The sequence below is a fragment of the Lygodium microphyllum genome, chromosome 17 (genome assembly GCF_053477565.2).
Source record: "Lygodium microphyllum isolate KBCC chromosome 17, Lygodium_microphyllum_v1.1.10, whole genome shotgun sequence".
NCBI lineage: Eukaryota > Viridiplantae > Streptophyta > Polypodiopsida > Schizaeales > Lygodiaceae > Lygodium > Lygodium microphyllum.
The window spans coordinates 139,345,271-139,489,449 of record NC_141151.1 but is presented as its reverse complement, the minus strand read 5'-3'; positions in this window follow the sequence as shown (position 1 = coordinate 139,489,449).

Genomic DNA, 144,179 nt, shown 5'->3' with positions numbered 1-144,179 from the left:
CTGAAACCCTCTGAGCTGAAATATTCCACTTATGACAAAGAACTATTAGCAGTTGTACAAGCATTAAGACAGTGGAAACACTACTTAATGGGTTCAGAATTTATGATTAAGACTGATCAACAAAGTATTAGACATTTACTTAGCCAACCTCAAATCTCTGACCGACATATCAAATGGGCATCCTTTATTCAAAGTTTTCATCCTATCATTCAATACCAACCTGGAAAAGAAAATGTAGTGGCTCATGCATTGAGTAGAAGACCTACCATTCATAATATTTATGTCATATCTTTTGATTCTTTGATTGCTATGAAAGATACATATCATCAGGATATTACTTTTCATACTGATTGGAATAAATTAGCTCAAAATAATTTCATTCCTATTGATTCATTCTCATATAATGATGGATTTATGTTTTATGAAAAGAGATTGTGTGTTACAATTTCATTCCGATCTTTTGTTTTGAATGAAATTCATTGTCCCCCATATCAAGGTCATAGAGGTATCATATCTACCTTACGTATGTTAACTGAAGATTTTTATTGGCCTCATATGGATGCTAATGTATTTAACTTCGTTTCTGAATGTTTGATTTGTCAAAGAGTTAAAAGACATCATGGTAAATAGTATGGATTACTTATGCCTTTGTCTATTCTATCTAAACCTTGGGAACAAATTTCTATGGATTTCATTACTGGTTTACCTAATACTAAATCTAACCATGATATGATTTGGACAGTTGTAGATAGATTTAGTAAACAAGCATATTTCATTCCATGTAAGAAAACTTTAACAGCATCACAAGCAGCACAATTGTTTTTGAAAACTGTTTTTACTAACCATGGATTGCCAAAAGTTATTATTTCAGATCGTGATTCTAGATTTTGTAACAACTTTTGGATTACCATGTTTGCTAACCTAGGCACAAAGATTGATTTCTCATCTGCATTTCATCCAGAAACTAATGGACAGACAGAAGCCACTAACAGCACAATTCTAGATCTTTTACGTGTATATACTATCTCTAAACCACAGACATGGGACACTCATTTGCATTTATTACAGTTTGCATATAACAATACACCACACACATCTACAAAGAAAGCATCGTTTGAAGTGATTTATGGATATAGATTATCTACACATGTTGCATCTTTATCTAATAGAATTCAGAGTGCTGATAATATTGCTAGTCTGCATAACAGTATTTTTGATGAGGTTAAAGATATGATTGCTAAAGCCCAGCAATCATATACCAAACAAGCCAACAAGAAAAGACAAGCAATGAATTTTAAAGTTAATGATTATGTTTGGCTGAGAATAGAAAAACGTAGACTGCAAAGTGTAGATAGACATCCTGTTGTCAAATTAGCCCCTAGATTCTATGGACCATTTAGGATCATTCATAAAATTAATGATAATGCATTCAAGTTAGAATTACCATCTCATTGGAAAATTCACAACACATTTCACATTAGTTTATTGAGACCATTTAGAGGCCAATTACCTGTACGCCCTCTTTATGAAAACCCACCTTTATTAGAGGAAGAGACTGAAATACTTGAACCCGAAGCTATCATAGACACTGACTTTATGACCACTAGAACTGACCGAAGGTATTCTAGATATCTAGTTAAATTTAAGAACCATCCTATAGAGGAAGCACAATGGATGCACGCTAGAGACTTAAATGCTTTCCCCACTCTGTTAGCTCCACATTGAGCTAATAGAAATTGAGGTCAATTGCTATCCCACCCCGGGGGTATGTTGCCATGAGGCATATTCCATGGTGGATTCCGTGCCACGGTGGATTCCGTGAGGTTTTACAGTGGATTCCGTAAACTTTGATGACCGGGGCTCATACACAAAGTGGATTCTTTGTGCGAGAAGTTGATGGGGACGCCTGTCCTGTTCGGGCGTTTCATTAATTTAGTGTGTACATGGGTGATTCCATAGCGGGTCATTCCGCAAAATGCATATTAAATTAATAAACGTTTATGAGTTTAGGTGCGCACTCGTAATAAATTAAGGTTAGGATTTATTTCTAACCAGTTGATTTATTTATGTAGCTGAAGACTGCTAGGTATTCACTTTTGTCGGTTTAATTGTATTATTTTACTAACGATTGTGAATGCTTCAGTTGATGTGTAGAGATAGCAACAATGGTGGAGGAAAGCATTGGAGTCTAGCGAAGTATTCGATCTATGGATTATATTTTGATAGGCGCCACGCCTATATTTTTTCATGTCTATTGAGGCATCGATTATTTATTATTATTTTGTATGTGCCCATGCGCACGGTTATGTTATTTCTATTTGGACATTGTATTGGGCGTGCCAGACTCTATGGGCACCGTCCATTAGCTTTATTCCTATTTTTGTAAAAGCAAACTCAAAAGCTAAAAGCTTGTCATATTTTTGTAAATTGGGCTATTATTGAGCATGAAGAAGAAATATACATAAAATACATGCTTTGTGAAGCGCTCACACAAGGCATGGGGGGAGATTGCACCCAATTGGTCTCTTGCTCTTGTCGTTCATGCTTTTTACCTTGTAAATTGTGCAAAAAGTAGAGTTCATTGTTCTTGAGGACCTTCCGGGATTCACTACGTGAGCATACAGCCGACCGATCTGCGCACCAGGGGGTGCTATGTCCAGACGGAGGGGGGAGGGCTTGCTGTGCAGACCACGGGCAGGGGGTTATCCACACAAGGGAGGAGAGAGGCATTGTCCCCTTTATAATGGGGGAGGGAGGTGGTAGGGGGGTGGGGGGAGACGGCCGTTAACGGCCACCACTCCTCGCACCTGGGGGTTGCATACCCCTTCTCTCCTTTACTCACCCTCTCTCTCACTCCCCCTACCATGCAGATGGTTGAGAGAGAAGGAGAGTTAAAATTTTTAAAAAAATTTCAAAATTTGAAGGGGGGGTTCGTATGGGGAAGGCACGGGGGCACAAGGGATGTTATAGCGATCCACCAAAATTTTGATTAGGTGTCCTAGGGTTTTATCCCCTTTTGGTGCCAACAGAAGCATCTGACTTGTCATCTGAGCAGCACAATAGAAGTTAGTATTTGGTGCAAGTTTTTTGGTATAACAAGGTGGTCCAAGAGATCTAATGCTTGGAGATTGCTTCCAAGTAGTGGTAGACATTGTTTAGATAATCTAAGAACCATTTTTCTTGGAGTTCAACCATCAAACAATCAGCTTATGGGGTTGTTGTAATAATGAAGAATACACAGGGTTGAAGTGTATTTGGAGTCACAAACAAGTATTTTGTTTACATTCTCAAGTTCTATCAATACATAGTGCTCCTGAGAGAAGTACTTGGGCTTCTCGTACCAAGAAATCATCTAAACATAAACACATTTGGTTTGCTTGGACTCTTTTTCTTGGATGTATATAGAATTTACATGTAATACATGCAGAGTCTCAATCATTGAGCTTTGTCTTTATCTTGTGTTAAGGCTTTGGCAGACTTGGCAGAAGGTTTTATAATTGATTTATGATATATGCACATGTCTTGAAGAGAATTTGATTTCTAGCATTCTTTGGATTCATTTGAATCTCATACCTATTCTTTTTCTTCTCTTCTATCTCCTATTCTATACTTTCTTCTTTCTTTGATCCTCGGTGGATACAACCTTTTGACTAAAACCCTTGTGACATTGGTTCTATCTCATTAAAACAAAAGGGTTCCTGAGTTCGCACCACGTGCGATTGCAATTTTCAAGCAGCAAACAACACTTCGAATGAGAAGAGGGGAGAAGGAGCGATCCATGAGAATTCTAAGAAGGTGTCCTAAGGTTTTACCACCCTCATGGAGCCAACTGAATCATCAGATTTGATGTCTGAGCAGTAGAGTTGAAGCTATTATTTGTTGCAAGTTTTTGGATATAATAGGGTGCACCAAGAGATCCAATGCTTGGAGATTACTTCCAAGTAGTAGTATATATTGTTTAGACAATCCAAGAATCATTATTCTTGGAGTTTAGCCATCAAAGGATCATCTTATGATTGCTGTAATAACCATCAATACACAAGGATAAAGTGTATTTGGAGTCCCATATAAGGATTTTGTTGACCTTCTGAGATTTCATCAATATATAGTGCTCCCTGGAGAAGTTCTTGGGCTTCTCCTAACAAGAAATCATCTAAACCTATTGACATTTGGATTGTTTGGACTCTTTCTCTTGGTTGTACAATATAATTTATATGTAAGACATGTAGATTTTGAATCATTGAGCTTTGTCTTTATCTTATGTAAAGGCTTTGGTAGACTTGACTAAAGGTTTTATAATTGATTCCTGATGTATGTACATGTCTTGAAGAGAACTTCATTTCCAATATTCTTTAGATGCATTTGAATCTGGTGCCTATTCTATTTCTTTTCTTTTATCTCCTATTCTCTACTTCCTTCTCTCTGTGATTTCCAATGGATATGACCTTTCGTCTAAAACCCATTCGACAATGTTTACTTTTTCATTTCATGATTCTTGCATGTCTATTGTGGATTTGGATGTATGGTACTTTGATAGTAGTACAATGAAGCATATTACTTCTCTCCATAGTATGCTGACTTTCCTTGAGCCTACGGTAAGGCGCATACTATGGCATGTGCCGATAACTTCTTTTATCATATTAAAGGAGCTATAAATTTATCATTGATTATGATTAATAAAACTTAATTTAAACTTAGAGATACTTTATGAAAGTAAAGATGCTGCTAATTGTTGAAGGCGATGACTTACATGATATTATTCTTGGTACTTATGAATATACGCCTCAACCAAGTGATCACGCTCATGATAATACCCTTGTAACTGAAGGACCTATCTTCTTTAAGGAATGGCAAATTGTTTATGATGAGTGGGTAAGATGTGACAATGCAACTTGTTCATATATTCTTTCGAGTCTTTAAAAATCTCTTATGCTTGTTGTATGTAATCTTTCAACCTTACAAGCTATATGGGAGTATTTGGTAGAAAATTTTAAGAATAAATATATTACAAAAATACTTTATCTTTGCAGTCAGCTCACTGAGTTAGAATACAATATCAGAACTTCTATGACAACACATATCGAACCATTCAAGAACATTATCAATCAGCTTGCTTGCTGGTGCTAGTGATGCCATTCCACGAAAGAAATTGGTAACATAGCTTCTTGATACTATACTATAATAATATTTTTACCATATTATCTAACAAAGATGGGATCAATTTTGATCAAGCTCGTATATCTTTGATTGAATATTCACAACGACATGAACAACGACACACAAATCAAGAAACAATTATGATTTCACAAGAGGATACACAGTCAGAACCAAGAGACCAAGCTTTACTTGCTCGAAGGAATCCCTTTCCATGATTTACATGTAGGAGTTGTAGTGGAAGTAACTTCTATTGTCTCAAGTTTCCTAATAGATATTATTCTTATTGTAATAGAAATAGTCATACTATAGATGATTGCTAGGCAAAACAATGTGATGAAGAACATATTATTAAAAATAAACAACCATTTTTATTTAGAGATTATTGTCCTTGTGACTACTACAAAAAGAGTGCTCATCCAACCCATCTATGTTTCAAGAGTCATTTCGATTCAGATCGTAATAGAGCATATATTGCTATAGAATATGGCATCATTGCTTTGTTCACTCTGATATTTCTAAGCTTGTCGATCTTTATTGGCATGACCTTGTTCAAGGTATGGAATTCAAAGCTCATCCTCACATGGGTATTTGTAAATATTCTACACTTCAAAAGAATTTTCACAAACCCTTTTCCATTTCTACCACAACTCATTCTAGAGATTTTCTTGATCTTATTCACATTGATGTTTGTGGATCTTTTCCTCCATCGAAATCTCAATATCAGTATTTCATGACTTTTATTGATGATTTCTTAAGATACGCCATTTTTTTTCTCTTGTAATGCAAATAAGAAGCTTTATTATCTTTTAAGAAATATCAAAAAGCTGTAGAACTTCATACTGGTCCTGGCATAAGAAAACTCCACAGTGATAATGATGGAGAATACATTTCAAATGATTTTGATGATTATTGTAATAATCACTATATTCATTATGAAGATATGGTTTCCTACTCTCCTCAACAAAATGGTATTGCCAAACATAAAAGCATGACTATCCTCAATGCCATGCGATGTATGCTCATTCATTCTCACTTATCTCGATGTTTCTAGACTGAAGTAGTCTTAACAACAATATTTGTGCAAAATCATCTTCATACAATTGCTTTTGGTAAAATACCAATCACTACTTGGACATGTGAGACTCCTTCTGTTTCATATTTCTGAACTTTTGGATGTATTGCTTATATTTATGTACCCAAAGAGACCCAGAAAACTTGATCCTCGCGATTTGAAACTTATTTTCATTGGATATTCAATTTTTTCTAAAGGGATACATGTTTTATGATCCATCCTCCAAGAAGGTAATCATAAGTCGGGATGCTTTTTTTAATGAATAACTTATGGATAGCACATGGTCTCAAGAGGATGCTGCAAGGACCTGGTCACTAGAGGACGTTGATGATACAAAGTCATTACTCATTGTTTTTCCTTTTCTATACAATGATGAACCTCCTTCATGGGATAATATTGACTCTTCAATCTCCAAGCATTAGATCTCTTGGACCACCCTATTATACCCAAAAAACTCACACCAAACACTTAGATGCTACTATGTTGCTCGCACGACAAGACTAATTCTTTGTTGGCTCCAAAAGGGGATAAAACCCTAGGACACCTGATCAATTATCTTGTCGATCTCTCTTTCTCCCCTCTTCCCGTCCAAAGTGTTGTTTGCTACCAGAAAACTGTGATCGCGTGCAATGCAAATTTGGGAGCTCTTCTTTTTTTTAATGAGATATTCCAAAACTTGCTGAAAAGAAACGTGCTTTTTGCTTGTCACCCTATTCTAGAAGTTTTCTACACCTTTTTAGGATATTTACAAGAAACAATATCCCAAATATAAAAAAGGGCTAAAATTATCCAAGAATTTCATATTTTTGAGCCATCCATACTATGGACACTAACACTAATGACTAATATGACATTGACTCTCTAAGTTAATACAAAAGCCAGATGATTATGCACTCTAGGGTTTTTCTTTCCCTGTCCCATAGCAGCATGACATGTATATTGAACGCTAAATATAAAATCTATATCTGCACAATATTTGCAAGTTCTAACTTGGAAGGAGAGGTATCTATAGTAGCTATAGTAGGATCTTTCTTCTTGGCCTATTTTATAGCCCATTTAGGATAATCCTTAATGAAATGATATTTTTCCTTGTAGTACCTGCAAAACATTAGACTCTCTTTTTTCTTCTCATCCTTATTAGCCTTCTTTTATTGAAAAACATTTGTTGATTTCCACTTACTAGTAGAAAATAAAGTTTTCATTCACCTTTCTAACTAGCTAGAAAAGCTTGGTCTACAACACATATAATGGACTTGTTTTACCAAGACTATTATTTTCAAAGAAAACTAGAAACCAAGTCATCAAATGAAAAAGCATTCTTATGACCTTTTATTATCAAATGATGACTAGATGAAAAAAAAATTAAGAACCAAGAACTCCATTGAGAATGGTTTGCACAAGTGAACTATTTGGCAAAATCTCATTTGGCACAATAAATTGCTCCCTGAGATCTTTGTTTTTTGTTACAAAAATATCCATGGAGTTACCTTCATCCATATGATTGCTATCTAACTACTTATATAGGTAACAATATGGGCCTCATTTTTTCCTTGATACAAACATGCAAGTGTATCCCAAGCATTATTAGCTATCTTACGTGACTAAATATGTGGGATCATGGTATGAATAACAATAATGAAATCATTAAAGTATGACCCTCTATATATTCGCCATTCTAACAAATCTGCTCATGTATAGGTGTGGTAGTGCTCTAGTATTAAATGGAGCAAAAGTAGAACGTGTAGCATCCTCAATAGCATATGTCTCTATTATATGCACTTATAGCTTTAAAAACACCACTAGGACATCTTTCAATTGCATGTAGGATCTTCCAAAGACCATTTCTAATCAATACAAGATGTATCATATAAGCCTGTATTGGATAGTCCATCCAACTTGTCCTCAATAGCCAACATGTAGAATATATCATTCTTGCCAGCCATAACCATTGATTGTACTTGATGCAAAAGTTATCTCTATATATAAAACTATGCACAAAACTAGCATTTGCTATATAGCATAGGACAAAGGAGATTGTCAGGACTCTTATCTATAGAATAGATTAATCTCAAAAATTTCACATAGAAGGACTAACAACTATTATTTTCACAATAGATTGATGTCCAATTCTTTTTACAAAAGGACAAAGTAGCTCAAGGAATACTAAAAATAGTGCAAAAAGAGGCCAAACTAAACTCCTTTTCTTTTTTGAAAATGCTAAGATTTTAAGATATTTCCCAGTATTTGTGAATCTGCAAACACTTCTCAAATCTCATCCCAACATAATGAGATCTAGTAAATGGTGTTGATGACTTTGTGTAAGAGAATGAAGCCCATTCTAATATCAAATGTTCTATTCCATGATGAATATTTAGGTCTAAAAATATACAAATTTTAAGAGAATAGCAAAAGGTATTATAAAGCTTAATGGGGGTCCAATTATCAGGCGAATAGATAGAAATTATGAGCGATGGATATGGAGAAAAAGACAACGGGAGTAGGAAAAACATGTGCACTAGGATGGCCTCAAAAGGACATTGAAAGTGGGAAAATGATAATGGCTATATATAAAGAAGGGAAATGTAGAATCATTTTTAGTTTTTGTTAATGAGAATGGGTTAAAAAAGGAGGAAATCATGGAGGTTGAAGCTTGTGGAATATTAGTGATGGTGAGGGAGAAATTAGTATCCTCTTTTCCTTCTACTTGTGCTAGACCAAAGGTCTTGGCCCTCCTCTCCCTCCTTCTCTCTACTACTCCCTCCTCTCTCTCTCTCTCTCTCTCTCTCTCTCTCTCTCTCTCTCTCTCTCTCTCTCTCTCTCTCTCTCTCTCTCTCTCTCTCTCTCTCTCTCTCATGTAGATGAGTTGTAGTTGATCTCCCTCTCTTATATTGTTTCTCTTGATGATGGTAGTGCAACCTATTATCTCCTTGTCCATCATCTTTTTCTTTATTATCTTATAATTCTTATGAAATATATACATACATATATACACATACACACACATGTGCAAGTGCAAGTGCACATATGTGCGTACACACACACACACACACACACATTTCCATCCTTTATTCTGTCCTTAACCCTTCCTTAGTGCGGGTTTCATATCAAATGCCTACTGCCTTTTAAATATTTCAAAACTTGTTTAGCTGCAGTGCAATGTTTAAGACATGGAGAACTAAGATGCTGTCCAATAAAATTTATGAAAAAAATAATGTTAGGGCCAGAATTTAAGCCAACAAATTGAGGACATCCAACGAGATTAGCAAAAGGTTGATATAATGCTATTTTTCCATCATTCTATAGAAAGTGAGAGTTTTTGGTAGAGCTTACATGACAAGGAGTACTAGCGGGATGTGCAAAACCCAAACCAAACATCTCAATAATATCTTCAATGAACTTTGTTTGACATAGTAATAAAACACCCTTCTCTCGATATCGTTGAATCTAAATACCAAGACATGAGTGTATGTCTCCAAGATCCACCATGTCAAATGGAAAAGATAAAACCTTATTTACTTGTTGAAGGAAGTTGAGATTGTTAGAAACAATTATGGTATCATCCGCATATAGAGCAAGATTAACAAAACTATCATCCACATATAGAGCAAGATCTCAAGAAAAATGTCAAGGATTTTGGATGAGCATTGAGGATATTTGAAAGAAATTATGGAGCCATACTATGCAAATTCATGACCTAAGGATGAAGTAGGGCACCTCAAGGTTAAACTTGTGCACTTCTATATGAAAGAATCGAAAATCAAGGTGACATTTACTCACTCTAGGTGAAAATTTCTTCACTCTCAATGTAGCATAATCTATAACTTCACGAGAGCTTTGGTTAGTGAGTGAATCTAAGTGAAGCTATTAAATTTATTCAAAATCAAAAGCTACTTTGAAATCCTAATAACTGCAATGTAAACTTTCTTATTCAAATGTTACTAAGCTATGCTTATTCTCAGTGCATCCTTGTTGCAATCATCTATCATTTAAAAAGCCACTATATTGCATGGAAAATAAATATCAAAAGTAGCCTTTAGGCTTCCCAAAAAATTTTAATTAAAGAATTTATCTAATTACATGTTGCACTAAAAGTGGATCTATTGATTGATATGGAAATAATAAATGAAACTTTGCATGGAACCCCTTCTTTGCAGTCCTAGATAAGGCTCAACAAGTAAGCATCATATAGAAGAACAAGCATGATATTAAGGGTCAGAGTCATTGAGCATCTCAAGATCACCAATCTTGTTGAGTGTCATATTTGGGGGTCATCATCTTGATCAATTGAGGATCAATCTACTACCATCTCAATGGGGCTAATATGAACAACTTGTACGAAGAATAAGCACACATGTCATAAGACATAAGTATCCACACTTTGTAATGTAAAAGCCATCTATATCAAGAGACTTTGAGCACCAAGATTTTCTCAAAGCTCCTTCATCTCATAGCTTTCAATGAATAATTACAAGGTTGATCTCAAGGAATCACGTTAAATCATGCTCACAAGTAGTAAGGGGGAAAGACTCCACATGTTTTCTTATAATCTTCAGCAATTGAGATGTGTATTGCATCATCACCTTCATCAATATCCAATCCATATAGCTCAAACAAGAATCAAATAAAGAATCATCAAAAACCTTAGCTTTCTGAATCCTCTAGCAAGAGGTGAGCATTATGGGATTCTTTGTTTCCATAGTCGTTCGGGATCGTCGACAATAGGTTCTCTCTCTCTCTCTCTCTCTCTCTCTCGTGTAGATGAGTTGTAGTTGATCTCCCTCTCTTACATTGTTTCTCTTGATGATGGTAATGCAACCTATTGTCTCCCTGTCCATCATCTTTTTCTTTATTATCTTATAATTCTTATGAAATATATACATACATATATACACATACACACACATGTGCAAGTGCACACATGTGCACACACACACACACACACACATTTCCATCCTTTATTCCCTCCTTAACCCTTCGTTAGTGTGGGTTTCATATGAAAGGCCTACTGCCTTTTAAATATTTCAAAACTTGTTTAGCTGCAGTCCAATGTTTAAGAAATGGAGAATTAAGATGTTCAATAAAATTTATGGCAAAAAGAATGTTAGGGCCAGAATTTAAGCCAACAAATTGAGGACATCCAACGAGATTAGCAAAAGGTTGATATAATGCTAATTTCCCATCATTCTACAGAAAGTGAGAGTTTTTGGTAGATCTTACATGACAAGGAGTACTAGCAGGATGTGAAAAACCCAAACCAAACTTCTGAATAATATCTTCAATGAACTTTGTTTGACACACTAATAAAACATCCTTCTCTCGATATCGTTGAATCTAAATACCAAGACATGAGTGTATGTCTCCAAGATCCACCATGTCAAATGCAAAAGATAAAACCTTATTTACTTGTTGAAGGAAGTTGAGATTGTTAGAAACAAGTATGGTATCATCCACATATAGAGCAAGATTAACAGAACTATCATCCACATATAGAGCAAGATCTGAAGCAAAATGTCAAGGATTTTGGATGAGCATTGAGGATATTTGAAAGAAATTATGGAGCCATACTATGCAAATTCATGACCTCAGGAAGAAGTAGGGCACCTCAAGGTTAAACTTGTGCACTTCTATATGAAAGAATCGAAAATCAAGGTGACATTTACTCACTCTAGGTGAAAATTTCTTCACTCTCAATGTAGCATAATCTATAACTTCACAACAGCTTTGGTTAGTGAGTGAATCTAAGTGGAGCTATTAAATTTATTAAAAATCAAAAGCTACTTTGAAATTCTAATAACTACAATGTAAACTTTCTTATTCAAATGTTGCTAAGCTGTGCTTAATCTCTCAGCATCCTTGTTGCAATCATCTATCATTTAAAAAGCCACTATATTGCATGGAAAACAAATATCAAAAGTAGCCTTTAGGCTTGCCAAAAAATTTTAATTAAAGAATTTTATCTAATTACATGTTGCACTAAAAGTGGATCTATTGATTGATATGGAAATAATAAATAAAACTTTGCATGGAACCCCTTCTTTGCAGTCCTAGATAAGGCTCAACAAGTAAGAATCATATAGAAGAACAAGCATGATATTAAGGGTCAGAGTCATTGAGCATCTCAAGATCACCAATCTTGTTTAGTGTCATATTTGGGGGTCATCATCTTGATCAATTGAGGATCAATCTACTACCATCTCAATGGGGCTAAGATGAACAACTTGTACTAAGAATAACCACACATGTCATAACACACAAAAATCCACACTTTGTAATGTAAAAGCCATCCATATCAAGAGACTTTGAGCACCAAGATTTTCTCAAAGCTCCTTCATCTCATAGCTTTCAATGAATAATCACATGGTTGATCTCAAGGAATCACATTGTCAAGTGTTTTTCTGAAAACTGAAAAGCCCTAGTCAAACTATAGTTAGGTTTGATCTTTGCTAGCTTAGTTGTTTGCATGACAGTTTGTTTTGTTATTTTGTAATTAGATTTCTTGTGTTTGTCTAGCTTAGGATTTGTTTCTGTCATTTTGTTTGATTTGTGTGAAACTTGATAGCCTTGGTCGAGCTTGGTATTTTTTTGAACAGGATGAAGCTTGTGCTTGTCAATAGGTACTGAACATTGAGGAGCTAGGTATGTTTTCTAGTCGAGACTTTTGCACATCATGGGGATAATGGGTTCACGAGCACTTGACGTTGTACTTGTTGATGCACTACACTCGGGGGTCCTCTCCTGTTCTTATCAAATACTTCCATGCCATGGATTGGGATTATGCATGTCTTGCACCATCATTGAGCACTTGCACGGCATGAGGTCCATTGCAACTATATGCAGTAAATTTTAGATGCACATGCACATGAGAGAGCACCTGTCATTGAACACGCACATTTCTTGCACGCACGATATTTGGGATGCTCATCACAAAGTTAGGAACCTCTGGTTGAGAGTGTAAGGTGGTTGGGTGAGTTCGAGGGTCATGAAGGACGCCACCAATTGTGAGAAGTGTTGTTCTTATCTGGTCAACATCTTGAGGACCATCATTTTCAAGAGTGATTGTGAGATTTTGGATGGGTGGAGCCGAGTATATCATATCTTTTTTATGAGAGTTGAGAGGTGAGGATAAAGAATTTAAAATTAATCAAGAAATTTTGTTTGCATTTTGCATGATGCATGATCACATATAGATAAACTAGGCACAATTTCTTCAATGCATACATTATTTTTGTGTGTAGCATGGATTGATTGATTGCATATCATGGATCCAACATTGCATATTTTTTCAAATCATAAATGATTGGGCACGGAGTTCATTTTCAAAAACTATATTCCTGCTAGGCCACACTGCATAAAAAAACAGGTTCATATCCAGAGAATATTTATTTTGAAGACTCAAGGATCAAAGGAAAAGATTGTACGTTTTACATCGTCAGTGAGTATTTCTTAAAGAAAAAGAGGACATATGTGCTGAAAGTATATGAAATTACAAGAACAATAGGCCAAGGAAGGGAATAAGTCATCCAAGATAAAAGATGGAGAAAAAATGATGTGATTTATGAAAATCTGTATTTTTGCCTGATTTTGACGGATTTTCGTATTTCTGCCCACGTAAGCTCATCGACCTTGATTACTATATAATGTGTGTGAGTGTGGATAGAAAACTATATAAGGAGAGGAGAATGAAGAGTTAAGATCCTTCCCCCTTGATTACAACTACATTTTTTGAGAGAGGAGAGTGAAGGGTCACTTCCTAGAGATAAGTTTTTTTACTTCAGGGAGCTACTTGGAGTACAATACTTGAGTTGAGCTTTAGGGGGAGTGTTGAGAGTAAAGCTCAATGCTATTGACACTGACTCTACTTAGTAGAGTTGTAGCTAGTTATTACTAGTTATGTGTGGCATAATGATGAGTCAATCAAACTTAACTCAGGCTAGAGGTGTTTAGTGAGTTAGTGACCTACTTTCATACTCTATATGTGTGACTTAGATTTAGAACCTTTGAGCATTGCAATGAATCAATAATGGAAGAGAGAGTACAATTCTCTCTATTTATGGTGGCAATCTTTGCCTGTCTCTTCCCCTCTCTTTGAACATGATGTACGCATTAGTATAGACTGCATCATTAAATCCCCAAAATGCTTTGTGCCACAATTTTCAACAAACCATGCTTTCTTTATTTGAGTATGATGAAGCGATACACATTTGATGAAAGATGTGGCAACCTACCTCATTCTCATTATACATCGTAACTACTTCAGGACATCAAACTATAGCTTACAAACTTGTCATGTGCAACCTACATTACCTATACTCCAAACATTACTTGCAAGAAACATTGGTTTTACAAAGACTTGCCAACAAGAAAAAACCCAATCTTTGTACAATATACATAGCGTGATGAACCATGGGATGCTAACTTATCTAACCATACATGATCCTTAGGACACATTTTTGAGTTCTTTGTAACGAACATACTTCTTGTCCCTCCAAATCCATTTTTTGTTAGCCATTGCAAAATCTTAAATTATGTAAATACTCTATGACAGTATACATGATGCTGCTTAGCTCTGCTCAATGTCTTACAGTTCTCTTGAGATGTGGGTATTAGCATGATAATAGGCACACCCTCAATATTTTTAGTTCAAATGCATCAATGAAAGATATATATCACCATGATAAAGCCAATGTGGTTCTATCTATTAGATTGCACTGTCTGGTGAAACTAAAGCAAGAAATGCTGAATAAACCAAAGGATTCCAACTCTGATGTCATTTTGTCCCACAATCAGAATGGGTTTCATCAATTGGCCGAGTCATATAAGAGTCACTAATTTCTTCCTTTGCTTTAACTGAGTGAACTCATGATAGTTCTCTCCTTGATTTCTCATCAATGACAGTATACAATTGCATGTTTGAGCTATGGGCAATATTTTCGACTCTGGGGATAGTAACTTTCACTTTGTTTACAAATAAAGGACTATAACTAGTGAAGGCACTTGAACGAGATGGTTGTCTAATAGCAGAGGGAAACAGTGGAGATAGAAGTTTGTCCTTCCATGATCCCAGTATTTTGAACTTCAGGTGTCAACTCTGATGTTGTTTTGTCCCACAATCAGAATGAGTTTTATCAGCAATTGGCCGAGTCATATAAGAGTCACTAATTTCTTCCTTTGCTTTAACTGAGTGAACTCATGGTAGTTCTCTCCTTGCTTTCTCATCATTAAGAAGCTTCCAGCGGAGTGTTTAATTCCAATGGTTTTTAATTGCGTTGACAGTTTGAGCAAGAAAGAAGTCTTGCAATTCATGCCCATTTGTTTCCTTGTTCTGCATGAACTTCAATAATCTTGCGATCTTCTTCCTCTTCATGCGATCCTAATGCCCCTGTTGCAGAGTAAAGCTTTCTACAATCTGAGTTAGCCCTACATAAATTTTCATACTCAAGACATTGTATATTTCGTAGGAAGAAAGCATGCAAGAATTCAAACTTCTCCCTTCAGCTACATCATCTTCACCTTCTCGTTTGCATGTCGATCTCGCACACTTGGCATTTGTCACTTTGACAGTTTTCTTCTTTGTGTCATGCATCGACTACTTTGGCACCTTCTAGGATGTCTTCTTTGGTCGCGGTCACTTTTTGCGTGCTTCTCGATCACCTTCGATTTTCTCGTCGGCGTTTCTTTCGTCTCTTTGGGGCATGTTGTCAATGCCCCTACCCCCCCCCCCCTTGCACTACAAGTTGACGCTCCCTTTAGCTCTCTATGGCTCTAGGCAACCTTCATCTACATCTCAATTTTGAAGCTTCATTGTCGTTTTCTCCAACCTCGCGAGTCTGTTTTGTCGCAACTTCATCACTGACACTTTGTCTTCGTAGCAGCTTGCTAATCTTCTTCTCGTTGTCCTCCACTTCTTTGTTCATCTTCAGACTCCTGCACCTTCATCAAGCCGATCACGACGAAGAAATTGTTGCTTCACTTTGTTCCCCTCCTCATTTCCTTCTTTCTCCCTCTTGTCCTTTTATAATCAGTGCCATCCTGAAAGCTCGTGGCTTCAGGAAAAAAAACTTCAAAAAGCTTTAGATATCATTGTCAATGATGACGCTTTTCTTTCTCTTAGCACGAAAGCATTGTTCATTGACGTCAATGATAATGTTATTGAGACATTCCTGCTCTGAACAGGTTGTTTCTTTTCTTCTTCTTGTTTATCCGAGAAAGGTTTGTATGTTCTTGTTTGAGTGATGAGGATCATTTTTCACAACGTGTAACTGATACAATGTTGCTAGCACCTCCTCTCTTAGTTAAGGTGGTGAAGTGGTTTCAACGGCAAAGTATGTGTAATCATGTCCATGTTCATCCAAGGTTCATCTATGGGTATAAGACACTCTTCCATTTCATGAAGTAGAACAACAAGATTGCACTGGTAATCCATAACCTCAGAAAGACCAGTCTCTCTCTTCATATCTCATTTGATACCAAGAGAGGCCATTGTCCAAGGTATGTATAATACCAATAAGTTTTGTCAAAACTAAATATATCTTTTTACAATGTGGCAAGTTGATTATATTATATCGATGCTCACATTATCCCTTTGGTCAAAACCAGTCTTCTTTCAAGATGTCTTGTATCTATATGCAGGTTGAGTAATAGGTAGAGGGACAATGATCACATCTTAGCTAGTCTCCACCATCTCGGATTTAGCAATAATCCACATGGATAACTTTTAGCTTTCATGGACTGCTAAATATTGATTCAACTTTTCTTATGAAGTGTCATATCATCTGCACTGGCAAACATAAGATGAAATGTAAATACTTAAAAACTTTGCATCCGCCTTTGAGATATCCGCACCTCATAGTCCCCAAAATGTGATGATCGACATTGCTCCATTTGGATTCATCACTCCTACCTCTATTCTAAGTTGAAATTCCACACTCTACCTTGCTTCATACTTCAACCCATATTGGCCATGTGCAAAAATTGGCATAGGTTTAGCACAAAAGCCTTTTTATAGCCCTCTTCTTTTTTTGTACTGCTCTAGATTTAACAAGGCCTTGTTATTAGGAATGATTTCCGTCACCTTTTCTTGTGCCTATAGTGGTCTATAAACCTTAAATGCATGGGATTAGGAAAATTTCATACAGGAGTAGAGAAATCACAACTTGGAGCTTAGTAGGGTCCGGGTCAAAGAAGTTCTTAAAGCTGTCTCTATGGCAAGATCATACTATGCTTTGCATGAAGCTCATGAGTTCCTTTCCCTTATGGTCTTGGAAGTCTTCACTTGTGCTAGTCAATGTGTAGTACATGTGTGATTTAAGATCTTCCTACTTGGCTTCAATTGGCCTTCTTTCATGTGGCTGGGCTTGTGAGGTGCTATGATCACTCCCACCAAAATAGATTGCTAGACATCTCCTACCATGATCATTCGCTTTACACTTGCATCGATGGCTACTTCTACTCTACCGGGATTACTCACATGATGAACACATGATGCAAATCTTGGTAGCAATTGTGAAGCCGTTTGCCCTACTACTGACAAGGCAAAGGAGTGGTCATAAAGTCATATAACTAAGCTACGAAAGGGAGATGCCCTAAAAATGCACATAGACATATGTTATAGACATAATGTATATGCATATGTCCCAAATACATATAGGTTATACACATGGGCAATGCATATATTATATCCCATGTATAGGCTATGCATTTTCCCATGCATAGCCTTACACATAAGCAATGCATACCCTAACCACATTCTCAAAAGAGTCCCTAAAATATCCTAATGATGCCAAGCAATGGCTTAGATGGACAGCCTTACCCACTGGATCAATGCAATAACAAATTAGAAACAATGAATACCAAAAATCTAACCAAGCATAAAAAAATATAGGCACACATACCTTTTATTTTTTCCTAACTTTGCTACTTCTTTCTCCTACCCTCTTCTCCACTATAGAGCCTACGGTACACACTCTTGACAAGAGATATTACACTTTAAAAATAGCATATGCATGTCTACAAAGTAGCTGCATTGACTCTCATCTCTGAAATGTGTTAGGAAGGAACCCTAGAGCTTTCAAAATTGTGTGAAATGCTTCGTTCACTATGCAAAAGACAACCATTTCCATATAAATCCTAGTGACAATAAGCTCGTTTCTTAGACCATCAATAAAGAAACAAGGATTCATAGCACTAAAGTAAGAAGACTCCATACCTTTGAGATGGAAGAAAATGACTATTTCTTGTTCTTTGGGTGCTCCACTAATCAACAACTTGAAGGCCTTTGCCTCTCTCTCTCTCTCTCTCTCTCTCTCTCTCTCTCTCTCTCTCTCTCTCTCTCTCTCTCTCTCTCTCTCTCTCTCTCTCTCTCTCTCTCTCTCTCTCTCTCTCTCTCTCTCTCTCTCTCTCTCTCTCTCCCCTCCTACATGTGTGTATATGTGTGTATATGAGTTTCTTTACTTCTCTTTATTTATTTAACCTCTAGTGACTAGGAATAAAAAGACAATAATAGCATGCTTGTGGGTTTTTAAAAACTGGTCACAAATATATGCATATGCAATCCATTGAACAAAAAACATTTCTAGAACAAATAGAATGGTATGTAAATGAGTTAAACAATTATTTACATGAGATTTTAAATGTGTTGGTATTCCTAGCCTAATCCAACATGGCCATACACCTTACACCCTAAACCCTTAACCCTTGATCCTAAACCATAAATCCTAAATCATGAATATTGTAATAACCTAAACCCTCTTCTCAATACATTAAACCCTAAAGACACTCACATGTTACATTGATAAGCAATGTATACACTTTGTGATGGACAGTCCATCAGAGGACATGAGAACACTAAATATTAAACCCTAAGCACCAAAATATATACCCCAAAATCAAAATCCTAAACCAAGTCCTAAACCCTAAAAACCAAATCATAAATCATAAATCCTAAAGCCTCTTCTCTAAACATCTAATGGGTACATAGTAAATGCATAGAGACTGCATGACCAAAACTAGAATTTTGCATGAAGAGACCTCTTAGTATGATAATATAGACATCCATAAGTAGTTGAAAAAAAATAGGTTAGATGTTTTGATATATAATGATATGTAAATCACTCATACTTATTGAGACATATTTTCTATTTTCTACTACATTTTCAATTTTTCCATATCCATAAAATTTTTAAGCACAATAATTTTCACACTTAATAAAATATTTTATATGTGACCAAACCTCCAATCAGTACCTTGATACAAAAAAAAAAGACATAGTAAGGTTCTCAAAAGTGATGGATTTTTTAAAAATTATTGAAATCCCAAAAAGAAATAAATAGAATCCATGGTCATATGTAAGGTATGAAAGTACAAGAAATCTTGAAGAATTGCACGTGTTTATCAACTTAGGGAGATGATAGCAAACTTTGAACCTATAAAAAATTAAAACAGGTGAGTAGATACACAAAGTGTATTGGCTCATAAATTTCACCAAAGATTGTTAGGTAAAAGGATACTTACGTGAACTCCACATGTTGAATGTGATTGATTCACCTATTGAAGTGTGCGCAAAAGGTCTTTGTGATCTTGCACAAAGCAATCATGTGCATATATTTGCTTATCACATGCTTTACATTTCTACATACTGCATTCGCTATGCCATTCTTCTCAACAATATTGCAAGAATCTTCTCGATTTTTCTTTTCTTCCCTCATTTTTTGTGCACATACAACACATTTATTACTACTTCTCCCCTCACACTTTACAAGCACATGATTATGCATTAGCAAAATATTCCCATTCCCGTTCTTTTTTTCATTCATCATGCCATTGTGAGTTACAACTCTTGTTATCTACTTTGTTGTGCCATACATATTGTCAACCAAGCTTTCTAGTAAGCTCACAACGAATTGGTGCAAAACTATTGGATGCCAGTGCTTGCGAATGGTGTGTTGAGAATCGATCTCAGTGGCATTGACACACACTTTACTTAGTATAATTGTAGCTAGTTGTTTCTTGTCATGTGTGGCATAATAATGAGTCAATCAGACTCAACTGAGGTCAGAGGTGTCTAGTCAATTTGTGACCTACTTTCATAAACTATATGTTTGACTTAGATTTAGAACCTTTGAGTGTTATAGTGAATGAATCATGGAAGAGAAACTACACTACTCTCTGTTCATGGCTCTAATCTTTGTCCTTGTCTCTTCGCCTCTCTTTGAATATGTTGTCAGATCAAGGTTTTGTAGAAATTGGAGTGTGAAGCTAGAAACTAGATTTAACCCTCAATATGTGAAAGAAATATACTAAAGCATTAACAGCCACAGCCTTAGTCTACAAGGGATGTACTTGAAAGCTCTCTCGTCTAGAGTTGTTAGATCCTATCAAGGCTTTAGGAGGGGTTTTGTTAGTATGTATTGGAGCTCCCTAAGTAACCATTAGAGCTAAACATTGGCACCAGACACTACAAGATTGTTCACACTAGGTGTGCCTATTTTTTCAAGCTTCAAAAATTGATGAAAAGCAAGTATTTCATGCCTATTGACATTTGATACACTCTAGTAAACATGTCAAAGGTAGCATTGATCACTCTCTAGGCATTGGCATCTAGGTTGGGAGCTCCACATTGAGTTGTTATGCTCACACATTGAATGTATGTTGCAGAGAGGGTGCTTCCATACACATAGAGCCAACATATACATGATTGCACTCAAGTGGTAGAAGCGATGGATGCCTTTGGTGTGCCAATTGGACTAACGAGAATTGGTGTGCAGCCATGGATGAAGAATATGCAACATTGCGTAAAAATGACACTTGGCATTTGGTTAAATTGCTTGAATGCAGAACACCCATTGGCTGTAAATGGGTTTACAAAGTGAAATACAAAGCAGATGGATCTCTAGAGAGATACAAAGCATGGTTGATCACTAAAGGTTATGCATAGGAGTACCGTCTTGATTATGAGGAGACTTTCAGTTTGGTTTCAAAAATGGAAACCATGAGAATGATCACTACTTTGCTAGCATTTATTAAGGGATGGGAGCTTTGGCAGATGCATGTGAAATTGCATTTCTGAATGGAGATTTAATTTAGGAAGTGTATATGGAACAACCCAAGGGTTATGTACACCTTGATTACATGAAATATGTGTATGCTAAAAAAGGCTTTTTATGGGTTAAAACGTGCACCAAGAGCATGAAATGCTCGCATCAACTCTTATTTACAATAACATGGATTTTAGATAGGAAATGCAAATCATAGTTCATTCACTAAGAAAACAAAAATTGGTGATGTATTCTTAATTATTGATGTAGATGAGTTGATCATTACTAGAGATGATGACCATGGTATTGTTGAAATTAAGTCCATGTTACACACAGAGAGTTTAAAGTAAAAGAATTGGGAGAGCTAAAATATTTTCCTAGCAATGAGGTAGCGACCAAATCTCAAGGAATTCGACTGCTAGAGAAATAATATGCACAGAATATGCTAATCAAGTATGGAATGAGTAATTGTAAGCCCATGGAAATACCGCTAGATTAGAATGCAAAGCATGGAGCTGATGTTGACAGTGAGATAGAGAATGTTACAATGTACAGGCACATGGTGGGCAACCTGATCTATCTTATCACGTTGTTTTGATCTTAGTTATTCAGTAGGATTGATTAGTCAATTTATGTAAAATCCATGCTAGCCTCACTTGGATGCATTTAGGAGGCTAATGCAGTATGTGAAGTGTACTTCTGATCATGGGTTGTTTTATGAGTTTGGAAAGCCACTTGAGTTGATACGATATACAAATGTTGTTGGGTTGTCTATGCATATGACAAACGATCAACCAGTGGGCTTATGATTTCAATCTTGGAAGTAGTATGGTCAATTAGAGAAGTAAAAATAAGCCTACACTTGCTATCTGTAGCATAGAGAGAGAGTGTAGAGGTGCAACCTTAGCTACATGTAGAGCAGTTTGGCTATTGAAACTATTCCATGACTTGGATATACAGATGGACAAGAATGTCACATTGCATTGTGACAACATGAGTAGTGTATTGGGAGCAACCTAATTTACCATGAAAAATCAAAGCACATAGAATTCCATTGTCACTTCACCAAGGAAATGGTACTTGCTGGAAGGATATATCTACTTTATGTGAAGGATGAAGACTATGTAGCTAGCATCTTTACCAAATCACTTCCTAGAGATAAGTTTTTTTACTTCAGGGAGCTACTTGAAGTACAACACTTGAGTTGAGCTTGAGGGGGAGTGTTGAGAGTAAAGCTCAATGCTATTGACACTGACTCTACTTAGTATAGTTGTAGCTAGTTGTTACTAGTCATGTGTGGCATAATGATGAGTCAATCAAACTTAACTCAGGCTAGAGGTGTCTAGTGAGTTAGTGACCTACTTTCATACTCTATATGTGTGACTTAGATTTAGAACCTTTTAGCATTGCAATGAATCAATAATGGAAGAGAGAGTACAATGCTCTCTATTTATGGTGGCAATCTTTGCCTGTCTCTTCCCCTCTCTTTGAACATGATGTATGCATTAGTATAGACTGCATCATTAAATCCCCAAAATGCTTTGTGCCACAATTTCCAACAAACCATGCTTTCTTTATTTGAGTATGATGAAGCGATACACATTTGATGAAAGATGTGGCAACCTACCTCATTCTCATTATACATCGTAACTACTTCAGGACATCAAACTATAGCTTACAAACTTGTCATGTGCAACCTACATTACACATACTCCAAACATTACTTGCAAGAAACATTGGTTCTACATAGGCTTGCCAACAAGCAAAAACCCAATCTTTGTACAATATACACAACGTGATGAACCATGGGCTGCTAACTTATCTAACCATACATGATCCTTAGGCCACATTTTTTAGTTCTTTGTAACGAACATACTTCTTGTCCCTCCAAATCCATTGTTTGTTAGCCATTGCAAAATATTAAATTATGTAAATACTCTATGACAATATACATGATGCTGCTTAGCTAGGCTCAATGTCTTATAGTGCTCTTGAGATGTGGATATTAGCATGATAATAGACACACCCTCAATATTTTTAGTTCAAATGCATCAATGAAAGATATATATCACCATGATAAAGCCAATGTGGTTCTATCTATTAGATCACATTGTGTGGTGAAACTAAAGATAGAAATACTGAATAAACCAAAGGATTCCATCTCTGATGTCATTTTGTCCCACAATCAGAATGAGTTTCATTAGCGGTTGGCCGAGTCATATAAGAGTCACTGATTTCTTCCTTTGCTTTAACTGAGTGAACTCATGATAGTTCTCCCCTTGCTTTCTCATGAATGACAGTATACAATTGCACATTTGAGCTATGGGCAGTATTTTTGACTCTGGGGATAGTAACTTTCACTTTGTTTACAATTAAGGGACTATAATTAGTGAAGGCACTTGAACAAGGTGGTTGTCTAATAGCAGAGGGAAACAGTGGAGATAGAAGTTTGTCCTTCCATGATCCCAGTATTTCAAAATTTAGGTGTCAACTCTGATGTCGTTTTGTCCCACAATCAGAATGAGTTTTATCAGCAATTGGCCGAGTCATATAAGAGTCACTAATTTCTTCCTTTGCTTTAAGTGAGTGAACTCATGGTAGTTCTCTCCTTGCTTTCTCATCATTAAGAAGCTTCCAGCGGAGTGTTTAATTCCAATGGTTTTTAATTGCGTTGACAGTTTGAGCAAGAAAGCAGTCTAGCAATTCAAGCCCATTTGTTTCCTTTTTCTGCATGAACTTCAATAATCTTGGAATCTTCTTCCTCTTCATGCAATCCTAATGCCCGTGTTGTAGATTAAAGCTTTCTACAATATGAGTTAGTCCTACATAAATTTTCGTACTCAAGACATTGTATATTGCGTAGGAATAAAGCATGCAAGAATTCAAACTTCTCCCTTCAGCTACATCATATTCACCTTCTCGTTCGCATGTCGATGTCGCACACTCAGCCTTTGTCGCTTTCACAGTTTTCTTCTTTGTGTCATGCATCGACTACTTTGGCACCTTCCACGTCGTCTTCTTTGGTCACGGTCACTTTCTGCGTGCTTCTCGATCACCTTCAATTTTCTTGTCGGCATTTTTTTTGTCTCTTTGGGGCATGTTGTCAATGCCCCCCCCCCTTGCACTACAAGTTGACGCTCCCTTTAGCTCTCTATGGCTCGACGCCACCTTCATCTACATCTCAACTTTGAAGCTTCGTTGTCGTTTTCTCCAACCTCACCAATTTGTGTTGTCGCAACTTCATCACTGACACTTTGTCGTCGCAGCATCTCGCTAATCTTCTTCTCGTTGTCCTCCACTTCTTTGTTCATCTTCAGACTCCTACACCTTCATCAAGCCGATCACGATGAAGACATTGTTGCTTCACTTTGTTCCCCTCCTCGTTTCCTTCTTTCTCCCTCTTGTCCTTTTATAATCAGTGCCATCCTGAAAGCTCGTGGCTTCAGGAAAAAAAACTTTAGAAAGCTTTAGATATCATTGTCAATGATGACGCTTTTCTTTCTCTTAGCACGAAAGCATTGTTCATTGACGTCAATGATAATGTTATTGAGACATTCCTGCTCTGAACAAGTTGTTTCTTTTCTTCTTCTTGTTTATCCGAGAAAGGTTTGTATGTTCTTGTTTGAGTGATGAGGATCATTTTTCACAATGTGTAACTGATACAATGTTGCTAGCACCTCCTCTCTTAGTCAAGGTGGTGAAGTGGTTTCAACGGCAAAGTATGTGTAATCATGTCCATGTTCATCCAAGGTTCATCTATGGGTATAAGACACTCTTCCATTTCATGAAGTAGAACAACAAGATTGCACTGGTAATCCATAACCTCAGAAAGACCAGTCTCTCTCTTCATATCTCATTTGATACCAAGAGAGGCCATTGTCCAAGGTATGTATAATACCAATAAGTTTTGTCAAAACTAAATATATCTTTTTACAATGTGGCAAGTTGATTATATTATATTGATGCTCACATTATCCCTTTGGTCAAAACCAGTCTTCTTTCAAGATGTCTTGTATCTATAAGCAGGATGAGTACTAGGTAGAGGGACAATGATCACATCTTAGCTAGTCTCCACCATCTCGGATTTAGCAATAATCCACGTGGATAACTTTTAGCTTTCATGGACTGCTAAATATTGATTAAACTTTTCTTATGAAGAGTCATATCATCTGCACTGGCAACATCCGAATTACAACCTTTTCCTCAAGTCCTCCTGTCTTCAAAACGGAAACCTTCATATGAACCATTTTCCCATGCATTGTGCCCTATGAAAAACATGCCTTGGAAAAGAACTTCATGCCCAATCACTTATGCAGTTTGCAAATTAGAATCCATTCCACACAAAAAATTATGAATGCATTAAAGAAATTGTGCCTAGCCTAACCACATAAAGAGACACACACAACATAAAATAAATTCCTAATGACGATGACTTATGTGATCAATTTCTTGGCAAAAAGCTGGGCCCTCAGATTTGTAGTACTGGTGTACGCGTAGCGTCACGACAATGTTCATTTAATCCACTGGGTGGCCTTAAATACCATAAAAATTATAGTATTTCCAAGGCTCATAATGATGTTTCTTTCCTAATAAAAGATATGCAATGTATCCAAGTGGTGTTGCAACCTCTCTAGCTATGTGAGATAAGAAAAATATTATACATACAATAGTGAAGATACCAATACTCCCCCAAGGCCATATCCATCTTTCCCTAATCTATTTACTTAGACATCTCGTTAACATATAGCTAAATGAAAGTAGATCAAAGTGAGCAACAATATTCAATCAAATATTTCTCATTCTCTTTGAAATCCCTTCTGTAACTCAGACTTATTCAGTTACCAACTCATGCTGTTCCAAAATCCACTACTACACCTTAAAAAGGACCCCAAGATCCTCTAATCTTTGCACAAGTCTATGATATAGCACTAGATCCATCTCACATGTACTCTACCCTCCTCAATGATAGATTGTGTTGGGCGTTAAAGGCCACATGTCCCTAGCCATCTACATTGACTTGTAATTACCACCCAAACATTTGTACATTGCAATTGGTAGCTACATATTCAAGTTACTTTGTTTTGTATTCTTTACATGCCAATAGAATTAAGGGAAGGCATGTCACACATTGTGACTATTGAAGTTCCCACATACCATCTTAGTCTCTCTTTCTTTTGCTCATGCTTCTAGTCCTAGTTTTTCTTTCAAGTGGTATCAAACAGGGCATTCCAAGAGCTTCTTTAACATTACATTCAACCCGAGAAGAAGAGCTTGCTTGAAACTTTCATGGTTGCCCCAACCCTATATGCCCAAGCTTTTGAGTGGTCTTTCCTTTACTTCAACTTAATACATGCTCAATATAGAGGATCCATGGAGCATCTTTAAGTGGCCAACATAGTAGCAATAACTCCTAGTCCAACAAGAATAACTCATGCTATTTACGCATGGCGATTCCATCCCATGTCTTGCCTCTTCTATATCACTTGGTGCTGATCACTCCTTATCTAGTGGTTATGCAAATCTTTAGTAACCATTTAAGAATTATTGTAACATTTGTAAGGTAGTCTTGAGTGCTATTTGGATCCCTTGAGATTAGACATTCACTGTAAATATAGGGTATGTTCGATATATACTACTTGCATAGTATGTATTTGAATGCTTATGGCTTATGTAATGCTTATGGGGCAAGTTTATAAAATGTGGATATTGGTTTGATGCTTGGGAAGCCTTCTTAGACTGATTAGAGCTTAAATAGGTCATCATTTGAAGGGTTTCTTCCTGTAGCTAAGTTTGGATAGCAAGCATTTACAGTGAATGTTTATGTATGAAACTCGTACATGCTATTTGAGTATCATACATGGTCATGTTGATGATTGACATTGATGTATATGCTTCAACATCCTTATGTTGAGATCTAGATATTCTATTCGAGCTTAGGTGGTTGCATTTGGGTAGTGACTATTTGCTTCGGTGTTTTCCACTTGTCGGCTTGAAGACATATTGAAAGTATATGCTCCCAAATGTATACATGATGATATATTTTGGCCACCTATATGCTATGAACTCTATGCCTTGAGCTTCCTTTGCTACTTTGGATACTCTGGATCTACTCAAATTAGGAGTAATTTTCATCTTATTTGCAAATGGTGGTTCATTTGAGTAAGTGGGAGACTCTCTTACGATTTGTTGAAATTGCTTTATGTATATACTCTCATTGCAGAGGTTTATGATTGTGGATTAATTTGCCTTTGACACCTTGGATGTTTTGACACTCACTACAACAAAGAGGCTCCATAGATGCGCTTGTAGACGCAATATTTGAATTGTGTTTTAAAATGTTGGGCGCGTTTATTACCGTGTCTACTAGCGCGTCTAAAATTTCACGTCTACAACTGCGCTTATGGTTAAAACTACAAGCACATATAGAGGCAAAAATAGACCCAAATATAGACTCCCCTTTTGACACGGTCTGTAAATATATAATCATATTTATAAAAAAGTAGATATATTCATATTCTACGTCTATAGAGGCGTGTAATTGCACGTCTAAAAATACGTGTACTCTCCAACTTTTTGACGATTATAGACACACATTTTTCCTACAATTTAGACGCGTGGATAGATGCGCAAAACGGAGTTCCCCCCATCAAATTGTATGCTTAGGGAAAACAAAGAAAGATTATTATACTGAAAACAAAAGAATGTGGAGAGCCAAAGTTCATATATTGATAATAACACATGATGAGCGTACTGTGCTGAAACATTTATACATATTTTGAAGATTTTTGTACTAAAAACAAAACAATGTAGAACAGAAAATTTCATATATAAAGATGAAACGTTTTTACATGACGAGTTGTAGTACTTGTGACCTCAAGCATGGTCATGGTCGCAAGCACTAGCTGAAAGTAATACATATCAAAAATGAAAACTACAAGGCCAAGGGGAGGCATGCATACACGAGGCTCCTCTACATCTACTCAGAAGAGGCATCATCATCGCTACCACCACTGTTGCCGGTGCTGATGCTGGTGTAGCCACCGGTACTACTTGTCCCCCCTTCGCTATCCTTGACTGCATCAAGATTCGCCTACACAAAGGATTAAGGTATATAAATACCATTAAAAATAATAAATTAGAGTTACCTATACTTTTCATGTAAAAAATAAAACATACCTCTTCTGGCTATGGAATCCTCATTACATGATTCTATTGCTCCTCCGTGATTACAAAATTTTAACATACAACGTATTAGAACACACTACATAATGAATTGAAAAAAGATACAAAATTTAAATTTTTTTAAAAAATCAAATAATACTTACAAACTCAGCCTCCCATGACTCCCTGCCACCCGATCCATAATGCGACGATCCCATGGTTGCCATCTGGATACGTCGTGCCTCTACATGTTGGCGACTTGTCCTTTTCTCTACTACTCTCTTCTTGCCCTCTTTCCACTCCATGCGGTGGAAATTAGGTGGTTGGCCATATCTAGGGTGCCCCTGCTCTTGTCTCTGCAGTGACTCCTTGGCGCACGTCATAAGGTGAGACCTATTGTTATGAAGCACGTCTCTCACCTTTGACCGTCCCCAATCATCTAAGAATCGTGAATTCTCAGGATTAGGATACCTTATATGTACTGCCCTTCTAGCACCTCTTGCCACAAACCACTTTTTTGGTGCTTGAAGGGAATCATATAATCTTTGTATGTGGCATGCACTACACTCCTCAAGTAGACTATCACTTCCCTCCCCTGAGGATTACGCAAGATACCACCAACATCTGTGACAGAGTAGTGCATTTGTGGAGGCTCACCTCTCTCATTTTCCCTCCCTTGATGGGCACTACCCTCAACCTCACTCGATGCACGTGCTTCTGTAGATGCATATGCTTCGGCCGATCCATGTATTTTAGCTGATCCTTGTGCATCAACTGATTTGTGTGTATGCATAGTGCATGGAGTACCTATTAGTAGAGGTGTACCAAGGTTTGGTGTTTCTGTGGCAATGCTAGGCAAAGATGTGATAGGTATCCCAGACATGACACTAAAAACCTCCTCTGCACAGTGGGAGGGCGACCAAGATAACGAGTCATCTCCCCCATGAATTTCTCCTTGTTCGAAAAACCTCCAAAAAAAATACTAACACCTCTAGAAAAATCTGCTAAGGTGTTAATTGCTCCTGATTTCCTTTCAATTTTGTTAGCAGGACATGGTGATGTGACAATCCCACCTCTACCCTTCGTGTAGAGATTAAGCTAAGCTAAAATATTTTCGATCGAACTTCAATTGAAATCGTGACAAATTAGCTACAATCTAATCGACATCCATCATGCCTCTATATGTCTATTGTGTCTCTCGAACATAGAGATCAGCATGCGAATTGATAAGCGCTCATCTTAATAAATGTAATATATCAAATTCACTCCTATTAAGGTTAAAGGAAAATTTCTTTTCTCCTATCGTCCTATCCGCGACGGTCGACCTCGAAGGGGGGAAGGGAATAGAAGAGCCAGCAAGCTCCTCGCTGGAGCTTGCTCGGCTTCACGGCCATGTGAATGGACACGTTTGAGGGGGAGGATTCCCTCCCCTCCCCTATCTAATTAGGGAGGGCCGCACGCTACTGGGAGGAAGGTGAGAATGTCCCTGGAAGGGTTGCTGTGACGCAACATCGCCAAGCTGTCGTGAGGGGGAAGGCTGAAGGGAAGGTGACCATGGAAGCCGCCATACTGCCGGCGACTGACGAAGAGGAGGAGAGGGCGCCGTTGTGGAGTCGCCGCTGGGCTGAGTGTGCCACCATCTGCAACGCCGCTGCTGCCGCTGCAGCTATCATTTGCCGCCTCCATCCTCTCTCCCCACATGGCCCTTTGAGCCATAAAAGCTTCAAGAAGCTTCTTGAAGCTTCTAAGGGGGGGCTCCTCTAAGCCCCCCTTCCTGTGGAGCCACTAAACCCCCCCACCCCGTGCTTAAGCCACCTTATCCCCCACTCCCCGTGGCCTCAAAAACCACTCCCCCCCCGGTTTTAAACGCTTAAGCCCCCTTCCCATGGATGGACCCCCCTGAAAAGAACTAAGGCTTGAAAAGCCTTGTTACCTCCCCCCCCCCCCCCCCCGCCCCCCCGGTGCTTAAATTTATAAGCCCCTTCTTGTGTTTTTTTGAAACCCCTGTTTCACCCCCCCTCGTGCTCTTTTCTTTTTACACACCTTTTACCCCGTGGTGTTAAAAATTTTCCCCTCTCACTCCCGTGTTTGACCTTTAAGAAGCCCCTTTTATACTCGTGCTTAAACCCCGTTCCCATTCCCTTGGAACCATTATCACCTTTTTCCCCCGTACCATAAGCCCTTTCACCCTTCAGCTTTTCCCTCAGTTTGGAACTTACCCCCGTGTCCAAAAATCCCTTCAAGGTCCCCCTTCCCATACCCCTTTCACTCCTGTGCCCAAAGATCTCCCAAGGTCCCTTCATATATGTTTGTGAAACCACACTCACACACACTCTTTTCACCGTGAATATACCCTATAGAGCTTTTTATTTAGGCCTTGTAAGCCTTTCCCTCTCAAATGAATTAAGGCCTTAAACGTCTTACTACCCCCTTCTCATGGTTAATCCCTTAACGATTCCTTGCCTCGATAAAGAGAAGAAGAGTATTGAAGCGACGGTGGAATTCCGAAAAGAAGTGTAAAGCTCCTTCCACATCGAAGGACTACAGTTGCAATGCCACCTAAGAAAGTCCAAGGAGCAGCTGCGGGAGGGTCATCTCCTAGTATCCATGTGGATATCTCACCCCAAAACCAGGTTTTTCCTTCTTAATTTTATATCGGTTTTTATTCAATCATGCAAGATGAATTGTTAGGGATAAGATATATATTTTGTCCTAGTTATTTACGATAAAGAAATTTAGTTTAATTAAAACATGCAAAATAAATAAAGTATAAACATAGTTTTCCTTCAAAAAGTATTATGCATTGAAACAAATTATGAGCAAGATTATTTACCCACTAAAGTAGTATACTTCGATTAAGTTTAGAAGGTATAATTTTGGGATGTATTCTTTGATATCCTTCTAAGTAAGGAAGGTTAAAAACCGGAAACGAAAGTATCCAATGAACTTTAGGGTTGACCAAGTTGGGTTAATAGGGTACACCCTAACCCAGAATATAAAGGATCTTGCCAAGTTGCAAGGTACCCCGGATCGAGTGCTAGATGCATTGAAAATGAAAGATTTCTTCCTTAGCAGTTTGCCAACAACAAGATCGATTAATGGAAATATTTGTGCTTGCTAGAGATTTTGGAGCACTATTTGATTTAGGAATTACAAATTAAATGAATTTCTATACTTCAGGTTAAAGGCCTGAAGGGAGAGGCAGCTTCAGTTACCCCCGACTACCTCCCTGACCCTAACCAAGGGGGTTGTTGACCACGCCGGGAACGTGGACCGAACCGCCACGAGAGGTCTCTCCATTGAGCACTACTTGGAGCAGGAGGATGCTTGGGTGCCAGGGGGCTCTCGCTGTAAATCCCTCGCCTTTCGCGTCCTCCATAAGAGGCTAACGTGACTCGGGATTGGATCTCGAGGCCCGCATACTAGTCTACGGGCGGAAGCTTGGAATAGTTATCCCTGTGGATCGTTAGATAGCCTTCGGGCGGATTATGGACAAGCCTACGGGCGGATCTCCTTGTATTTCAAAGATAAATATGATGATATGTTAACAAAGAACTTGTCTGCTATTGTTTTCTATGTCACATGATAAGATTACGTGAAGGAACCAGTGCTTAACAGATTAATTAAAGAAGCTGGTTATTTCATGTCTAACTAATGTGTTAGATAATTACTCAACTAAAACAAACCGAGGAAAGTGCAGAGGATGGGCCATGGGTCCGTCCCAAGGTTGGGTGGTCTCCGTTGGCTGAAAACTTTTCTCAAATCTTGAAGAAGAGCAGGATGATCGTTAAAGGATACGAGCAAAGCGTTGACCTAGAGTTGTGTCTTACCGAATTTATGCTGTTTTAGGGGAACGGAATGGGACTATGCCTTATGGAAGAGAGGTTGAGCTTTGCATCTCTCTCGTTTCCCATTCTCCTTGAACCAAGTGCAGCATGAATCCGCTTCGGACCTGGCGTTTCTGCGTAAAGTAGTTCGCTTGGGTCCGACGCTAGTTGCTATTAGGAAAAAACCAATCAGGAAAACCCTAATTCCAGTCGATCCTAAGTGGGAACGGCCAGAATACTTCTGCTATGTGGCAGATGCGAGAAGCCCTAGATCGCAAACCCGATAACATTCCATGGGAGTGCTGGGCGGAGCTTTCTAGACATCCTTTCTGATGGACTGCTAAGGCGTGTCCTGGATGATACTAGTGGACACGTTACAGTTGGTATCAGAGCCGACCAATAACAGAATTGTTTTTATGAAATCTCAAAGAAATGAAGTAAAGCAATTGTTGTTGTCCAAACATTTCGTTACCTTCAATGCTGTCTTGTAGAATTATGAAGCGTGGAACAAGTTTCTGGTATTTCGAGTCATTCTTATGACTGCAATGCATTCTCCGCTTTATCAACAAAGGGTTGAGATGATGAACATCCTAGAGAAGATTTATAATCCATCACCTTTGTACATGGAACGAAGATGGATAGGTGCTTCAAGAATCTACTATATAGCCGCCCACTAGTTTGCTTATCTACAGACCAACCTAAAGAGGATCAAGTGGTTGGAAGACCTGAAAGTCGTGAAGCTGTTCGTTTTTGTGGAAGCTCAGGTAAATTCGACTTTACATATTCGAGGTCGGAGGGTTGAGATGAACTCATATGTATATGAGGAAGTAACTCGTGTAATCCCCGCTGATAGGATTAAAGTGTTGGACCGCCATGAGAAGTATGGATTCCAACGGAAAGGATATCCTGAACTTCCAATGAATTACGGATTCCTGAAGATCCATGACCCAAAACCTTATTATTACACAGTTCCTGTAGATAAATGCAATACAACGTTGTTCTCCCCAAACTAAATGTAACAATTGGCTTATCATCACATGAAACGTTGTATTCAAAAGGGCTATGCCCATGTAAATACAAATAAAGACTTCTTTTTATCAATGTCTGGCTGTGCATAAGAGTTGATAAAAAGTTAAGTAGCTACATTGTTTACGAGATAGCTCAATTAAAGATAAGCTAATGTCGATTATCGTATAATAACGTTAAGAAAACCTTTATTCAGGCACAACCCCAGGTACAGGTTCCTAATTCGCCTCCTACATCAAGTATTGCTGTGATCCAGGAGAAGAAGATCCTTCTCAAGCAGATTAAGCCACCCGAGTTTGACGGGAGAGGTAGATTCGTTCAGGTTGATGCTGAAATTTGGATTGAATCCATGGAGGATTACTTCGAAGCAGCCGGTACTGCACCTGCCAATCAAGCTATGTTCACTAAGTTAAAACTCACCGGCGAAGCCAGATTTTGGTGGAAGCAATGGTGCACTCATTCGAGCGGTGCCTATAATTCAGGAGGTACAAGCTAGACCAAGGGGTAACAAAACTTGGTCTTATAATGACCCGAACAGAGGAGCATTCAGACCTCAAATGAAGAGAGTTCAAGGTCATAATCAAGGACAAAGAAAGAAAGCAAGGACGAACAACGTCAACAACTTTGTTCCTACTCAAAGTAATGGCCAAAACCTCCGTTGTTTCCACTGCAACGAACCCGGTCACTTCAAGAGGCAATGTCCCAAGCTTGGTGGAGGACATCGCCAAGCGCCTTTCCAAGGAACAGGCCATGGTCAAGGAGCCGCTACCTAAGGAAGAGGAAGAACCGCCTGCATTGCCAATAGGCAAATGTGCGAAGGAGGGGAAGAAGAAGATCCGACCATGGAAGCAGAATTCGAAAGAGCGACAGTCCATGCCGCTTTACACAAGAAAGGGCCGAATCGCCAGTTCTCGGTGATTCAGACACCGTCGGACTATCAAGGTAAAGGTTTCAAAACCTTGATTGATTGTGGCAATACACATTCCTTTATCTCACCAGCATGTGCAAAAAGATTAGGAATAGCCACAGTAGAAGCATCTACCCTGCTTGTGGAATTGGCAAATGGTCATGAGGTAACTTCTACCATGCAAAGTGCTAAGGTGGAATTCTTTCTGGGAGGAAAGAAGACTTTGGTTAAATTCAGAGTCATGAATTTAGGTATCCATGAGTGTCTACTCGAAATGGATTGGCTTAAGCCCAACGACGCCCACATTCACTGTGGAAAGGGTCAAGTTTCCTTTTGAAACTCTGAAAGGGAATTATTCACAACTCAAGGTGAGGCAGGAGTGCCAAGAATCCAATTGGCCAAAGTATCTCGGATCATAAAAGGAGTCAGAAAAGGATTACCTGTTTACTTGATCAAACTCAACAAGTTAGATCAAAAGCAAGAGTCTCATGAAGGACCTTCTTGGTTAAGGGAATACGCGGATGTATGCCTTGAAGAGTTGATCAAACTTCCACCTCAAAGAGAAGTAGATCATGAGATTAGGTTAGTACCTGGAGCTGCGCCAATTGCAAAGAGACCTTATAGAATGTCCATATGAGAAGAAATTGAGTTGAAGGAACAACTCAAGCAACTGTTAGATCGGGACTACATCCGACCTAGCAGTTCACCGTGGGGAGCTCCAATACTATTCCAAAAAAAGAAAGATGGGACACTTCGACTATGTATTGATTACCGAGGGTTGAATCAATCAACAGTCAAGAACAAGTATCCTATTCCTGGAATAGATGAGCTTCTTGATCGTCTTCAGGGTGCAAAGATCTTCTCCAAGATTGATCTCAGGTCAGGTTACTATCAGATAAGGATCAAGGAAGAAGATATCCCAAAGACGGCCTTCAATACAAGATATGGGCACTTTGAGTTCCTAGTTATGTCATTCGAGCTTACGAATGCACCTGTTACTATCAATAGATTAATGCGGGATATCTTTAGGCCATATCTTGATGATATCCTGCTTGTCTTCTTCGATGACACTTTAGTCTATTCTAAACAGGAAGAAGATCATGAACCTCAACTTCGAATTGTCCTTGAGACAATGAGGTCACATAAGTTGTATGCAAAAATGAAGAAGTGTGCATTCTTCAAGCGTCAGATTGAATATCTGGGATTCATAGTATCATCAGAAGGAATATCAGTAGACCCAGTCAAGGTCAGAGATGTGCTTGAATGGCCAACACCAGTATCTGTCAAAGAAATACACAGCTTTCTTGGATTGACAGGATGGTATAGGGTCTTCATAAAAAACTATGCTTTGATTGCAGCACCTCTGATGGATTTACTAAAGAAGCAGACTTTCATTACATGGTCAACTCCCGAACAAAATAGCTTCGATAGATTGAAGCAAAGTTTGGTATCAACACCTATTCTAAAGCTTCCAGACCTCAATAAGGAGTTTGAGGTAGTAACTTATGCTAGCATTCTTGCCTTGGGGTGTGTACTTATGCAGGAAGGTCATCTAGTAGCATACTCTTAAAGGAAACTGAAGAACCATGAAAAGAATTATGCTACGCATGATTTGGAATTACTAGCTGTCATCCATGCTCTAAAGCTTTCGAGACACTACCTGTTGGGTAACAAGTTTACTCTAGTAACCGACCATAAGAGCCTCAAATGGATCTTTACCCAGAACGAGCTCAACATGAGGCAACGTCGGTGGATTGAAGTGTTGGAGGAATATGACTTTGAAATCAAGTACCGACCCAGGGAAAGAGAATGTAGTTGCTCATGCACTTCGTCGCAAGGCATTCCTAAATTCCCTAATCTTGCAGAATCCATCAACGACCAGATCTCTAGCTACAAAAGTATCTATGCCAAACAACCCTATACTTGAGTTAGCTAGAGCGGAAGCATGCCATGATTTGGCCTACCAAACAATGCTAAAGGAGATCTCTACCAAGGAGCAAAATCAAAAGTTGCAAGCTAAGTATCAGGAATTTTCCATTGATAATGGACTTGTCTACTACAGAACAAGGCTGTGTATACCAGCAAGCCAGTCACTTAGGCAGAAGATAATGTGGGAAGCTCATGATTCCCCTTTTGCAGGACATCCTAGCTATGCTAAGACTCTTAATGCAGTTAGCAAGAGCTACCATTGGGAGAGGCTCAAATGTGACGTTCTCAAATATGTCACTACTGAGTGTTTGTCTTGCCAACGTATCAAAGTCGAACATGTCATGATGCCCGGGAAACTGAAACCGCTTGACATCCCCCAAATGAAATGGGAATTCATTAGTATGGATTTTGTTGTAGGCTTACCCCAAATCCAAGGAGGATACACTTCCATCATGGTTGTAGTTGACGTGCTTACTAAAGTTGCACACCTTATTCCAATAAAGACAAACTATAAAGCCTCCGACATTGCAAGATTGTTTTTCAAGGAGATATTCAAGCTACATGGTTTACCCATAAGAATCATTAGTGACCGTGATTCTCTCTTCACATCACACTTCTGGAGAGCTATCTTTGAAGCTGTTGGGACTCAATTCTATTTTAGCACCGCCTACCATCCCCAAACGGATGGCCAAAGAGAGCGAGTAAATCAAGTCATCAAGGATATGCTTAGGGCATACTGTTGTCGAGAGCTGAAGAGGTGGATTCAATAGTTGCCATTGGTTGAATTCGCCTACATTGCTTCTTACCAGCAAAGCCTTCAGATGACCCCTTTCTAAGCATTGTATGGTCATGACTGTCGAAGTCCCCTAAACTTTTCTGATCCAACCCTAAGGGTTGAAGCGTTAAGGCAGATGTTGGAAGAGATGGATGATGAAATAAAGACAATAAGACAAGACATACAAGTGGCCAAGGATAGACAGAAGGCATACACGGATTTGAAGCGTCAAGAAAGAGTCTTCGAAGAAGAAGACATGGTCTTCATTCGCGTACACCATAAAAAGAGTTCTCTATCCTTAAGAGATTGCAAGAAGCTAAGTCTAAGGTATTGTGGGCCATACAAAATCCTCAAGTGCCTAGGACCTAATGCTTATAGACTGCAACTCCCTAAGAACCTAAAAGTTCATAATGTATTCCATATCAGCCTATTGAAAAAGTATGTACCTAATCCTAACCATGTACTTAATGACCAACAAGTTGTAATGCCTAGTCAAGGAGTCCTTGAACTAAGGCCTGATAGGATCTTAGATGTTAAGAAGAGACAGTTAAGATCCAGAACCTTGAGAGAATGTCTCATCTAGTGGAAAGATTATCCCAAAGAGGATGCCACTTGGGTAGATGAAGGCACTCTCAACCATCAATATCCCTAGTTTATCTCGAGATGAGGACATCTCCATTCCTCTAAGGGGGAGAGAATGTAATATATCAAATTTACTCCTATTAAGGTTAAAGGGGAATTTTTTTTATCCTATCCTCTTGTCCGCGACGGTCGAGCTTGAAGGGGGGAAGGGAATAGAAGAGCCAGCAAGCTCCTCGCTAGAGCTTGCTCGGCTTCACGACCATGAGAATGGACACGTTTGAGGGGGAGGATTCCCTCCCCTCCCCTATATAATTAGGAAGGGCCGCAAGCTACTGGGAGGAAGGTGAGAACGTTCGTGGAAGGGTTGCCATGAGGCAATGTTGCCAAGCTGCCGTGAGGGGGAAGGCTGAAGGGAAGCTCACCGTGGAATCCGCCATACTGCCACCGACTCACAAAGAGGAGGAAAGGCAGCCGTCATGGAGTCGCCACTAGGCTGAGTGCGCCACCACCTGCAACGCCGCTGCTGCCACTCCCGCCATCATCTGCCGCCTCCATCCTCTCTCCCCATGTGGCCCTTCGAGCCACAGAAGCTTCAAGAAGCTTCTTGAAGCTTTTAAGGGGGGACTCCTCTATGCCCCCCTTCCCGTGGAGCCACTAAACCCCCCCACCCCATGCTTAAGCCACCCTAGCCCCCACTCCTCGTGGCCTCAAAAACCACTAACCCCCCCCCTTGTTTTAAACCCTTAAGCCCCCTTCCCATGGATGGACCCCCCCTAAAAAGAACTAAGGCTTGAAAAGCCTTATTACCTCCCCCCCCCCCCCCCCCCCAGTGCTTAAATTTATAAGCCCCTTCTTGTGTTCACCCTTCACCCTTCCCCTTGGTTTGGAACTTACCCCTGTGTCCAGAAATCCCTTCAAGATCCCCCTTCTCATACCCCTTTCACTCCCGTGCCCAAAGATCTCCCAAGGTCCCTTCATATATGTTTGTGAAACCACCCTCACACACACCCTTTTCACCATGAATATACCCTATAGACCCTTTTCTTTAGGCCTTGTAATCCTTTCCCTCTCAAATGAATTAAGGCCTTAAACGTCTTACTACCCCCTTCTCGTGGTTAATCCCTTAACGATTCCTTGCCTCGATAAAGAGAAGAAGAGTATTAAAGCGACAGTGGAATTCCGAAAAGAAGTGTAAAGCTGCTTCCACGTCGAAGCACTACAGCTGTGATGCCGCCTAAGAAAGTCCAGGTAGTAGCTGCAGGAGGGTCATCTCCCGGTATCCGTGTGGATATCTCACCCCAAAACCAGGTTTTTCCTTCTTAATTTTATATCGGTTTTAATTCAATCATGCAAGATGAATTGTTAGGGATAAGATATATATTTTGTCCTAGTTATTTACGATAAAGGAATTTAGTTTAATTAAAACATGCAAAATAAATAAAGTATAAACATAGTTTTCCTTCAAAAAGTATTATGCATTGAAACGAATTATGAGCAAGATTATTTACCCACTAAAGTAGTATACATCGGTTAAGTTTAGAAGGTATAATTATGCATCTTGCACCATTAACCATTATTATTTTTAGAACTAATCATCATAGAAGGTGAAATTCATGAAAGGTTTCTTACGTTGCTTAAACTCTAGAAAGTTATCATTGCTAACTGCATATCTTAGCAAGGAAAAGATCGTTTATTTGGCATGAGCTTTGTTCGCAAGGAAGAAGGAAGATTAATTGAATTTACCTAATCTCAAAGCAATAAATTTTAGGACTGAAAAATCAATTGTCACATAGATAACAAATCGTGCCGAGGTGATCTCGATATTACCTTCTAAAAGTTAACCCAATTAATATAAACTTAGAAATACCTATGCTGCGAAATATACATTGGGAATGATTTAAAAATCCAAGAAACATTTATACCTTAAATACTTGCCCACCTTCCCTGATTGTAGGGTCAATAAATTGTAAACGTAAAAGAACTAGGGTTTGTCCCTAAGGTTCTTAAAGAAAATAATAAAAGGAGACCCTTGGTCTGACAAACGTCAGCTTAAAGAAACTGAAACGGATTGTTTCATCGCATGTTACGATGCAGGACTTGCGCAGCAAGTACGAAGTCATATGGTGTTGTGATTAATTCACAAGAAGAAAGGTTAAATACCCTCAACAAGGATGGTGGATCCTTACACAATTTATCTTGCAAAAGGATGTATTCTTTGATATCCTTCTAAGTAAGGAATGTTAAAAACTGGAAATGAAAGTATCCAATGAACTTTACGGTTGACCAAGTTGGGTTAATAGGGTACACCCTCACCCAGAATATAAAGGATCTTGCCAAGTTGCAAGGTACCCTGGATCGAGTACTAGATGCATTCAAAAGAAAGATTCCTTCCTTAGTAGTTTGCCAACAACAATATCCATTAATGGAAATGTTTGTGCTTGCTAGAGATTTTAGAGCACTGTTCGATTTAGGAATTACAAATTAAATGAATTTCTATACTTCAGGTTAAAGGCCTGAAGGGAGAGGCAGCTTCAGCTACCCCCAACTGCCTGCCTGACCCTAACCAAGGGAGTTGTTTACCGTGCCAGGAACATGGACCGAACCCGCCGCGAGAGGTCTCTCCGTTGAGAACTACTTGGAGCAGGAGGACGCTTGGGTGCCACGGGGGGCTCTCCTTGTAAATCCCTCGCCTTCCGCGTCCTGCACAAGAGGCTAATGTGACTCGGGATTGGATCTCGAGGCCCGCATACTAGTCTACGGGCGGAAGCTTGGAATAGTGATCCCCGTGGATTGCTGGATAGCCTTCGGGTGGATTATGGACAAGCCTACGGGCGGATCTCCTTGTATTTCAAAGATAAATATGATGATATGTTAATAAAGAACTTGTCTGCTATTGTTTTCTATGTCACGTGATAAGATTACATGAAGGAACCAGTGCTTAATGGATTAATTAAAGAAGCTGGTTGTTACATGTCTAACTAATGTGTTAGATAATTACTCAACTAAAACAAATCGAGGAAAGTGCGGAGGATGGACCATGGGTCCTTCCTACGGTTGGGTGGTCCCGGTTAGCCAGGAACTTTTCTCAAATCTCGAAGAAGAGTGGGATGATTGTCAAATGACACGAACAACAAAGCGATGACCTAGAGTTATGTCTTACCCGATTTACGTTGTTTTAGGGGAACAGAATGGGACTATGCCTTATGGAAGAGAGGTTGAGCTTTGCATCCCTCTCGTTTCGCATTCTCTTTGAACCAAGTGCAGCGTGACTCCACTTCAGACCTGGCGTTTCTACGTAAAGTAGTTTGCTTGGGTCCGATGCTAGTTGCTGTTAGGTAATGACCAATCAGAAAAACCCTAATTCCGATCGATCCTAAGTGGGAACGGCTAGAATACTTCCGCTGCGTGGCAGATGTGGAAAGCCCTAGATCGCAAATCCCGTAACATTCCATGGGAGTGCCGGGCGGAGCTTTGTAGAAATCCTTCCCGATGGACTGCTAAGACGTGTCCTGGATGATACTAGTGGATATGCTACAGTTGATATCAGAGTGGACCAACAATGGAATTGTTTTTATGAGATCTCAATAAAATGAAGTAAAGAAATTGTTGCTGTCCAAACATTTCCTTACCTTCAATGCTGTCTTGTAGAATTATGAAGCGTGGAACAAGTTTTTGGTATTTCGAGTCATATTTATGACTGCAATGCATTCTCCGCTTTATAGACAAAGAATTGTGATGATGAACATCCTGGAGCAGATCTATAATCCATTACCTTTGTACATAGAACAAAGATGGAGGGGTGCTTCAGGAATCTACTATATAGCCGCCCACCAGTTTGCTTATCTACAGACCAACCTAAAAAGGATCAAGTGGTTGGAAGACTTGAAAGCCGTGAAGCTGTTCTTTTTGTGGAAGCTCACGTAAATTCGACTTTACATATTCGAGGTTGGAGGGTTGAGATGAACTCATATGTATATGAGGAAGTAACTCGTGTGATCCCCTCCGACAGGATTAAAGTGTTGGGTCGCCATGAGAAGCATGGATTCCAACGGAAAGGATATCCTGAACTTCCAATGACTTATCAATTCCTAAAGATCCATGACCCAAAACCCTACTATTACACACTTCCTATAGATAAATGCAATACAATGTTGTTCTCCCTAAACTAAATGTAACAATTGACTTATCATCACATGGAACGTTGTATTCGAAAGGGCTATGCCCATGTAAATACAAATAAAGACTTCTTTTTATCAGTCTGGCTGTGCATAAGAGTTGATAAAAAGTTAAGTAGCTACATTGTTTACGAGATAGCTGAATTAAAGATAAGCTAATGTTGATTATCGTATAATAACGTTAAGAAAACCTTTATTCAAGCACAACCCCAGGTACAGGTTCCTAATTTGCCTCCTACATCAAGTACTGTTGTGATCCAAGAGAAGAAGTTCCTTCTCAAGCAGATTAAGCCACCCGAGTTTGACGGGAGAGGCAGATTCATTCAGGCTGATGCTGAAATTTGGATTGAATCCATGGAGGATTACTTTGAAGCAGCCGGTACTGCACCTGCCAATCAGGCTATGCTCGCCAAATTAAAACTCACCGGCGAAGCCAAACTTTGGTGGAAGCAATGGTGCAGGGATCAAGGGATCGCAGAGGGATCCATTACCTGGGAGAAGCTGAAGATAGCCTTGCAAGGAAAATACTTACCACCTGCATATCGCACACAGAAAATGAACGAGTTCTATGAGCTAAAACAACTAGGACTCACTCTTGACTCATGCTACTCTAAATTTTTCCCACTTTTAAAGTATGCGCCATAGATGGACATGACACAGCAGGTGTCCAAGTTTTGTGCGGGTTTAAATCCACTAGTAAATACCCGTCTCGAATCTATGCGTCCATCATATCTTCAGGATGTACTCATTCGAGCGGCGCCTATAATTCAGGAGGTACAAGCTAGACCAAGGGGTAACAAAACTTGGTCTTACAATGACCCGAACAAAGGAACATTCAGACCTCAAATGAAGAGTGTTCAAGGTCATAATCAAGGACAAAAAAAGAAAGCAAGGACGAATAACGTTAACAACTTTGCTTCTACTCAAAGTAATGGCCGAAACCTCCGTTGTTTCCACTGCAATGAACCCGGTCACTTCAAGAGGCAATGTCCCAAGCTCGGCGGAGGACATCGCCAAGCGCCTTTCCAAGGAACAGGCTCTGGTTAAGGAGCAACTACTCGAGGAAGAGGAAGAACTGCCTGCATTGCCAATAGGCAAATGTGCGAAGGAGGGGAAGAAGAAGATCCGACCATGGAAGCAGAGTTCAAAAGAGCGACAGTCTACGCCGCTTTACACAAGACAGGGCTGAATCGCCAGTTCTCGGTGATTCAGACACCGTCGAACTATCAAGGTAAAGGGTCCAAAATCTTGATTGATTGTGGCAGTACACATTCCTTTATCTCACCAGCATGTGCAAAAAGATTAGGAATAGCCACAGTAGAAGCACCTACCCTGCTTGTGGAATTGGCAAATGGTCGTGAAGTAACTTGTACCAGGCAAATTGCTAACATGGAATTCTTTCTGGAAGGAAAGAAGATTTCAATTAAATTCAGAGTCATGAATTTAGGTATCCATGAGTGTCTACTTGGAATGGATTGGCTTAAGCCCAACGATGCCCACATTCACTGTGGAAAGGGTCAAGTTTCCTTTCCAAACTCTGAAAGGAAATTAGTCACAACTCAAGGTGAGGCAGGAGTGCCAAGAATCCGATTGGCCAAAGTATCTCCGATCATAAAAGGAGTCAGAAAAGGATTACCTGTTTACTTGATCAAACTCAACAAATTAGATCAAAAGCAAGAGTCCCATGAAGGACCTTCTTGGCTAAAGGAATACGCAGACGTATTCCCTGAAGAGTTGACTGAACTTCCGCCTCAAAGAGAAGTGGATCATGAGATTAGGTTAGTACCTGGAGTTGCACCAATTGCAAAGAGACCTTATAGAATGTCCATACCAGAAGCAATTGAGTTGAAAGAACAACTCAAGCAACTACTAGATCAAGGCTACATCCGGCCTAGCAGCTCACCGTGGGGAGCTCCAGTACTATTCCAAAAAAAGAAAGATGGGACACTTTGACTATGTATTGATTACCGAGGGTTGAATCAATCAACAGTTAAGAACAAGTATCCTATTTCTAGAATAGATGAGCTTCTTGATCGTCTTCAGGGTGCGAAGATCTTCTCCAACATTGATCTCAGGTCAGGTTACTATCAGATAAGGATCAAGGAAGAAGATATCCCAAAGACGGCCTTCAATACAAGATATGGTCACTTTGAGTTCCTGGTTATGTCATTCAAGCTTACGAATGCAGCTGCCACCTTCAATAGATTAATACAGGACATCCTTAGGCTATATCTTGATAATTTCGTGCTTGTCTTCTTCGATGACACCTTAGTCTATTCTAAACAGGAAGAAGATCATGAACCTCAACTTCGGATTGTCCTCGAGACAATGAGGTCACATAAGCTATATGCAAAAATGAATAAGTGTGCATTCTTCAAGCGTTAGATTGAATATTTGGGATTCATAGTATCATCAAAAGGAATATCAGTAGACCCGGCCAAGGTCAGAGATGTGCTTGAGTGGCCAACACCAGTATCTGTCAAAGAAATACGTAGCTTTCTTGAATTGACATGATGGTATAGGGTCTTCATAAAAAAGTATGCTTTGATTGCAGCACCTCTTACGGATTTACCGAAGAAGCAAACTTCCCTTACATGGTCAACTCCCGAACAAGATAGCTTCGATCGATTGAAGCAAAGTTGGTATCAACACCTATTTTAAAACTTCCAGATCTCAATAAGGAGTTCTAGGTAGTAAGTGATGCTAGCATTCTTGCCTTGGGGTGTGTACTTATACAGGAAGGTCATCCAGTAGCATACTCTTCAAGGAAACTGAAGAACCATGAAAAGAATTATGCTACACATGATCTAGAATTACTAGCTGTCATCCATGCTCTAAAGCTCTGGAGACACTACCTGTTGGGTAACAAGTTTACTCTAGTAACCAACCATCAGAGCCTCAAATGGATCTTTACCCAGAACGAGCTCAACATGAGGCAACGTCGGTGGATTGAAGTGTTGGAGGAATATGACTTTGAAATCAAGTACCGACCAAGGAAAGAGAATGTAGTTGCCGATGCACTTAGTCGCAAGGCATTCCTAAATTCCCTAATCTTGCAGAATCCATCAACGGCCAGATCTCTAGCTACAAAAGTATCTATGCCAAACAAACCTATACTTGAGTTAGCTAGAGAGGAAGCATGCCATGATTTGGCCTACCAAACAATGCTAAAGGATATCTCTACCAAGGAGCAGAATCAAAAGTTGCAATCTAAGTATCAGGAATTTTCCATTGATAATGGACTTGTCTACTACAGAACAAGGCTGTGTATACCAGCAAGCCAGTCACTTAAGCAGAAGATAATGTGGGAAGCTCATGATTTCCCTTTCACAGGACATCCTGGCTATGCTAAGACTCTTAATGCAGTTAGGAAGAGCTACCATTGGGAGAGGCTCAAAGGTGACATTCTCAAATATGTCACTGAGTGTTTGTCTTGCCAACGTATCAGAGTCGAGCATGTCATGATGCCAGGGAAAGTGCAAGCGCTTGACATCCCCCAAATGAAATGAGAATGCATCAGTATGGATTTTGTTGTAGGCTTACCCCAAGTCCAGGGAGGATACAACTCCATCATGCTTGTGGTTGACATGCTTACCAAGGTTGCACACCTTATTCCAGTAAAGACAAACTATAAAGCCTCCAACATTGCAAGATTATTTATCAAAGAGATATTCAAGCTACATGGTTTACCCAGAAGAATCATTAGTGACCGTGATTCTCTCTTCACATCACACTTCTGGAGAGCTATCTTTGAAGCTATTGGGACTCAACTCTGTTTTAGCACTGCCTACCATCCCCAAACGGATGGCCAAACAGAGCGAGTAAATCAAGTCATCGAGAATATGCTTAGGGCATACAGCTGTTGAGAGCGGAAGAGGTGGATTCAATACTTGCCATTGGTCGAATTTTCCTATAATGCTTCTTACCAGCAAAGCATTCAGATGACCGCTTTCCAAGCATTGTATGGTCATGACTGTCGAAGTCCCCTAAATTTTTCCGATCCAACTTTAAGAGTTGAAGCTTCAAGACAGATGTTGGAAGACATGGATGATCAAATAAAGTCAATAAGATAGGACATCCAAGCGACCAAGGATAGATAGAAGGCATATGCAGATTTGAAGCATCAAGAAAGAGTCTTTGAAGAAGGAAACATGGTCTTCATTCGCGTACGCCCTAAGAAGAGTTCTCTATCCCTAGGAAATTGCAAGAAGCTAAGTCCAAGGTATTGTGGGCCGTACAAAATCCTCAAATGCCTAGGACCCAATGCTTATAGATTACAACTCCCTGAGAACCTAAAGGTTCACAATGTATTCCATATCAGCCTATTGAAAAAATATATACCCAACCCTAACCATGTACTTGATGACCAACAAATTGTAATGCCTAGTCAAGGAGTCCTTGAACTAAGGCCTGATAGGATCTTAGATGTTAGGGAGAGACAATTAAGATCCAGAACCTTGAGAGAATGCCTCGTCCAGTGGAAAGATTATCCCGTTGAGGATGTCGCTTGGATAGAAGAAGACACTCTCAACCATCAATATCCCCAGTTTATCTCGAGATGAGGACATCTCGATCCCTCTAAGGGGGAGAGAATGTAATATTTCAGATATTATATTTGTTTTTCTCTAGTAGTGGGTCGTGCTGGAAGGAGGGAAGGCGATACAGGAGCCAGCAAGCTCCTCGTTGGAGCTTGCTGGGCTCCACTGGCATGTTGATTGACACATAGGAGGGGGAGGATTCCCTCCCCTCCCCTATATAAATGAGGGAGTAGGCCGTGAGAGAGGAGGATGAAGCCATCACCCTCTTCGTGTTGCTGCCGAGGGAGGAGAAAGGACCGCTGCCGGACGTTGTGCTGTCGCCCTACAAATCTGTAGAAGGAGGGAGGGATAGCCACTTTGTCGCTGCCTCCAACCTTTCACACCCCTGTGGACACCGTCGGAAGATTTCCCCCCCCCCACATGGCTCCTGACCGACCCCCACAAAAGCTTCAAGAAGCTTCTAAAGGGGGGGCTCTTTAAGTCCCCCTTCCTATACCCTTCCCGTAGAATCCTTTCACCCCCATCCTAGTTTTATCCCCTTAGAATCCTTTCATCCCCCCCCCCCCCCCCCCCGCGGTCTTAAACCCTTAACCCTTCCCATGGGGCCATTAAACCCCACTTCCCTTGGCCTCATAAACCCTTTTCCCTCCCCCGTTCCTAAATTTGTAAAGTCCCTTCTTGTGTTTTCTTTGAAACCCGTGTTGCACCCCCCTCATATTCCTTTTTTTTAACACACCCCCCTAAGCCCCTTACCCGCGTGTCCCCTTTTTCCTACATACCCTTTTCCCTCCCCCGTGCTATAAGCCTTCACCCTTCACCTTTCCCTTTCACCCCGGTTTAAATCCCTAAAGCCTTTACTACTCCGTGTCCTAAAACCTCTCTAAAAATCCTCCCCGTGGTCTTTCCCCATGAAATGCCTTAGGGTCCTATAAGCCCTTTCATATTGCAAGCCTCTTAATCCTTCCTTGTGGGCTTCCACAAGCCCTCTCCAAGTGGGTTTATACCCCCACCCGAGATTTAAGCACCCATTCCCTCGCAAGTTTGTACCTTTAGCGGCTCGAGAGTTAGTATGGCTTCAACAAGTTCATTTAGATATTGGCCATTCTCCTCTCTTTGGCACACCACTTCCATGTGATAACCAAAGTTCTATTAGTCTTGCTAAAGACTATGTTCAACATAACAAGTCTAAACATGTTGTAGTGGATTATCATTATGTTTGATATGAAGTAAAGAAAGGCACGATCATGATTGAACATTGTCCAAGTGATAAGATGACTACATATATATTTACCAAAGGACTCAATGAAGCATGCTTCACTCTCTTGTGCCATTGCCAATTTGGAAACCATATCAACATCTTGCCAATCCGTCTTCAATCCCATAGGTTGCGTATAGTCTTCAAGAAGCTCTCCCAACTCCTCTTGAAGTGCAGGATCAGTCGCCTCTACAAGAATAAATCCACTTTATCCGAGTTCAGGGCTCTTTGCTCAAGTGCATCCAACAGGTTGTATCGCTCTTCAAACTCCTACAACAACTTAGAAGCAACAAGACCATTGTTGGGCTAATAGACCCACTCTTTAAATGTTTTCTGCATAGCAATACCATAATCTTCCAAAAAATATTCGTCTTTCAGTACTTTCTTGAAAACATTCCAGTTTGAGTCTTGCACAAACAAATTAGTCACTCTAACCCGCAAAGTAGACTTGACAAGGTGTAGGAAATAGGTGCTCCAATTGGTAGGAACTCCAAAGAAGCGCATCTGGCCTTCAAAGACTTTAAGATAGGCTAGAAACATCCTGGCCATCAAATAATTTGCACCCAGTTACTGTAGCCTCGATTGCTTTGATTGCACTATGCATAATCTCTTGTTCTTGATACAACATTCATTGTTGATCCAATTGTTTCTAATGTAATTGTTGTTGTTGCTGCATTGATAACTGCATCTGCTGATTTTGAATCATAATGATTGAAGAAAGAGTTTGCAAGAAATTCTTTATCTTATCGATCGAAAAGGAAGAAGCACTCGATGATGAAGTGGGTGGAGTATTCGAAGAGTCTCCCATCTTGACAATTAGAAGAGACACTTTCATGTCGGGTTCACCAGATGTCGAGATCCAAATAATACACATGGGGGTTTGTGAATGTTACTCATCACCAGGACGCTAAGCTAGATGAAGAGAACTCAAGATAAATTCATGGATATATGTTGAAGAAGATGTTCAATGGTTTTTGACTGGGAGCATAGTAAAGGTAGAGAGATCACCTATCCTTCTTTCAAGCTGCTTTTTAAAATTCAAAGATTCTTGCCTAAGCACGGTGGGATCTTGATGTAGCTTCAACCGCCTTACTGGAACTCCGTGAAGCAATACAAGAATCTGCATTGGGCATAGGTGTTTTAGGAGAGAAACAACTTTCCCTTCCTTACATGATGCATAACCCATGACCACGTTAGGTACACACTTGGGCAAGGTTTGATACGTGAAGAGTTTGAAACATGGAGATACTCCATGAGATGTGAGGCCTTACGAAAGAGATCAATGACAGTATACAATTGCACGTTTGAGCTATCGGCAGTATTTTTGACTCTGGGGATAGTAACTTTCACTTTGTTTACAATTAAAGGACTATAACTAGTGAAGGCACTTGAATGAGGTGGTTGTCTAATAGTAGAGGGAAACAGTGGAGATAGAAGTTTGTCCTTCCGTGATCCCAGTATTTCAAAATTTAGCTGTCAACTCTGATGTCGTTTTGTCCCACAATCAGAATGAGCTTCATTAGCAATTGGTCGAGCCATATAAGAGTCACTGATTTCTTCCTTTGCTTTAACTGAGTGAACTCATGATAGTTCTCTCCTTTCTTTCTCATCATTAAGAAGCTTCCAACAGAGTGTTTAATTCCAATGGTTTTTAATTGCGTTGATAGCTCGAGCAAGAAAGAAGTCTAGTAATTCAAGCCCATTTGTTTCCTTGTTCTGCATGAACTTCAATAATCTTGCGATCTTCTTCCTCTTCATGCGATCCTAATGCCCCTGTTCTAGAGTAAAGCTTTCTAAAATATGAGTTAGTCCTTCATAAATTTTCGTACTCAAGACATTGTATATTGCAAAGGAAGAAAACATGCAGGAATTCAAAGTTCTCCCTTCAACTACATCATCTTCACCTTCTCCTTCGCATGTCGATATCGCACACTCGGCCTTCGTCGCTTTCACAGTTTTCTTCTTTGTGTCATGCATCGACTACTTTGGCACCATCCACATCGTCTTCTTTGGTTGCGGTCACTTTCTGCGTGCTTTTTCATCACCTTCGATTCTTCCATCGCCGTTTTCTTTGGCTCTCTGGGCATATTGTCAATGCCCTCCCACCCCCTTGGACTACAGGTTGATGCTCCCTTTGGCTCTCTGTGGCTCTACGTCACCTTCATCTACATCTCAATTTTGAAGATTCGTGGTCGTTTTCTCCAACCTCACCAATTTGTGTTGTCGCAACTTCATCACTGACACTTTGTCATCGCAACAGCTTGCTAATCTTCTTCTCATTTTCCTCCACTTCTTCGCTCATCTTCAGACTCCTACACCTTCATCAAGCTGATGATGATGAAGACATTGTTGCTTCACTTTGTTCCCCTCCTCGTTTCCTTCTTTCTCCCTCTCATCCTTTTATAATCAGTGCCATCCCGAAAGCTTGTGGCTTCAGAAAAAAAAACTTCAGAAAGCTTGAGATATCATTGTCAATGATGACACTTTTCTTTCTCTTAGCACAAAAGCATTGTTCATTGACGTCAATGATAATGTCAATTTTAATGTTATTGACACATTCCTGTGCTGAACAGGCTATTGTTTTTCTTCTTCTTCTTTATCCGAGAAAGGTTTGTCTGTTCTTGTTTGAGTGATGAGGATCATTTTTCACAACATATGTGACTGATACAATGTTGCTAGCACCTCCTCTCTTTGTGAAGGTGGTGAAGTGGTTTCAACGGCAAAGTGTGTGTAATCATGTCCATGTTCACATCTATGGGTATAAGAAACTCTTCCATTTCATGAAGTAGAACAACAAGATTGCACTGGTAATCCATAACCTCAGAAAGACCAGTCTCTCTCTTCATATCTCATTTGATACCAAGAGAGGCCATTGTCCAAGCTATGTATCATACCAATAAGTTTTGTCAAAACTAAATATATCTTTTTACAATGTGGCAAGTTGATTATATTATATCGATGCTCACATTATCCCTTTGGCCAAAACCAGTCTTCTTTCAAGATGTCTTGTATCTGTAGGCAGGATGAGTAATAGGTAGAGGGACAATGATCACATCTTAGCTAGTCTCCACCATCTCGGATGTAGCAATACTCCACTTAAATATCCATGATATGAGTGGATAACGTTTAGCTTTCATGGACTGCTAAATATTGATTCAACTTTTCTTATGAAGAGTCATATCATCTACATTGGCAACATCCGAATTACAACCTCTTCCTCAAGTCCTCGAGTCTTCAAAACAGAAACCTTCATGTGAACCATTTTTCCATGCATTGTGCCATATGAAGAACATGCCTTGGAAAAGAACTTCATGCCCAATCACTTATGTAGTTTGCAAATTAGAATCCATTCCACACAAAAAATTATGAATGCATTGAAGAAATTATGCCTAGTTTAACTACATGTGCTTGTGCGTCATGCAAATGTAAATAAAGAGACACACACAACAGAAAATAAATTCCTAACAACGATGACTAATGTGATCAATTTCTTGGCAAAAAACTTGGCCCTCAACTTTTTAGTGGTATAGGCGCAGCGTCACGACAATGTTCATTTAATCCACTGGGTGGTCTTAAAAACCATACAAATTAGAGTATTTCCAAGGCTCATAATGATGTTTCTATCCTAATAAAAGATATGCAATGTATCCAAGTGGTGTTGCAACCTCTCTAGGTATGTGGTAAAATATTATGCATACAATAGTGAAGATACCAATACTCCCCCAAGGCCATATCCATCTTTCCCTAATCTATTTACTTGGACATCTCATTAACATATAGCTAAAGGAAAGTAGATCAAAGTGAGCAACAATATTCAATCAAATAATGCTTATTCTCTTTGAAATCACTTCTTCATCTCAAACTTATACACTACAACAAAAACGAGGCATAGACGCGCATGGTAGATGCACAAAGTCGGGCGCGTCTATCATTGCATCTATATGTGCGTGTAAAAGAGCGTGTAAATAGATGCAAATTTTGTGTCTATATATTCGCACAAATAGATGCCAATGTAGACGCGCCACCAGACGCGCAATTATTTAACCATCTAAAATTGGAATTAATATAATAAAAAAACCAAAGTTAATAATTATTTAACCACCTGAAATTGATTCTTGAGCATGCACGTGTGTGCATGATAAAAACCATAGAATTAAGAATACACATTGAATCATTGAATTAAAAAAATAGAATTAATAATTATTTTTTCATTGCTCTCTAATGAATGGCAGTTTCTCCACTTGACAAGCCTGATATAAGTAATTAGCGGCAAGCGACAGAAACCTTATTATACAATTAGTAGCAAGCATTGAAATATGTATCTCATAATTTCTCTACTTGAAGATCATAAAAAATACTTCCTTTTTATTATGGAAAATTCAATTTAGCTTTAAACAAGAATATTGATTCTTGAGTATGCACGTGTACGCATGATAAAAACCGTAGAATTAAGAATACACATTGAATCATTAAGCAAATTAAGTATGTTACAGTGAATGATCCATCTCATCTTCAATGAGATCAGCCCTTGCTAAACTATCTACTTCTAGGTCTATGTTACCAAGAGGTAACGAGACATATAAGTCTATCCCACTATTAGATGTGTTGCTATATTGCTCAATAACTTCATCAATATCATCAACAATGACATTATTGTCTTCTTCTACATTTCCTTGAACATCCTCGTGAGGTTCATCTTGTACTATATCACGCATATCATCCATTATGGTGTCATCATGCACATCATCATTAATTGTTGGATTGTCATCTGCTATCTCCATGTCAGTAATATTACCATATATTAGTTTTGAATGATTAGATATAGGGATGACATACCACCATCGGTTATTGTTTACCATTGGATGTTACACAACCTATATTTGAAAAACAAAAGCAAGAAACTTAAATACTTATCATATTGTGTATATGTATCACATGTATACATATTAAAAAATTAGCTTTTGCATATATACCTGCTCACATTGTTGAGGTAGTACTAATGTATCATTCTTGTTTTGGTGAAATTTTGTAGAGTCAATGATTACAAAACCACTTGGATGATGTCTGATTGTGCAATGCTCACCATTTGTTACCACTTTTTTAAAAAACATCACATTCAGTACATATATAAAGAATCAGCTTCACAATATCTTGGATCAAGCCACAATAATCTTCCATAGTACCATTGGCATCCTCGAAGTGAGTAAGGACACCACAATCTTGGGTATTTCTCTTTTCATCTATACGTTGAGTTCGAAGATGTTTACCCTCACACCAAAGTGCATTGAATAATGTGCACTAGTAGTAAAAGATAAAATATCAAACATGTCAATTATTTATATAAAATAAAACTTATAGAAACAAATTCATTGATAGTATGTCTCACCTTTGATAAGCAACCTCGTGCGTATTCCCACTCTTCTTGAGATATATTAATTTCCTCCTCTTTTTCCATTCTCTTCATTTCCTCATGTAACCAATCTATATCAATATGACGTGGGAGCGCATTTAGATGATCTGGAAATGAGACATTACGTCCATATCTAGTGCGAAATTCTTGTCTTTCGCTTTTTCTTCTTGCCCTTGCTTCATTATATAGTGTAACCCATTTGCTCATTACATCACTATTGAGCACACAAAAACTATTTAACTTACGAAGTTCTTCTTTTGTTAGCACTTTACTCATTCCTTCTCCTTGAGGTATTATAGAGGACATCCTCAAGTCTTCGTCATCTTTCCATAGCCGTGGTTGAGAGGGATCCACTTCAGCAAGATATTCAGAGATATAAACAAGGGATGATTGCACTAACCAACCCTTAGCCATGCTTCCCTCAGGCCGTGCTTTTTGCCTCACAAAATCTTTCAAGGTTTTCATGAAGCACTTAAGAAAAAACATCCACCTTGCATGAAATGCCGCACAAAGTGCGATCTCATCAATCAAATGTACGAGTAAATGTAATTGAGTAGTCAAAATAGATCGAGAAAACATTTCCTCCACCAAACAAACCACCTCAACAGATAATACTTAAGCATCTTGCAATGTGTTTGGATCAATTTCCTTCGAGCTCACGTATCTATCAGGATGTATTTGAGAATTATTTATTTTTGTGTAGAAATTCAAAGATATATAATGAAAATCCTCCCTTGCATTGATTGAATCACGATGTCAAAGAGTTCGTGTAAGAGCTGCAGAACACGGGGTTCAAGATACAACAATGGAAGAGAATCACAAGAAAAAAATTGAATTGCTGATGCCAAAGTACATTATCTTTCTTGTCAAGTGAGTTAAACGAAGCTCATGTTCAGAAAATTCTGAACACATTCAGTTTTGCATACAGATGCTTGAATTCTGTTTTTCCATTGGTACTTGATAAATTCTGCTGAGAAATAATGTCTGTGAACAAATTTTCAGGAATCCTACTGCTTAAGACTCCAAACATCTTGATTCTCAGGGTAGATTGGAAGTAGGCTCTGTACAAACAGATAACTTAATAGTTTGAAAGACTCCTCAACCGCTGCTCTAATGTGTGTAGATCCATTCATGCATTTCATGATTACAAGAGAGAATTTTATAGATTGATCCAGAGAATGCTGATGGTTTTCTTCAAAGGTTATCTTGACAGTGAGAGCAAGAATAGCAGCACATCTTAGAAGAAAATGGTCCTGAATTTCAGGGAATGGCAAAGCCCATTTCAATAATTTTTTTCATAACTCAAAATTCTCACAAGCAGCAACCTGTTATATATCCCTCATCAAAATCAGATGCAATTGATATCCGACAATTATAAGTAGCTTTATCGATTTGATCTCAGTATTCTGATGTCAGGAGACATTGGCTTAAACCTCAGGGAAATGTGCTACCGCAACAGCAACCGTTTCAAGGGCAAGCGATTAAGCCATCGCTAACATGACAGACATGCCAAATATGGACGCTGTTCAGGATTACACCCGTAGATTAAAACGATGAAAATAAATGAGCCGCATGAGATTGACTTGATCAGAAGTCCAACTTGAGCTCTTGATCATAATCCTTTTTGGAGAGGAAGTGCATGGTGTAGGGAGCCATGCGAATGACTGCGATCCAAGTCCCAAGAATGGTGAGATGCTTGCGGAGCTGCTTGTAGGCCTCTGCCTTGTCAGGCCTGTGAGAAAGAGCACCGAATTCGACACCGATGATAAGATCATGGACGGATGGAAATGCTTATCTGTGAACTGCAAAAGGAGGCAAGACTTGCCCACCCTGTGTCTCCGATGATAATGTACTTGAAGAGGTAAGCGTAAGACATGGTGGAAGGGAAGGATTGTAAGGGTGGATCTCAGTACGTGTTGGGCCTCTCTCCCTCTCCCCGTCAATTCGAATTCTTTTCCCCCCCAATTAGCATTACTCCCCCTTCCTTTTCACCCTCTGATCCCTGCTTTTCGAAAATCTTCCCTCTATCTTTAGTTTCCTATCTTTCCGTTTGTGACTTCCTCTTTTCCCCAATTAGCATCTTCACACCAGCTCGACCCAAGTCTCCTACGTGCTGAACCTTTTATGGTTACCCCAGTTTCAGCAGAACCCCATCCATGGGCAGTTGATCCAGAGGTGGGCAGAAATACTCGTACAGCACCACTGTATGCAGAAGCATGATCCACTCGTCGCATTGCAGTTGCGGCTCTTGCAATATCTGAAAATACAGCTAAGGCATTCTTGTCAGTCAACCATACGAGTTCACACTCCCCGCTAAAACGGAGAACAAATATACTAATATCTGCGTCTCTCGGAAGGTCAAAGAGACCAACAACTAGCCTCGGATCCATATCCAGCACCGGATTAAAGACAGAAGCCTGTTGCTCCATATCTTTGGCGCCCATGTAAACAACACATTGTAACCCAAAACAAGCACACACTGTAACAGTGATAACTTCATGCTTCTCATAGCACATTTCAATGCTTAGCCTCCTTCTTTCCAACTCCTGGATGTGGAGGGTTATTATCATTAGGTATTTTTGATGTAGCTGGAGAAGGAGAAAACAAAGTCCTAACATGTTCACCAGCATCAGTTGTGCTTTCCATTCAACCTTGCTCAACATAGGCTGAAAGCATCTCATCATATTCGTCACTTTTGTCTCCAACTCCTCCCCACTATACTTATACGCATAAAATAAATGTTATCACAACAACTAAATATGTACAAAGTACCAAATCCCATGCACAACTTTTGGGTGGTTTAAACACTTCGAATGCGCAGCAATACGACATCCACCCCCTCTAAACCTGCGTATCCTCCGGATGTGCCAACTATCCAGGATCATTCAAGTCCACAAACAGGTCAAGTCCATCTTCTGATTCTAGTGGACCTGTTTCTCCATCGGCTTCATCATCTATGTTTTCCTTCTCTTCAGCTTGTCTTTCTTCTACCTGCTCTTCTTCTGTCAATGCTTCAAGTGCATATTCTTCATCCTCTCTTCTCTTGAAAATCTTGACTCGTTTTCCAGCAATAGGCACCCTCAATAATGTTCCATCTAATTCAGCCAGCTCATAGGTACCATTGTCAAAAACCTGCTTCACTTCATATAGTCCAAACCATCTTTGAATCATTTTTCTCATACTACTATGCTGATTTTCTAGACTACTGTCGTAGACTAGAACCCAATCCCCTTCTTTTATGGCTCTAGGCCTCAAGCGATGCCTTAAATCAAACCTATCCTTATTTCTGAGACGGGCTGCCTTCAAACAGTCAACGGCTAGCTGCACATCTTCTGTCCTTCTCTCTAGTTGACGAATCCGAAGGGCTAACAGCTCTTCCCTTGATAAATTCTCATGCCATGGAAGAACACTCCAAGTGAGAGCACAAATTTCAGTAGGCATGACAGGTTTTTGCCCATACATCAACTCCGCAGGCATGTATCCAGTAGTCACACTATGTGTAGAGCGATTAGCCCACAATGCAAAAGGTAGTAATCTCGGCCAATCTCCAATCCAACCTCTACAAGCTTTTGCCAATGCTTTAACTATCGGCGGATGTCCTCTTTCACTTTTTCCATTTCCCTCTGGATTATAGGCAGTAGTAAGAGCCAATTTAATCCCAAGCCGTGAGAAGAATTCTCTAGCTTCATCAGCATCTAGCTCTCCACGATCAGCTGTAATCTTGCCTATATGTCGGGTTCACCAGAAATGTCAAAGAGTTCGTGTAAGAGCTGCAGAACACGGGGTTCAAGATACAGCAATGGAAGAGAATCACAAGAAAAAAATTGAATTGCTGATGCCAAAGTACATTATCTTTCTTGTCAAGTGAGTTACACGAAGCTCATGTTCAGAAAATTCTGAACACATTCAGTTTTGCATACAGATGCTTGAATTCTGTTTTTCCATTGGTACTTGATAAATTCTGCTGAGAAATAATGTCTGTGAACAAATTTTCAGGAATCCTACTGCTTAAGACTCCAAACATCTTGATTCTCAGGGTAGATTGGAAGTAGGCTCTGTACAAACAGATAACTTAATAGTTTGAAAGACTCCTCAACCGCTGCTCTAATGTGTGTAGATCCATTCATGCATTTCATGATTACAAGAGAGAATTTTATAGATTGATCCAGAGAATGCTGATGGTTTTCTTCAAAGGTTATCTTGACAGTGAGAGCAAGAATAGCAGCACATCTTAGAAGAAAATGGTCCTGAATTTCAGGGAATGGCAAAGCCCATTTCAATAATTTTTTTCATAACTCAAAATTCTCACAAGCAGCAACCTGTTATATATCCCTCATCAAAATCAGATGCAATTGATATCCGACAATTATAAGTAGCTTTATCGATTTGATCTCAGTATTCTGATGTCAGGAGACATTGGCTTAAACCTCAGGGAAATGTGCTACCGCAACAGCAACCGTTTCAAGGGCAAGCGATTAAGCCATCGCTAACATGACAGACATGCCAAATATGGACGCTGTTCAGGATTACACCCGTAGATTAAAACGATGAAAATAAACGAGCCGCATGAGATTGACTTGATCAGAAGTCCAACTTGAGCTCTTGATCATAATCCTTTTTGGAGAGGAAGTGCATGGCGTAGGGAGCCATGCGAATGACTGCGATCCAAGTCCCAAGAATGGTGAGATGCTTGCGGAGCTGCTTGTAGGCCTCTGCCTTGTTAGGCCTGTGAGAAAGAGCACCGAATTCGACACCGATGATAAGATCATGGACGGCTGGAAACGCTTATCTGTGAACTGCAAAAGGAGGCAAGACTTGCCCACCCTGTGTCTCCGATGATAATGTACTTGAAGAGGTAAGCGTAAGACATGGTGGAAGGGAAGGATTGTAAGGGTGGATCTCAGTACGTGTTGGGCCTCTCTCCCTCTCCCCGTCAATTCGAATTCTTTTCCCCCCCAATTAGCATTACTCCCCCTTCCTTTTCTCCCTCTGATCCCTGCTTTTCGAAAATCTTCCCTCTATCTTTAGTTTCCTATCTTTCCGTTTGTGACTTCCTCTTTTCCCCAATTAGCATCTTCACACCAGCTCGACCCAAGTCTCCTACGTGCTGAACCTTTTATGGTTACCCCAGTTTCAGCAGAACCCCATCCATGGGCAGTTGATCCAGAGGTGGGCAGAAATACTCGTATAGAACCACTGTATGCAGAAGCATGATCCACTCGTCGCATTGCAGTTGCGGCTCTTGCAATATCTGAAAATACAGCTAAGGCATTCTTGTCAGTCAACCATACGAGTTCACACTCCCCGCTAAAACGGAGAACAAATATACTAATATCTACATCTCTCGGAAGGTCAAAGAGACCAACAACTAGCCTCGGATCCATATCCAGCACCGGATTAAAGACAGAAGCCTGTTGCTCCATATCTTTGGCGCCCATGTAAACAACACATTGTAACCCAAAACAAGCACACACTGTAACAGTGATAACTTCATGCTTCTCATAGCACATTTCAATGCTTAGCCTCCTTCTTTCCAACTCCTAGATGTGGAGGGTTATTATCATTAGGTATTTTTTATGTAGCTGGAGAAGGAGAAAACAAAGTCCTAACATGTTCACCAGCATCAGTTGTGCTTTCCATTCAACCTTGCTCAACATAGGCTGAAAGCATCTCATCATATTCGTCACTTTTGTCTCCAACTCCTCCCCACTATACTTATACGCATAAAATAAATGTTATCACAACAAGTAAATATGTACAAAGTACCAAATCCCATGCACAACTTTTGGGTGGTTTAAACACTTCGAATGCGCAGCAATACGACAACGAGCCCCTATCAAGTGATCCCGTAATGTAGATACAACATTTTTGAATATTTGCATGGGTTCCAACAGGTGATTGATCTTGAGTTCAGTCCAGTACGAAAGATGAAAAAATATAGAGAACCTAACAAATAAACAATATATTATGTAAACAATTCATCATGCTAAATACTTTAAAGTCAATCGAGAGAAATGCACTTCTTACCGACTCATGTGGAGTGGAGGGTGGCTGTCGGCATTAATCCATCTCTCCTTCCAATCTCGAATGGTTAGAGATTGTGGAGTCATTCCATTAGTAGGGAGAACATATTTGGGATGGTCAATAGGAAGAAATCGATGATGATTGTCGTAGATAACCTTCTTTAAACGTGCCGGCATAGAGGAAACTAGAGAGGGACTGCAAATAGGACATGCATGATATCCTGATGTGGTTAAACCTGAAAAAACAAGTGAATTAATAAAATGCAATTGATTCAAGTCTTGAATTTCAAATATAGAGTTATATACATGTACCTGAACACTCTCTGTATCCTGGAAAGTCATGCATGGTCCATAACAACATGGCCTTCAATGTGAAATCTCTAGAGGATGTAGATGCACTTGTATCTTGCACCTCAATACCTTCCCATAACATTTCTAACTCTTCAATCAAAGGCTCTAAGTAAATGTCCATGTTTTTTACCTTGTGCTTTCCAGGAATCAGAAGGGACAACATTACATGTCCCTTTTTAATTGCCATGGATGGAGGAATATTATAGTTCAATAATATTACTGGCCATACATTGTATGATGTGCTTTTGATGCCAAATGGATTGATTCCATCCATACCTAAACCAAATCTCAAATTTCTTGGCTCTTCTTTGAAAATGGGCCACAAATTATCTATATGTTGCCATGCCGGTGTGTCTGCAGGGATCCTCCATTTTCCATCACTTGAACGATTACTAGCATGCCATGACATGAGCTTTTCAATAGACTTGCACTTGAACATAAGTTTTATATGTGGAACAATCGAAAAATGTCGCAAAACCTAATTACGAGGCACATCCATTGACTTCATCTCCACTTCCTATCTTTATTCGCCACAAACAAGACACTCTCGTGCGATCTCATGAATCCCACGAAATAAGACACAATCATTGACACATGCATGGATCTTGACATAATCGAGGCCTCCGAGAGATGCCAAGTAATGTCTTGCTTGCTCTCTCTTAGTTGGAAATTTGTTTCTTTTTCGAAGCATTTGCGATAATAACCTATATATATTTTTAAAAGTGAGTTAAAAAACCACCAACATATATTTCTGTCTGATTTCAAAATAGAACAATTAATATTATGATTCATAAGCCAAACGGAATAGATACATACTTCAATAACGTATCCAAACTGACATTACTCCATCCATAAATTGTTTGCAAGTTAAGTATCTCGAGGGACGCATGAAGAACGGAGTACGTACAACCTTCATACAACAGAGTAGATGATGCTACGTATAGCGGATCATCTAGCTTCATAGAGTGACCTTCTCCCTGAACCGGTTGCGAAAATAGATGGTGTACCATGTTGTCCAAAATCTCATCCTCTACGACTTGATGGGGCATTTCATGAGGGCTACTATCATGGTCGTGAGTCTCTACTCTTTTTGAAGACTTTGCCTCCTCGCGTCGACGTTTTGCAACCTCTCGACGCCCGAGAGGGAGTATCTGAGGATGTGGCACCGCATCCTGCTCAACCACAAAAGAGAGTTTCATGTACGTTGATATATATTGAGTAACATAGACTAGCAATCATAGTGGTAAAAAAAAACAATGAATACCGGTGATTTTTCTCGGTTCCATTGTCCATACAAGCTGAGGTGTGACATTGCAATTCGACGTGCTCAAAAAATACACCCTCGACAACGATCACACATGCATTTAATTTTTCATCGTAGCCATGCATCTCGATTATGAAGACGCAATGTTTCATCCTCACTTGAGGATGTACTCATTGACTCATCAACATGCACCGCACTAGGTGATGACAATGACAACCTAATTTATGACAACAAAATACTTGTCATTCATATGTTTACATAAAAACTTCAAGTTAGCATATTAATTATTCTAAGATCTCAATTTTAAATATACAAAACTCATCATAAATACATTAAAACTTATGATAAGAATTCACTATCAAAACTTATCTTAAAAATAAAAAATTATGATAAAGCCTAAATGCGCATCTATATCTGCGTTTACGTACGCGTCTATATTAGCATCTATTTGCGCATCTATGTTCGCGTCTATACTCGCGTTTACATGAACAATAGACGCGCATATACACGCAAAAATAGATGCACACGTCAAAATTCAAACCATACTTAAATCATTTCTTTTCAAACTGCGCCTTTCCTTTTCTGCATTTTTTGCGGTCCTGAAGCTTGAGTTTAGCCAAGATGCAGTCTCTTCATGCCTCACCTAGTCTCTTCATGCCTCATCTCCTCATGACTCACCTCTTCTTAAATTTCAAACACACAAGAAGGAAAAAAGGAAATCCAAGGAGAGGAAGAAAGAGAGAACAAGAGAGAGGAGAACAAGAAGAAGCAGCAAGCAAGCAAGCAAGCATCAAGGGAGGGTAACTTACCAAGGAGAGGAAAAATGAGAAGGAAGAAGCACCACCACCCGCCACACCAAACACCCAAGGTGAGTCTCTGTCTCTCTCTCTCTCTCTCTTTGTCTCTCTCTTTCTCTCTATGCTCTGTTTGTGTATTAGGATTTCTGATTCCATTATGTATTGAATTTTATAAATCATCAATGGCCGTTGTCGGACTAAAATCAGTCGACTGAGCGCGTCTGCTAGCGCATCTACATTTCAATGTAGACGTAGGTATAGACACGAAAAAATATTTACTCTCATTGCGTCTGAGGATGCGTCTTAGAGCGCGTGTGCTGGAGCATGTGCTCTGCAGTCTACATGTGATGATACACGCGCGCGCAGAGAATTAACCTAGAATATGCGTCTACACAGTGCGTCTATATTGCATCTCAGATGCGAATATAGACGCGCTGAACAGAGGGTTGACTTTAGGAATACTTCTGAGAGCGCGTCTAACCTGCAATTTAGATGCGGTTATACACGCACCAGCTCTCCCAGCTCTGATATAAAACAATATATTTTTGCAATGATGAATGTGACCAATCCCATGTTTGTGTTTATTAGTTTTCTTGTTTATGAGAAGCATTAGCACTTAAGTTTTATGCTCAATGTCTAAAGAAAGCTCTTTGAAAATGTAGGTAATATATGATTTTTTGTATGCAAATAAATTTGTCTTTTTCCTATGTTTTTTTTGCAGATGTCGTATCCTGGTTCATCTAGCAATGACCTAGATTTGGATCCCATGAATGATACATTGGCCTCGTTTGGCAAGGGGGTCAATGCATTTTTTGGAGGTTTTTCTAGTAGGGAAGACTTCATGGGAGAGATGACCAGACACCTTGGCTGCTCTCCCACAACAGACGAGGTGTTCAGCGTCATGTCTGGAACGCCTCTAATATCTTTGCCTGGCACTACTTCCCAAACTCCAATTGCAGGTACTCCACATGAAGGTACTCCATATACAGGTACTCCACGTGCAGCACCTGTACATGCATCGGCTAAAGCACAAGCGTCAGCTGACGCATGTGCATCTGCAGAAGCATGTGCATCTAGCGAGGCAGAGGGTAGTCGATAGAGAGGGAGGAGGAAGAGTCGAGGGGGAGGACGAGGCTTGTATGGGGGTTGCCTAGGAGGTGGCAACGATCACCCTCACCAGTAGATCACGTAGAGGAGCCAATATGCCAGTACTATAGAGTTACATATATTGGTGGCATCTTCCATGATGATGGAGGAAGGGATGTAATGGCGTATATGAGGAGCGTCGTGCACGCGACGTATAAAGATTGTTTCATCTACTTCAAAAATCAGAAAAGCGGCTTGTGGCAGGAGGTATTGATGGCAGTCCATAGGAGGTACCCAAATCCTGAGGGTCAGTGATTCTTGGATGATTGGAAATGCAAGAAAGTGAGGGATTTTCTTCACAACAAAGGATCCCACCTCATGACACACGCGAGGGACTCATTGCGGAGACAGGAGGAGGGGCGTGGAGCCTATAGCCAACCACCTATGTGCCACCGCATAGAGTGGAAGAAAGCCAAGAAGAAAGCAGCAAAGTGAAGAGTCGCCAGCATGCAGAGGCGCGACGGATCCAAATGGAAACCATGGGATCGTCGCATTACGGATCGGGTGGCAGAGAGTCGTGGGAGGCAGAGTTTGTAAGTATATTTTGATTTTTAGTTTTTTAAAATTTATATTTCTTTCAATTCTTTATATAATTTGTTCTAATACATTGTGTCTCATAATTGTTTGTATATATCATAATTGTTTTGCAGACTACTATCATTGGTAGGATACCTACTCCTAGAGAGGTAGGTTACCATTGAGGCCATAACCGCGTAGCCACATGGCTTCACTTCTATGAGGAGGGTCTCATCACTGAGGACCAATACAACTGGGCTATGAGGATTCGACAGCCAGAGGATGTATGCTTTTCTTACTTTCCTATTAAAAGTATAGCTAATTATAACTTTTTCTCCACCATGTCTACGTAAGCAACCTTGATCTTTTGTATGTGTAGGCGAACCCGGATGTGGAGCATAGCGAGGAGGGGGATAGCGACGCTAGTAGCCATGGTGGTACTAGCGAAGATGTTTCTTCTTCAGATTCGTAGAGGAGCACCATACCTCCTCTATGGCCTTGTTTTCTTGTACATGTATGATCCATCTTTGAGCCTATTGCTTGCAGCCACGCTTTAGGTCGCAAGCACTTAAACTTCCCATGTAAATGCTTTTGATCTATAATGAATACATGGACTTTATTTTCAATTCTCGTGCTTTTAGATCCATTTTCTTTTTTCCAAATGCACAATCTGATGTATGGGAGGGGGATTTTTTCCAGTTCTGTTTTGCACATCTATCCGTGCTTCTAAATTGTAGAAAATGCGTGTTTATAAGCGTGTCTACAATGCAGAGTACACGTGCTTATACACGTGCTAGATAATTCAAATTTAAAAAAGAAATTAAATATTTTTTTTTAAAAAATGAGATTTTTTGTTTTCCGTTCGCATCTGTGGGTGCTTGTAAAAGCGCGTCTATAAGCGTGTATATATGCCCGTTTAACTACCAAATAGACGTGCTAATAGACGCACAAAATAAATTAAATAAATAGCAATTTTAGATTATTATGCGCTTGTATTCACGCGTGTATATGTGCGTCTATCGCGCGTCTATTTTTGCGTGTAAATTCGTTCATACATGCGATTATAGACGTGACATTGTAGACGGGCGGATAGACGCGCCCGTAAGATTTTCTCTATATTCAAAAATCGCATCTAAAATTGCGTCTATGAGGCCTTTTTGTTGTAGTGTTATTCAGTTACCAACTCATGTTGTTCTAGAATCCACTACTACACCTTAACAAGGACCCCAAGATCCTCTAATCTTTGCACAAGTCTATGACATAGCTCTAGATCCATCTCAGATGTACTCTACCCTCCTCAATGATAGATTGTGTTGGGGGTTAAAGGCCACATGTCCCTAGCCGTCTACATTGACTTGTACCTACCACCCAAACATTTGTACATTGCAAGTGGTAGCTACATATTCAAGTTACTTTGTTTTGTATTCTTTACATGCCAATAGAATGAAGGGAAGGCATGTCACACATTGTGACTATTGAAGTTCCCACATACCATCTTAGTCTCTCTTGCTTTTGCTCATGCTTCTAGTCCTACTTTTTCTTTCAAGTGGTATCAAATGGGGCATTCCAAGAGCTTCTTTAACATTACATTCAACCCGAGAAGAAGGCCTTGCTTGAAGCTTTCATGGTTGCCCCAACCCTATACACCCAAGGTTTTGAGTGGTCTTTCCTTTACTTCAACTTAATCCATGCTCAATCTAGAGGATCCATGGAGCATCTTTAAGTGGCCAACATAGTAGCAATAGCTCTTAGCCCAACACGAATAACTCATGCTGTTTACGCATGTTGATTCCATCCCATGTCTTGCCTCTTCTATATCACTTGGTGTTGATCACTCCTTATTTGGTGGTTATGCAAATCTTTAGTGACCATTTAGGAATTGTTCTAACATTTGCAAGGTAGTCTTGAGTGCTATTTGGATCCCTTGAGGTTAGACATTCATTTTAAATATAGGGTATGTTTGATATATATTACTTTCATAGTATATATTTGAATGCTGATGGCTTATGTAATGCTTATGGGGCAAGTTTATAAAATGTGGATATTGGTTTGATTGCTTGAGAAGCCTTCTTAGACTGATTAGAGCTTGAATAGGTCAACATTTGAAGGGTTTCTTGGTGTAGCAAAGTTTGGATAGCAAGCATTTACACTGAATATTTATGTATGAAACTCGTACATATTATTTGAGTATCGTACATGGTCATGTTGATGATTGACGTTGATGTATATGCTTCAATATCCTTATGTTGAGGTCTACATATTCTATTTGAGTGCAGGTGGTTGCATTTGGGTAGTGTCTATTTGCTTCGGTGTTTTCCACTTGTGGGCTTGAAGACATATTGAAAGTATATGCTCTCAAATGTATACAAGATGATATATTTTTGCCACCTAGATGCTATGAACTCTATGCCTTGAGCTTCCTTTGCTACTTTGGATACTCTAGATCTACTTGAATTAGGAGTAATTTGCATTTTATTTGCAAATCATGGCTCATTTGACTCAATGGGAAACTCTCTTATGATTTCTTACTTTATGTATATACTTTCATTGCAGAGGTTTATGATTGTGGATTAATTTACCTTTGACACCTTAGATGTTTTGACACTCTTTGCTACTCGGTAGTTTTATGCTTTGTCTTTACACTGCTAGTTGCATTGTACATATGTGTTACTACTCTAATTTTCCAAGTAGTGGGAGATTACTCTTTTTTATTTTTACCTACAATTATATGTTGATCTATTGTCATTATATTTTTACCTACAATTATATGTTAATGTACTACATATTTATGGACAGCCATGCTGAAGGATGGTTTTGAGCTGTTTTCTTAAGATAATAGGCTTGTATTAAGCACACTAGTGCTTCTTGCTTGTGAAGAGTAGTGTAATAAGATTGTCTTCCTCCTAATACATGCTTTTGGGCTTGATTTTGAGGCTAATTTGCTATTATTATAATGTTCCTTACACTCTTTGTTTGGTAGAGATAATGGTAGGTGCTTCAAATGATTCCAATGACAATACTATCTTCAACATAGAGAAGTTGGATAATAAGAACTTTCAATATAGAAAGACTCAAAATTGGCAAGTATTGGTGTAAATAATCAAGTCAAGCCATTAAAATTAGAGGGCATAAAACCAGAACTTTATGATGCAGATTATTGGGAAGAGCTTGAAGAGCTATGTAAGTCTACCATTGTTTTGTCATTGTCAAAGGATGTATACTTGAATGTCATTGAGCTTGAGGGTTGCTTATGCATTATGAAAATGATCTCTATAATAGTGAGAGTCCTACAACATAGCTATATTGGCTTAAGAACCTCATGGATCTTTTTATGAAGAAAGGGACATTTATATCTTCTCACTTAAATGAGTTTCATTCCATTTTCAATCAACTTACTTTGCAAGGCCTTATGTTTGAGGAGGATGTTATGTCCCTTTTCTTGCTTGTTAAGCACACAAGCTTTTAACTCAAGGATATAGAGGGTGATTTTCTTATAGAATAAGTTAACATGAAGAATGTTGATGCAACCCATATGTGTCATGCACTTATAGTGAGAGGTAGGCATGCTGGTCATGGGATAATAATCCCAGTAAAGACTCACAACCCAACAAGAGCAGATCGAAGTCTTATGGGCAATCACACAATAAGTCCCATGGTCCTAAGTCCTCTCTTACTTGTCATTATTGTGGATATAGGGTCACATAATTTCTAATTCCAATGTTAAGTTAGAAGAGATAAATGCCTTGTAGTACATCTAAGATAATAACATACTTGCTACTTCATCACTTGATACTACACAATTGCTTGATGTTAGTCTACTTATTCTGTTGGCTTCTTGAATTCATGGACTTCTTCAATATTACCCCACATCATCAGTGGTTTTACACCTACTATATTGTTACACGTTGTCAAAGAGTTTATTGTTCATGATATAAATCATGGGATTCTTATGAACACAAGAAGAGTTTCACTGGAAGTTATATGAGATATTTGCATACAAAATTCAAGCATTGTTATTCAATAACCACCTTAGTTATACAAGTTCTTTTGTATTTAGCATATAATTTGCAGTTATACCATGTACATTTATGAAAAATAAGTCTATGGGAACCTATAACTTGGACATCTGGAAGTAATTGACACTCTGCTGGAAAAATCACATTAATTCAGGTACAAAAATATGGTCAGAACCCAAAAATGATGCCAAAAACGGTCAAAAGTCCACTAGGTCCACATGGGACCAGAAGTAACTGACTTAAGTGACCAGCAAGTGACCTAGGCTGGTCAAAAAGTGACCAGGGACTGAGCAGAGAGCAGCCCGCGTTTTTCGGCGCAAAATGCACATTGCACTGTCTGAGGGAGACTAGAAGAAAAGCTGGAGCTGAGATGCATGAAATGGAGCATGCAAACTGAAGATTGACAGGCCCAACTACTGAAGATGTAAACATGGTGAGAGCTCCACTTCTCTGCCTCTTTGGTTTGACGAAAATACATGCTGAAACTATCTATAAAAGAGGGGAATTCTAAGAGAAGAGTATTCAGCCTGCTCTTATGCATGACTTCTCTCATTTTGTCTAGCATATTCTTGATCCAATGAAGCCCGACTTGTACCCAAGTACTTGAGTGACTTTGGGACAAGCAAAGGGTGAGGATATTGAAGGCATATGGGCTGTTATGGGCTGAAATAACCAGTCATAAACAGGGCAGCCCACTGTTATGATCCATTTTTATGAGCAAACATGGGTTTTTTATGGTTGTAATGGAGGGAAATGACCCCTTTACTTCAGGACTTTGTTCATAGATGATCAAAAGTGCTTCTTCTTGAGATTATGCACTCATTTTGAACTTGATTATGGGATGGAATTTTCTGTTTTAAAACAGGGCTGAAGCTAAAATTATACTTTTCCCATTCATTTCATGTATCATTGGCCCAAATCTTGGATGCATTTGATTCTAACAACAATATTCTTGACCCAAAGGATTGAAATCCATCTATGTACATGAAATAAATGCCATTAGAGCTTGCATTTGACATTCATAAATGAATTGGAAATCTGAAAATATCCTTAATGAAATGATGTATGTATCCTGAAGCATTTGATGTAATCAAGTTAGTCTTACTCCTTCTGTTCATGTATGCTAAGTACAAAGTGAGAAGGCTTGAATTCCTCTTCCGTACCTAAATCATTTCTAAACCCCAAATCTTAGTAAAACCCAATCCATTTTTCCTTTCTGAATCTTGAATCCTAAACTCTTCTTCTGCACTAAAAGTCCCGTGGTAGACCTTCAACTCTTAACGTGATGACAGTGGTGAACCCGACATGAGGGTCCGCTGCGGAAGAAGAAGTCCAATGGGAGAATCATCAAGCTCAGGAGGAGATGCTTTGCAACAGTTGCTTCGTCTAATGCAAGAGAGCCAACAACAACAGCTGCAATTTCAGCAGCAGTTGCAATTGCAACAACAACGGAGACAAGAAGAAGAGCGGATTGATGCTGCTTCCATTAAGGCCTTAGAAGCAGTTGGGCATGAGCTCAAGCAATTTAATGGGCAAAATGTGTCCTCTTTTATCCGCCTCTACACCGACAAGATGGTCTTCTTTGGAATTCCTCAACATTCTTGGAGCCGTTACTTTGCCCGCCTGGCTGTGCATGGTCTCTAGGACCGAATTCATGGTCTTTTCCAAAAAGATGAAGGATGGACTGTGTTCAAGAAGGCTCTTCGAGAAGAATTTTTCCTTGAAGACTCAGGCCTTATGACAAAGAAAGTCTTCACCGAATGGGTCGAAAGGCCCAATAAGGGTCTAACCGCTACTACCCTTCATTGAGAATTTGAAAGAAAATTTGCCCAACTAGATTCTGATGATCAACAAGGTATGGAAAGTCAAAAGATTGAATTATTTTTAAAGGCTGCTGATTCTTCTCTTCAGGAGAAATTGACTAACCGACTTGAAGACCCTGACTCTGAGTCGGGATTGAAGACTGCTTGGAGTGATGTCACTGAAGCAATTAATATGATTGCTCGAAGAGAGCGATTGCGACTAAGATGGGGATCAACTCCTGCAACAATTGAATCTATGAAGGAGCCTATTCCAATTTCTCGACCTCCTGTCTCTATGGCCGAGCAATCAAGAAATTCTTTTGTTCCTTCTCCAAAGAAGGATGTCATGGACGAGCTAATTAAAAGCATGTGGGATCTCCATCTTAATTTAATGGAAATTAATTCTAAAGTAGAAAGGCTTGATGTAAAAGTAGAAGAAAGGGGTTGGTCAACTGCCCAAAGGCCTGCACGAGAAGGCTTCAAAAGACGCTGCATTTGGTGTGATAGCCTTCAGCATGACAAGAGGGAGTGCGGTGCATTTCGTGAAGCTGAAGCACAAAAATTAGTCTTTTGGAAGGATGGTAAAATTCATGCAACCGAAACCGGGCTTCCTCTTGAGCCAAACTTCGACAACGGTGGCATGAAGAAAAGATTGGAGGATTTGGCAACAAGAACGGCCTATGCAGCTGTTGATGCTTCAACTTATGGGCTGCAAATTGAGCCAACTAATGAAATTGTTAAAGCATGTAAAACTAATGCAAAATCTAAAGTGTGGACGCAGGCCTTAGAACGCATGGAGCAAGGCAAGGCAATTAAAGATGATTTAACCACTGCTACTCAATGTATTCGAGGGAGAACCAGTTGGTCCAAGCCTGTAGATTCATTTTCAGCTTTTGCTCAGTTAGCTGAAATTAATAATCAAGAAGCCATGATAGAAGAAAAGAGAAGAAGATGTTAGCGGTCCTTCTTCTTCAGGACCGACTAAACGCATAACAAGAAGTAAACCAGATCAACAGAAGGCTACTGAAAGTCCGCCGCCACTAGAATTTGACATAGGAGATGCCCCTCAAGTAAAGAAGACAGAAGGAAAAAGAAAAAGCAAACATCCCAGTTACAAGTTGCAGTCTGACATAGAGACCGCAACGGATCTTAAACAGATCCTAGAAGAAAGGATTCTTGGAAGTAGAATTGAATTTACATTAGGTGAAATTCTCGGTATTGAAAAATGAGGATTTCATGATGTAATAATTGATGTAATTAAACGAAAAAGACAATATGTTGGTGAAGAAACTGAAGAATCTGTACATGCTTTTTTGCAAGTACTTCATATGTATTTGCAGGATGAAGAGAAGCTGAAAACTCAAGGGATTCGATCGGAGGCAATCAAAGAATTGATTGCAGCCATAGAAGCCAAAGATGAAGACATTTACGAAGCAGAAGCTGAAGAAGCTATAATAGTGGGGACTTCTCAATCCAAAGTACATCCCATGTGTAAGAAAGAGACTCTTCTTCACAACATGCAAGAAGAAAGTGAAACTCACTTTATTCCTAGTAGTCACTATTCCCGTACCCATTGGGAAAGGGCGACTACTGAAACTGTTGTTAAAATTGGTGAAAAAGAAACTCCATGCATTGCCCTTATAGACCATGGTTCAGAAATTAATGTTATGTCAAGAAGTCTCTATGAGAATGGTGGATGGCCCATTGATGTGGACCCAGGGTGGCACATGAAGGCAGCCAATAACTCTTCTGGCGACCTTTATGCAGCATGTCCTTATGTACAAGTTACTATTGGTAACGTAAAAGATGAATTTTATTTCTTTGTTTAAGATTCCTGCAGTTATCCAATCATTCTTGGACAACCATTTATTTCCGAGTCTCGTTTAGAGACAAAGGCTCTTGATGATGGTTCATCATATGCTCGGATAAGAAGCAAGGATAATGATAAAGCTGTTTAATTCCTAACTGTCTGTGTTAATCACCATCAAAATAGGGATTGATTGAGAGATCATCCTGTTCCTCCTAATGCCCGAGAATTTAAGGGTTTTTGGGTAGCGCTGCTATAAGTGGAGGCTATGACAGTGCATCATGTCACAAAAAATTGCCTCCACATATGAAGGAGGCAAGGCCAAAAGCTGATTTGCAGGTTTTCTTAGCCAATGGAGTGGGCTGTTATAAACAGTTTTCAGCCATGAATAGGGCTGAAAGAAAGTATCTGAGTCATATGGAGCAAGAGCTGAAGCAAATTGATGTTTTACCTAAAGATGAAGAAATTTTAGGACTATTTTATGAGCTGAATTATAATGATACAATGGCTGAAATTTATACAGCCATTCATGTAGAAAATCAAGCTGAAAATCAGTCCATACAGGCATGTACATTGGATATGTATGACATAATTCAAGAATTTGCAGATTATGAAGCTTTTGGATAGCCAAACAAGGATGAAGCAAGAGTAGAAACAAAATATAAAACAATTGATAAGAAGGTCAAGCCGGTAGCTACTCCTCTACCACCTGAAAGCGAAGGATTGGCAGAAAGGGTATCCGAACAACCAAGCCTTCGTGATCCTAAAGATATTGGTCACCAATTTACAGCTGAAAGTCTACAAAAGCTGAAAATTGGTGAAGACTCTTTCCTCTTGCCAGCTGAAAAACAAATCTTCATGCAGATGTTAAAGAACCATGGTAAAGCCTTTTCATTTCAGCCGTATGAAATCAGCTGTGTGGATCCAAGCATTGTGGCACCAATGGTAATTTTTACGGTCCCACATGTGCCTTGGAATCTTAAACCAATTCCGGTTCCAAGGGCTCATTTGCCTAAGTTATTGGAACTTTTAAATGAAAAGATAAAAATCCGAATATTGGAGCCATCTTCAGCTCCATATTCCAACCGATGGTTTACCGTACCAAAGAAGAATGGATCTTTACGATTCATTCAAGATTTACAACCCGTCAATAAAGTCACTATTAGAAATCTTGGATCGGGACCAATTGTGGATGAGTTTGCTGAAGCTTTTGCAGGTAGGGCAATCTATTCCATGGGAGACTTATATTCAGGCTACGACCAATTTCAGTTTGCTTTGGAAAGCCCTAACATTACTACAATGAAGACGCCTCTTGGCCTAGTCCACATGTGTACTCTACCTCAAGGGGCTACGAATTCAGTAGCTCACATGATGAATGCCATGCATAAAGTATTGAGGGATTATATTCCTCAATTGACTCTTCCTTTTCTTGATGATGTTCCAATCAAAGGATGTGAAGTTCATGAGAAAAATGAAGAACTCAATGAACTTGGATGTTGAAAGTTTGTTTTTGATCATATTAATGATTGTGCTCAGATCTTGTCTAAATTAGAAGAAGTTCATCTTACTCTTTCAGGAGCTAAATCTGTTTTTGGAGTTGAAGAAGTCCTTGTGGTCGGTCATATGTGTGGACCATATGGCCGAAAGCCTTCTCCATCTAAAATAAATGCAATCAGCAAGATGCAAGAAGAATGTACAAATGTTTCAGAAGTGAGAAGATTTCTTGGTGCATGTGTCTTCTACCTTATTTGGATACCACATTTTTTCCATGTTGCTGAAAGTCTTTATCAGCTTCTAAGAAAAGGCCAAAGGTTTCTATGGACAAAAGAACACACTCATGCTATTCGGAAACTCAAGAAAATGCTGACTTTAGCTCCCACTTTAAAGAGGGCTAACTACTCTAATGGACAGCCCATTATACTCACAGTGGATACAAGTCCTATTGGAATAGGATGGGCAGTTGGTCAAGACGACCTTGAAGGCAACAGATATGTAATCCACTTTGGAGCAAAGGTTCTTAATGAACAACAAAGAAGGTATGCTCAAATTAAAAGAGAGCTTTGGGGAGTAGTAACTGCATTAAAATGTGACAGGGAGTACTTCATGGGCGCACATGTTATAGTTGAGACAGATTGCCTTCCACTCTTGGGCATGATAGCCAACTGTTCCACTCCTAACATAGCCATGCTAAGATGGATAGCTTATATTAAATCCTTGAATCCTAATTTGAAATATATTGCAGGTCTAGATAATCCAGTTTTGCTGACATGCTTTTACGAGCCAAATATATGGATGAAGAAGAAATGATGGATGAAGAAGAATCAGAATTTATAAATGATGCTGTTAATGCAAGTACAACAAAAATTACATCAAGAACAACAGGCTCAGCTGATAAAACAACTTTTACATCAGCAAGGATGGATGAATCAACTAAAGAAGGACAATGAACAGCTAGTAAACAGCATATTCTATGTTTTGTTATGGTTTGTTCACACTTTAAAGAAGAATATTATGCAGATGATTGGCTAAAAATTGGCCAATTTTTTAGCACTATGACAAAGAAGGAAGAATGGACTCATGAAGAGTTCAAGAGAATTAAGAGAAAAGCCTATGGTTTTTTTCTTAAAGATGGCTACCTTTGGAGGCATGCAAAAAAGAAAGGAAGGGCACCTGTTCGTGTCTTAGGTGACAAAAAAAACACAAAGACAGGTCATGCAAGAATTCCATGAAAGCCTATTGGCTGGTCATAGAGGCATATGGGGTACTTTTGCCAAAATAAAAGAGAAATTTTGGTGGCAAAACATGTATAAAGACATTGAGCATTTTGTTGAGTCTTGTCATGCTTGTCAAATGTATTCTATGGTAAAGCATAGAGATGGGCTTCAGCCTACCTATCCTTTATCCATTCACTATAGATGGGTTATTGATTTAGTAACCATGCCTACAGGAATTTGGAACATGAGATATCTACTACTTGCTAGAGAAGATCTCACAAATCAAGTGGAAGGAAAGGCCTTGACAACAAAGTCCACTCATGCTGTTTGTAGATTTTTACTTGAAGAAGTATTTTGCAGGCATGGATGTGTTGCTAAAGTAATTGTTGATAGAGGGGAATTGGATACCGATGAGGCTCGCCATTTCTTTGCTCAATTGGGAATTAAGCTATCTCTTACTTCAGCCTACAACCCTGAAGGAAATGGTAAGAGGGAAAGAGGTCATCAACCAATTCTTAAAGCTTTAGCAAAATCATACAAAGGAAAGTTGAGGGAATGGCCTAAAATGCTACCATTCGCATTATGGGCTGATAGAACAACCCATAGTGCAGTGACTGGATATATGCTAGCTGAACTCATGTATGGACAACCACTTATTATGCCTATTGAGGAATCAATTGTCACATGGAGTATCTTGCCTTGGGATGAAGGCATGAATAGAGAAGAATTGTTGTCTTTACGCATAAGGCAACTTGAAAGAAGGCCAGAAGATGTCAAAATAGCCATTGAAAGGCTAAAAACATCAAGATTAAAGAATAAGAAGAGGTTTGACAAGCATCATCGACTCCGTCCAAGAGCTATTCAAGAGAATGATTGGGTTCTTGTCTACAATAGCAGCCTGGACAATCAATATAGTGCTCATAGGAAGTTAGCCACGCAATGGTTTGGACCATATGTTGTAAAAGTAGTACATAATAATGCTACTTACTCTTTGGCTGAAATGGATGGGACCATGATTAAGATTCCAATAGCTGGGAAATGAATCAAACTCTTCAAACGAAGAGAATCTTCAAGTTATGAACTTGATGACTTAGATATGAGTCCTCTACTTGAAGACATACAGGAAGAAAAAGACTTAGAGAATGAAGATGAAAAAGAAGACCCTCCTGGACCTGTAATCTTATGAAATGGCTATGCCGGAGGATGTGCAGGTTAGGAGGGGGTGAATGTCAAAGAGTTTACTGTTCATGATAGAAATCATGGGATTCTTATGAACACAAGAAGAGTTTCACTGGAAGTTATATGAGATATTTGCATACAAAATTCAGGCATTGTTATTCAATAACCACCTTAGTTATATAAGTTCTTTTGTATTTAGCATATAATTTGCAGTTATACCATGTACATTTATGAAAAATAAGTCTATGGGAACCTATAACTTGGACATCTAGAAGTAATTGATAGTCTGCTGGATAAATCACATTAATTCAGGTACAAAAATATGGTCAGAACCCAAAAATGATGCCAAAAACGGTCAAAAGTCCACTAGGTCCATATGGGACCAGAAGTAACTGACTTAAGTGACCAGCAAGTGACCTAGGCTGGTCAAAAAGTGACCAAGGACTGAGCAGAGAGCAGCCCGCATTTTTCGGCGCAAAATGCGAGCTGCACTGTCTGAGGGAAACTGGAAGAAAAGTTGGAGCTGAGATGCATGAAATGGAGCATGCAAACTGAAGATTAACAGGCCCAACTCTACTGAAGATGTAAACATGGTGAGAGCTCCACTTCTCTACCTCTTTGGTCTGACGAAAATACATGCTGAAACTGTCTATAAAAGAGGGAAAATCTGAGAGAAGAGTATTCAACCTGCTCTTATGCACGACTTCTCTCATTTTGTCTAGCATATTCTTGATCCAATGAAGCTCGACTTGTACCCAAGTACTTGAGTGACTTTGGGACAAGCAAAGCGTGAGGATATTGAAGGCATACGGGCTGTTATGGGCTGAAATAACCAGTCGTAAACACGGCAGCCCACTGTTATGATCCATTTTTATGAGCAAACATGGGTTTTTTATGGTTGTAATGGAGGGAAATGACCCCTTTACTTCAGGACTTTGTTCATAGATGATCAAAAGAGCTTCTTGAGATTATGCACTCATTTTGAACTTGATTATGGGCTGGAATTTTCTATTTTAAAATAGGGCTGAAGCTAAAATTATACTTTTTCCATTCATTTCATGTATCATTGGTCCAAATCTTGGATGCATTTGATTCTAACAACAATATTCTTGACCCAAAGGATTGAAATCCATCTATGTACATGAAATAAATGCCATTAGGGCTTGTATTTGACATTCATAAATGAATTGAAAATCTGAAAATATCCTTAATGAAATGATGTATGTATCCTGAAGCATTTGATGTAATGAAGTTAGTCTTATTCCTTATGTTCATGTGTGCTAAGTACAAAGTGAGAAGGCTTGAATTCCTCTTCCGTACCTAAATCATTTCTAAACCCCAAATCTTATTAAAACCCAATCCAACTTTCCTTTCTGAATCTTGAATCCTAAACTCTTCTTCTGCACTAAAAGCCCCAGTGGTAGACCTTTAACTCTTAACACAACGACAATGTTTAGTTAGACTAGATGATGATCATGCATGCGACATTATTGGCATAAGTGATGTGAGATTACAATTTAGTATCAATGCTCAATTTGCACTTAACGATGTATGTCATATAATTGCTTTGACTAAAATCCTTATCCTTGCTAGATAGTTGAATGATGAAAAGTACCATGTCTCTTTTGGTGATTGTGCACGGAAGATTACATGTGGCCAATATATTTTTGTTAGAGGTGCCAAGGTTGGTAGCCTCTATTTTGTATTTATATCTAGATCTGTTGTTCATATTTTAGGTGTGACCAAATTTTCTCATGTATCTCATTAGCATTGATGTCTTGGACATATGTCCCTTAAATGAGTGTAAGTACTCATGCATTTGTAGTATTTTCCATCTCTTGACTACTCATGTTTTGACTCTTATGATCATGATTTATATGGTAGTCACACTTGTAACTCACATAAAAAGTTTCGTTCTTTGCATATGGGTGTCATTAGCTCTTGCACATTCAAATGTTTGTGGTCCCATGCCCTATCAATCATACGTTTTTTTAATGAGAGAGATATTAAGCATCAGTTAACCAGCTTGTACATCCTACCCTAGAATAGTGTTACAAAGCACATAAATAGCGCTAGTCAAGAAGAGTCTACAATATTCTTAGTTAAAAAATCTTACCACAATACTTTTGGGTTAAGGAAATTATTACTATTGTTCATTTGATGCAAATTTCCATGCATTTCCCTTAGTGGTAGAGTTGCATAAGAGGTATGGTCTGGTAAATATCCCTTGTATGCACACTTGCGTTTGTTTGGATGTGAGGCTTTGAACTATATTCCCAAAGACAAACACAATAAGCTAGATTACAAGTCCATCAATTGTATTTTTCTTGGATATGGTGATGTAGGTGAGGCAGGCTATCACCTTTGGGATCCATGGGCTCAGAAGGTTATTTGCATATGTGATATCATATTCCATGAGGAAAATGTGCATATAAGACCAAAGTAGAAAAATATCACATTTCTGCGATGTAATCGAGACTCATTATCATGCAATGTGAGGTACTCCGCACGAGGCTCAATCCAAGGCACACTCTTTTGTAGTCCATTAATGGGTTTTCCAAATGACGTCGCCCAATGCTCCCTTGGAGTATCACAGGGTTTGTCACTTAGGCCCTACTGAGTCTACATCACGATAGCAGAGTTCTGGTCAAAGCCACTAGGATCAACCTGAATTTTTGGGTTCTAAGATTAGACAAGTCTCCTAACACCCAACTAGCGTCAATAATTTCAAGTTCCCAGTTCGTACAAGATTACTCTGGTGCGCAGATCGGTCGCAGATAGCTCACGTGGTGAATCCCGGAAGGTCCCCAAGAACAAAGTACTCTACTTTTTAGCACAAAAACCCATGTAAAAGCAAGCACGACATGAGACAAAAGACAAATTGGGTTCAATCTCCCCCATGCCTTGTGTGAGCGCTTCACAAAGCATGTATTTAATATATATTTCCAATCTTCATGCTCAAAAATAGCCCAATTACAAAAATATGACAAGCTTTTAGCTTTTGAGTTTGCTTTCTACCAAAAATAAGAAAATAAAGCTAATGGACGGTGCCCATAGAGTCTGGCACGCCCAATCTCAATGTCCAAATAGAAATAACATATCCAGGCGCATAAGCGCATACAAAATAAATAATAAATAATCAATGTCTCTATAGACATAACAAAATATAGGCATGGCGCCTATCAAAATATAGTCCAAAGGTCGAAAACCCGCTAGACTCCAATGCTTTCCTCCGCCACTGCTGCTATCTCTACACATCAACTGAAGCATTCACAATCGTTAGTAAAATAACACAATTAAACCAACAAAAGTGAATACCTAGCAGTCTTCAGCTACATAAATAAATCAACTGGTTAGAAATAAATCCTAACCTTAATTTATTATGAGTGCGCACTCTAAACTCATAAACGCTTATTAATTTAATATGCATTTTGTGGAATCACCCGCTATGGAATCACCCATGTACACACTAAATTAATGAAACGCCCGAAAAGGACAGGCGTCCCCATCAACTTCTCGCACAAAGAATCCTCTTTGCGTATGAGCCCCGGTCATCTAAGTAAGTTTACGGAATCCACCGTAAAACCTCACGGAATCCACCGTGGAATATGCCTCCTGGCATCATACCCCCGGGGTGGGATAGCAATTGACCTCAATTGCTATTAGCTCAATGTGGAGCTAACAGAGTGGGGAAAGCATTTAAGTCTCTAGCGTGTATCCATTGTGCTTCCTCTACAGGATGGTTCTTAAATTTTACTAGATATCTAGAATACCTTCGGCCAGTTCTAGTGGTCATGTATTCAGTGTCTATAATGGCTTCTGGTTCAAGTATTTCAGTCTCTTCTTCTAGTAAAGGTGGGTTTTCATAGACAGGGTGGATAGGTAATTGTCCTCTAAATGGTCTCAATAAACTAATATGAAATGTATTATGAATTTTCCAATGAGATGGCAATTCTAACTTGAATGCATTGTCATTAATCTTATGAATGATTCTAAATGGTCCGTAGAATCTAGGAGCTAATTTGACAACTGGATGTCTATCTACACTTTGCAGTCTACGCTTTTCTATTCTAAGCCAAACATAATCATCAACTTTGAAATTCATGGCTTGTCTTTTCTTGTTGGCTTGTTTGGTATATGATTGTTGGGCTTTAGCAATCATATCCTTGACCTCATCAAAAATAGTGTTATGCATAACAGCAATATCATCGGCACTTTGTATTCTATTAGACAAAGAGGCAACAGGTGTAGATAATCTATATCCATAAATAACTTCAAAAGGTGCTTTCTTTGTAGATGTGTGCGGTGTATTGTTATATGCAAACTGTAATAAATGTAAATGAGTGTCCCATGTCTGAGGTTTAGAGATAGTGTATGCACGTAAAAGATCTAGAATGGTGCTATTTGTGGCTTCTGTTTGTCCATTTGTTTCTGGATGAAATACAGATGAGAAATCAATCTTTGTGCCTAGATTTGCAAACAGTGTAATCCAAAAATTATTACAAAATCTAGAATCTCTATCTGAAATAATCACTTTCGGCAATCCATGGTTAGTAAAAACAGTTTTCAAAAATAACTGTGCTGCTTGTGATGCTGTTAAAGTTTTCTTACATGCAATGAAATATGCTTGCTTACTAGATCTATCTACAATTGTCCAAATCATGTCATGGTTAGATTTAGTATTTGGTAAGCCAGTAATGAAATCCATAGATATATGTTCCCAAGGTTTAGATGGAATAGATAAAGGCATTAATAACCCATACTGTTTACCATGATGTCTCTTTATTCTTTGACAAATCAAACATTCAGAAACAAAATTAGATACATCTGCATCCATATGCGGCCAATAAAAATCTTCAGTTAACATGCGTAATGTAGAAATGATACCTCTATGACCTTGATATGGGGGACAATGAATTTCATTCAAAACAAAAGATCGGAGTGGAATAGTAACACACAGTCTCTTTTCAAAGAACATGAATCCATCATTATATGATAATGAATCAACAGGAATGAAATTATTTTGAACTAATTTTTACCAATCAGAATGAAAAGTAATATCCTGGTGATATGTGTCTTTCATAGCAATCAAAGAATCAAAAGATATGATAGAAATATTATGAATTGCAGGTCTTCTACTCAATGCATCAGCAACTACATTTTCTTTTCCAGGTTGGTATTGAATGATAGGATGGAAACTTTGAATGAATGAAGCCCATTTGATATGACGGTCAGAAATTTGGGGTTGGGTAAGTAGATGTCTAATGCTTTGCTGGTCGGTCTTTATCATGAATTCTGAACCCATTAAATAATGCTTCCATTGTTTTAATGCTTGTACAACTGCTAAGAGTTCCTTGTCATAAGTGGAATATTTAAGTTCAGAGGGTTTCAGCTTAGAACTAGAATATGCTATTGGATGGTTGTCTTGCATTAGCACGGCTCCTATTCCTGATCCGCTAGCATCGGTCACAACTAAAAAGAATGGTCTGTTAAAGTCAGGCAATTGTAGAACAGGGGCATTGGTCAATGCACGTTTGAGTAAATCAAAGGATTTCTGCTGGTTTTCAGTCCATTGATAAACAATGCCTTTCTTAAGAAGTTTGGTCAATGGTAAAGCAAGTAATGAGAAATTACGTACAAACTTCCTATAGAAACTAGCAAGACCAAGGAATGAGCGTAGTTCATGTACATTTTTAAGAATAGGCCAATGCAAAATTGCATCAATTTTCTTAGGATCAACTTTAATTCCTTCTTTTGATACAATATGACCTAGATATTCTATTTCTGTCTTAAAGAATTCACTCTTGTCAGGATTTGCAAACAATTGATTTTCTTTCAGTAATTGAAAAACTAATGATAAATGCTCATAATGCTCTTTTTCACTTTGACTGAACACTAAAATATCATCAAAGAAAACAATCACACAATATTGATATTTTAGAAAAATACGGTTCATCATTCTACTGAAAGTAGCAGGTGCATTAGTTAATCCAAATGGCATAACTAAGAATTCGTAATGGCCAAACTGTGTCCTGAATGCAGTCTTAAATATGTCGGATCTATCAAGCCTCACCTGATGATATCCAGACTTAAGGTCAATTTTACTAAATATAGAAGATCCTTGCAGTTTGTCCATAAGGTCATCAACTCTAGGTATAGGATACCTATTCTTTACAGTGATCTTGTTTAATGCTCGGTAGTCAATACACATACGATAAGTATTATTCTTTTTCTTGACTAAGAGCACAGGTGCACCGAATGGAGAACTGCTAGGTCGAATTAAGCCTCTATTTAGTAATTCTTCAACTTGACTCTGGATTTCTTTTTGCTCTATTTGATTGTGCCTATATGGAGCTTTGCAAGGTGGTTGTGTGCCAGGTATTAGGTTAATCTTATGGTCTTCTGGACGTGATGGTGGTAAACCTGGTGGTAGGTCTTCTGCAAAACAGTCCTTAAAATATGCGAGAAATTCCTTATGCCTAGGGTGCATATGAGTTTCTTTTGCGTGCAATTCATTCACCCAAATGAGATATGATTTAGTATTCTTGCGTAGTGCACGTTTTGCTTGAGTATGCGAAAGCAGTGGAAACATATGAGATGCATGCATACCAAATAATGTAATAGATTTTCCTTGAAAATTTATATTCATTGTGTGTGGAATAATCTATATTGGGATTATGTTGGTGTCTCCATGGCATTCCTAGAATAATGTCGCTTGACTGTAATGGGACAACTAAGAAATTTCTTCTTTCAATATATGGACCAATTTGAATTTCTAAATCTTGAACTTCTTGTGTGCCATTGTACCTAGTGCCTAAAAATGCAGCTTTTATGCGATAGTTTGTAGGTACAGTATGCAGTTTCAATTCCTTTACCAATTTTGCTGAAATAAAATCATGGGTACTACCGTCATCATGCAATATAGTTCTTTCTTTTCCATGCACCATACATTTCATAGTCAACAATGAATGTAAAGTAGGCATACCTGGTAAAATGTCGGAAGTAGTAGTAGGATCATCTTCTTCTTCAGTGAAATCCAGCATATCCTCATGCTCGTCTTCGTCCATAGCTCCAAGGTAGTTGATATGTGCTGATGGCTTCTTTGAATGACAATTTGCTGCGAGATGCCCTGGCTGGTGACACTTGTAGCATACTATGGGCTTGGCTTTGGTCACATTATTTGCAATGGCTGGGAGTTTGGGTATATTTGGATTTGCTTGTGGAATAGGCTTAGAATTTGGATTGACAGTAGATGGTAATGCAGGTGGTTTAGGCCAATTCTTGCGGAAAGATGGTGATGAGAAACGACCTGGATTAAACCTTCTGAAATTGGAATTGAATTGTTTAGATCCATAATTACCGTTTGCTTGGAATGGCTGTGGTCGTCGATCTCTTCCACGTAACTTATCTTCAGTGTCGTGAGCTAAGGAGATGGCGTCTTCAAGGGTAGCAGGCTTGAACATATTCACTTCAGCGTAGTAATGTCCAAGAAGTCCAGACATGTACTTCCGCTTATGTGTCGTCTCTGGTACGTCTTCAAGCATGCGTAGCTATAGGAGTGCATTCCAAAAACGCTCTGTATACTGTGGAATAGGCTCACGATCGCGCTGTTGAAGTAAATCCCATTGCTTGATAGCCTTCTCATGAAATTGCGGTGGTAGGAAATTTTGCATGAACTTCTTCTTGAAATATTCCCATGTAGCAGGACATTCTATGCTCTTGCGGACTACAGTCCACCAAAGTGATGCTCTGTCTATCAGATGATTAGTAACACACTTGATTTTATCTTTTTCGGGATAAGTTTCCTTATGGAAATAGTCATCAAACTGGCTAATGAATGATAAAACAGTCTTTCCTTCTCTTATGCCATTGAAAGTGCGAAACTTGAAACTTCGTTTACTTATCTTGGATTCCTTGCGAATGGTTTGTGCTTCAAGAGTGGCGTCGATGGTACGGCGAATCAGATCTTCAGCTTGAGGTTCTTCTTTATCAGTGGACGCTCCTTGTAGCTTTGTCAATTGCGCTTGTAAGGCTTGCCTAGCTCTTCGCTCTTCTTCCAATTGCAACATGATAAGATCCAGCTTTTGTTCCATGGTAGGCTCGGGTAGATCGTCTTCAGCCATAGGATCATCCATATGTGGGGTAGTCATCCTGTAAAACTCAACAAACCTTTCTCACTCAAAATCAATTAGCGGGATGAGCGTAGCTCAAATTTGGGGTTACAAGGCTATGAATTTTTGGGTATTTTCTTCTTTAATTTTTAGAAATTCTGCAATATTTCTGTCTCCATTTGCTGAAAGTACTTCAACGAACTTGTAGATAGGTAGAACAGCTTGCTACGGACAACTTTCCAGTTCAGAGTTTTTGCATACGAACAAGTCTTCTATGAGTTTTTAGCACTAGTCAGTTCTGATTTAGTCTGACTTGCAGAGTTGCAGACTTAACAGACTTGTAGAGTTGTGGACTTGCTGGACTTAGGCCGACTTGTAGAACTTGATTCCGAGTGACTTACTGAACTTGACTTATGGAGTGCGAGACCCGGAGTATATCGACTTCTCTGCCCTGTATAACTTGCAAAGTATGGAGTGACTTAAGCTTAATGAATTAAGCTTAAGCTTAATAAGCTTAAGTTATGGAAGGAAGAAGTATGGCAGCACGTCGTCAATTTTCGTGGGGGGGGGCCGTTTTTGCCCGCGCGGATTTTTCGGGGGCTCCTCTTGCAAGTCGACTTGGAGATTTTGAAGCTTTATAAGCTTCTTAAGCTTAAGATTAAGCTTTAAGGTAATAATAAACTTGATTATGAAGAGAGCTTATCTCTGTTTGCAACGACTTGATGAAGAGAATGTATGAGTGGTCCTCCGCCGACAGAGCCTGGTCCTTCGCGATCTGACAGTGGAAACAGGGGTTCTTGATCGCCAGAAGTCTGCCTGTATCGACGGTTCGTGACGAGATTGACTGTAGAGGCCGTTTGTTCCTGGAGCTCCGCCTTCGCCCGAGATTGGTAGCGATTGGAAGCCCTTGATCTCTGCTTCGCTCTGATACCACTGGTGCGCAGATCGGTCACAGATAGCTCACGTGGTGAATCCCGGAAGGTCCCCAAGAACAAAGTACTTTACTTTTTAGCACAAAAACCCATGTAAAAGCAAGCACGACATGAGACAAAAGACAAATTGGGTTCAATCTCCCCCATGCCTTGTGTGAGCGCTTCACAAAGCATGTATTTAATATATATTTCCAATCTTCCTGCTCAAAAATAGCCCAATTACAAAAATATGACAAGCTTTTAGCTTTTGAGTTTGCTTTCTACCAAAAATAAGAAAATAAAGCTAATGGACGGTGCCCATAGAGTCTGGCACGCCCAATCTCAATGTCCAAATAGAAATAACATATCCAGGCGCATAAGCGCATACAAAATAAATAATAAATAATCAATGTCTCTATAGACATAACAAAATATAGGCATGGCGCCTATCAAAATATAGTCCAAAGGTCGAAAACCCGCTAGACTCCAATGCTTTCCTCCGCCACTGCTGCTATCTCTACACATCAACTGAAGCATTCACAATCGTTAGTAAAATAACACAATTAAACCAACAAAAGTGAATACCTAGCAGTCTTCAGCTACATAAATAAATCATCTGGTTAGAAATAAATCCTAACCTTAATTTATTACGAGTGCGCACTCTAAACTCATAAACGTTTATTAATTTAATATGCATTTTGCGGAATCACCCGCTATGGAATCACCCATGTACACACTAAATTAATGAAACGCCCGAAAAGGACAGGCGTCCCCATCAACTTCTCGCATAAAGAATCCTCTTTGCGTATGAGCCCCGGTCATCTAAGTAAGTTTACGGAATCCACCGTAAAACCTCACGGAATCCACCGTGGAATATGCCTCCTGGCATCATACTCGAATTGAAGCGGACTTGCCATTGCACTTGGTTCACAAAGAATGGGAGACGAAGGGGAGTGTGGTACGTCAACTCTCCTTTCCATAAGGAAAAATCCCATTTTGGCCCCCTAAATCAATGCAAATCCGTTCTACCTATAGTGAATAGTTGGTCAGTTTATCATCTTCCTATTTCTATTACCAATTTAGAAAAGCTCCCAACTAATCAGGACCACCTTACCATTCGACGAACCTATCAAGGATCGAGCCCACCCGCTTTCCATTGATGACGATATTATCTTTAGTTTTTTAAATTACCTACATCACATTTAATGAGCATATACAACACCTTTCTTAATTAATCCGTTAAATCATAAGTTTCTTCATGTAATTTATCTCACAAACACACATACAAATCAAACAGACCTTGAGTAAAAAAAAAATCCATTATTATGTTGGAAATTTATTACAATTTTCATATTTTCGATCCTATGAAAAATATACAGAATTCCACGAGGGTATTCTGCCAAGAATTTACGGTACGGCCAGAGTCCCCCCTTGGCATTCACATTTCCTATTACTTGAGATTATCCCTATGGACAAAGCTTTCCACTATGAAGGCGATCTAAGCCTCTCGAAGCAATAACCATTACCCCCTTGGAGTAGGGTCTCGCTGCTAGCTTGGGGATAGCTTAGTGCGATCTTTTCTTTTATCTTGTTCGTCAATGTTTCTAACTCAGAGATCTAGATCTAGCAGACATAAACAATCCTTTCAAACATATAATGATGCAATGACAATCACACCATCATGCAGCTGACAACTTCACATAGCCAAGGTACATCTTAGCATAAAGTAACCTTACCGTCTTACGAGTATCGTTTTCCCCATAAAGAAGTGATGAGTACAATTCTTTCAACTTTGTTAAGCAAGACATGAATTTCCCAATTTAGGACTAACTTACACAACATAAGTGAATTTCTTTACTTGGTACTTAGAAAAATATTACAACAATACCTTAACAAGATGTTCTACAAGACTTTTAAATAGACTTTTACTTTTTAAGTGTAATAAAATCTTAACCATGGTCATGTTGGACAATAAATATATCGAGTTATTTTACTAATCTCAAGTGCACATAAAGTCCTTTACTCATTTTGTGCGATAACCTCCTCTAACTATTTCCATCATGATTCTACGAATTATAATCTCGATTCATCTAACTAAAAATCATACACTACAAGAGAAAGACCCTATAGACGCGCACTATACATGCGAAATAGCGGGCGCATTTATCAGTGCATCTATTGGTGCTAGTATATAGAACGCGTCTATATACCCGCATTTTTAAACGCGCTTATAGATGAAAAAATGAACGCACATATTTTTCATTTCTCATAAAGTCCCTAAATATGACCAAATATCTTAATAGCTAGTATTTTTTTGAATACATTACCAACTTTACTTCTTTCTGAGTATTACAAATATACATCCAATCATTCAAAGCTAATTATATATGCTACAATGAATAATCAATCTCATATTCAATGAGATCGGCCCTTGTGCTAGAATATCTACCTCTAGGTCTATGTTACCAATAGGAAATGAAACAAATAAGTCTAATCCACTGTCAGATATATTGCTATGCTCAATTTCTTTATCATCATCTGTAGCCATATTGCTATCCTCTTTTGCGCTTCCTTGAACATCCTCACGAGGATCATCTTGCACTGCATCATGTATATCATCGATCATGCCATCATCATGTGCATCATCATTGATTGTTGGATTGTCATCAACTATCTCTATGTTGGTAGCATTGCCATATATTGGTTTTGAACTATTAGATATGGAGATGACGTGCCACCATCGATTATTATTTACCATTGGGTGATACACAACCTGCATTTAAAAAACAAAAAGTAAGCAACTTAGATATTTATTGTATTTTGAGAATGTATCAAGAAGTAATATATATGAAAATAAATAACTTCTACTATACCTGCTCGCATTGTTGAGGTAGTACAAATGTGTCATTCTTGTCTTGGTGAAATTTTGTAGAGTCAATCACTACAAAACCACTTGGATGATGTCTAATTATGCAATGCTCACCCGTTGTTACTACTTCTTTAAACCACTTCACATCTAGTACATATATAAAAAATCGCCTAAAGTCAAGCTTCAAAATATCTTGGATCAAGCCACAATAACCTTCCATGGTGCCACTGGTATCCTGGAAGTTTGCAAGGATACCACAATCCTAGGTATTTCTCTTATTATCTATACGTTGAGTTCGAAAATGTTTGCCTTCACACCAAATAGCATTGAACAATGTGCACTAGTAGTACATTGTTGAGATCATATTAATGATTTAGTTAAAGATGAAACATGTGAAATTATTATATCATATATAACTAAATATAAATTAATTATAAGTATGTCTCACCTTTGATAAGCAACCTGGTGCGTATTCCCACTCCTCTTGCGATATATCCATCGCCTCCTCTTTTTCCATCTTCTTCATTTCTTCACGTAGCCAATCTATATCAATATGATATGGAAGCGCACTTAAATGTTCTGAATATGGGACATTACGTCCATGCCTAGCACGAAATGCTTGCCTTTCGCTTACTCTTCTTGCCCTTGCTTCTTTATATAGTGTCACCCATTTGCTCATTACTTCGCTATTAAGCACACAAAATACATTTAACTTACGAAGTTCCTCTTTCATTAGCACTTTGCTCCTTGCTTTTTCTTGAGGTATTATAGAGGTCATCCTCAAATCTTCATCATCTTTTCATAGTAGTGGTAAAGAGGGGTCCACTTTAGTAAGATATTCAGAGATTTGTATAAGGGATGATTGCACAAACCAACCCTCAGCCATGCTTCCCTCAGGCTGTGCATTTTTCCTTACAAAATCTTTTAGGATTTTCATAAAGCGCTCTAGAAAAAACATCCACCTTGCATGAACTACCCCACAAATTGTGATCTCATCAATCAGATGTACGAGTAAGTGTACTTGAGTAGTCAAAATGGAGCGAGGAAAAATTTCCTCCACCAAACAAACCACCTCAATGGACAATACTCGAGCCTCTTGCAACGTTTTTGGATTGATTTCCTTTAAACTCACAAATCTACCAACATGCAATTGAGAACGATGATTAGTTTTGTCCATAAATTCAAGCGGGTTTACTACGTGGTGTACGCAATATGTAAACTAAAAAATAAGTATAATGTATACATACCTTGCGAGCTCACCCATCTTGTAAATGATATCATGCACATCTTTCGAAACACAATGGGATATACTAGTAGGAAGGATGAACTGTATGTAAATATTCATGCATTGTTAATTAGTCTACATAGTTACGCCACTAATTAATATATTTATGGATATGAAAATCCATACCTGAATCATTTTGTGCCAATCGTAAGACTTCAAACCAGATAGTTTCTCCACACTTCTTTTCTTTTTCTTTATGAAGGCTCCCTTGAGGCTTCTCATATATCCTGTGGGAGTTCGAAAGCTACATATCTGCTGCTTCACCATCTTTTCTTCGGTCTTCGACAACATCCAAGATGCACGCAGTAACTCGATCTTTCCTCTGGGTCCGATGCATGGCCAAGCTCGTCTCATACGTCCAATGCTACGTAAATCCTCCCTTACATTGATAGAATCACGATCTCTGATTAAGTGATCCCATAATGTAGAGGCAACATTCTTGAATATATGCATATTGGGGTCCAACAGGTGATTTTGATCTTGAGTTCAGCCCAATATGGGAGATGAAAAACTATAGAGAATCTAAGGCACAAACAATATATTATTTCTTATTCTCATAATGGAGTGTACTTTAAAGACAAACAAAAGAAGTAAACTAGTTACCGACTCATGCCGAGTGGAGGATGATCATTGGCATGTTTTCAAGTGTCCTTCCAATCTTGAATGGTCAGAGATTGTGGAGTTCTTCCATTAGTGGGGGGTGCATATTTGGGGTGGTCAATAGGAAGAAAACGATGATGATTGTCATAGATAACCTTCTTCAAGCGTGTCGGTCTAGAAGAAACCAGAGAGGGACCACAAATTGGACATGCATTATATCCTAATGTAGTTAAACCTGTAAAAACAAGTGGATTAATGATGACATGTATTTGATTAAGGGTAAGAATGAATAAAATAGAGTACGCAACTACCTAAACACTCTCCATAGCTTGGAAAGTCATGCATGGTCCACAACAACATGCCCTTTAAAGTGAAATCTCTAGAGGATAATAATGCACTCACATCTTGCACCTCAATACCTCTCCATAGCATTTCTAGCTCCTCGATCAAAGGCTCTAAATAAACGTCCATGTTTTTTACTTTGTGTTTTCCAGGAATCAAAAGGGACAACATTACATGTCCTTTTTTTATTGCCATGGAGGAATGGATATTATAGTTTACCAATACCACTGTCCATACACTATATGAGGTGCTTTTGATGCCAAATGGATTTATTCAATCTAATCCTAGACAAATCTCAAATTTTTGGGCTCTTCTTTAAAAGTAGGTCACAAATTGTCTATGTGTTGCCAAGCTGGTGTGTCTGAAGGAATTCTGCACTTTCCATCACTTGAATGGTGACTAGCATGCCATGACATGAGTCTTGCAATAGATTCACACTTAAACATAAGTTGAATATGTGGAATAATAGAAAAATGTCACAAAACCTTATGAGGCACATCCATTGATTTCATCTCCTAGTTGTATCTTGGTTCACCACAAAAAGAACACTGTCGTGCTGATGCATGATCCACACGAAACAAGATGCAATCATTGACACATGCATGGATTTTAATGTAATCAAGACATCCAAGAGATGTCAAGAAACGCCTTGCTTTCTCCCTTATAGTTGATAATTTATTTCCATTTGGAAGCATTTGTGACAATAACCTGCATATATTGTGCAAACAGAGTTAACAAACCACAAATATTGTCTAGAAGAATTTATGAACTAATATCAAATGATACATACTTCAATAATGCATTCAAGCTAGCATCACTCCATCCATAAATTGTTTGTAAGTTCAGTATCTCCAGAGATGCACGTAGAATGGAGTACGTGCAACCTTCGTACAATGGAGTTTTCGACGCTATGTGTAGTGGGTCATCTGTCTCTCTAGTAGCGCCCTCCCCCGAATCTCATGGGGAAATGAATCGTGCACCATGTTGTCCAAAATCTCTTCCTCCAAAACTTGATGGGGCATTTGAAGTGGTCTCTACTCTTCTTGAGGACTCTACCTCCTCACATCAACACTTCACAGCCTCTCGATGCCCTAGAGGGACCATTTGAGGATGTGGTACCGCATCCTGCTCAATAAAGAAAAGGAGGTTTTGTTTAATGGTGAAGATGCAACATAGACCAATAATATTTGTGCAAATAAAGTAGTAAAAATTACTGGGTCTTTTTCTTGGTCCCACTCTCCATACATACTGAGGTGTGACATTGTGATTCGACATGCTCGAAAAAAAATCCTCGACAACGATCACACATACATTTGATTTTCCATCGTAGCCATGCATCTCAATTGTAAAGACGCAATGTGTCATCCTCATTGGAGGATGTATTGTTTGTTGACTCAGCATGTCCCATACTAGTAGAAGATGACGACATAATTACACCTGAATCATAAGGACATATATGATTTCATTTGGTATATATGTCATATTCCCTAAATATTTTGATACTTACAACATGGAGGCAAACATTTTGATATTAAAAGACTAAGAAATTCATGTTGATTCAAAAACAACCATAAGCTAGCATTTTATCAGTTTAATTGTAATTGCACATCTACAGAACATGTAATATGTCTTATATGCGTACATACACGCGCAATTACACGCGCTTGCAGACGCGCCATGCAAATATTTAAAAAAAATAAAAATTTGTGGCTTTCTTTTCAAACCAGTGCTTTCCTGCATTTTTTGCGCATTTTTCTGCAATTCGAGCTCGATATCACTAATCATGTCTATCTATCACTTCATGAAGACAATGAGGGAGGGAAATATGAGTAAAAAGAGGACATGAGGAAGGAAGAGCCAAAGAGTAAAGAACAAGAGCGAAATAGTAAGGAAGAAAAGAAGAATCAAGCAACCTACCAAGGGAAGGGAGAGGGAGGACAAGGAGCTTGCAACCTAGCCGCCACCCAAAGAACGTGAGTTCTTCTTCTCTCTCTCAATCTTGTTTGATTTCTCTTTGTCTGTTTGTCTCTCTCTCTCTCTCTCTCTACATGCTTTAGACTGTCATCTATGGAGGTTTTTTACGCAATTTTTATAACAGTTTGTAAAGTATGGTCTGACTTTGTGCGTCTGTCAACACATCTAGATGATAGTGTATACGCAGGTATAGATGCAGGTATAAAAGTGTTGAATGACAGACACGAGTATAGACGCAGCATGTAATATGTTTTATGTGCACATGGTAGTAATGGATTTTTTCTTGTGTAGATGTAGAATCCTGGATCTTCCAGCACTGATCCTGAGTTGAAACACATGAAAAACACCTCAGCGGAGTGTTCTAGAGGTGTCAGTAGTTTTTTTGGAGGTTTTTTTAACAAGGAGCAATTCATGGGGGAGATGATCAGTTATCTTGCTCACCCTCCCACTGCAGAGGAGGTTTTTAGTGTCATGTTCGGGACACCTATCACATCTTTACCTACCACAGCCGCACAAACACCAAACCTTGGCACACTAAACCTTGGTACACCTCTACTAACAGGTACTCCATGCACTATGCATACACACAGATTAGTTGATGCACAGGGATCAGCTGAAGTACATGGATCAACCGAAGCACGTGCATCTGTAAAAGCACGTGCATCGAGTGAGGTAGAGGGTAGTGCCTGTCGAGGGAGGAGGGAGAGTCGTGTGGGAGGACGAGGAGGTCAAGGGCTTTTTGGGGGTTGCCTAGGAGGTGGCTCTCGATCACCCTCACCGGAAAATGAGAGAGGTGAGCCTCCACAAATATACTACTCTATCACAGATGTTGGTGGCATCTTGCATAACCCCAAGGGGAGGGAAGTGATAGCCTACTTGAGGAGTGTCGTGCATGCCATATACAAAGATTGTATGATTTCCTTCAAGCACAAAAAAAATGGTTCGTGGCAAGAGGTGCTGCGGGCAGTACATAGAAGATATCCTAATCCCGAGAATTCACGATTCTCAGATGATTGGGGATGATCAAAGGTGAGAGACATGCTTCATAACAAGAGGTCTCACCTTATGACATGCGCCAAGGAGTCACTGCGGAGACAAGAGCAGGGGCGCCCTGGATATGGTCAAGCATCCAATTGCCACCACAGGGAGTGGAAAGAGGCCAAGAAGAAAGCAACAGAGAAAAGGACAAGTTGCCAGCATGTAGAGGCGTAACGTATCCAGATGGCAACCATGGGATCGTCGCATTATGGATCGGGTGGCAGGGAGTCATGGGAGGCTGAGTTTGTAAGTATTATTTGATTTTTTAAAAAAATTAAAATTTGTACTTTTTTTCAATTCATTATGTAGTGTGTTCTAATACGTTGTATGTTAAAATTGTTTTGTAGTATCATATCCTTAGTAGGATGCCTACTCCTAGAGAGGTAGGCTACCATCGAGGTCATAACCGGGCATCCACTTGGCAGCATTTCTACGAGGAGGGACTCATCACGGAGGAGCAATATAATAGTGCCATGAGGATTCCACAACCAAAAGAGGCATGTTTTATTTTTTACATGAAAAGTATAGGTAACTCTAATTTATTGTTTGTAATGGTATTTATATACCTTAATCCTTTGTGTAGGCAAACCCTGATGCAGTTGAGGATAGCGAAGGGAGGACTAGCAGTAGTGGTGGTGGCAGCGATGATGGTAGCGATGATGATGCCTCTTCTGAGGAGATGTAGAGGAGCCCCGTGCATGCATACCTCCCCTTGGCTTGTAGTTTTCATTTTTTATATGTATCACTTTCAGCTAGTGCTTGCGACCATGACCATGCTTGAGGTCACAAGCACTAGAACTTGTCATGTAAAAATGTTTCATCTATATATATAAAATTTAGTGCTTTACATACATTGTTTTGTTTTCAGTACAAACATCTTCGAAATATGTACAAATGTTTCAGCACCATACACTCATCATGTGTTATTATCAATATATGGACTTTGACTCTCCACATTCTTTTACTTTCAATATAATAATCTTTCTCTGTTTTCCCTAAGCATACAATTTGATGTTGATGGGGGGGGAAAAACGAGAGAGCATGTGGCTTGCAATGCTCTCTGGTTTTTATTTTCATACCTTTGTTTTGTGCGTCTATCAGCGCGTCTAAATTGCAGGAAAAATGCACATCTATTATTGTCACAAAATTGCACAGTACACGCTTTTTTAGACGCGTAGTTACATGCATGTATAGACGCAGAATATGAATATATGTACTTTTTTTATAAATATGATTATATATTTACAAAGCGCGTTAATAGGCATGTCTATATGCGCGTGTAGTTTTCCCTATAAGCGCACTTGTAGATGCAAAATTTTAGTCGACACGCCAGTAGACGCGGTAATAAATGCACCCGTCATTTTTAAACACAATTCAAATATTGTGTCTACAAGTGCGTCTATGGAGCCTTTTTGTTGTAGTGATAGGTAGCAATTAACCATTTACGTGTGTATTAATATGCTCTCTAATTGAAACTGTAAATTCCTGTACGTGTAAATATGGAAGCTAATATTTGATGTACTTGATTTTTATATGGATGGTATCCATGTACTCTAGCAAGTAGTTCTTGTACCATTTAATGCAAAAGCTAACATTTTATGTAAAATTTTGATAAAAACCTGATTATTTTATGTGGAGATATGAAAACAATAACCTATTTCTAAATTGTGAATAACCTAGTTTGGCATGACGATATTGGGAATTTTGTCTTTGCTTGCACTTGCAATTTTCATGCTGGATGTTGAGTTGGTAGTGGCAACTTCGGTAACCTCGCGTACTTCCGTATCTATGGCAATATCCGTTCTTTGACCGATTGCGATGGTTCTCATGGTCTTTGTGCCTCGTTGCTTTGGAGCCATCCTTTGCAAGAGTGTTCGACAGATAGAGAAGGTGGAATGAATTCAGGATGTGAGAGCGTGAGAGAAGATTGCGGAGTTGAAGACCGAGACAGGGAGAGCTTGAGTTAAGTCTTTTCCTCTCTAACCCTCTCTCTAATTCCCTCTCTCACAGCCTCTCCGGATCTTCTTCCCTCTCTCTCTCTCTCTAGCTCTCTCCCTCTCTAGCTCCCTCTTGCAACCACTCGGGGGGAGCGGTATCCTTCTACCTCTCTCTCTCTACCTCCCTCTCGCAGCCTCTTGGGATCTCCTTGCGTCTCCTCCCAAACTGAGGAGAGGGAAAGCATTTATATAGGCAAAAGGGAGTGCATGTTGCCTCTCCCTTCCCCTCTCTTTCTGCTCTCTTTGTGTAAAGACAACTCCTCCACTTAGAGTGGGGAGCTTATTTCTCTTTTATTTTATTATTTTTTAAAATTTTTGAAGAAAAAAGGGGTGTCTTGAGGCGATCGATGCCTATTTTTTGTGGTAAAGAAGATATTGATGATCACGATAAAGGAGATGATGATGTTGAGATGATGATGATGATGACGACACATGAAGATGACGATGATGATGATGACAACGATGATTAGGGGATGGCCTTCTTTTCGATGGTCGATAGCCCCGGACTTCTTTTCGACGGTCAATAGCCCCCTTTTTTTTCCTTTCTAAATGTTAATTTCTAACGTTACTTATAAGTTATTATTATTATTATTTTAAACATTAGTTTTTAGTTAGTAATCTTACTAATTTTTAACATACTAACTATTAACCTTATTAATGTATAAGCTAACTAACTAACTAACTCATAACTCACCTTACTAACTTATAGACTAACCAACTTTACTAACTGATAGATTGACTAACTAACTTTACTGCTAACTTTTATCTGTATGGAAATATTACTTGTAATATGGATGTTTTCAGTTAATGGGTGATGTCCATAAAAGGCATGTCAATGAGTTGATAAGCTCATGTGAGTCAAGAGTTATTTCTTCTTTGTAGTCGTTATTTGAACTGCAGGCTGTGGACTATCGTTTAACGCTATATTTGTGGCTAGTTGGTTGCTAGTCAACATTATTCCTCAAGTTTATTAAGATGAGCGCTTATCGATTCGCATGCTGATCTCTATTTCCGAGAGACACAATAGACGTATAGAGGCATGATGGATGCCGATTAGATTGTAGCTAATTTGTCACGGTTTCAATTGACGTTCGATCGAAAGGATTTTAGCTTAGCTTAATCTCTACACTAAGGGTAGAGGTGGGATTGTCACACCACCATGTCCTGCTAACAAAATTGAAAGGAAATCGGGAGCAATCAACAAATTTTCCTTCTCTTGATTAACATAAATTCTAGCCCGCTCATCACTAATTTGCTCTCTCCAGCTTCTAGTCATACCAACCAAAGACTACGGTAGGCGCGGAGCTGGTCCCATCGTTATAGAAAAAGGTGAGCGTGAAGCTATCGAATCCAACCTCCCAATAGAATTGGATGATAGGATTGCCTGCAATTGTTTTGCCAAGCTAAACGTTAGAAAGACTAGTAACAGATCGAGTGCAAACATAATCATGAGTTGCACGCAGCAATTCACAAGGCAATACTGCATGTAATCGAGCGTTTCGAGAAGAGATTGAAGAGAGAAGACGCAAGACGCGATATAGCCATTCTCATGAAGGATTGCACCATCTATCGGATCGTGCTGACCTCATAATCCAGAACCACGGCACGTCGAAACATTAAATGCATGAACAAATTATTATGGAATGGAATACTGAGACCTGGGTCGGTGGCAGGGTCAGTTCCATCCGTAAGGTCGAAGTCTTGGATTGGGCTTTGTGGATTGGAGTAGTCTCGTTGCATTGTAGCTCTCCAGTTATGGCTCTGAAACACCTCCTGTGGGGTGTCTCCCAGCACTTGGGTTATGGAGTCCCCGTCAGTCCCCAAGACTTGGTGGGCCGTCCCGACTCCCCTGTCGAAAATGGACACATCACTCTCATAGGTCACCATGGTATTGACAATCGTCGCAATCACCTGCTGGGCGGACGTGCAATGGATCATCGCCAGCAGGCCGCATAATAATGTGCTGGTGCTTAAAATAACGCATTTGATGGTCCTCATCTTTCTAACCCCGAATGTTATCAGCTTGGCAGTACAGTTGCAGCTTCTCACTCGACGATGTGCTCATACATATAGGTACCGTGCTGCTCCTTGGATTAGTAACTGCTGGCGGACGACATGCTATGATACTTTATTTCGCCTTGAACATTGATTCGCTCACAAGATTCCATGATAATTTCGTCTTAATCACGTCATTTATCGCCGGCAAGATCCCATGATAATCTCGCCTGCCGCTCTAGAAACGTCTAGAACTCACCCAGCCGTCCCAGCTTCACATACATACATCCAATGTCATGACGCGGAGCTTGAAACGATGTCGGGGATCATCCAGAGGCTTTGTAAATATCTTTCTTCTGTCCGTAACGATGTAATATCCTTTCATGATGTCCATCCACATTTCATAATTTGTCCATTGGTTTTTCCCCTAATTCAACCGTAGTGCGTGCTGATGGGAGATCAGGATCGGTTGTGCTGCGCTTTGTCGTTCTTGCCACGCTTGGGGCCTCCTCACATAGCTTGTCAACGGGTATGTCAACAAATTCCATGGAGAATGCATTAGCGACTAAAGAGGTATCGGTAGTCTCAAAGTAAAGGGGAAACGGTAATCTCAACTATGTACGTATGCAAGAGGTGGGAGTCTAATTATTGCATTGCATCCATAACTGCATGTATCGGAAAGCCATGCATCCAATAATCCCTTGGGGGTATACCGTCCATAACCATTGCGTTCCATTCGGAAGATCTCACAAATCCTCAGCTCACACCTCGTTTGTTTCTAGCAAAAACTATTAATTACAATATCAATCACTCTTATTCGCAGCCCTAAGCCATAAACACCAAACTTAAACCTCCTGCTCGAGAGGTAAATGGTGTACGTTTGCTGCCTAAGGACGTCGTCTCTTTTGCGTTGGCAAGTGGTTCAGAAGTACACCGGTTTAGAAGTACATAAGATAAGAAATGGTACTTATGTTCTTTATGAAGGAGACATGGCACACATACAAGAAGGGATGAGGTAGTTAGATCAAGGAGAACATTAAAACTGGTTGTGCCTTTTATAGAATGTGGTATGCATAACAATCGGACCTCATCTAAGAACACTGGTGAATTATGACTAATGTAAAGATACATGAAGCTTAAAGGATATGGGTTGTCACACACAAATTAGCCCTCACCTTTGCTTGTTTGATGCTAGAGAAATGTAATCATGAATCTTGCATCATTCCCCTCTAAGGTGAGTTCTTGGGTGAGAAAGAGGTGCATAACCATCTAGACTTAGTATGGTCGAGCATCTTAGAGACAGTGGAAAATTTACATAACACTTAATAGTTCTATGAATGGCATTTCCCAGGATTGAGAACGTAATGCATATTGATCAAAGCTCAAAATATAACACCAATAAAACAACTACTGATGCGTATGTGCTTAAACAATACATCGTTCTCTAATTTTTTTGAAATATATATCCATGACATGGAAAATATAACAAAATAATACCATAAATAACAGGTCGAGTAATGAAAAGTATCAAGACAGTAGATCAATGGTTGAGCTACAAAGCTGTGGAAAGAACTCAAATTGCATATTTGGGCAAAAAATTGGATCTCAAGCAAAATGTGAAGGATATTGGATGAGCATTGAGGATCTTTGAAAGAAATTATGGAGCCATACTATGCGAATTCATGACCTCAGGATGAAGTAGGGGACCTCAAGGTTTAACTTGTGCACTTCTATATGAACGAATCGAAAATCAAGGTGACATTTACTTACTCTAGGTGAAAATTTCTTCACTATCAATGTAGCATAACTATCTCAATGTAGCCATCCATCTCAAGAGACTTTGAGCACCAAGCTTTTCTCAAAGTGCCTTCATCTCATAGCTTTCAATGAATAATCATGAGGTTGATCTCAAGGAATCACGTTAAATCATGCTCACAACTAGTAAGAGGGAAAGACTCCACACGTTTTCTTGCATTCTTCAGTGATTGACATGTGTATTGCATCATTAACTTCATCAATATCCAATCCATAAAACTCAAACAAGAATAAAATTAAGAGACATCATCAACCTCAGCTTTCTAAATCCTCTAGCAAGAGACGAGCATCATGGGATTCTTTATTTCCATTTTCATACAACCTTACATACTATGATCTACGACTCCATTCAATATATTTCCAAATAAAACAACATGGAAATCCACTTCTTTAAGCAAGGTAGTTGAATAGATGATGACTACTTCTCAAAGATTTCATGGATCCTCATCAACTCTGCCTTAATACTTGAAATTGGTTTTTTCAAGGATTTTTTTTTTGCATCAAGCCTTAGAGGATGCATCACCACATTCGCACTCATGTTTTTGTACACACCTACATGTATCTAAAGTGGAGGGACTACTCTTAATTTCCATTATAGTCCACAATCTATGTAAACAAACCTACAAAGAGTCATCATGTTGCATAATAGCAATTTCAAAGAGTACTCTTCAAGGGAAGTGATTTTTCATTTTGTAAGTTTCTGTAATAGCTACATCCTTGTTGCTCCAAAACAAATAAAAGGCAATCATCTAGACACACTATGTTTAATTTTGAATCAATGGCATCAAAATATAATGAAAGAGGCCAAGCTAGATTCTGAAAACAAACTAATAACGAGTTGGGTCTATGGTGGAACATCTTTACTCTACACTCCACCATCTAGCAAGGGAAATGCATCGTTTACTCTGTATTTCTTTGAAATAAATTGTTGATTCACATTGTTGAGTGTCAATCTAGAAAAATGAGAAAACAAGCATATCCAATAGATTCCACAATGAACTTTCCACTCACCATTGACGTAACATAACTATGGCTTATGATCCCAATGATCAAATTATGGAACTTCAAATGTATGTTTAATTTGCTAAGAATCATTATGTCACTCACTAAGACAAGCAAATTATATGGTTTACTAGGGGTTAAAGGATGTACTCAGTGTTGACATGAATTGTGCATGCCCTTGATATGACTATGTTAAGCATGATCTAGAGGATGCCCCACCTTCACATCCTCTTCCCTTGACACTAAGTTTGGAATCCTTCGATCTTTAGTTTCACCACACATGGAGATCTAATAGATAGAACCACATTGGCTTTATCATGGTGAATTATATCTTTCACATCCCCTTTATTAAAATTCAAAGATCACATGTCGTAATCTTCTTCTAATACTATAAGGGATTAGGCATGCAGCTAGGTGCATTGATGCATTTTCGAACAAAAGATTGAGGGTGCATCTATTATTGTGCTAATATCCACATCTCGAGAGCCATGTCCTAATTTGCATGTATTTGTTGAAAAATATGTGCGAGTGATAACACATATATACATGCACTACGTATGTAATTGTCACAAAAATTTAAATGGTTCCTTTATTGCAATACCTTTACAATTTTTACATGTATTTTCATGGAAAAATAAGTGCACCTAGTGCCAAAAAGGAAACAAGTTAGAAACCTATGGCTACAATACGCCCAAGGTTTTTTCTTTTTCGCACTTTCTTACTAATTGGGCATCTTATACAAAAGCTAAAGCCATATTTCATTTTAAAAAACAAAAAATAATAGAATTTGAGATAGTAAAATGTTCAATGAAAATGTGAAAATAGAAAGAGAAGGAAAAATTTTGGCTATATTGCTATAAGTATATAAAGCAACATAAGCCACCTTTCCTAACTATTAGTACGGAGAAACCTATGTACATAAAACATCTTCATTGTGCTCCTTACTATGCTTTGCATTGCTTCCTACTGGGCTCCCTTCCTCTCCTTTCGGTTCATTGTGTTGTTGCTCTTATAGATGTCAAAGACTTAAACTTAGAAATGACTAAAATGATCCATTTCAAATTTTAAAAGAAAAAAAGTGAACACATTCTACTAATAGTAATTTCTCACTAGTCGTACTTCATGATGATGCCCTTTGCATATAAGTGGGATTTCAATCCATTATGGTAAATTGCAAAGTAAAGAACCCATCAATAACAAAAAAACCAATCACAAATTTAAGAACCAAAAAACATAAGATGAAATGTAAATACTTAAAAACTTCGCATCCGCCTTTGAGATATCCGCACCTCATAGTCCCCAAAATGTAAATACTTAAAAACTTCGCATCCGCCTTTGAGATATCCGCACCTCATAGTCCCCAAAATGTGATGATCGAGATTGCTCCATTTGGATTCATCGCTCCTACCTCTATTCTAAGTTGAAAATTCTACACTCCACCTTGCTTCATACTTCAACCCACATTGGCCATGTGCAAAAATTGGCATAGGTATAGCACAAAAGCCTTTTTATAGCCCTCTTCTTTTTTTGTACTGCTCTAGATTTAGCAAGGCCCTGTTATTAGGAATGATTTTCGTGACCTTTTCTTGTGCCTATAGTGGTCTGTAAACCTTAAATGCATGCGATTAGGAAAATTTTCATATAAGAGTAGATAAATCACAACTTGGAGCTTAGTAGGGTCTGGGTTGAAGAAGTTCTTAAAGCTATCTCTACGGCAAGCTTATACTATGCTTTGCATGAAGCTCATGAGTTCCTTTCCCTTATGGTATTGGAAGACTTCACTTGTGCTAGTCAATGTGTAGTACATGTGTGATTTAAGATCTTCCTACTTGGCTTCAATTGGCCTTCTTTCATGTGGCTGGGCTTGTGATGGTGGAGAGGTTCTATGATCACTCCCACCAAAATAGATTGCTAGACATCTCCTACCATGATCATTCGCTTTACACTTGCATCGATGGCTACTTCTACTCTACCACGATTACTCACATGATGAACACATGATGCAACTATTGCTAGCAATTGTGAAGCCGTTTGCCCTACTATTGAGAAGGCAAAGGAGTGGTGATTAAGTCATATAACTAAGCTACGAAAGGGAGATGCCCCAAAAATGCACATAGACATATGTTATAGACATAATGTATATGCATATGTCCCAAATACATATAGGTTATACACATGGGAAATCCATATATTATAGCCCATGTATAGGCTATGCATTTTCCCATGCATAGCCTTACACATAAGCAATGCATACCCTAACCAGATTCTCAAAAGAGTCCCTAAAATATCCTAATGATGCCAAGCAATGGCTTAGATGGACAGCCTTACCCACTAGATCAATGCAATAACAAATAAGAAACAATGGATACCAAAAATCTAACCAAGAATAAAAAAATATAGGCACACATACCTTTGATTTTTTTCCTAACTTTGCTACTATTTTCTCCTATCCTCTTCTCCACTATAGAGCCTACGGTACACACTCTTGACAAGAGAGATTACACTTTAAAAATAGCATATGCATGTCTACAAAGTAGTTGCATTGACTCTCATGTCTTAAATGTGTTAGGAAGGAACTCTAGAGCTTTCAAAATTGTGTGAAATGCTATGTTCACTATGCAAAAGACAACCATTTCCATATAAATCATAGTGACAATAAGCTCGTTTCTTAGACCATCAATAAAGAAACAAAGATTCATAGCACTAAAGTAAGAAGACTCCATACCTTTGAGATGGAAGAAAATGGCTATTTCTTGTTCTTTGGGTGCTCCACGAATCAACAACTTGAAGGCCTTTGCCTCTCTCTCTCTCTCTCTCTCCTCTCTCTCTCTCTCTCTCTCTCTCTCTCTCTCTCTCTCTCTCTCTCTCTCTCCTACATGTGTGTATATGTGTGTATATGAGTTTCTTTACTTCTCTTTATTTATTTAACCTCTAGTGACTAGGAATAAAAAGACAATAATAGCATGCTTGTGGGTTTTTAAAAACTGGTCACAAATATATGCATATGTAATCCATTGAACAAAAAACATTTCTAGAACAAATAGAATGGTAGGTATATGAGTTAAACAATTATTTACATGAGCTTTTAAATGTGTTGGTATGCCTAGCCTAATCCAACATGGCCGTATACCTTACACCCTAAACCCTTAACCCTTGATCCTAAACCATAAATCTTAAATCATGAACTATGTAATAACCTAAACCCTCTTCTCAATACACTAAACCCTAAAGACACTCACATGTTACATTGATAAGCAATGTATACACTTTGTGATGGACAGTCCATCAGAGGACATGAGAACACTAAATCTTAAACCCTAAGCACCAAAATATATACCCCAAAATCAACATCCTAAACCAAGTCCTAAACCCTAAAAACCAAATCATAAATCATAAATCCTAGACTCTCTTCTCTAAATATCTAATGGGTACATAGTAAATGCATAGAGAGTGCATGATAAGTAGTTGAAAAAAAATAGGTTAGATGTTTTGATATATAATGATATGTAAATCACTCATACTTATTGAGACATATTTTCTATTTTCTACTACATTTTGAATTTTTCCATATCCATAAAATTTTTAAGCACAATAATTTTCACACTTAATAAAATATTTTATGTGTGACCAGACCTCCAAACAGTACCTTGATACAAAAAAAAAAGAAGACATACTAAGGTTCTCAAAAGTGATGGATTTTTTTAAATTTACCGAAGCCACTTTTGTGGCTATTTTTCCTACTTTTGATCGTGACATTACTAGTTAGATAGTATCAATCTAGCTATGAAACTCATTGAGCAAGTTTCTCATACATCACTAGAGTTGAGAAAATATATCTTGCACAAAAATGTTGTGGAAAGCTTGTCATTTTGATGTAAAGATTCTTGTTTCTAACATTGATACTACAATAAGACATGGTTTGTTGACAATACCCATAAAATACGATCTCATAATATTTGAAATCCCAAATAGAAATAAATAGAATCCATGGTCATATGTAAGGTATGAAAGTACAAGAAATCTTGAAGAATTGCACGTGTTTATCAACTTAGGGAGATGATAGCAAACATTGAACCTATAAAAATTTAAAATAGGCGAGTAGATACACAAAGTGTATTGGCTCATAAATTTCACCAAAGATTATTAGGTAAAAGGATACTTACCTGAACTCCACATGTTGAATGTGATTGATTCACCTATTGAAGTGTGCGCAAAAGCTCTTTGTGATATTGCACAAAGCAGTCATGTGCATATATTTGCTTATCACATGCTATACATTTCTACATACTGCATTCGCTATGCCATTTCTTCTCAACAATATTGCAAGAATCTTCTCAAATTTTCTTTTCTTCCCTCCTTTTTTGTGCACATACAACACATTTATTATTACTTCTCCCCTCACACTTTACAAGCACATGATTATGCATTAGCAAAATATTCCCATTTCCATTATTTTTTTCATTCATCGTGCCATTGTGAGTTACAACTCTTGCTATCTACTATGTTGTGCCATACATATTGTCAACCAAGCTTTCTAGTAAGCTCACAACGAATTGGTGCAAAACTATTGGATGCCAGTGCTTACGAATGGTGTGTTGAGAATCAAGCTCAGCGGCATTGACACACACTTTACTTAGTATAATTGTAGCTAGTTGTTTCTTGTCATGTGTGGCATAATAATGAGTCAATCAGACTCAACTTAGGTCAGAGGTGTCTAGTCAATTTGTGACCTACTTTCATAAACTATGTGTTTGACTTAGATTTAGAACCTTTGAGTGTTATAGTGAATGAATAATGGAAGAGAAACTACACTACTCTTTGTTCATGGCTCTAATCTTTGTCTTTGTCTTTTCGCCTCTCTTTGAATATGTTATCAAATCAAGGTTTTGCAGAAATTGGAGTGTGAAGCTAGAAACTAGATTTAACTCTCATATGTGAAAGAAATATACTGAAGCATTAACAGCCATAGCCTTAGTCTACAAGGGATGTACTTGAAAGCTCTCTCCTGTAGAGTTGTCAGAGCCTATTGAGGCTCTAGGAGGGGTTTTGTTAGTATGTATTGGAGCTCCCTAAGTAACCATTAGAGCTAAACATTGGCACCAAACCCTACAAGATTGTTCACACGAGGTGTGCCTATTTTTTCAGGCTTCAAAAATTGATGAAAAGCAAGTATTTCATGCCTATTGACATTTGATACACTCTAGTAAACTGTAATGTTCATGAAAACTGCCTCTTAGGGAAAAATGATATAACATTTTCTTTTAATGAATAAATGGAATTTTTTTTTCCTTATCCCCCATTAGCCCCGACGGTCGTGCTGGAGGGGGGGAGAGGGAAATAGAATGGCCAGCAAAGCTCCTTGCTGGAGCTTTCTCATCTCTCGATTGCTATGGAGTCGACAGGTAGGGAGGGAGGATCCCCCTCCCCTCCCCTATTTAAATCAGGGGCTGCAGGCTGAAGGGGGGCCGCCGGAGATCAAGACGCTGTTAGCCATGAGGGAGAGAGGAAGGAGGGTCGTAAGAGGTAAGAAAGAAGCCGTCCCTCTACTGCGTCGTGTCGTTGCCGAGCGGGAGGAGAAAGGCCATCACTCTGTTGGTCGAGAGTGGAGGGAGGAGTGGAGACACTGCCATCACTGCCGTAGAGGTTGAGGGGATTCCGGTCGTAGCTGCTATCCAGAGGGGGGCCGTGAGGCTGCTAACATTGCCACCGAGAGTGGAGGAAGGAGTTGTTAGACTCCTAGTCGCTGCTGTGGAGAAGAAGAGGAGCGTGAAGCCGCCAAACTGCCGTCTGTCAGTCGCCTGCTGCCATCTCATATCCCAGACGCCATGAGTTCCTTCTAGAAGCTTTAGAAGCTTCTAAGGGGGGCTCTTTAAGCCCTTCCCCCCCCCCCCCCCCCCCCGGGTTTTAAAAATCCCCTTAGGCCCTTCCCATGGTTTTTTGGAACCACCCCCCCCCCCCCTATGTTCTAAATTCCATTTTCCCCTTAAGCCCCTCCCTTGGCTTTGGAAACCTAGCCCCCCCCCCCTCCGTGTTTTATTCCCCTAAGCCCTTTTCACCCCCTTATAACCCTTTTAACCCTTTTCACCCCCCCTCATAAGCCTTTTATTTCCACAACCCCTAAGTTTTTTTATTAATCCCCCGTATCCCCATTATTATTTTTTCCCCCCTGAACTTCAAAATCCAAATCATCATCATGGCCCCGGATGATATCCCGTAAGGAAAAAGTAGGCCGTGAGATAAAAGATAGGGAGGGAAAGTAGAGGGAGTGAAGGAGGAAGAGTGGGAAAACGATAAAAGATAGGGAAGGAAAGTAGAGGACAAGGAGGTGAAGTAAAATATAAGGAAGGGAAGTAGGGAGGAGTGAAGGAAAAAGGGGAGTAGTGTGAAAGAAGTAGAGGGTAAGGAAAAGATAAAGTAGAGTAAGAAAGGAGTAAAAGAGTTAGAAAAGAGAAGGAATATAGGAAGGGCAAGGAAGGAGAATAAGCGCCTTCTATTCCTTTTACCCCAAGTCAAAGTCCTCCAAGGGTTCTTGTGGTTGCAAAACCACACTCACCCTTAAACTTTTTTTCCAAAGAGACGGTGGAATTCCACAAGAAAGAGAAAAAGGCTATCTCACATTCGAACTATGATGCCGCCTAAGAAAGTCCAAGGTGTAGCTGCGGGAGGGTCATCTCCCGGTATCCATGTGGATATCTCACCCCAAAACCAGGTTTTTCTTCTTGGCTTTAATTCGGTTTTAAGTCGATCATGCAAAGAGAAATTGTTAGGGATAGGATATATTTGTCCGAGTTATTTGTAATGAAGGAGTTTAGTTTATTTGAATGAATGATAATATATAGAACTTAGTTTCCTTCGAATTGCATCAAGCATTATGAATTACGAGCAAGATTATCCATTTACTACAATAGTTTATTTTAGTTAAGTCCTAAAGGTATAGAAATTATTTCTTGCACCATTAGTCTTATACCTTTCGCAACAAATCATTGTAAATGATTAAATTCATGAAAGGTTTCTTTCGTTGCTCAAATTATAGGAAGTTGTCATTGCTAATTGCACATCGTAGCAAGAGAAATGTTTGTTATTTGACATGAGTTCATCTGCAAGGAAAAAGGAAGTTTAAATTGAACTGTATTGACTGAAAAGTAAATTGTCACAAGGATAGCAAAACTGTGACAAGACAATTAATATTACCTTCCAAAAGTTATCCAAACCAATCTAAACATAGAAATATTCATACCCTAAGCACTCGACTATTTTCCTTATTGTAGGGTCAAACAAATTCGTAAAGATAAAGAACTAGGGTTGTCCCCGAGATCCTTAAAAAGAAACCCTAGGCCCGACATACGTCAGCTTAAAGGATCTAAAACGGATTACTCCATCGTGGGACTTGCGCGGCAAGTACGAAATCATTTAGTCTTGTGATTGATTCACAAGGAGAAAGGGTAAAAAACCCTCATCAAGGATGGCAGATCCCTACGCAAGTTATCTTGCAAAAGGACGCATTTTTGGATATCCTTCTAAATAAGAAAAGTTGTAAATCGGAAACTAAGGGTTGACCAAGTTGGGTTAATAAGGTACGCCCTACACCGGAATGTAAAGGATCTTGCCAATTTACAAGACACCTTGGGAACAAGTGCTGATACACTCAAAAGGAAAGAACACTTCCTTAGCAGTTTGCCAAACAACACTGTTGATTAATGGAAGTATTGGATAGTCCGATCCATCCAACTTGTCCTCAATAGTCAACATGTAGAATATATACTTCAGGTTAAAGGCCTGAAGGAAGAGGCAGTTTCAGTTACCCCCGACTACATGCCTAACCCTAACCAAGGGGGTTATTCACCGCGCCGGGAACGTGGACCGAACCCACCGTCAGAGGTCTCTCCGTTGAGCTCTACTTGGAGTAGGAGGATGCTTGGGTGCCAGGGGGGGCTCTGGCCGTAAGTCCCTCGCCTTTCGGGTCCTGCACAAGAGGCTAACGTGACTCCAGATTGGATCTCAAGGCCCGCATACTAGTTTACGGGCGGAAGCTTGGAATAGTGATCCTTGGGGATTACTGGATAGCCTTCGGGCGGATTATGGACAAGCCTACGAGCAGAACTCCTTGTATTTCAAAGATAAAATGATGAAATGTTAAAAAAAGAACTTTCTTGATATTGTTTTTCTATGTCACGTGATAAGATTACGTGAAGGAACCAGTGCTTAACAAGATTAATTAAAGAAGCTGATTGTTATATGTCAAATTAATGTGTTAGATAATTACATAACTAAAACAAACCGAGGAAAGTGCGGAGGATGGGCCATGGGTCCGTCCTACGGTTGGGTGGTCCTGGTTAGCTGGGAACTTTTCTCAAAAATCTCGAAGAACAATGGGATGATCATCATCATCAAAATGAATAACGAGAACGATGACCTAGAGTTACATCTTACCCGATTTACGCTGTTTTAGGGGAACGGAATGGGACTATGTCTTATGGCAAAGAGGTTGAGCCTTGCATCCCTCTCGTTTCCAATTCTCCTTGAACCAAGTGCAGCGCGAATCCGCTTCGGACCTGTCGTTTCTACGTAAAGTAGTTCGCTCGGGTCTGACGCTAGTTGCTGTTAGCTAATGACCAATCAGGAAAACCATAATTCTGATCGATTCTAAGTGGGGAACGGCCAGGATACGTCCACTATGTGGCAGAAGCGGGAAGACCTAGATCGCAAAACCCGTAATATTCCGTGGGAGTGCCGGGCGGAGTTTTCTAAACATCCTTTCCGATGGACTGCTAAGACGTGTCCTGGATGATACTAGTGGACACGTTACAGTTGGTATCAGAGCCGACCAACAACGGAATTTTTTTTATGAGATCTCAATAAAATGAAGTAAAGAAATTGTTGTTGTCCAAACATTTTCTCATCTTCAATGCTGTCTTGCAGAATTATGAAGCGTGGAACAAGTTTTTGGTATTTCGGGTCATGTTTATGACTGCAATGCATTCTCCGCTTTATAGACAAAGAATTGGGATGATGAACATCCTAGAACAGATTTATAATCCATCACCTCTTTACATAGAATGAAGATGGATGGGATCTTCAGGAATCTACTATATAGCCACCCACCGGTTTGCCTATGTACAGACCAACCTAAAGACGATCAAGTGGTTGGAAGACTTGAAAGTCGTGAAGCTGTTCATTTTTGTGGAAGCTCACATAAATTCAACTTTACATATTCAAGGTTGGAGGGTTGAAATGAACTCATATATATATGAGGAAGTAACCCGTGTAATCCCAGCCGACAGGATTAAAGTGTGGGGCCGCCATTAGAAGTATGGATTCCAACAGAAAGGGTATCCTGAACTTCCAATGAATTATCGATTCCTAAAGATCCATGACCCAAAACCCTACTATTACAAAGTTCCTGTAGACAAATGCAATACAACGTTGTTCTCCCCAAACTGAATGTAATGATTGGATTATCATCACACGAAACGTTGTAAAAGGCTATGCCCATGTAAATGCAAATAAAGACTTCTTTTTATCAATATCTGGCTGTGCATAAGAGTTGTTAAAAAGTTAAGTAGCTACATTGTTTACGAGATAGCTGAACTAAAAATGAAAGATAAGCTAGTGTCGATTATTATATAATAACGTTTAGAAAACTTTTATCCAGGCACAACCCTAGGTACAGGTTCCAAATTCGCCTCCTACATCAAGTACTGCTGTGACCTAGGAGAAAAAGTTCCTCCTCAAGCAGATAAAGCCACCCGAGTTTGATGGGAGAGGCAGATTCGTCCAGGCTGATGTTGAAATTTGGATTGAATCCATGGAGGTTTACTTTGAAGCAGCTGGTGTACTACCCCTACCAATCAGGCCATGCTCGCCAAGTTAAAGCTCACCGGCGAAGCCAGACTTTGGTGGAAGCAATGGTGCAGGGATCAAGGGATTTCAGAGGGGTCTGTTACCTGGGAGAAGTTAAAGAAAGCCGTACAGGGAAGATATTTACCACCTGCATATCGTACGCAGAAAATGAATGAGTTCTACGAGCTAAAATAGCTAGGACTCACTCTTGACGCATACTACTCTAAATTCGTCTCACTTTTAAAGTATACGCCACAGATGTACATGACGCAGCAGGTGTCCAAATTTTGTGCGGGCTTAAATCCACCCATAAATACCCGTCTCGAATCTATGCGTCCATCAGATCTTCAGGATGCACTCATTCGAGCAGCACCTATAATTCAGGAGGTGCAAGCTAGACCAAGGGGTAACAAAACTTGGTCCTATAGTGACCCGAACAGAGGAGCATTCAGACCTCAAATAAAGAGAGTTCAAGGTCACAATCAGGGACAAAGGAAGAAAGCAACGACAAATAACGTCAACAACTTTGTTCCTACTCAAAGTGATGGACAAAACCTCCGTTGTTTCCACTGCAATGAACCTGGTCACTTCAAGAGGCAATGTCCCAAGCTCAGCGGAGGACATCGTCAAACGCCTTCCCAAGGTGCAGGCCGCGGTCAAGGAGCTGTTAACTGTGGAAGAGGAAGAACCGCTTGCATTGCCAATAGGCAAAGATGCGAAGAAGAAGAAGAGGAAGATCCGACTATGGAAGATGAATTCCAAAAAGTGACAGTCCATGCCGCTTTACACAAGAAAGGGCCGAATCACCAGTTCTCGGTGATTCAGACACCGTCAAACTATCAAGGTAAAGGTTTCAAAACCTTGATTGATTGTGGTAGTACACATTCCTTTATCTCACCAGCATGTGCAAAAAGTTTAGGAATAACCACAGTAGAAGCACCTACCCTGCTTGTGGAGTTGGCAAACGGTCGTGAGGTAACTTGTACCAGGCAAAATGCTAAGGTGGAATTCTTTCTGGGAGGAAAGAAGACTTCAGTCAAATTGAGAGTCATGAATTTAGGTATCCATGAGTGTCTACTCGGGATGGATTGGCTTAAGCCCAACGACGCCCACATCCATTGTGGAAAGGGTCAAGTTTCCTTTCGAAACTCTGAAAGGGAATTTGTCACAACTCAAGGTGAGGCAGGAGTGCCAAGAATCCAATTAGCCAAAGTATCTCGGATCATAAAAGGAGTCAGAAAAGGATTACCCATGTACCTGATCAAACTCAACAAGTTAGATCAAAAGCAAGAGTCTCATGAAGGACCTTCTTGGCTAAAGGAATACGCTGACGTATTCCCTGAGAAATTGATTGAACTTCCGCCTCAAAGAGAAGTAGATCATGAGATTAGGCTAGTGCTTGGAACTGCACCAATTGCAAAAAGACCTTATAGAATGTCCATACCGGAAGCAATTGAGTTGAAGGAACAACTCAAGCAACTGTTAGATCAGGGTTACATCCGGCCTAGCAACTCACCGTGGGGAGCTCCAGTACTATTCCAGAAAAAGAAAGATGGGACACTTCGACTATGTATTGATTACCGAGGGTTGAATCAATCAACAGTCAAGAATAAGTATCCTATTCCTAGAATAGATGAGCTTCTTGATCGTCTTCAAGGTGCAAAGATCTTCTTCAAGATTGATCTCAGGTCAAGTTACTATCAGATAAGGATCAAGGAGGAAGATATTCCAAAGACGGCCTTCAATACAAGATATGGGCACTTTTGAGTTCCTGGTTATGTCATTCAGGCCTACAAATGCACCTGCCACCTTCAATAGATTAATGCAAGATATCTTTAGACCATATCTTGATGATTTCGTACTTGTCGTCTTCGATGACACTTTAGTCTATTCTAAACAGGAAGAAGATCATGAACCTCAACTTCGGATTGTCCTTGAGACAATGAGGTCTCATAAGCTGTATGCAAAAATGAAGAAGTGTGCATTCTTCAAGCGTCAGATTGAATATCTGGGATTCATAGTATCATCAGAAGGAATATCAGTAGACCTAGCCAAGGTCAGAGATGTGCTTGAATGGCCAATACCAGTATCCGTCAAAGAGATACGTAGCTTTCTTGGATTGACAGGATGGTATAGGGTCTTCATCAAAAACTATGCTTTGATTGCAGCACCTCTTATAGACTTACTAAAGAAGCAGGCTTCCATTACATGGTCAACTTCCGAACAAAATAGCTTCGACAAATTGAAGCAAAGTTTGGTATCAGCACCTATTCTAAAACTTCCTGACCTTAATAAGGAGTTTGAGGTAGTAACTGATGCTAGCATTCTTGCCTTGGGGTGTGTACTTATGCAGGAAGGTCATCTAGTAGCATACTCTTCAAGGAAATTGAAGAGTCATGAAAAGAATTATGCCACGCATGATCTGGAATTACTAGCTGTCATCCATGCTCTAAAGCTTTGGAGACACTACCTGTTGGGTAACAAGTTTACTCTAGTAACCGATCATAAGAGTCTCAAATGGATTTTTACCCAGAACGAGCTCAACATGAGGCAACATCGGTGGATTGAAGTAGTGGAGGAATATGATTTTGAGATCAAGTACCGACCAGGGAAGGAGAATGTAGTTGCCGATGCACTCAGTCGCAAGGCATTCCTAAATTCCCTAATCTTGCAGAATCCATCAATGGCCAGATCTCTGGCTACAAAAGTATCTATGCCAAACAACCCTATACTTGAACTAGCTAGAGAGGAAGCATGCCATGATTTGGCCTACCAAACAATGATAAAGGAAATATCTACCAAGCAGCAGAATCAGAAGTTGCAAGCTAAGTATCAGGAATTTTCCATTGATAATGGACTTGTCTACTACAGAACAAGGCTGCGTATACCAGCAAGCTAGTCACTTAAGCAGAAGATATTATGGGAAGCTCATGATTCTCCTTTCGTAGGACATTTTGGCTATGCTAAGACTCTTAATGCAGTTAGGAAGAGCTATCATTGGGAGAGGCTTAAAGGTGACATTCTCAAGTATGTCACTGAGTGTTTGTCTTGCCAACGTATCAAAGCCGAACATGTCATGATGTCAGGGAAACTGCAACCGCTTGACATTCCCCAAATGAAATGGGAATTCATCAGTATGGATTTTGTTGTGGGCCTACCCCAAGTCCAAGGAGGATACAATTCCATTATGGTTGTGGTTGACATGCTTACCAAGGTTGCACACCTGATTCCAGTAAAGACAAACTATAAAGCCTCCGACATTGCAAGATTGTTTATCAAGGAGATATTCAAGCTACATGGGTTACCTAGAAGAATCATTAGTGATCGAGATTCTCTCTTCACATTACACTTCTGGAGAGCTATCTTTGAAGCTATTGGGACTCAACTCTGTTTTAGCACCGCTTACCATCCCCAAACGGATGGCCAAACAGAGTGAGTAAATAAAATCATCGAAGATATGCTTAGGGCATACTGCTGTCGAGAGCTGAAGAGGTGGATTCAATACTTGCCATTAGTTGAATTTGCCTACAATGCTTCTTACCAGCAGAGCATTCTGATGACTCCTTTCCAGGCATTGTATGGTCATGATTGTCGAAGTCCCCTAAACTTTTCTGATCCAACCCTAAGAGTTGAAGCGTCAAGACAGATGTTGGAGGACATGGATGATCAAATAAAGTCAATAAGACAAGACATTCAAGCGGCCAAGGATAGACAAAAGGCATACGCTGATTTGAAACATCAAGGAAGAGTCTTCGAAGAAGGAGATATGGTCTTCATTCGGGTACGCCCTAAAAAGAGTTCTCTATCCCTAGGAGAATGCAAGAAGCTAAGTCCAAGGTATTGTGGGCCGTACAAAATCCTCAAATGCCTAGGACCCAATGCTTATAGATTGCAACTCCCTGAGAACCTAAAGGTTCACAATGTATTCCATATCAGCCTATTGAAAAAATATGTACCCAACCCTAATCATGTACTTGATGACCAACAAATTGTAATGCCTAGTCAAGGAGTCCTTGAACTAAGGCCGGATAGGATCTTAGATGTTAGGGAGAGACAGTTAAGATCTAGAACCTTAAGAGAATGCCTCGTCCAATGGAAAGATTATTCCGAAGAGGATGCCACTTGGGTAGATGAAGGCACTCTCAACCATCAGTATCCCCAGTTTATCTCGAGATGAGGACATCTCGATTCCTCTAAGGGGGAGAGAATGTAATGTTCATGAAAACTACCTCTTAGGGAAAAATGATATAACATTTTCTTTTAATGAATAAATGGAAATTTTTTTTCCTTATCCCCCCCAGCCCCGACGGTCATGCTGGAGGGGGGGAGAGGGAAATAGAATGGCCAGCAAAGCTCCTTGCTAGAGCTTCCTCATCTCTGGATCGCTATGGAGTCAACAGGTAGGGAGGGAGGATCCCCCTCCCGTCCCCTATTTAAATCAGGGGCCGCAGGTTGAAGGGGGGACGCCGGAGATCAAGACGCTGTTAGCCGTGAGGGAGAGAGGAAGGAGGGTCGTGAGAGGTAAGAAAGAAGCCATCCCTCTGCTGCGTCGTGTCACTACCGAGTGGGAAGAGAAAGGCCATCACTCTATTGGTCGAGAGTGGAGGGAGGAGTGGAGACACTGCCATCACTGCCGTAGAGGTTGAGGGGATTCCGGTCGTAGCTGCTATCCAGAGGGGGGCCGTGAGGCTGCTGACATCGCCACCGAGAGTGGAGAAAGGAGTTGTTAGACTCCTAGTCGCTGCTATGGAGAAGAAGAAGAGCATGAAGCCGCCAAACTGTCGTCTGTCAGTCGCATGCCGCCATCTCATATCCCAGACGCCAGGAGTTCCTTCTAGAAGCTTTAGAAGCTTCTAAGGGGGAGCTCTTTAAGCCCTTCCCCCCCCCCGTGGTGCGCAGATCGGTCGCAGATAGCTCACGTAGTGAATCCCTGAAGGTCTCCAAGAACAATGAACTCTACCTTTTTGCACAAAAAACAATGTAAAAGCATGCACGACAAGAGGCAAGAGACAAATTGGGTTCAATCTCCCCCATGCCTTGTGTGAGCGCTTCACAAAGCATGTATTTTATGTATATTTCCAATCTTCATGCTCAATAATAGCCCAATTACAAAAATATGACAAGCTTTTAGCTTTTGAGTTTGCTTTCTACAAAAATAGGAAAATAAAGCTAATGGACGGTGCCCATAGAGTCTGGCACGCCCAATCTCAATGTCCAAATAGAAATAACATATCCAGGCGCATAAGCGCATACAAAATAATAATCAATAATCGATGTCTCAATAGACATAACAAAATATAGGCGTGGCGCCTATCAAAATATAGTCCAAATGTCGAATACCCGCTAGACTCCAATGCTTTCCTCCGCCACTGGTGCTATCTCTACACATCAACTGAAGCATTCACAATCGTTAGTAAAATAATACAATTAAACCGACAAAAGTGAATACCTAGCAGTCTTCAGCTACATAAATAAATCAACTGGTTAGAAATAAATCCTAACCTTAATTTATTACGAGTGCACACTCTAAACTCATAAACGTTTATTAATTTAATATGCATTTTGCGGAATCACCCGCTATGGAATCACCCATGTACACACTAAATTAATGAAACGCCCGAAAAGGACAGGCGTCCCCATCAACTTCTCGCACAAAGAATCCTCTTTGTGTATGAGCCCCGGTCATCTAAGTTTACGGAATCCACCGTAAAACCTCACGGAATCCACCATGGCACGGAATCCACCGTGGAATATGCCTCCTGGCATCATACCCCCGGGGTGGGATAGCAATTGACCTCAATTGCTATTAGCTCAATGTGGAGCTAACAGAGTGGGGAAAGCATTTAAGTCTCTAGCGTGCATCCATTGTGCTTCCTCTACAGGATGGTTCTTAAATTTGACTAGATATCTAGAATACCTTCGGCCAGTTCTAGTGGTCATGTAGTCAGTGTCTATGATGGCTTCTGGTTCAAGTATTTCAGTCTCTTCTTCTAGTAAAGGTGGGTTTTCATAGACAGGGTGGATAGGTAATTGGCCTCTAAATAGTCTCAATAAACTAATGTGAAATGTATTATGAATTTTCCAATGAGATGGCAATTCTAACTTGAATGCATTATCATTAATCTTATGAATGATTCTAAATGGTCCATAGAATCTAGGAGCTAATTTGACAACTGGATGTCTATCTACACTTTGCAGTCTGCGCTTTTCTATTCTAAGCCAAACATAATCATTAACTTTGAAATTCATGGCTTGTCTTTTCTTGTTGGCTTGTTTGGTATATGATTGTTGGGCTTTAGCAATCATATCCTTAACCTCATCAAAAATACTGTTATGCATAGTAGCAATATCATCAGCGCTCTGAATTCTATTAGACAAAGATGCAACAGGTGTAGATAATCTATATCCATAAATGACTTCAAAAGGTGCTTTCTTTGTAGATGTGTGCGGTGTATTGTTATATGCAAACTGTAATAAATGTAAATGAGTATCCCATGTCTGAGGTTTAGAGATAGTGTATGCACGTAAAAGATCTAAAATGGTGCTATTTGTGGCTTCTGTTTGTCCATCTTTTGTTGGATGAAATGCAGATGAGAAATCAATCTTTGTGCCTAGATTTGCAAACAGTGTAATCCAAAAATTATTACAAAATCTAGAATCACGATCTGAAATAATCACTTTTGGCAATCCATGGTTAGTAAAAACAGTTTTCAAGAATAACTGTGCTGCTTGTGATGCTGTTAAAGTTTTCTTACATGCAACGAAATATGCTTGCTTACTAAATCTATCTACAATTGTCCAAATCATGTCATGGTTAGATTTAGTATTTGGTAAACCAGTAATGAAATCCATAGAAATATGTTCCCAAGGTTTAGATGGAATACATAAAGGCATTAATAATCCATACTGTTTACCATGATGTCTCTTTATTCTTTGACAAATCAAACATTCAGAAACGAAATTAGATACATCTGCATCCATATGCGACCAATAAAAATCTTCAGTTAACATGCGTAATGTAGATATGATACCTCTATGACCTTGATATGGGGGACAATGAATTTCATTCAAAACAAAAGATCGGAATGGAATAGTAACACACAGTCTCTTTTCAAAGAACATAAATCCATCATTATATGATAATGAATCAACAGGAATGAAATTATTTTGAACTAATTTTTGCCAATCAGAATAAAAGGTAATATCCTGGTGATATGTGTCTTTCATAGCAATCAAAGAATCAAAAGATATGATAGAAATATTATGAATTGCAGGTCTTCTACTCAATGCATCAGCAACTACATTTTCTTTTCCAGGTTGGTATTGAATGATAGGATGAAAACTTTGAATGAAGGAAGCCCATTTGATATGACGGTCAGAAATTTGGGGTTGGCTAAGTAGATGTCTAATGCTTTGCTTGTCAGTCTTTATCATGAATTCTGAACCCATTAAATAATGCTTCCATTGTTTTAATGCTTGTACAACTGCTAATAGTTCCTTGTCATAAGTGGAATATTTGAGCTCAGAGGGTTTCAGCTTAGAACTAGAATATGCTATTGGATGGTTGTCTTGCATTAATACGGCTCCTATTCCTGATCCGCTAGCATCGGTCACAACTAGAAAGAATGGTCTATTAAAGTCAGGCAATTGTAAAACAAGGGCATTAGTTAATGCACGTTTCAGTAAATCAAAGGATTTCTGCTGAGTTTCAGTCCATTGATAAACAATTCCTTTCTTAAGAAGTTTGGTTAATGGTAAAGCAAGTAATGAAAAATTACGTACAGACTTCCTATAGAAACTAGCAAGACCAAGGAATGAGCGTAATTCATGTACATTTTTAGGTATAGGCCAATGCAATATTGCATCAATTTTCTTAGGATCAACTTTTATTCCTTCTTTTGATACAATATGACCTAGATATTCTATTTCTGTCTTAAAGAATTCACTCTTTTCAGGATTTGCAAACAATTGATTTTCTTTCAGTAATTGAAAAACTAATGATAAATGCTCATAATGCTCTTTTTCACTTTGACTGAACACCAAAATATCATCAAAGAAAACAATCACACAATATTGATATTTCAGAAAGATACGATTCATCATTCTGCTGAATGTAGCAGGTGCATTGGTTAATCCGAATGGCATGACTAAGAATTCGTAATGGCCAAACTGTGTCCTGAATGCAGTCTTAAATATGTCGGATTTATCTAACCTCACCTGATGATATCCAGACTTAAGGTCAATTTTACTAAATATAGAATATCCTTGCAGTTTATCCATAAGGTAATCAACTTTAGGTATAGGATACCTATTCTTTACAGTGATCTTATTTAATGCTCGATAGTCAATACACATATGATAGGTATTATTCTTTTTCTTGACTAGGAGTACAGGTGCACCGAATGGGGAACTGCTAGGTCGAATTAGGCCTCTATTTAGTAATTCTTCAACTTGACTCTGAATTTCTTTTTGCTCTATTTGATTGTGCCTATATGGTGCTTTGCAAGGTGGTTGTGTGCCAGGTATTAAATCAATCTTATGGTCTTCTGGACGTGATGGTGGTAAACCTGGTGGTAGGTCTTCTGCAAAACAGTCCTTAAAATATGCAAGAAATTCCTTATGCCTAGGGTGCATATGATTTTCCTTTGCGTGCAATTCATTCACCCAAATGAGATATGATTTAGTATTCTTGCGTAGTGCACGTTTTGCTTGAGTATGCGAAAGCAGTGGAAAAATATGAGATGCATGCATACCAAATCATGTAATAGATTTTCCTTGAAAATTAATATTCATTGTGTGCGTAGAATAATCTATATTTGGATTATGCTGGTGTCTCCATGGCATTCCTAGAATAATGTCGCTTGACTGTAATGGAACAACTAAGAAATTTCTTCTTTCAATATATGGACCAATTTGAATTTCTAAATCTTGTACTTCTTGTGTGCCATTGTACCTAGTGCCTAAAAAAGCAGCTTTTATGCGATAATGCGTAGGTACTTAATGCAATTTCAATTCCTTTAGCAATTTTGCTGAAATAAAGTCATGGGTACTACCATCATCATGCAATATAGTTCTTTCATTACCATGCACCATACATTTCATGGTCAACAATGAATGTGGAGTAGGCATACCTGGTAAAGTGTCGGAAGTAGTAGTAGGATCATCCTCATCTTCAGTGAAATCTAGCATATCCTCATGCTCGTCTTCATCCATGGCTCCAAGGTAGTTGATATGTGCTGGTGGCTTCTTTGAATGACAGTTTGCTGCGAGATGCCCTGGCTGGTGACACTTGTAGCATACTATTGGCTTGGCTTTGGTCACATTATTTGCAATGGCTGGAAGTCTGGGTACATTTGGATTTGCTTGTGGAATAGGCTTTGGATTTGGATTGGTAGTGGATGGTAATGCAGGTGGTTTAGGCCAATTCTTGCGGAAAGATGGTGATGAGAAACGACCTGGATTAAACCTTCTAAAATTGGAATTGAATTGTTTAGATCCATAATTACCGTTGGCTTGGAATTGCTGTGGTCGTCTGTCTCTTCCGCATAACTTATCTTCAGTGTCGTGAGCTAAGGAGATGGCGTCTTCAAGGGTAGCAGGCTTGAACATGTTCACTTCAGCGTAGTAATGTCCAAGAAGTCCAGACATATACTTCCGCTTATGTGTCGTCTCTGGTACGTCTTCAAGCATGCGTAGCTGTAGGAGTGCATTCCAAAAACGCTCTGTATACTGTGGAATAGGCTCACGATCTCGCTGTTGAAGTAATTCCCATTGCTTGATAGCCTTCTCATGAAATTGCGGTGGAAGGAAATTCTGCATGAACTTCTTCTTGAAATCTTCCCAAGTAGCAGGACATTCTATGCTCTTGCGGACTACAGTCCACCAAAGTGATGCTCTGTCTATCAGATGATTAGTAACACACTTGATTTTATCTTTTTCGGGATAAGTTTCTTCATGGAAATAGTCATCAAACTAGCTAATGAATGATAAAACAGTCTTTCCTTCTCTTATGCCATTGAAAGTGCGAAACTTGAAACTTCGTTTACTTATCTTGGATTCCTTGCGAATGGTTTGTGCTTCAAGAGTGGCGTCGATGGTACGTCGAATCAAATCTTCAGCTTGAGGTTCTTCTTTATCGGTGGACGCTCTTTGTAGTTTTGTCAATTGCGCTTGCAATGCTTGCCTAGCCCTTCGCTCTTCTTCCAATTGTAGCATGATTAGATCTAGCTTTTGTTCCATGGTAGGCTCAAGTAAGTCGTCTTCTGCCATAGGATCATCCATATGTGGGGTAGTCATCCTGTAAAACTCAATAAACCTTTCTCACTCAAAACCAGGTTAGCGGGATGAGCGTAGCTCAAATTCGGGGTTACAAGGCTATGTATTTTTGGGTATTTCTTCTTCAATTTTCAAAAATTCTGCAATATTTCTATCTCCGTTTGCTGAAAGTACTTCAACGAACTTGTAGATAAGTAGAACAGCTTGCTGCGAACAACTTTCCAGTTCAGAGTTTTTGCATATGAACAAGTCTTCTATGAGTTTTAAGCATTAGTCAGTTCTGATTTAGTCTGACTTGCAGAGTTGCAGACTTAGCAGACTTGCAGAGTTGTTGACTTGCTGAACTTAGGCCGACTTGCAGAACTTGCAGAACTTGATTTCAATTGACTTGCTGTACTTGATTTCAGAAGTGCGGGACCTGGAGTATATCGACTTGTATGCCCTGTGTAACTTGCAGAAAGCCTTAAGCTTTAGTGATTAAGCTTAAGCTTTAATAGCTTAATGGAGGACTTAGCAGGCGGCGTGAATTTTTGGGGGGGGGGGGCCGTTTTTGATCACGCGGAATTTTCAGAAAGATCTCCTGAGGCCACGATTTCGAATTATGAAGCTTCTTAAGCTTCTTTAAGGCTTAGAAGCTTAAGATTAAGCTTTTGGTTAAGAAGATTAAGAATTTTTTCTCACTGTTTTCAACGACTTGATGAAGGAGATGTATGCATGGTCCTCCGCCTGCAGAACCTGGTCCTTTGCGATCTGACAGTGGAAACAGGGGTTCTTGATCGCCAGAAGTCTGCCTGTATCGACGGTTCGCGACGAGATTGACTGTAGAGCCCGTTTGTTCCTGGAGCTCCGCCTTCGCCCAAGATTGGTAGCGATTGGAAGCTCTTGATCTCTGCTCCGCTTTGATACCACTGGTGCGCAGATCGGTCGAGTGAATCCCTGAAGGTCCCCAAGAACAATGAACTCTACCTTTTTGCACAAAAAACAATGTAAAAGCATGCACGACAAGAGGCAAGAGACAAATTGGGTTCAATCTCCCCCATGCCTTGTGTGAGCACTTCACAAAGCATGTATTTTATGTATATTTCCAATCTTCATGCTCAATAATAGCCCAATTACAAAAATATGACAAGCTTTTAGCTTTTGAGTTTGCTTTCTACAAAAATAGGAAAACAAAGCTAATGGACGGTGCCCATAGAGTCTGGCACGCCCAATCTCAATGTCCAAATAGAAATAACATATCCAGGCGCATAAGCGCATACAAAATAATAATCAATAATCCATGTCTCAATAGACATAACAAAATATAGGCGTGGCGCCTATCAAAATATAGTCCAAATGTCGAATACCCGCTAGACTCCAATGCTTTCCTTCGCCACTGCTGCTATCTCTACACATCAACTGAAGCATTCACAATCGTTAGTAAAATAATACAATTAAACCGACAAAAGTGAATACCTAGTAGTCTTCAGCTATATAAATAAATCAACTGGTTAGAAATAAATCCTAACCTTAATTTATTACGAGTGCGCACTCTAAACTCATAAACGTTTATTAATTTAATATGCATTTTGCGGAATCACCCGCTATGGAATCACCCATGTACACACTAAATTAATGAAACGTCCGAAAAGGACATGCGTCCCCATCAACTTCTCGCACAAAGAATCCTCTTTGTGTATGAGCCCCGGTCATCTAAGTTTACGGAATCCACCGTAAAACCTCACGGAATCCACCGTGGAATATGCCTCCTGGCATCACCCCCCCCCCCCCCCCCCAATGTTTTAAATTCCCTTTTTCCCTTAAGCCCCTCCCTTGGCTTTGGGAACCTACCCCCCCCCCCCCCCCCTCCCCCCCCGCCCCCCTATGTTTTATTCCCCTAAGCCCTTTTCACCCCCTTATAACCCTTTTCACCCCCCCTCATAACCCTTTTATTTCCACAACCCCTAAGTTTTTTTCTTAATCCCCCGTATCCCCATTATTATTTTTTCCCCCCTAAACTTCAAAATCCAAATCATCATCATGACCTCGGATGATATCCCGTAAGGAAAAAGTAGGCCGTGAGATAAAAGATAGAGAGGGAAAGTAGAGGGAGTGAAAAGAAGGAGTGAAGGAGGAAGAGTGGGAAAAAGATAAAAGATAGGGAAGGAAAGTAGAGGATAAGGAGGTGAAGTAAAATATAAGGAAGGGAAGTAGGGAGGAGTGAAGGAAAAAGGGGAGTAGTGTGAAAGAAGTAGAGGGTAAGGAAAAGATAAAGTAGAGTAAGAAAGGAGTAAAAGAGTTAGAAAACAGAAGGAATAGAGGAAGGGCAAGGAAGGAGAATAAGTGCCTTCTATTCCTTTTACCCCAAGTCAAAGTCCTCCAAGGGTTCTTGTGGTTGCAAAACCACACCCACCCTTAAACTTTTTTTCCAAAGAGACGGTGGAATTCCAGAAGAAAGAGAAAAATGCTATCTCACATTCGAACTACGATGCCGCCTAAGAAAGTCCAAGGTGTAGCTGCGGGAGGGTCATCTCCCGGTATCCATGTGGATATCTCACCCCAAAACCAGGTTTTTTTTCTTGGCTTTAATTTGGTTTTAAGTCGATCATGCAAAGAGAAATTGTTAGGGATAGGATATATTTGTTCGAGTTATTTGTAATGAAGGAGTTTAGTTTATTTGAATGAATGATAATATATAGAACTTAGTTTCCTTCGAATTGCATCAAGCATTATGAATTATGAGCAAGATTATCCATTTACTACAATAGTTTATTTTAGTTAAATCCTAAAGGTATAGAAATTATTTCTTGCACCATTAGTCTTATACCTTTCGTAACAAATCATTGTAAATTATTAAATTCATGAAAGGTTTCTTTCGTTGCTCAAATTACTAGGAAGTTGTCACTACTAATTGCACATCGTAGCAAGAGAAATGTTTGTTATTTGACATGAGTTCATCTACAAGGAAAAAGGAAGTTTAAATTGAACTGTATTGAGTGAAAAGCAAATTGTCACAAGGATAGCAAAACTGTGACAAGACGATTAATATTACCTTCCAAAAGTTATCCAAACCAATCTAAACATAGAAATATTCATACCCTAAGCACTTGACTATTTTCCTTATTGTAGGGTCAAACAAATTCGTAAAGATAAAGAACTAGGGCTGTCCCCGAGATCCTGAAAAAGAAACCCTTGGCCCGACATACATCAGCTTAAAGGATCTAAAACGGATTACTGCATCGCAGGACTTGCGTGGCAAGTACGAAATCATTTAGTCTTGTGATTGATTCACAAGGAGAAAGGGTAAAAAACCCTCATCAAGGATGGCAGATCCCTACGCAAGTTATCTTGGAAAAGGACGTATTTTTGGATATCTTTCTAAATAAGGAAAGTTGTAAACCGGGAAATAAGGGTTGACCAAGTTGGGTTAATAAGGTATGCCCTACACCGGAATGTAAAGGATCTTGCCAATTTACAAGACACCTTGGGAACAAGTGCTGATACACTCAAAAGGAAAGAACACTTCCTTAGCAGTTTGCCAAACAACACGGTTGATTAATGGAAATGTTTTTGATTGCTAGAGATTATAGGTCTCTGTTTGAATTATGAATTACAAATTAAATGAGTACCTATACTTCAGGTTAAAGGCCTGAAGGAAGAGGCAGTTTCAGTTACCCCTGACTACCTGCCTAACCCTAACCAAGGGGATTGTTCACTGCACCGGGAACGTGGACCGAACCCGCCGCGAGAGGTCTCTCCGTTGAGCTCTACTTGGAGTAGGAGGACGCTTGGCCGTAAATTCCTCGCCTTCCGGGTCCTACACAAGAGGCTAACGTGACTCGGGATTGGATCTCGAGCCCGCATACTAGTTTATGGACGGAAGCTTGGAATAGTGATCCCTGGGGATTACTGGATAGCCTTCGGGCGGATTATGGACAAGCCTACGGGCGGAACTCCTTGTATTTCAAAGATAAAATGATGAAATGTTCAAAAAAGAACTTGCTTGATATTGTTTTTCTATGTCACGTGATAAGATTACGTGAAGGAACCAGTGCTTAACAGGATTAATTAAAGAAGCTGATTGTTATATGTCATATTAATGTGTTAGATAATTACATAACTAAAACAAACCGAGGAAAGTGTGGAGGATGGGCCATGGGTCCATCCTACGGTTGGGTGGTCCCAGTTAGCTGGGAACTTTTCTCAAAAATCTCGAAGAACAGTGGGATGATCATCATCATCAAAACGAATAACGAGAACAATGACCTAGAGTTACGTCTTACCCGATTTATACTATTTTACGGGAACGGAATGGGACTATGCCTTAGGGCAAAGAGATTGAGCCTTGCATTCCTCTCGTTTCCCATTCTCCTTGAACCAAGTGCAGCACGAATCCGCTTCAGACCTGGCGTTTCTGCGTAAAGTAGTTCGCTCGGGTCTGACGCTAGTTGCTGTTAGCTAATGACCAAGCAGGAAAACCCTAATTCCGGTCGATCCTAAGTGGGGAACGACCAGGATACTTCCGCTACGTGGCAGACGCGGGAAGACCTAGATCGCAAAACCCGTAACATTCCATGGGAGTGCCGGGCGGAGTTTTCTAGACATCCTTTCCGATGGACTGCTAAGACGTGTCCTGGATGATACTAGTGGACATGTTACATAAACATGGCAAAGGTAGCATTGATCACTCTCTAGGCATTGGCATCTAGGTTGGGAGCTCCACATTGAGTTGTTATGCTCAGACATTGAATGTCTGTTGTAGAGAGGGTGCTTCCATACACATAGAGACAACATATACATGGTTGCACTCAAGTGGCAGAAGTGATGGATGCCTTTGGTGTGCCAATTGGACTGATGAGAATTGGTGTGCAGCCATGGATGATGAATATGCAACATTGCCTAAAAATGACACTTAGCATTTGGTCAAATTGCTTGAATGCAGAACACCCATTGGCTGTAAATGGGTTTACAAAGTGAAATGCAAAGCAGATGGATATCTAGAGAGATACAAAGCATGGTTGATCACTAAAGGTTATGCACAGGAGTACGGTATTGATTATGAGGAGACTTTTAGTTTGGTTGCAAAAATGGAAACCATGAGAATGATCACTACTTTGGTAGCATTTATTAAGGGATGAGAGCTTTGGAAGATGGATGTGAAATTGCATTTCTGAATGGAGATTTAATTTAGGAAGTGTATATGGAACAACCCAAGGGTTATGTACACCTTGATTACATGAAATATGTGTATGCTAAAAAAGGCACTTTATGGGTTAAAACATGCACCAAGAGCATGAAATGCTTGCATCAACTCTTATTTACAATAACATGGATTTTAGATAGGAAATGCAAATCATAGTTCGTTCACCAAGAAAACAAAGATAGGTGATGTATTCTTAATTATTGATGTAGATGAGTTGATCATTACTAGAGATGATGACCATGGTATTGTTGAAATTAAGTCCATGTTACACACAGAGAGTTTAAAGTAAAAGACTTGGGAGAGCTAAAATATTTTCCTAGCAATGAGGTAGTGACCACATCTCAAGGAATTCGACTGCTAGAGAAATAATATGCACAAAATATGCTAATCAAGTATGGAATGAGTAATTGTAAGCCCATGGAAATACTGCTAGATTAGAATGCGAAGCATGGAGCTGATGTTGACAGTGAGATAGAGAATGTTACAATGTACATGCATATGGTGGGCAATCTGATCTATCTTATCACGTTGTTCTGATCTTAGTTATTCAGTAGGATTGATTAGTCAATTTATGTAAAAGCCATGCTAACCTCACTTGGATGCATTTAGGAGGATAATGCAGTATGTGAAGTGTACTTCTGATCATGGGTTGTTTTATGAGTTTGGAAAGCCACTTCAGTTGATACGATATACAAATGTTGTTGGGTTGTTTGTGCATATGACAAACGATCAACCAGTGGTCTTATGATTTCAATCTTGGAAGTAGTATGGTCAATTAGAGTAGTAAAAATAAGCCTACACTTGTTCTCTGTAGCATAGAGAGAGAGTGTAGAGGTGCAACTTTAGCTACATGTAAAGCAATTTGGCTATTGAAACTATTACATGACTTGGATATACAAATGGACAAGAATGTCACATTGCATTGTGACAACATGAGTAGTGTGTTGGGAGCAACCTAATTTACCTTGCAAAATCAAAGCACATAGAATTCCATTGTCACTTCACCAAGGAAATGGTACTTGCTGGAAAGATATATTTACTTTATGTGAAGGATGAAGACTATGTAGCTAGCATCTTTACCAAATCACTTCCTAGAGATAAGTTTTTTTACTTCAGGGAGCTACTTGGAGTACAATAATTGAGTTGAGATTTAGAAGGAGTGTTGAGAGTAAAGCTCAATGCTATTGACACTGACTCTACTTAGTACAGTTGTAGCTAGTTGTTACTAGTCATGTGTGGCATAATGATGAGTCAATCAAACTTAACTTAGGCTAGAGGTCTCTAGTGAGTTAGTGACCTACTTTCATACTCTATATGTGTGACTTGGATTTAGAACCTTTGAGCATTGCAATGAATCAATAATGGAAGAGAGAGTGCAATGCTCTCTATTTATGGTGGTAATCTTTCCCTGTCTCTTCCCCTCTCTTTGAACATGATGTACGCATTAGTATAGACTGCATCATTAAATCCCCAAAATGCTTTGTGCCACAATTTTCAACAAACCATGCTTTCTTTATTTGAGTATGATGAAGCGATACACATTTGATGAAAGATGTGGCAACCTACCTCATTCTCATTATACATCGTAACTACTTTAGGACATCAAACTATAGCTTGCAAACTTGTCATGTGCAACCTACATTACCCATACTCCAAACGTTACTTGCAAGAAACATTGGTTTTACATAGACTTGCCAACAAGAAAAAATCCAATCTTTGTACAATATACATAGCGTGATGAACCATGGGCTGCTAACTTATCTAACAATACATGATCCTTAAGCCACATTTTTCAGTTCTTTGTAACGAACATACTTCTTGTCCCTCCAAATCCATTGTTTGTTAGCCATTGCAAAATCTTAAATTATGCAAATACTCTATGACAGTATACATGATGCTTCTTAGCTTGGCTCAATGTCTTACAATGCTCTTGAGATGTGGATATAAGCATGATAATAGAAAAACCCTCAATATTTTTAGTTCAAATTCATCAATGAAAGATATATGTCACCATGATAAAGCCAATGTGGTTCTATCTATTAGATCACATTGTGTGGTGAAACTAAAGCAAGAAATGCTGAATAAACCAAAGGATTCCAACCCTGATGTCGTTTTGTCCCACATTCAGAATGAGTTTCATCAGCAGTTGGCCAAGTCATATAAGAGTCACTGATTTCTTCCTTTGCTTTAAGTGAGTGAACTCATGATAGTTCTCTCCTTGTATTCTCATCAATGACAGTATACAATTGCATGTTTGAGCTATGGGCAGTATTTTTGACTCTGGGGATAGTAACTTTCACTTTGTTTACAATTAAAGGACTATAACTAGTGAAGGCACTTGAACGAGGTGGTTGTCTAATAGCAGAGGGAAACAGTGGAGATAGAAGTTTGTCCTTTCGTGATCCCAGTATTTTGAAATTTAGGTGTCACAGGGGCACTAGGATTGCATGAAGAGGAAGAAGATCGCAAGATTATTGAAGTTCATGCAGAACAAGGAAACAAATGGGCTTGAATTGCTAGACTTCTTTCTTGCTCAAATTGTCAACACAATTAAAAACCATTGGAATTAAACACTCCGCTGGAAGCTTCTTAATGATGAGAAAGCAAGGAGAGAACTGCCATGAGTTCACTCAGTTAAAGCAAAGGAAGAAATCAATGACTCTTATATGACTCGGCTAATTGCTGATGAAACTCATTCTGATTGTGGGAGACATTGTATATTGCATAGGAAGAAAGCATGCAAGAATTCAAACTTCTCCCTTCAGCTACATCATCTTCACCTTCTCGTTCGCATGTCGATGTTGCACACTCGGCCTTTGTCGCTTTAACAGTTTTCTTCTTTGTGTCATGCATCGACTTATTGGCACCTTCCACATCGTCTTCTTTGGTCACGGTCACTTTTTGTGTGCTTCTCGATCACCTTCGATTTTCTTGTCGGCGTTTTCTTCGGCTCTTTGGGGCATGTTGTCAATGCCTCCCCCCCCCTTGCACTACAAGTTGATGCTCCCTTTAGCTCTCTATGGCTCTACACCACCTTCATCTACATCTCAATTTTGAAGCTTCATTGTCGTTTTCTCCAACCTCACCAGTTTGTGTTGTCGCAACTTCATCACTGACACTTTGTCATCGTAGCAGCTCGCTAATCTTCTTCTCGTTGTCCTCCACTTCTTTGTTCATCTTCAGACTCCTACACCTTCATCAAGCCGATCACGACGAAGACATTGTTGCTTCACTTTGTTCCCCTGCTCGTTTCCTTGTTTCTCCCTCTCATCCTTTTATAATCAGTGCCATCCTGAAAGCTCGTGGATTCAGAAAAAAAAACTTCAAAAAGCTTTAGATATCATTGTCAATGATGACACTTTTCTTTCTCTTAGCATGAAAGCATTGTTCATTGATGTCAATGATAATGTCAATGTTAACGTTATTGAGACATTCCTGCTCTGAACAGGCTGTTTCTTTTCTTCTTCTTGTTTATCTATTCTTGTTTGAGTGATGAGGATCATTTTTCACAACATATGTAACTGATACAATGTTGCTAGCACCTCCTCTCTTAGTCAAGGTGGTGAAGTGGTTTCAACGGCAAAGTGTTGTGGAGATATCGAGCTCCACTCGTGATATGCCAGGGTGACCGTTGTGCATTTATGTCACCGACTTATTAGCTGTAGATGTAGTTGGTACACTGCCCATGAATAATAGCTAGATGACAGCTATCCTTATCTACTCTAGTTCGTGGCTCAGTTAGTATGCCACCTTTGTTAGTTGAGTTTGGTTTGAGACCCATATATAGGGTTCTTCTATTTCTTTGTACTAGAGTTCTTTTTTGCTTACACAAAGTAAGAAGAGGAAAATTGTTTTCAGCCTCCACCTTTGTGTGTATTCCCCCATTGTGCAAGCAAGAAAGCTACAAGTGAGACTCCTTCCTTCTCTCCTACAATCTTGACATGGTATCAGAGCCTTGTTCATGGTAAGAAGCTCAAGAAACCAAACCAAGTCCACGGTGTTTTGGTAAGAGGACCAGTGTTGCTTTCATTTTTCTGTTTTGGGAGCAAGTCTCTGCAGGGAGCATAGCCGGAAAGTGCAAGAGTGCATTGTCTCAGATTGAGATGTCCTTCACGGTGTAGCAAGAGGGCAGTATATGCCCTGTTTTTTTTATTCGAGGCCATTTCCGGGCTTGTTTTGGAGGCGAAAGTTTTCCTCATGCACTCAGGAAAAGGCCCTAATTTATGAAATTTTATATCTCCAAACTTTTTTGAAGAATCTTCAATATAAGGTTGGTACTTCTATGCACTCTCATATCGAGGCTTTTAAAGACATTATCAATCAGCTTGGTGCTACCGGCGCTCCTGTTGCTAAAAACCAGATTGTTACTCAACTTCTTCATACCATCAAAGATCCTTTATATGACAATATCATCACTATTTTGTCTAACAAGGATGATATCCACTTTGATAAAGCATGTATATCTCTTATTGAATATTCTCAACGTCATGAGCATCATTTGGAAAAATCTGATGCTGTTTTGGTCACTCGCGAACAAAGGGATTTTGATGCTGCTTTTGTTGCTCGCAAGCGTCCTGCTTCACGTTTTCAACAAGGTGGACGCTCTAATACAGGTAGTAAATCTTCTCGTCTTGCTTATCCTAACAAACATTGTTCTTACTGTGATAAGAAAGGTCATGTGGCTTCTGATTGCTGGGCACGTCAATATGATGAGGAGCATGGAGTTACTACAAAGCAACCTCGCTCGTCTAAAAGTTTTCCTCCTTGTGATTATTGTGCACATACAGATCATCCATCTCGTCGTTGTTATAAACGAAGATATGATGAAGAATGTTCTTGAGCTTATATTGTTCAACAAACTTCAACTGATGATGATCATACTCATCAGGAGCTCAATTTCGTCCATTATGATATCTCTCCAGAAAAGGTACTTCATGTTCATGATGGTTCTCTATTCATCGTTGATTCAGGTGCCACTGGAAACATGACATATCAATCACAGTGGCTTCACAATTATCATTCTCTTCCTATCAAGAAGTTTGTTTACCTTGCGGATGATACGACTTGTCAAGTCAAAGGAGTGGGTGATTTATATCTGGGGACTGTTTCATCCACTAGAATATTAAGAGGAGTTCTTCATGTTCCAGATTTGCAAAGAAATCTTCTTTCTGTTGCTCGTCTAGTTGATCTTGGTTTGTTTGTTGGCTTTGATCATAATCAATGTCGTATAGAGAAAGACGGGCATACTATAGCAGTGGCTCCTCGACATGGTAATCTATTTGAGCTATCATTGAACAATACAGCTGCAAATGTTGTTACTGCCCCTAGAGATGCAGATTGCAAATTATGGCATCAACGATTTGCACACTCCGATTTTTCAAAAATTCTTAATCTTCATCGTCATAGTCTTGTGCAAGGTATGGATCTTAAATCTCATCCACGTATGGGAATATGTGAGTATTGTGCACTTGGAAAACACCATCGTTCGCCTTTCCACACTTCTACTTCATCACATTCCTGTGCTCTCTTGGATTTGGTTCATACCGATATTTGCGGTCCTTTTCCTGCCTCAAAGTCTCAATATCGATATTTTATAACTTTCATTGATGATTTCTCACGATACACACATGTCTATCTTCTTCGACATAAGTCTGAGGCTTTACCTATATTTAAACAATACAAGATAAGTGTGGAGCTTCAAACTGGATTCTCTATAAAGACGCTTCGTAGTGACAATGGTGGTGAATATGTATCCAATCTATTTGATGACTTCTATAAGGATCAAGGTATTCATAATGAGTTTACAGTTCCTTATTCTCCTCAGCAAAATGGTGTTGCTGAGCACAAAAACCGCACGATTCTTAATGCTATACGTTGCATGCTTATACACTCTGGTTTGTCTCGAAAGTTTTGGACTGAAGCACTTCTAACAGCTGTTTTTATTCAAAATCATCTTCCAACTACTGCGCCTGCTGGTAAAATTCCTATAACAATTTGGACAGGGAAGACACCTTCGGTCTCTCACTTTCGCACATTTGGCTGCATTGCTTATATTCATGTGCCCAAGGACACTCGACATAAGTTGGATCCTCTAGGTTTGAAGGTTATTTTTCTTCGTTATTCAGATCATTCCAAAGGTTACAAATTTTATGATCCTTCTTCTCAAAAGGTTATCATTAGTCGTGATGCTATATTTGATGAGAAGACTATGGGTGGCACATGGTCGTCAGATGTTTCAGATGATACACAGCCTTTGCTTAGTGCATTTCCTTACTTGCTTTGTGATTCTACTAATTCTGATGATCATAAACCTCCTTCACCTCCAAAGAAGATTGATGAAAATTTGGAGATCTATGTTGATCTTCCTATTGAGATAGAGCATGGATTCTATTCTATTGAATATGATGTCTTTGATGATGCTATGTCTATCCAAGAGGATCCAATATCATATATGGAAGCTATCAATTCGTCTCAAAGGGATCAATGGCAAGAAGCTATGCAAGCTGAGTACGATTCTTTAATCTCCAAAGGTACATGGATTCTTACTGAACTCCCCCCAAATCGTGTTCCTATCAAATGTAAATGGGTTTATAAAACCAAGACCAAAGCTGATGGCTCGTTTGATAAGTTCAAAGCACGACTTGTTGCAAAAGGTTACTCACAGATTGCAGGAGTAGATTATCAAGAAACATTTTCTCCCGTTGTGCGCTCCACAACTGTTCGTATGTTTTTGGCTTTTGCAACACTATTTGATCTAGAAATTCACCAAATGGATGTTAAAACGGCTTTTCTCAATGGAGATCTTGAAGAAAAAATCTATATGGAGCAACCTGAAGGTTTTATGATTGCAGGAAAGGAGCATCTTGTATGCCAGCTTCATCGTGCATTATATGGATTGAAGCAAGCCTCTCGTGCTTGGTATATTAAGATTGATCAGTTCCTCACATCTAAAGGTTTTGTTGCATGTTTTGCTGATCCAAATCTTTACATCAAAAGGGAGGATAAATATTTTATTATTCTTGCTCTATATGTTGATGATACTATTCTTGTGTCAAATAATATTACTTTCTTGGATGCTATGAAGAAGCTTTTATCGACTGCATTTGAAATGGTGGATCTTGGTGAGATACATTCTTGTTTGGGTATTCAAGTTCAACGACACCGACAACAAGGCATTCTTCTTCTTCGCCAGACAAAGTTTATTAATGATATTGTTAAGAAGTTTGGGTTGACAAATGCGCACTCTGCCAACACTCCCATTCTTTCAAGCTCTACCAAGGGTACATCTACAACACACAATGAAGAATCAGCCATTCATCAACCTTTTGCTAATCTTGTTGGTTGTCTTCAATTTATTGGTTTAAACACAAGACCAGATATTTTATTTGCAGCTAACTTTTTGGGACAGTATCTTTCTTCCCCTTCCACTATTCATTGGAGTGCTGCAAAACGTATTCTTAAGTACCTCAAGGGTACTAAGGAATTTGGTCTTATTTATCGTCGTCGAGAGGATTCTTCTTTATCTTCTTCAACTTCTCTTGACCTTATTGGATATACAGATGCTGATTGGGCAAGTTCACACTTATCCATGCGATCTACAAGTGGGAATTGTTTCTTTGTAAATGGATGTTTGGTTTCTTGGTCCAGCAAGAAACAACGATGTGTTGTGGTTTCTACAACTGAAGCTGAATATGTTGCTGCATCATTAGCAGCTCGCGAGCTAGTTTGGCTTCGACAACTACTTGCAGATTTGGGACATCCTTCATCATCTAGTACACCTCTTTGATGCGATAACCAAAGTGCTATTAGTCTTACCAAAGACTATATACAACATAGTAAATCAAAGCATATTGCTATTCATTATCATTATGTTGGACATGAAGTCAAGAAAGGTTCCATTATGGTGGAGCATTGTCCTAGTGATCAAATGGTTGCAGACATCTTCACAAAAGCTCTTAGTGAAGCTCGCTTTAGCTCATTAAGACATGCACTTGGTATTGTTCCAAGTTCTTGTCTCACTGGTTGAGGCATGTATCATTGTATTCAAGAAAACTTTATAGTAAATTATTTTTGTATCATAGGTATGTGTAGGGGCTCGGGTTTTTCCCTTGTTCTCCCCAAGGGTTTTTTCACTCGCAGCCAGAGACCTTTGTTTGAGTGGGGATGTTACAACTATATATATCATCTCTCACTTGACTTGGGTCTCACCTATATATACTAACTCTACATCAATATGAATCATTCTTTGGGAGCATGTCTTGTGTATCTCTCTCGTACTCTCTCTCTCTCTCAACAGGAAGAGGTAGAGGCAGAGGTAGAGGAGGCCGATCTAGAGGCTGTGGTAGAAATCAGAATATGCAGCAAACTCAAGAAAACCAGTCCTATGGAGGAGGACATGGTAACTCTAGAGGCGAGGGGAGCCAAAGAGGTCGTGGTGGATGGCAAAGAGGCCAAAATGCAAACAACAATGTTGAATGCTACTACTGTGGTAAAATGGGTCATATGGCTAAAGAGTACTATAAAAAGCAGAATGACATCATGAATGGAAAATTACAAGGGAATTATACATCTTCTAGTAGACAGGGTGATGACAGAAATGAGCATTTGTTTATGGTGCAGCACATGACCAATTCTGTGACAAGTGCAGAAGAAAGCAATGATGTGTGGTATGTTGACTCAGGTGCATCAAACCACATGAGAGGTCATGCAGAATGGATGCAGGATGCAAGGAAAATGGAAAAACCATGATTTGTGGAGAGTGATGATGATACTGCACATCCTATTGTGCAGATTGGAAAAATTCCTTTGTCTATGCAGGATGGGAAAAAGAAATACCTGTCGGATGTATTTTATGTCCCATATATCACCAAGAACCTAGTTTCTGTTGGTCAAATGATTGAGCACGACTTGCAGGTCAGATTTAATTCTCATGGATTCTTTGTTGAGGATATGAAAAATAAAGGTCGCTTGATAGCAAAAGGAAAGAAGAAGGGCAGAATGTTTACGTTGGATGCAGACATGCGTGAATTGAGTGCAGCAATGTTTGCATATGGGACCGGTGTAGTTGCAGATATTGATATCTGGCATAAATGCATTGGTCATGTTAATGTACAATGACTTAAATCAATGTAGGCCCAAAATATTGTTACAGGATTGCCTAAATTCAAGGTTGCAAAAATGTATAAGGTATGAGAAGCCTGTCAATTTGGAAAACAAGCAAGGAAACCATTTCTTAGACATGTTCAAGAGAGTAAGAAGCCATTGGAATTAATCCACTCTGATGTGTGGACTACTACAGCTACATCTATTGGAGGCTCTCATTATTTTATCACTTTTATTGATGACTATAGCAGAAAAGTTTCGGTGTATTTTATGAAAAAGAAAAGTGAAGTGTTTGGGCATTTCAAAACTCTTAAAGCTATGGTTGAAAAATAAACAGGCCTGCAAATAAAATGCCTAAGGTCAAATGGAGGGGGAGAGTACCTCTCAAATGAGTTTGCAAGGTTTCTACAGGAGCATGGCATAAAGCAGCAATATTCATGCAGTCATATCCCACAACAAAATAAAATTGTAGAAAGGAAAAATAGGCATATTGGAGAGGTGTCTCATGCCATGCTCAACGAAAAAGACTTGCCAGATTTTTAGTGGGCTGAAGTAGTTGCTACAGCAATCTACATAATGAACAGGACTCCCACTACAGCAATACATGGGATGACTCCAGAGGAGAGGTATACTAGTAGAAAACCAGATATTTCTCATTTGAAGATTTTTGGTTGTATTGCCTATGTTCATGTGCCAGATGAGTTGAGATCCAAGTTGGATCCAGAAGCTGAGAAGTGTATCTTTATTGGTTACTCTCTGCACAGCAGAAAGGGTATAGATGCTATAACCCTTCTAATCGTAAGTTTACAGTGAGCAGAGATGTTTTTTATGAGATGAGTAGCTGGTATAAACCAATAAATGTGATTGATGATGTAGATGCATAAAATGGTAATGCTGCATAGAATTCACAACAGCAGTCACAAAATATTAGTGGACCTGGAGTGTCCTCTAGTAGTGGTTCACATTCTTCGCCATGGACAGGCAGATTGAGATCAGGAGAATCTCCTCAAAACAATGTAGATATTGGTATGCAGGTTTCACGAAAAGAAAAAGAGAAGGTAGATCAACCCATGTTTGATGTGAATGCAGGTCACTTTTATGTGGATGGTAAATCCAGTGGCTCAGAACAGAGCATTGATGATGAGTTAGGTATCCCTTCTATTGTTACATCTGGAGTAAGGAAGACCAGGGATGTTTTGAGAGCACCTGGGAGTGAACCTACTTTGCGCAGGTCTACTACAGCTAGGTATCCTGTGGATAGGCTGAAATATGATGGATTTACAGCCATTCACTATGCCTATATGGTCAAAGTGATACAGAAACCAGAACCCACTTCTTTTGAGCAAGTCATGGAAAAAGAAAAATGGGAGAAAGCCATGGATGAAGAAATGGATGCCTTGGAAGTAAATGCTACATGGGAATTGGTACCTTTGCCTAAAGATAAGAATGCAATTGGTTGTAAGTGGGTTTATAAGGTGAAGCACAATGCAGATGGTTCTGTGAATAGATACAAGGCAAAATTAGTAGTCAAGGAATATGCACAAACATATGGCATTGATTATGAAGAAACATTCAGTCCTGTTGCAAGGATGGCAACCGTAAGAGTAGTCATTGCTATGGCCGCATCAAAGGGAAGGTCTTTACATCAGATGGATGTAAAGAATGCCTTCTTGCATGGTGATTTGCAAGAAGAGGTCTATACGGAGCATCCACCAGGTTATGTGCATACTGTTCATCCTGAGTTTGTTTGCAGGTTGAAGAAAGCCTTGTATGGCTTGAAGGAAGCACCTAGAGCATGGTCTGACAAGATAGGACAATATCTTGTCACTATTGGCTTTCAGATTTCCAAGGCAGATTTCTCACTTTATGTGAGAAAAACAGAGAAATGTATTATGCTACTTGTCATTTATGTTGATGATTTGATTATGACAGGTGACAGTGACGAAGATATCCTTCATGTGAAAATGCTATTTAAGCAGAAGTTTGAGATGAAGGATTTGGGAGAGCTGCATTGTTTCTTGGGCATTGAGGTGATTAGATCACCAAGTGGGATACACCTCTTGCAGAGGCAGTATGGATTGGACATGCTGTCCAAATATGGGATGATAGACTGTAAGCCTATTTAAATTCCTTTGGAGCAGAATGTGAAGCTGAGCGCAGATGCAGGTGAGCTTCTGGAAGACCCTACTATGTACAGATGCATAGTAGGAAGTTTAATTCATATGACTATTACCAGGCTAGATTTGAGCTATGCTGTTGTAAGAAACAACCTACAGTTGCCTTGTGGAGCACAGAGGCTGAGTACAGGGGTGTAGCAATGGCTGCATGTGAGGCAGCTTAGTTGCATAAGCTACTTTATGATATGCATCAGTCTACAGATAGGCCAGTTTTCATTTATTGTGACAACATGAGTAGTATACACTTGGCAAATAACCCAGTCTATCATGCTAGAACAAAGCACATTGAGGTGCATTATCACTATGTGCGGGAGAGGGTTTTAGTAGGTCTTATTGATCTAGTTTATGTCAGCACAGAGGATCAGGTAGCTGACATATTCACGAAGGCATTGGGTGCAGAGAAGTTGCGCAATTCAGAGACCTTCTTGGTGTGCAAGAATTGGGATTGAGCTCGAGGGGGAGTGTTGAGATATCGAGCTCCACTCGTGATATGCCAGGGTGACCGTTGTGCATTTATGTCACGGACTTGTTAGCTGTAGATGCGTTTGGTACAATGCCCATGAATAATAGCTAGATGACAGCTATCCTTATCTACTCTAGTTCGTGGCTCAGTTAGTATGCCACCTTTGTTAGTTGAGTTTGGTTTGAGACCCATATATAGGGTTCTTCTATTTCTTTATACTAGAGTTCTTTTTGGCTTACACAAACTAAGAAGAGGAAAACTATTTTCAGCATCCACCTTTGTGTGTATTCCCCCATTGTACAAGCAAGAAAGCTACAAGTGAGACTCCTTCTCTCCCACAATCTTGACAAGTGTGTGTAATCATGTCCATGTTCATACAAGGTTCATCTATGGGTATAAGACACTCTTCCATTCCATGAAGTAGAACAACAAGATTGCACTGGTAATCCATAACCTCAGAAAGACCAGTCTCTCTCTTCATATCTCATTTGTTACCAAGAGAGGCCATTGTCCAAGGTATGTGTAATACCAATAAGTTTTGTCAAAACTAAACATATCTTTTTACAATGTGGCAAGTTGATTATATTATATCAATGGTCACATTATCCCTTTGGCCAAAACCAGTCTTCTTTCAAGATGTCGTGTATCTATAAGCAGGATGAGTACTAGGTAGAGGGACAATGATCACATTTGGATAGCAAGCATTTACAGTGAATGTTTATGTATGAAACTCGTACATGCTATTTGAGTATCGTACATGGTCATGTTGATGATTGGCATTGATGTATATGCTTCAATATCCTTATGTTGAGGTCTACATATTCTATTTGAGCTTAGGTGGTTGCATTTGGGCAATGGCTATTTGCCTCGATGTTTTCCACTTGTGGGCTTGAAGACATATTGAAATTATATGCTCTCAAATGTATACATGTTGATATATTTTGGCCACCTAGATGCTATGAACTCTATGCCTTGAGCTTCCTTTGCTACTTTGGATACTCTGGATCTACTCAAATTAGGAGTACTTTGCATTTTATTTGCAAATGGTGGTTCATTTGAGTCAGTGGGAGACTCTCTTACAATTTCTTGCTTTATGTATATACTCTCATTGTAGAGGTTTATGATTGTGGATTAATTTGCCTTTGACACCTTGGATGTTTTGACACTCACTACAACAAAAAGGCTCCATAGACGCGCTTGTAGACTTAATATTTGAATTGTGTTTAAAAATGTTGGGCGCGTTTATTACCTTTTTTACTAGCGCGTCTAAAATTTCGCGTCTACAACCACGCTTATAGTGAAAACTACAAGCGCATATAGACACGAAAATAGACACAAATATAGACTCACCTATTGACGTGCTCTATAAATATATAATCATATTTATAAAAAAGTAGATATATTCATATTCTGCGTTTATAGAGGCGTGTAACTGCGTGTCTAAAAATACGTGTACTCTCCAATTTTTTGACGATTATAGACAACATTTTTCCTACAATTTAGACGCGTGGATAGATGCGCAAAATAGAGTTCCCCCCATCAAATTGTATGCTTAGGGAAAACAAAGAAAGATTATTATACTAAAAACAAAAGAATGTGGAGAGCCAAAGTCCATATATTGATAATAACACATGATGAGCGTACTGTGCTGAAACATTTGTACATATTTTGAAGATTTTTTTACTGAAAACAAAACAATATAGAATAGGAAATTTCACATATAAAGATGAAACGTTTTTACATGACGAGTTCTAGTACTTGTGACCTGAAGCATGGTCATGGTCGCAAGCACTAGCTGAAAGTAATACATATCAAAAATGAAAACTACAAGGCCAAGGAGAGACATGCATGCACGAGGCTCCTCTACATCTACTCAGAAGAGGCATCATCATCGCTACCACCACCGTTGCCAGTGCCGGTGTCGGTGCCACCACCGCTACTACTTGTCCCCCCCTTTGCTATCCTCGACTGCATCAGGATTCATTTACACAAAGGATTAAGGTATATAAATACCATTACAAATAATAAATTAGAGTTACCTATACTTTTCATGTAAAAAATAAAACATACCTCTTCTGGATGTGGAATCCTCATTGCATAATTGTATTGCTCCTCTGTGATCAGTTCCTCCTCGTAGAAATGCTGCCAAGTGGATGCCTGGTTAAGACCTCGATGGTAGCCTACCTCTCTAGGAGTAGGCATCCTACCAACGATATGATACTACAAAACAATTTTAACATACAACGTATTAGAACACACTACATAATGAATTGAAACAAATTACAAAATTTAATTTAAAAAAAGAAATCAAATAATACTTACAAACTTAGCCTCCTATGACTCCCTGCCACCCGATCCATAATGCGATGATCCCATGGTTGCCATCTCGATACGTCGCGCCTCTGCATGTTTGCGACTTGTCCTTTTCTCTATTTCTCTCTTCTTGGACACTTTCCACTCCATGCGGTGGCAATTGGGTGGTTGGCCATATCCATGGCGCCCCTGCTCTTGTCTCCGCAGTGACTCCTTGGCGCGCGTCATAAGTGAGACCTCTTGTTATGAAGCATGTCTCTCACCTTTGACTGTCCCCAATCATCTGAGAATCGTGAATTCTCGGGATTAGGATACCTTATATGTACTGCCCTTTTAGCACCTCTTGCCACAAACCACTTTTTTGGTGCTTGAAGGGAATCATATAATCTTTGTATGTGGCATGCACTACACTCCTCAAGTAGACTATCACTTCCCTCCCCTGAGGGTTATGCAAGATACTACCAACATCTATGACAGAGTAGTGCATTTGTGGAGGCTCACCTCTCTCATTTCCCAGTGATGAGGGTGATCAAGAGCCACCTCCTAGGCAACCCCCACCAAGCCCTCGACCTCCTTGTCCTTCGGCATGACTCTTCCTTCTCCCTCGACGCGCACTACCCTCTACGTCACTCGATGCACGTGCTTCTATAGATGCACATGCTTCGGCCGATCCATGTACTTCAGCTGATTCCTGTGCATCAGCTAATCTGTGTGTATGCATAGTGCATGGAGTACCTATTAGTAAAGGTGTACGAAGGTTTGGTGTGCCAAGGTTTGGTGTTTGTGTGGCAATGCTAGGAAAAGATGTGATAGGTATCCCAAACATGACACTAAAAACCTCCTCTGCAGTGGAAGGGCGACCAAGATAACTGGTCATCCCCCCCATGAATTGCTCCTTGTTCGGAAAACCTCCAAAAAAACTACTAACACCTCTAGAAAAATCCGCTAAGGTGTTGATTGCTCCCGATTTCCTTTTAATTTTGTTAGCAAGACATGGTGATGTGACAATCCCACCTCTACCCTTAGTGTAGAGATTAAGCTAAGTTAGAATCCTTTTGATCGAACGTCAATTGAAACCGTGACAAATTAGCTACAATCTAATCGACATCCATCATGCCTCTATATGTCTATTGTGTCTCTTGGAAATAGAGATCAGCATGCGAATCGATAAGCGCTCATCTTAATAAACTAGAGGAATAATGTTGACTAGCAACCAACTAGCTACAAATATAGAGCTAAACAATAGTCCACAGCCTACAGTTCAAATACTTTTAATATCAACTCATTGTGACATGACCTTTATGGAGATCACCCATTAACTGAAAAAATACATCTTACATGCTAATGAGGCTAGATCACATCTCAATAATGCAAGCATACACATTAAACCTTTTGCTCAATTGAGAACTATCCAAGCCTCTCATCACCTTAAAAATTGTGTCGTGGTATCAAAGGAGAATCATTTAGGTGCTCATTACATTAATCGCACACACAAGGGAGAGCCAATTACCATACTCATCTCCTTACATAGGTTCCTCCAACCAACATTCAGTGAAGGTGGAATAACAACTCACCTCAACTCTTATGGGCTAGGATGTGGAGAATGGAAGCACAAACTTTCTAATGGCTTTGTCAAGCCTGTCGAATAGTGTTTGATTTTAAAATGTCATGATCTATATATAATAAGAGGGGTTGGTCAAAGGCAACATGAAAAGGTGGAATGTCCTTAAGATGTCATAAAGACCTAACAAGAAATATATTATGGACTTACAAATGAGAAGGTAGATCTAACATAAACGTATGGTCATTGTTAAAGCTATATATAGCTCACCCTATCTAGACTAGCTCTCAAATATATATATGTAGATTGTGATCAATATGAAATAGTCTTTGGGAGTGTACATGGTGTGTCTCTTCTCTCTCTTGCATCTCTACATATCTTCTCTCTCTATATCTCAACATGGTATCAGATCTATCACAATGGGCTACAACCAATTCCTTCAAGAAGAAAATCAGGAAGTATATCTAAATAATATCTCTTCAATTCTTGATTCATGTTCTTTTCATGCGTAAATTTGATGTATTGTGTATGTGATGAGCATCTTATGTTATGAATTTTAAGCATAAAAGAACTTCACTCGAACGTCATTTAGAATGTAGATACGTTGAATTCTAGATATGCCTTTCTTGGACACCCTAAAAGTTTCTATTTGAAAAACTCCTAAGAAAATGCATTTCTCAACAAAACCATTTTTTGTGATGTGTTAGGACTCACAAGCTTTCTTCCTAGCAAATCTTGCTCAATTTGAAGTTCTATGTCAAAACTTATGTCACTTTAGATTAACTAGACTTGAAACACGAAAACGAACAAGACAATAGCTTTTCGTGTAGACTTCTATGACAAATTTTTCGTCATGATTACTCACTCTTGAGTTTCTTGGCCAAAAAGTAAAGGGATAACGTTTTGATCGTTGTTCATCTTTCTCGTCTATGTTGGGACGATTTATTCTCATATACATTTTATCTATTTTGGGTTGCTTTATTCTTGCCCACATTTCATCTATCTTGGCTCTTTTTCCTTTGGAGTATACTTTTTGAAATAAACGTCTTTTTTTATAGCCTAGCTTCTGCATATAACATTTTGTGTTGCACTTTCATCACCATTTCGTATATGGTGTGCAAATTCTGTGATCTCATATTGTACCTATTCTCTCATCCAACTATGTCATATTCTATAATCATCAACGAATTTCCTTCTAGACAATGTTCCGTCCCTCAGTTTCAAGGACAAGGATTCCTTGGATGTACAATAAATATGCTACTAATTCTTGAAGGCGATGACTTGCATGATATTGTTCTTGTTAATTATGAATGTACGCCTCAACCAATTGATCAAGCTCATGATAATATGCTTGTAAGTGAAGGACCTATCTTTAAAGAATGGAAAACTCTTTATAATGAGTGGGTAAGATGTGACAATGCAGCTTGTTGATATATTCTTTCTAATCTTTAAGAATCTCTTATGCTTGATGTATGTAATCCTTCAACCTCACAAGCTATATGGGAGTATTTGATAGAAAATTTTAAGAATAAATCTATTACAAAAATACTTTATCTTCATAGTCAACTCACTGAGTTACAATACAATATCATAACTTCTATGATAACACATATCAAAGCTTTCAAGAACATTACCAATCAGCTTGCTGCTCTGCTGGTGATGCCATTCCACGAAAGTAATTGGTAACACAAATTCTTGACACTGTAAAGGATCCTGTTTATGATAATATTGTTACCATATTGTCTAACAAAGATGGGATCAATTTTGATCAAGCTTGTATATCTTTGATTGAATATTCACAATGACATGAATGACAATATAGAAATCAAGAAATAGTTATGATCTCACAAGAGGATACACAATCAGAACTAAGCAACCAAGCTTTACTTGCTCAAAGGTGTTCCTTTCCATGATTTACATGTAGGATTCATCATGGTGCTAACTTCTCTCGTCTCAAGTTTCCTAATAGGCATTATTCTTATTGCAATAGAACTGGTCACACTACACATTGCTAGGCAAAACAATATTATGAAAAACATGGTATTACAAACAAAAAACTATGGTTATGGAAAGATTATTCTCCTTCTGATGACTACTGCAAAAAGAGTGATCATCCAACCCATTTATGTTTCAAGAGGCATTTTGACTCAGATCATAATAGAGCATATGCTACTACACATGATAACACTACTGAAGAAGCAAATTGTCTGGGTTGTTCTATCTCTTTGGAAAGGATACTTCATGTTCATGATGGATCTCTTTTTATTATTGATTCTGGTGCTACGGAAAACATGATATATCAGTCCTAATGGTTACATAATTATCATTCTACTCTTGCCAAGAAATTGGTTTATCTTGGTAATGATACAACCTATCAAGTCAAAGGTATAGATGATTTACATCTTGGTACTCTTTCTTCAGAAAGAATTTCGCTTGGAGTTTTACATGTTCCGAATCTACAAAGGAATCTTCTTTCAGTTGCAAGATTTTTGGATCTTGGTTTCTTTTTCGATTTTTACCATACTAAGTGTTGCATTGAGAAAAACAGCCAAACCATCATTGTCGGTCCTTGAAATGGTAATCTTTTTGAGTTATCTTTAAATGAAGATGTTGCAGATGTTGTTATAGCTCTTGGCGATCTTAATAGCAAAATTTTCACTCTGATTTTTCTAAGGTTCTCGATCTTTATTGACATGAGCTTTTTCAGGGTATGGAATTCAAAGCTCGTCCTCACATGGGTATTTGTGAATATTCTGCACTTGGAAAGCATTCTCACAAACCCCTTTGCATTTCCACCACAATACATTCCAAAGATTTGCTTCATCTTATTCACACTGATATTTGTGGACCTTTTCCCCCATAAGAATCTCAATATTGGTATTTCATGACTTTTGTTGATGACTTCTTAAGATACACCACTATTTTTCTCTTGTGACACTAATAATAAACTTTATTATCTTTTAAGCAATATAAAAAAGCTACATAGCTTCATATTCGTCATCGCATCGAGAAACTTTGCATTGATACTAATAGAGAATACATTTCAAATGATTTTGATGATTATTGTAATAATCAGGGTAGTTCATCATGAATATACAGTTCCCTATTCTTCTCAACAAAATGGTATTGTTGAACGTAAAAACAGGAGTATCCTCAATGCCATGCGATGCATGCTCATTCATTCTGGTTTATCTTGATGTTTCTAGGCTGAATCAGTCTTAACAATAGTATTTGTGCAAAAGCATCTTCCTATGATTGCTCCTTCTGGTAAAATACCAATGACTATTTGGACAGGTGAAAATCCTTCTATTTCATATTTTTGAACTTTTGGATGTATTGCTTATATTTATGTACCCAAAGAAACTCGCAGAAAACTTGTTCCTCCTAATTTGAAAGTTATTTTCATTGGATATTCAAATTTTTCCAAGGGATACAAGTTTTATGATCCATCCTCCAAGAAGGTAATCATAAGTCGTGATACTATTTTCAATGAATAACTTATGGGTAGCATATGGTCTCAAGAGGATATTGGGAGGACCTAGTCACTAGAGGATGTTCATGATACAAAGTCATTGCTCACTTCTTTTCCTTTTCTATATGATGATGAGCCTCCTTCAGAGGATAATATTGACTCTTCAAATCACGATTCACAACCTACACATATTATTATTGATGATGACCTTGGCGTTGATCTTCCAATTGCTAATAAGCATGGTACTTATCATGTTCATGATGCTGATATTCTTGAGAATGCTCTCAATACTTGTGAAGACCCTGTCTCTTATAGGGATCCCATGTCATCCCCATAAAAGGGACAATGGGAGGAAGCCATGGAAGCTGTGAATGTATTCTCTCTAAAGGTACATGGGTTCTAACTCAATTACCACTTAGACATACTTCTATTAAATGCAAGTGGGTTTATAAGACAAACAAAAGAAAATGGAACACTTGACAAATTCAAAGAAAGACAAAGGTTTCTCACAAATTGTAGGAGTTGATTATCAAGAATTTTTCTCACTTACTGTTCATATTACCAATATTTGGGTCTCGTTAGTTGTTGTTGTTGAGTTTGATTTGGAGGTTCACCAAATGGATGTGGGAACTACTTTTCTTAATTGGGATTTAAAGAAAGAGATATACACTGGAGGAACTAGAGGGATTTGTAGTCAAACATAAGGAATATCTTACTTGCAGACTTCATTGGGCACTTTATGGTCTCAAAAAATCTTCATGAGCTTGGTATCAAAAGATTTTGATCTATTCCTGACAAAACAAGGTTTTATCTCTTGTTCTTTGGATCCATACTTATATGTCAAGCACTACAATCATAGTTTTATTGATCTTGCTCTATGTGTGGATGATACCATACTTGTTTCTAACAATCTCAACTTCCTTCAACAAGTAAAGAAGGTTTTTTCTTCTGCATTTGACATGGTGGATCTTGGAGACATACACTCATGTCTTGGTATTTAGATTCAACAATATCAAGAGAACAGTGTTTTATTACTATGTCAAACAAAGTCCATTGAAGATATTATTTAGAAGTTTGGTCTAGGTTTTGCACATCCGGCTGTCGTGACGCTACGCGTCTACCATTGCAAACCTGAAGGCAGAGTTTTCTGCTAAGATTTTGGACTCTTAAGTTAGCATCATTATGAGTTTATTTTTTGTTGTGTGTTTCTTTTGTGTTTGCATTTGCATGATATGCACGAGCACATGTAGTTAGGCTAGGCACAAATTTCTCAATGCATTCATAACTTTTTTCATGAAGCATTGCTCAACTGATTGCAAAGCATGCACTTAAAATTGCAAATTGCATGAATCATTGGGCACGATTTTTTTTTTAAAATCATGTTCTTGATAGGG